The sequence below is a fragment of the Condylostylus longicornis genome, unplaced genomic scaffold (genome assembly GCF_029603195.1).
Source record: "Condylostylus longicornis isolate FDR11 unplaced genomic scaffold, ASM2960319v2 ptg000044l, whole genome shotgun sequence".
In the NCBI taxonomy this organism is placed as follows: Eukaryota; Metazoa; Arthropoda; class Insecta; order Diptera; family Dolichopodidae; genus Condylostylus; species Condylostylus longicornis.
Genome location: NW_026578013.1, coordinates 5,570,596 through 5,714,774, shown reverse-complemented (window position 1 = coordinate 5,714,774; position 144,179 = coordinate 5,570,596). Strand labels below are relative to the sequence as shown.

General features: G+C 24.8%; 7 protein-coding genes across 9 annotated transcripts; 4 read left to right on the top strand and 3 right to left on the bottom strand.

Moving 5' to 3' along the window:
* Positions 1-53,764: 53,764 nt before the first annotated feature.
* Positions 53,765-83,366, bottom strand: LOC129610101 (protein cycle). Of its 3 annotated transcripts, none has more exons than XM_055522462.1 (13): positions 83,075-83,366; positions 81,070-81,282; positions 70,073-70,215; positions 62,334-62,670; positions 61,875-62,246; positions 58,447-58,521; positions 56,675-57,123; positions 56,180-56,609; positions 55,845-56,102; positions 55,670-55,758; positions 54,717-54,833; positions 54,143-54,340; positions 53,765-54,055 (listed from the first exon to the last, which is right to left on the bottom strand). In XM_055522462.1, exons 5-13 carry the CDS (start codon positions 62,225-62,227, stop codon positions 53,877-53,879), a joined length of 2,148 nt encoding a protein of 715 aa, XP_055378437.1. In that variant the 5' UTR covers positions 62,228-62,246; positions 62,334-62,670; positions 70,073-70,215; positions 81,070-81,282; positions 83,075-83,366; the 3' UTR covers positions 53,765-53,876. The 3 variants fall into 3 exon arrangements, with proteins under 3 accessions (XP_055378437.1, XP_055378438.1, XP_055378439.1); XM_055522463.1 differs by having other exon boundaries at positions 83,297-83,366; XM_055522464.1 differs by having other exon boundaries at positions 81,070-81,325; positions 83,297-83,362.
* Positions 83,367-87,743: 4,377 nt separating this feature from the next.
* On the bottom strand, positions 87,744-89,032 carry LOC129610335 (nitric oxide synthase-interacting protein homolog). Its single transcript, XM_055522878.1, has 4 exons — positions 88,816-89,032; positions 88,132-88,740; positions 87,953-88,061; positions 87,744-87,895 (listed from the first exon to the last, which is right to left on the bottom strand). Exons 1-4 carry the CDS (start codon positions 88,908-88,910, stop codon positions 87,824-87,826), a joined length of 885 nt encoding a protein of 294 aa, XP_055378853.1. The 5' UTR covers positions 88,911-89,032; the 3' UTR covers positions 87,744-87,823.
* Positions 89,033-90,609: 1,577 nt separating this feature from the next.
* On the top strand, positions 90,610-93,081 carry LOC129610398 (brachyurin-like). Its single transcript, XM_055522964.1, has 5 exons — positions 90,610-90,616; positions 90,916-91,141; positions 91,219-91,388; positions 92,572-92,670; positions 92,735-93,081. The coding sequence occupies exons 1-5, from the start codon at positions 90,610-90,612 to the stop codon at positions 93,079-93,081; spliced, it is 849 nt and encodes a 282-aa protein (XP_055378939.1).
* Positions 93,082-98,927: 5,846 nt separating this feature from the next.
* LOC129610363 (chymotrypsin-2-like) lies at positions 98,928-103,784 on the top strand. Its single transcript, XM_055522929.1, has 6 exons — positions 98,928-99,339; positions 99,664-99,701; positions 101,258-101,442; positions 101,616-101,717; positions 103,280-103,398; positions 103,468-103,784. Exons 1-6 carry the CDS (start codon positions 99,001-99,003, stop codon positions 103,678-103,680), a joined length of 996 nt encoding a protein of 331 aa, XP_055378904.1. The 5' UTR covers positions 98,928-99,000; the 3' UTR covers positions 103,681-103,784.
* A 3,462-nt stretch (positions 103,785-107,246) lies between these two features.
* Positions 107,247-108,489, top strand: LOC129610468 (brachyurin). Its single transcript, XM_055523070.1, has 3 exons — positions 107,247-107,578; positions 107,652-107,824; positions 107,911-108,489. Exons 1-3 carry the CDS (start codon positions 107,301-107,303, stop codon positions 108,324-108,326), a joined length of 867 nt encoding a protein of 288 aa, XP_055379045.1. The 5' UTR covers positions 107,247-107,300; the 3' UTR covers positions 108,327-108,489.
* Positions 108,490-110,672: 2,183 nt separating this feature from the next.
* On the bottom strand, positions 110,673-131,881 carry LOC129610397 (uncharacterized). Its single transcript, XM_055522963.1, has 9 exons — positions 131,573-131,881; positions 131,336-131,499; positions 130,868-131,273; positions 115,988-116,145; positions 114,562-114,940; positions 112,741-112,916; positions 112,571-112,666; positions 111,704-112,089; positions 110,673-110,684 (listed from the first exon to the last, which is right to left on the bottom strand). The coding sequence occupies exons 1-9, from the start codon at positions 131,827-131,829 to the stop codon at positions 110,673-110,675; spliced, it is 2,034 nt and encodes a 677-aa protein (XP_055378938.1). The 5' UTR covers positions 131,830-131,881.
* Positions 131,882-134,156: 2,275 nt separating this feature from the next.
* On the top strand, positions 134,157-136,524 carry LOC129610470 (brachyurin-like). The gene is made up of 4 exons (XM_055523071.1): positions 134,157-134,393; positions 135,316-135,353; positions 135,843-136,006; positions 136,112-136,524. The coding sequence occupies exons 1-4, from the start codon at positions 134,175-134,177 to the stop codon at positions 136,516-136,518; spliced, it is 828 nt and encodes a 275-aa protein (XP_055379046.1). The 5' UTR covers positions 134,157-134,174; the 3' UTR covers positions 136,519-136,524.
* Positions 136,525-144,179: the final 7,655 nt, after the last annotated feature.

The following is a 144,179-nucleotide window of genomic DNA, read 5'->3' as shown; positions in this document are numbered from 1 at the left end:
TATGTGTATGATATAGAAAAATTTCATCTTTAAAATATTGCAACTTTAAGTGTGGTCCATAATTTTTTAAATGAAAATTTACAAAAATTTTTATTTTATACAGTCTATTAAATTAATCACGTGCTTTAAAATTGAATAATGGTTGAATATTAATAAAATGGAAAAAAGTAGAAAAGAAAAGTAATAATTTTTTTCTTAAAGCTTTTTCTATTTATCTCTTTCAAATTTTATAATTAAAAAATTAAAAATAGAAAATAAAATATAAAAGCAAAAATACCAAAATACCGAAAAGAAGAAAACATATAACTAAATAAATAAAAATCCAAAGATGATTCTTTTAATGAGCTTAAATTTAATGACTATTATTAGACAAAAAGTAATCAGACAAGCGAACGATCATTATAATGTCGTGAATACATATACATTTTTACCAATATCTTAAATACATTTTGATATAACAATATTGTAATACCTATGAGTTTCTATACGTACATTTATACACTTTATTCTGCTTTTGCAAAGTCTTTTGGTTTGTTTATGTTGGTTAATTTATTTAAATTGAATATTAAATCCTTTTATAAATTATCAATATAAAATAGATCTTAAATCTATAAAAAATCGATATTTTCTGGTATATTAGGAAGTTAATCTGTTCAAGAGATTTAAAATATTTAATTAAAATATAATTGATGAAAAATAATTATAAGTTATCGTTTCAGTATGCTTTTCGTAATTTCGAATGTAGAGCCATAATATTATTGCTATATATGAGACTGCGGATCTATTACGAAAATTTACCATTTTCCAAATTTTTGAACTCGACACATGCAGTTAAAAAAGTCTTTGAAATTCGGACTGTTTTAGTCCAACTCTGTAGTCCTAATTTCATTATTAATCGGGTACTTTAAAAGCTATAAAGTCAGTTTTTGTAATTAGACTATTTACTATTTAATTATCCTTAGACTATTTACTATTTAATTTATTGATTAAATCTATTTACTGATTGAAAAATAATTTTTAAAATTATTTTTCAATCAGTCTTTCCTTTTTCATGTTCTAGCTTGCTGTAGCATTTTAGTTGTATGACAGGGAGACAGGGAATGTCACGAATTAGATTTAAAATTTTTATTAAGCGTTGAATTTATTTTTCAAAATCTTTCTTTCAAATATTCTTCATTGAGTGAAAACTCTTACATAATATGTTCTTAGCTTTTCAGATTTAAATGCAAGTGAAGTAAGTTCTTTAGTTTTTAATATATAGGAGAAATAAATCAATTTGTATACCAAATAATATTAAGTAAAATTAGGACATGGTGTATTACTTATATGGTACGAACTAAGGTAGCTCATATTTTCATGCGCAATATTGTTAGCGCATAAAGTTTTATGACTTTTAATGAATAGAAAGAAGAAAAAACAAAAAAAAATAATAGAAAGAAAAAAAAATCTCGTTATCATAACTGGTATCTTTTAATAAATTGAAAATGGAGAATGGAGATTGGAGAAATATTTCCTAAAATCGTTTTTATATAATAATGTGCTCAAAATTAGTTTTTGTTTTTTTTTTGCTCAAAATCATCTTCTAGTTTTCATATTTAATTGAAATATTTTAAATGTTTATGCGTTTTTATTATTATTATTAAGTATTAAAACAAAAAACATAAATTTAAATATTTTATTAATTAATTTGTATATAAAAAAACAAAATTCGTTTGATTTTCTATGAGTTTATTTTGATTATGTATATTATATATATAGTAGTTTGATGATGGGAAGATTTTATTGGTTGATAAAAATTACGATCTAAACTTGGTGTATAAATCAACATGCTTTTGTTTTTTTTGGTGGACTCACAATTAAAAATTTAATCTAAAAATATAAAATAAAAAGAAATAAATTTTTGATTTGCATTCCAAATTCACAGCTTGATTGTATAAAGCATTATAATCCCATTCATAATGACCTAATTTTATAGCTTGCATATTACAAGTATATTGTGTGCTCTAAGAAATTTTATGTTAGCAAAGAAAGAAAAAAAGAAAATTTCGCAGTTTAAAAAATAAAAAAATGGTTTTTATATTATTGAAAAATTAAATAATTATTTTAAGTACAAAATTGTGCATGATTGCTTTAAGGCGTTTCAGGTTACTTTAAGCAATTAATTTTAATTCCTGGTGTTCTCAAGTAAGTTAAACTTCATAAATAATAAACGAATAATTGTTTTCGTTTTGAAATTTTGAAGTATCCAAACTGCGAATTGAATTCACTTTTATATTTCAAGAATTATTTACATTTGAAAAAATAAACGGAATTCTGAGTGACGATGCTGCAATTGGAGCGATGAGTTACGTCACTTGGCACGGTTCAAACACGTTTTATAATGGCAGTTCTTTAAGAATGTTTTTTTTTTTGCATTGCAAGAGCGAAAATATTGCTATACGAAGAAAATTTTTTAATATTTTTTTTATCATATTTATGTCAGAAGGTATTTCAATGCGTTTCTTTATCTGGAACTGTTGACCTACAACTAATCAGTAAGTATTAGTGTTAATGAAGTATTATTAAATTAATTGGTCAAATAATTGGAATTTTTGTGACTAATTTTTACAAGTCACAGCGCATTTTAAATTATTGCAATTTAAATTTTATAAATATTTATTTCTGAACTCGAATAACAGATGTCGCAATTAACGGAATTATAGTTCGTATTTTTATAGGAAATTTTTTGTTTTTCATGACCTTATCACCATTTCTTAAGACTTTATATGAGTCAAGTCTTAAAATTTTATTTCTTAATATTGTTTTTATAAAATTTTATACTTTATTTTAATTCCTTTTTTGATCTAGAGTACACAAATAATTAAAATTTTTTATTACAACTTTTAATTTTCAACAAATTGTAAATGAAAGGATTTTAATTTTCGATCATACGATTAAAAAAAAAAAAAAATAAAATTTTTATTTTTGTTTTTTTTTTTTTAAACAAAAATGTCCTTTGGTGTCAAAATATAAGACAACAAGTCAAGAACATTTTGTCAACATTAATAACAATTTCACATTTCATATTTTGCTTTTTTAAATAAAAACCATTTCTTTATTTTATCGGGCGGCCAATGGTAATTTTGGCTTTTTTTTTCGTTTTTTTACTTCTGAATATTTTTTTTTTTAATAAAAAATTGAATTAGTAAAAAAAAAAAGCTGATGACTTAAAAAAATTAATTTAATTTTTATTTTTCTTCCACTTTTATTTTAAAGTTTTTTGGACAAGGTAAGACAGGTTTTTCTTGTTTACACAAAATTAACAAAAATGTTAATCAGATTTCTCTGTTGATTTTTAAAGTTTTTTTTAATTTGTTGTCGTATATAGTTTTTTTTTTTAATAAAAAATTTCGATTTGTAAAAATTCAAATTAGGAAGAAATTCTAACAAAGTACAAGAATAATAAAAAGTCCAAAAGAATCGAAAAGGAAAATAATACATTCGAAAATTCCGAACGATTATGAACGAGAGTTTCAAGTTTTGTTCTTTTTGTAAATTTGATTTTTAGAGTGTTGTTGCGTTGCGACTTGCGATTCTTTCTTATTTGATAGCATTTTTGATCTGTTATCGAATTTATTTTTACCGTAAAAAATTATATACCTATACCAAAAATACTGAAAAAAGAAAAACAAAAAAAAAAATATTTTTTTTTTGAATTTGAATTTTTTTTTTACATTTAAATTTACACTCCCAGTTTTTGTTATAGCGCCAAATAATCGATTTTACTTCTGAAAATTAAATATTTTTTCTTTCACTTTTGAAATCATGAAATAATACGATGATCAATATTAAACATAACCAACCAGAAAAGATTATTTTAAGCCAAAAATACAAGAAAAACAAAAAAAAAAAAAACGATAATTCTTTAACAAACAAGTTTACATACCAATAACAAATTCAAAATTATTGTAAACACACATGTAATCAAAATAACCAATATAAATTATCTAAATCAATAAATTTCTTAAATTCAATCATAAAATTTACAAAATCTTACAAAGGAACGCTTCAATGAATTTGAATAATGTACTTTTGTATTCACACACCAATCAAAATGTGCGTTTTAGCTAGAATGTATATATCAGAAAATTGTAGTCACCTTGTAGATACATCGAACTTTTAGATATTTTGAGATTTTAACAGCGTATAGAATATAGAAGAATTTTTTTTTATTTAGTCGTCCAATGGTCCTTTATTTTTTTATATTTTGATTATATTTTCTATTTTTCATATCGATTTGGTCATTGACATAAGTTATCTTAGCTTATCTGTTCATAGACCTTTTTGAATTGTTTTCGGCATTATATACCATAAGTTATGTTGAAATTTATGAATCCTATAATCATAATATTGATTACTAATATGAATTTTGGTGCTTTATGGAATTTTAAACAATAATAAATTCTTTATGTATTAAAATATCCGCAAACATAAAACTAGTAAGTGTGTGTTTCTGAAATAATTAATTTTTTTGTGCGCAAGTGTTTTGGTTTGATTTGATCCAAGTTCTGTTTGTGATTCAGAATCGATGGTAGATTTGATAACACTGGACCATTTAGAAAATTGGAAAATTATATATTTAGAATATTATGGATTCAACTCTTTTAATTAAGTAATATTTAAAATTGCTTATTTATGTATATATCATATAGCAAGTGTCGATTTAAAGTTGAAGAGAAAATGTCCCTGGGTTCGAGTGTGACTCTCTAGCGTTGTACATGAATGGATGTAGGACGAATTGTAGGGGAAAATCGGTGACCTATGTCAAAGAATAGTGGCATCAGTTTTAATAGTTTGAAAATAAGACCAATTTGCAATTAGTTGAATACCAGATTCCAAAAGATTATTTGGAATTGACCAAACCATATATGCTATAGCTACCAGGTTTCTGAGACTAAATTCTTGCGATATCTTTACCAAAATTTTATTAACTATATCTACTACATATTTTAATATATGCAAATCTTACTCACTTTTGGCGCAATAGCTAGCAAAATCTTAATTTACTTTGTTTCTCCCACAAAATTGTGTTAATTGTCTTCCTGTACTGCGGGTTATTGCAATAGATCTGATTATCTGCCATGTTAGTTCAATTTAATAATTTGCTTGTTGGAATCAACAAAATTTTTAGGAAATGTTCTTTTTGAAAATACTTTCACAAAATATTGATTTCTCTTAATTACGCGATTATGAGGTTTTTAATATAGCATCATTGATTAAGATTCCGATTTCTGGGAAAAAGATGAAATTTTTTATTTTTTTGTTTTTTTTTTAAATTAAAAAACTTTGGAAAGTTATTCAGAAGATGATCGTAATATCAAAGCGGAAATACTCCAAAAGAATAAAATAATTTAGTTCGTATTTAAAAACAGAAAAAAACAGGATTTAAACAAAATTTGAATATTTATTGCACAAATGTGGTTTAAAATTTGGAAAAAATAAAACAAGATTTTTTAATTACTCAAAATTCCGATGAAAATTTATGAGCTCTAAAATTACAATTCTCGCAGACTTACTGTATGATTTGATCTTAAATTATTGTTCTATCTTAAATTTTTGTTAAACTAGTATGTTCGTTATTCTTTAAGGCAATAAAAGGTTACCATTTGATCTATGTTGAATATAAAGTAGATAAAAGAATACTGAAGGCTAAAGTTTTCATTGCGGCCAACCAGGTATTATAAACCTAACAGTCCGTTTGTAATGCTAAGAAATATTTAATTCAAATTCGATTACAGTTCCAATAGCATACAGTTGCAAAAATAATATAGCTAGCAGCTATTAATTTTTCTCCTATGTATAGGCTAAATAGCGTTAGGCTAATAAAAATTTTGAGCTAAGTTTTATAGTAATTTTTGTAAAATTTAGTTCTAGGTATATAAGTTTTTATGACAAATTGTTGCCAAAGAATATTGAACACATAAAATTTTGAAAACCTTTTAGAACCGTAGTATTAAATTTTCGGAAAATGAAAATGCCTTCCTGAAAGTTTTTGTAGTAGTTACTTTGCGAAGTAATTTTGTAAATGTACCGGCTTAGTAACACCATTCTTACGAAAGCTCTTATTACGGGCTTTGACAATCCTTTCGACTGCTGAATAAGATTTCGTACTGGTACCTCATAGACTTGATATTTTTTCTTGCTTTTGTAAATTTTATATGCATTTATTTTATGAATTCTACTGGTATATACACTGCATATTTGAGGAACGAAATAAATGAAATTTGTAAAGTGGTAACGATAAGTCTTTTTGTTTCATTCTTACAACAATCTGTGCGGATAACTAACGGATTTAAAATTTTAAAGAACAAGTTTTGTTGATTTTGTGTACTAAGTTTTATCTTTTATTCAAATTTTATTAAAGCTTGTTAGCTAAATATTTTTAGTTACAAATAATAATTTCCTTATTTCTCATAAATTAAGTTAATTATTTTTACAGTAAACAATGTATTTACTTAAATAAATATTTTACATTTACATTTTTCACCCTCAATAAACTCGTATAACTAAAAATGGTAAACTAATAATTAAAAAATAATTAAAATTTATTATGAATCACGATGGAAAAACAAAAGCAAGGAATTAATTTTTATAGTTATTCGAGGTTGTTCAAGGTGTTGTGATTATATTGAGCATATACAAATAACTGCTTGCATATACTTTTGCAATATCTGACTTGGTATCAAAATATCAAACATAGTTTTCATTTATTTTTATATTTTTTAAGACATTATACTGTATGTAAATATGCCACCCGGTTCCAATTCTATTTATGTAATGGAATTATAATTTTTGCATAAAATATGAACACACCCCATTCTTTATACATCTAGTTTTTTGTTTTTTTTGTTTTCTCACTGCATATTTGCTGTTAGTACATAATATATGAGTGGTATACGTATATACCTATATTTTTGTGTTGTATAAGTTTTCTTAAATAAATTGACTCTTATTAAATCCACATAACAATTAACACGGATTTTAAACTGTTATAATATTTTTGTATTTTTATAATCGAATTCCATTGTTGTATTTATTGCTCCATATATAATATGGTATCAGTGATGTTACACTATTTTAAATGGATTAGAATGGGATTTTTGAAATACCTGTTTGTGATGTTAGAGGACAAAGGGGTAGCAAATAAGCGAGGTAGCATTTTGGTCTTAGGTATCACCTTCCCATGTCTAAAAAGTACAAGCGTTATATTGTCAATCCATTTTTTTTTAATTTTAAGGTTTCAGCGACTATTAGACTTTGTGTAATTAAAAAATTTTTGGAGAGTTTTGAAATTTATAAGTGTTGAAAATTTCACTTGAAAACCGAAATCATTTAACATTAATAAATTGGTGAGAAGGTTTGATAACCAAGAATTTAATTGATACAACAAATTTTAATAATGTACGTGTTATATAAAGATCATGTTTTCTATTGAATTTTGAGCCTTGTACGATAAATGGAGGTTATAATGACTTGACTTACAAATCATTTCGTTCATGACAAAGTTGTTAAGTCCTTCATGAAATTTATTATGCTTGTAAATTAGGTTAATGTACCAAGTGCCAAAAATACTAAGAGTTAAAAACATTTAATACAAATGACATATTTGTTCTACAGAAAGTGTAGTCATACAGGCAATTAAAATTTTGTCTGTAAATACGAGTATTGTGTAATCATACATAGTTTGAATAATTAAACACTTCCTTTCCTATATAATCAACATAATTACTTTCAAATGACATATTATGTGATATAAGTATAAAATTTTCATTAAATTCACTATTTTAGTATTAGTGTAAAAATGAACTTTCTACAATCAAGAATAGTAAGGCTGTTGTCAATTTGATATGCAAGAATGAAATATTCAATTGTGATGTAAAATTTTTATCTCCGTACATAAGTACGCATAAGTGCGCCGTACATAGGTGTACGAACATTGTGTTGTAACTTCAATTTAAGGTTAAGTAAAAGTACATCACTGTAGATAATGTTACTCGTATATACATATATAGGTTTATGCTTGGATGTATATGTTTATACGAAAATATGTGAAATTAAAAATTTATTGTAAAATACAAAAGAGAATAAAACTTGACCGTAATCGAATTATTTTTTTTTATTTTTCTTTTTTTTTTTTTTTTTTTTTGAATATTATATTTTACGTTTATAAACCAGTTATAAATATTATATTTTATGTTGATTTTCATAATATGTATGTGTATGTGTATGTAGTTATTCTTGTATAAAACACTGTGCGATACCCTCAGGTCTAGTCGGTTAACATTAAAATTACTTTCGAAAACCAGTTAAATTTTCTTTTTTCTTGTTATGTTTTTTTTTTTCAATATTTTATTTCAATGTTTGTTCTCTGGTTTTTCATTTCTTTATCGCTTGCAGAACTTTCAATTCTGATAATTATCGTATACCAATTATTGTTGTTGTCGCTGTTGTTGTCTTTTTTGCTTTCCGTTTTTCGTTTGCATGGTTGTATATTGTGTTTCTATAAATTATTTTAAATAAAAAATTTAAAAATCATTTTTATTTTTTATTTTAATAGATTTTAACGCTTTTAATGCGATTTTTTAGATGAATATTTTTCTTTTCCTTTCAATGACGTCAAGCGGATTAATAATTATGGTTTTTTTGATTAATTTCGATGAATTGCTTTCGAATTAATTTTCGAAAAAAAATGATGTATTTTTCTTGTTGTTCTTCTTTTTTATGATTGTACGTACATTATTTTGTTAATTTAAGTTTTTAAGTAAAAAACACTGTAGTACTCTGTAGATATCATAGCGTCAGTTAAGAAGGAAAAGATTTATATGAAATTTTCGATTAATATAATAAAAGTGTAAAGAAGTGAAATTGATGTATGGACATTGTTTTTTCTTAAAAGACAAGAGCTCTTCATAAACACAATATATTAAGATTTATGATCAAAATTGCGCTGTGTTAATGTTTTAATAAAGAAGTGTTGCAAGTAAATTTTGTTTATAAATTTTTCTAATTTATTAACAATGTAGTGAAATTATTTTAAGTGTACACTGCGCAGCTAAAGCATTTGCAATGTTTTGCTTTTTCACTATTGTCAAAAATATGTTGTATAATTATATTTGTCACGTTATTATTTAGTCAATTCGAGCATATGGATTGCAAATATATATTTTTAACAGTTCTATAAAAGCAAAAGAGCTCACGTTATTTGACTGGTCTACTTATAAAAATTTCACCATGTTGCAATTTTCACATTGTGCATTGTGCAATTTTCACTATATATCGTTGTATATTGGTTAAAATATGCATCTGATTTCAGACTGATTTTTTAATAATCTCAAAAAGAATATTAATTCACTTTTATTCCTTTTTGTACTATTGATTTTTATGAGCAGTAGGTTCGGGAAAATTCCGCAATGTAGTTTAAATGTTATCATAAATTTAAAGGTCTCTCTAAGAAAGTCTTTAACGATTTTAATCTTTTTCGATCTTTTCTTTTTTAAGATCTTTTAATTTTTACAAGTTGTTTTACTTTTTGCTTAATAAAAACTTAATAATATTAGCAAAATGAAACCAGTTCTATTATATGATACTAATTTAGTTATGTAAAATAAGTACATAAATCGAGTTTGTTTGTATTGTACGCAAAAAAAAAAAATGTGACCGTCATTTTTACTGTGGCCCAGCATGATTTCATTTTATAAAATATATGACATTAATTATTTTTGAAAGTGTGAAGCTTAAAAGCTTAAAAGGATTTTTTAATTAAATATAGGATTGTCAAAATCAGAAAAGGAAAACTTATAAAAATTTTCCATGAAATTTTGAAGTTTTGTACGTTCATTGAATTATGTTGCAAAATATAAGAATATTTGTATGGATGTGTATGACAATGTTAAAAGTCAGTTCATGTCTCATGACAAAGCGTTATTATGTATAAAAAGGAATAAAAAGGCCTTCATAAAAATTGGAACTGCAATTAAGTAATGCATATTTATGGCGTACATAATCAGTGCAAAAATTAAAGAAAAAAGGTGTGCATAATAAAATCAATTGAAAATTAAATAATTGATTTCAAGTTGAAACTAATTTAAGTTTATTAAAGTTGTTAAAACAGTGATGAACTTTATATGTTACTGGCTAAAGGTACAACAAGAGTAACTAACTCTCAAAAGTAATAGAACGTTGAAAAAGAGTAATGGAACGTTGGAAATCATAATTATTTTCAATAATGATGAACGTAATACTTTTACTTTAAGAAATTCAAATGTCTAAAAGTATGCAATTTTTTAATAGCTTTTAATTTAAATTAAATTATCTGTCCTTCATTTGTCACAAATTTTAACAGCATCATTACGACATTTAGTAAGTAGTATGTATATAATATTATATATCGATTAGCTTTTGCAATATGTGAGGCTAACCCTTATAAACCTTTTATTAATAGAAAGAAGTATAGGAATATGCAAAAAACTTTCCTTAGAAATTGTGTCGGAAAAATCGTAACTCCACTATAACTTTGTTCCACATTCTTGAAATCTTCATTTGAAATAATTACATTACATTACGTAAGATTTTTTTTACAAATTTTTTTCTTTCGCCAGACTAAATTTATTTGAAAATATTATTTAGAAAATATCAAAATATGGTGTGTTTGCTCAGGTGTTGGTCACGTCCAGTTTTTAAATAACTTACATATTTTATAAAATTTTGTTTTGACTCTTCATTATTAATAGGATATGCATATGGAGTGTTATACAACAATATCAACTCTAATTGACTAAAGATAGATGGAGATTTGATGAATTTGACACATAGTATAAAAGCTTTTAATTAGTGTGCGTTATATATTAAGTGTTTGATTACATTGAATGTAGAAATTCGAAAATATATTTTGTGTGTGTTGCGTGAGAATAGTTGCAAAAATCCAAACTTTGACAGCGCTTCCAAATTCAATCATTAATGAAAATTTTAGAGTTAATTTTGTGAATTAAAACAGATTTCTTTTATCCTTTTACAAATTATGGATTATAGATGACCGATTGAAAGAGGTCAAAGATATTTTATAATTTGCATGAAAATAATTTTTTTTTCATGAAAGGTAAAATTTATCTCAAAACTAAATTTTAAAAAATTAATTGCAAAACTACGGCATAGTCGACGAAACTACAGTGAAAAACTACTTTAAAATTCAAAAGTTTTTTCCGATTGTTATCTGAGTTGTTTGTGTACAGTTGTAAATGCCTACGATTCGAGTAGTCAAATAAAAAAAATCTGATGTGGTCAGCACATAACCGACCGCATTGTGTATTGTCTAGTTAAATGAAAGTGTTACAGAATATTATAAAAATGTCTGTTAAATACTTCTTTCCAATTTTTAGGACATTAGTAAGCTTATAGTTAACATACTTAGAAAAATGTAAATTTGGCTCTTAGTAGAGTTTCGCTTTGTGCTACCCGAATTCCCTGAAATGCTCGCCAGTTAGTTTCGGTAACAACCAGAACTCAAATATCAAATTTCAAGAAATTCCATCAATTTGTTCTGTGGATATGGTGAAAAATGTAAAATCGGCCCGCAAATCAGTTTTCGAGCCCTGATCTTTCCAAAAAAGTTACATGTTCATTGCTTTAATATGAGGAATTCATATATTAAATTTCAATGAAATCGGTTGAATATTTCTCTTTATATACACAAAAGTGTATGTTTGGCCCGTAGTAAACATCCAGTGGCCGATGCCTGATTTGTTCCAAAAGCTAGGAATTTTCACGGACGGTCAAACAAAGCTCATATATAAAATTTCAAGTAAATCGGTTGAATATTTTCTTCAAAATGGTGAAAAATGTAAAATCGGCCCGCAAATCAGTTTTCGAGCCCTGATCTCTCCAAAAAATTTATATGTTCATAGTTTTCATACGAGGAACTCAAATATTAAATTTCAATGAAATCGGTTGATTATTTCTCTTTATATACACAAAAATGTATATTTGGCCCCTAGTAAACGTCCAGTTGCTGACGCCTGATTTCTTCCAAAAGTTAGGAGGTTGCATCGCCGGTAGAGCAAAACCTATATATGAAATTTTAAGTAAATCGGTTGAATATGTTCTTCAATATGCTCAAAAATGTAAAACAGGCCCGCTAAAAAGTGCAGTTCCCGAGGCCTGATATATACCAAAAGTTGATCGATCCGTGCCATGGTGGAAATAAACTTACATATAAAATTTCATCAAAATCGGTTCAGCCGAACTTGAGATACACGCGTGCACACACAGACCGACAGACCGACAGACGGACAGACCGACAGACCGACAGACCGACAGACCGACAGGTTGCTAAAAATAGTTTATTTACACTTCCCTACTATGGAGAAGTACGTTCCCACCGAAAACTCGATATGCAAAATTTGTTGCCATCACATAACCTACCTATTGTTTACACAATACGGTCGGTAAAAAGGATTCCAAAAAGCAAATTTATTGTAATAATCTAATTTACATTTGCATCTCTAATAGAATATATTCCATTCGATCGGTTATATGAGGATAACCTCAATTTTTTCTCTGTTTTTACATCGATTGAGCCCTATTTTATTATTATTGATTTTTAAGGGCTTAGTGGTTTTATGTGTTTTTTTTTAAATTTAATTTTCAAAACTCAATTATATATAAAGCGTATAGATATCACAATATTTTTGCCCTTGAATTTTTATTCTCTTAAGATATCCCCATATTTAAATAAAGTGTTTTTGTTAATATTTGCAAATGGCGTGTGTTTTTCTATATAAATATCAAACAAATGTTTTTAACCGATTTATTTTTATCATAAAATATTTAATAACTTAACATTTACTGAACGAAATAAGCCTATTCCAGATATTCACTATAGTTTCTGAATTTCTTCTATAAAACAACAAAATTGGATTAAATAAATTTGACTTTGCTAGTATTCTGATGATTTCGTAGAGCTTTCAAAGCATCTAATGATAGTACAATTAAGGTTATTTCAAGGTTATTAACAAATTTTTACAATTTCAGTTTTAAATATGTCAGATAGTTTTCAGTTGCCTATGATGAATATAAAAATTATGTATATATGAAATGTATTAAAGTTTAATAAAAAAAAATATGATCCTGTAACTATAAGTTTTAATTTTTTTTAATGGTGCCTAAAATGGGTTTATGGGAGGTTTAGGTAATTATACACTTTGAAAAATCATTTTTAACAGTCCGGAAACTTTTCAGTTGCATACAGTATACGGCACTGATTCAAAAAAGCTTCAGTCTGAATGAAAAAGTATTTCGTACCAGCCATTCCTCAAGTCTAAGCATTGCAAACGGAGCTAAAAATTTGTACAGCAGGATAAAGGTATACTCTTGCTGATGGAATATGATTATGAAAAACATCCGTATTTAATTAATTTTTTATAAATTGAATTGTTTACGTAATTGAGTAACATTTGAGTCAATATTTGGGTATTTGTTCAATAAGGTATTTAATGTTGATCTTTTAGGTCTAATCTAATTTTTTTTTAATTTTTATAATATTTTTAAGTGTATTGATTTTTTTTCTTAATTTGTGTTTGTTTATGAATTTTCACATATGGTTCTAAAAAATAAATAATTTATTTTTTTAAAAATTTTAGATTAATATTTTTTTATTTTAACAAATTTATTTAATTAAATTTTTTAATTGCAATTAGATTTTAGTCAGTTTTCGTTTCATAAAAATTTGACAATTCGAATTTTTTTAATAATTTTTTAGGGGTGTGTGAAATTTTTTTTATACAACAAATATTATTTGTCTTATTGCCCCCTTTGCATTTAGCTACGAAGATACATATGGAAAGCAAGAGCTTTTATACCAGAGGTAAGTAGATAAACCTGGAAAGCAAGAGATGTCTGCATAGTGCTAGTTCGATGTTACCTTTTATATCACATATCAGCAAAGGAAAGCATAGTGTTTGCGTTTTTATTCATTACTAAAATTAACGCAGAATATATGAACTAATTAATGCAGTTCATATATTCGTAAAAATTCAAGTAAATATTTGTAATTATGAAGAAACATGTTTATGGATCCATTAAACCATTTAAATTTTTAGTAGTACCCTTGTATGCTACTAACCCACCGAAATTTTATTTCATTTTATCATGTCCAGCCATATCCGTAACTCCTTCCCTGGACCTTTTGAAGATAGACGTTTTTAAAGTGAAAAGTGTAGCATTAAGAAAAAAAAAATCTTTCCAGGGTCGTCGGAGAGCTGAATTATTAGTGAGTGAAGTTATAATTAGGGTATTTAAAAAATATTATTCTTATTTACTTAATTTGGATGCGTCGTCAAACAGGAAATTGGAACTGTTTTTAAAGATGTGCGGATTCCTGAAAATTAATTTTGATAAATACACCAAATGACTTTACCTAAAAACAAAAAAAAATTGACCGTGTGAACTTTGTGATATCCGTACGAATTTATTATCCTATGTGCTAGTGAGTAAATATGCCATAGCTGAGTATAGGAAGGCTATGACTTTAATTTGACGTGTTACCACATTAATTTATGCAGAATTTCAGTACTGCGTTTTCAATATTTTCTAAGAAGCCAAACTACTACTGAAGTTGTATGGAAGTTACTACAAGAGTCAAGAAATTTCAACCATTTTTATTATACATAACAGCCCTTATAGTACACTTATTTCCACAAAATTTCTATATTATAGCTCCAAAAATTTCTGAGATAATGCCAAATATTTTTTGGAGATACTCGTATATTGCAGCTTTCACAAGTGCATCAATAACTTTTAATGAATATAGTATTATAACAGTTTTTAAGATACAAGCAAATAACTTCTTAAGTTGTATAGCATCAAACACATCGGCCCTACTTATATATTCGCTTGTGAGAAATTTCAATGACACATCTTTTATAGTTTCTGAGAAATTGTATGGCAGGTACCGGAATCGATTCCTCGATCATAACTAATTTAAATAGGGTTCTGGCATTTACTATAATAAATCATTTATGAAAATTTGGTGAACTTAGCTCAATTAGTTTTTGAGTTATATTTTGAACGGACCGACGAACGGACACACAAGGATAAATCGACTCAGGATTCGACTTATTATTTCCTAGCGTTTATCCTTCGAACATACGTTCGTCGGGTATAATAAATTGCGTTACTCAAAAACAATCTTTTGTCTATTATAAATACATCACCCGAACCACATTTAACTTGGTCTGGGGAAAAAAATTAAGTAAAAGCTGCTTCTTTTCGAAGCTAAATTTTCCCCTTGGATTTGATATTTCATAAATACTAAATACATAACTATGTATGAATTTCATGAAACATACAAGCTATCTACTCATAGATGAATACGGGAGTATACTATAATGTAAACAAGCATGTATGTTATGTACAATTCCAGATTAAATATTTTTCCTTTATATTAATTTTTTTAAAAGTTTTCAAATAAATATTAGTAAAACTGTCATTAGAACATTGTTTTTTCTTTTCCTAATTATTTTTGTTTAAACATTAACATTTTTCATATTTATGTTTAATAAAAATGTCACCTTCTTTAGATAAATTTTATAGCATATATTTTTTAATTTATATCTGCTGTTAGTTCATGTAGAAAGTACTTATATAAAAATACTAAAGAACATTTTTTTTTTTAATTTTTATGGTCTATTGTCATGTCCAATGGGTTCTATAATTCAATCGTTTCATTCTTCTATTTATTGCTAATCTTATGAAAACATATTTTTATTTGATAAAAGTTACTTTTTAAGTAAAATTTTATAATTTGTTTTTTTAATGTTAGAATTTGAAATAAATGATGGCCAAAATTTTAAAGTCCCACTTATTGGCTAACTAAATAACAGGTCGCGCGGAATGACTAACTTCTTATGACTTAAACAAATGTAGCTCAAATGGTAGAGTGTTCCAGAAAACGGAAGGTCACTGGCTCAAGTCCAGTTCGAGGAGAAAATTTTTCCAAGATTTCCAAGGAAATTCGGGTCACACCCGTGATCAAGAATCGGGTTCTGTTACATTTCTTTTTAAACCTATCAATATCAGATACACAATTTATTCCTGTACTGTACATAGAAATTTACTTAGTACAGATTTTTTCTTAAGCTCTTTAAGTTAAGTGATAAAGTACATGCAAGTTAGTCACGCATGTTGGTCATTAAAGTTGGTCATGCAAGTTTGTCATGCAACTTGATTATGCATCTTAGGCAACCATATTGGTCAACATGTACGCATCTTAGTTAACATGTTGGTCATGCAAGTTGGTCACGCATGTTGCTCATTGAAATTGGTCATGCAAGTTTGTCATGCAACTTGATTATGCATCTTAGGCAACCATCTTGGTCAACATGTACCCATCTTACTTAACAAAGTTGGTCATGCAAGTTGGTCACGCATGTTGGTTATTGAACATGTTCGTCATGCATGATGTTCATGCATGTTAGTCATCCAAGTTAGTGATAAAAGTACATGCAAGATGGTCACACATGTTGGTTATGCAAGCTTGTGATGGAACTTGATCATTCATCTTAGCGACCATGTTGGTCAACATTTACGCATCTTAGTTAACAATGTTGGTCATGCATGTTAGCCATGCAAGTAGTTCATGCATGTTGGTCATTCAAGTTGGTCAGGCGAGTTGGTCATGCGTGTTGGTTATGCAAGTTAATCATGCATATTGATTAATCTTGTTAGACAAGCGCGTTGGCCTCCTCTGTTGGTCAGAAAAAAGGAACTGAAACAAAAATTATTGCTGTCATTTAAAAGCTGATTCATGGATATCTTCCTATATACTTATGTATATGTTTGACACTCAAAAATTTGGGATTACATGACTAAATGATATCAAATTTTTCATTTGTTGCAAGTATGTAACATGCAGGATCGGGAAATATATTTTCTTTGCGAAAAATCAAAAAAAAGCTTAAAATGTTCGATGATGTAATTGTCGTGTTGATCGATTTGTAAAAATTATTTCTGGTATTATTGAAATTGTTTAAATAGAATATTGTAAAACTATTTTTAAACTATTAACTACTCGTATTATAAAATTTTCTAAAAAAACAGAAAACACTTTCTATTCAATTGTTTATGGTCGACAGTATAAAAAAACAAATATCGAGAAATTATTATGAAACTTTATTTTTTTAAGAGCAGGATAAAAAAAATATTGTAATATGAAAAATTAATAAAAAATAAACAAATAACTTAAACTTTCCAGATATTTAAAAATAAAAACACAAAAACAAAAAAATGGAAAAAGCAGCAGTAAAACCAAAGTTATTGAAATAGAACGCTTCAATCAAGTATTGCGCAATCATTAGAATGAAGCTGAGACGTAAAAATATTTTTTTTACTTTTATCAAAATGTTTCTACAACACTTATCACAACAAAATATTATTTTAAAACACAAGTTGAGTTTAGACAATAAATATTTACTTTTAAAATTCGAATTTTTAATTTGTTTATGCAAGTGAAATTTTTTTTTTTTTATTGTTTTTCTAATTTTAATAATTTCACTGAAGTAGGTAAGTAAGTAAGTATTAATATTTTTTCTGATATTTGAATTTATTTTGATTAAAATTAATTTTATAATAATTAAAAATAATTATTTTAAAAATATTTAAAACATTTTGAATGAAATTTAGTAGGAAAACCAATTAAAGGGGAAACAGAAATTTTATCAAAACTGTTTGTAGTGTTCCATAATTATTAGTTCAGAAAATCGAACAGGTAATTTAGTATAGTAGTCTCAATAAAAACTAAACTGCTGAAAACTCCTCAAACATTTAATATATTTGGGATTGTTATACATAGAAATAATACAAGGATACAGAAGTGAATTTTTGGTATTATATGACGCAAAGGTGAATTTAGGGTGTATACAACGCTAAAGCGGAATTAGGTATTAGGAATTGAGAGCAGCCAAGTTTTTTTTCCAGCAACCATAAGGCATGTTTCTAATAAATATATTTAATTAGAATTTAACGTAATTTTAAATATAATATATAATTGGATTAGTATGGTACATAAGTTTTCTGTTATATGAATTGTAAAATAGAAAGAAAAACAAATTCATTGTAATTAATTATTAATACAAATTCCAAATGTTTTAGAAAAAATTATCAATAAATATACATATTTACATAAATGTGTGTGTTCTTCGTATATTATAATTAATTCCGATTAAATTCGACGATTCGAACTTGTGAAATCTTAACTAACTTTAATTATTTGCTAACATTTGTTAACTTTTTCTATTTTAGAGTTTAAATTTTTAATTTATTATATGAATTTTAATTTGAATTTGTATTTATTAAATAGAAAAATGTAAAATAATAACAAATTACAATTTTATTTAAATAAGATATTACTTAGAATCTTAAATGAAAAAATATAATGGAAATTTTTTTTATTTTTAATATTAATTAATTATGTATGATATAAAACGTATATTATAGAAAGGTTTATAGTTCAATATTCTGTTGTCAGTGCTCAGATTATAAACAAATTGTTTTTTTATATAATTTGGTTTTATTTCTAGCATCTGAGGTTCGGGTAAAGAGTTTCAAAAAAAAATAAATGACTATTGTTTTAAGATTAACATTTAAGAGTGAAAACAATATTTTTTAATCAATCTAAAATGGCATTGGATCAGCTTAGGTGAAGGTACTTTGGACGGTACTTTAAGCCTTGGCTTCATGCGAATTCGTATATGTTTATCAGGGGTATGGAAATCAGACTTATTTAATTTCTAACGAATTAGATTGTGATAAGTTTTATTACGATCGTAAAGGTTTTTTAAATTCAAATTTCATATTTTCCGAAAAGAAATTAAAAGATAAACAATGATTTATGCGTTTGTTAAAGTAACGAAATCGTTCATTAGATAAACTTGATTTGTATACGAACTCTTCTATTTTAATATAACCATAATACAAATTTACGCATTTTTATTTGTGAATTTGGATAAATGGGAATTCTAAGATAGAAATATGTGGCCTACGCTTTAACGAATAAGAAAATAATAAAAAAAAACCGAGTTAAAAGAAGTATGCCATTATAAGTATTGAACTGGAACATGCCTATTAGATTGATAGAATAATGAAAACGAAATAAAAAAATTAGAAAAAAAAAGAATTTGAGAAGGTCTTTGCACTTTTTTGAAAAAAAAAAATACCATATAAAAAAAAATTGCTTTTGCGTTGTTATTTTTAAAATATATTGAAAACTCAAGTCCATACATACAACCTTTCGTTGCTTGCCCGCAAGTCGCTTACCTTTATTAAATTTTGCTTACATACTCGCATATTCGAATAAAATATTTTAACAAATACAAAATAAAAAATAAATCAATGCGTATGATGTCAGTTACTGAAAAAACATAATAAAATCCGAATAAATTGTATATATGAAAAAACTTTATTTACATAAGTTCATTGTGCTTTTTAGAAGCTTCCATAATATTTTTAAATAACGCGCTTAAAAAATTCTTTAATACTTTTGAAATATTATGGTGATAGAGAAGAAAAGGTGATATTCATGATTTATTTACTAATTCAATTTTATTTTGAATGTTCTATATAAAAAAAAAGAAAATAACAAAAATTAAAAATGAAATTTTCAAAAAAAATTAACAATTAACTGCATGACCTGGTTCTCTAGATTTCATATAAATTGACTGTTACTCGTATAGTTAACTCTTTAAATATATAAACTGTTAATTTTATAAAAAATAATTAGTGTGAAATTTTGAAGAATGAAATTAGTGGAAAAATCACAAATTCTTTTTTATTTCGAGGAAAATTGGAATTTATCATACAAAACAACGAATTATAAAATATTTTATTTTAGAATAAGAACTACTATAATCGTATTATAAATTTTTAATATTTATGAATAAATGTTGTGAAAAATAAAAAATTTAAAGAGATAAATGCATCTGTGTGCAAAATACTTAATTCTGGATTACCAACCATGAGTAAAATTTACTCATACTTCGAACAGTTAATATCTTTGATATGTGAGGTTTAATTTTGTTGTCCCTCCTATATTATTTAAATAAAATCTTCCTTATATTACTATGGCTTTGTACATTACTATTTTTGCACAGTAATTAAATTTTTACAAGTCTGTAAGTACATTTTATTCATGATTGGCATAATAAAAATATTTTTTTGTGTGGAAATCTTACTCGCAGTTGATAATAATGCATCAAATTCGTTTGTATCAAAAACCTCAACAAAGTGCCATTGTGGGAGTAAAATTAACTGGTAGTTAGTATTTACGTTAAAAAAAAACAAAAGTGAAATACGGGAAAGGCAATATGAGGGCACAATTTTGCCAGAATGATTTGACATTATTATGCTTTAATAATTTTCACTTTTTTTGTGTGACTCGCATTTTGATGTTCCAGTAACATTTACTGACGGTTGGCAAAATAAGAGTACTGAAATGGTTTGGCAATCCAGGGTTAAGAAAAAAAAAAGAATCTCAAAGTCTAATTTGCATAAAGTAAATACAATTCTGTTATTCCTCGGATTTTAATAACAAATATCTCTCAAATTTGCAAATTAATTTATTTCAAAGCACGCATTACATTTTTCGATAACAGCGAGATTTATAAAAGTTCCACACATTTCAAATTAACTATTGTTCTTATATATTTTAAGTTCCTTCAAATATGAGCCTTTTTTGATCTTAAAATTGTTTTGATAGATTACTTTTGTTGATCTATAGAGCAACTTTAGAGATCTGTAGAGCAAATTTTAAAAAATTTGATAACAAGAACCATCTTTCGAATAGGTCAAATTGCCTAATTCCATTAATAGCTTACAATAAAAATTTTATTTTTAATCCTTTATTTTAAAATATTTTAATTATACATATTACGAAAAGTATTTTTCTTAGGTTATAAAAAAAATAATATACGCCTAAAGCAAATAATCTTGCATTAGATTTAAATTAAAATACAAGTACATGGCCGACTTATTTACTGCGTGCGTATATATTACGCATATTTATTTAATTCGAATTTCCAATTTATTATTGTTTGGTTTTTTTTCTCTCTCTTTTATAAATAACCGAATTCACTTTTAATAACTCTTTCAATACAATTATATATTTAGCGAATTTATTAAAAATATTTATGTATATATGCTACCGTTTTATAACTGAGTCACTCAGGTGTATATTATTATTATCACCTACACTTTACCACACCTGGTTAATTTTTTGAAAATACAAAAAAAAAATTATATTTTGAGTGGCCCATTAACGCAAATAATGGATTCTCAACAAGATGTCGATGACATTCTTATAAGATGTATTTGAATATTATGTATATAATTTGTGTATAGAAATATATTATGTGTGTATGTTTATATGTGCAATCTTATTTTAAATTGATGAATAACTTCTTAAGAATATTTTACAGGCAAATATTGTTTTGAAAATAAAAATTATTTCTAAAGTCGTCTTAAGATGTCAAGAAATATAAATTTGATTTTACAAAAAAAAAAAATCGCTGTTATACTAAAGGAGTAGAGAATTGGGAATTCTTAAAACAAAAATGAAATCAAAATAAATATTTGATTCTGTAATGATTGGTAATGATAATATGAATTAAGTAAGTTTCAGATTAAATTTAGTCATTTTCATTTTAAAGTAAATAAAGTAATTAGTTATAATATTAGTTCTATACTCTTAAGTGATTATTCATTATATCATATTGCCTTTTCAGAAGTTTTAATCATACTTTGATACCTTGTTTTAGAAGCATCACAACGTCGTGCTCATGAGCATTGTGTTTTTAAAATTTTGGTGTTACAAGTGATCTTATCTTTTACATTTAAAATAGTGCCGAAATGAGTGAAAATAAATATAAAAAAATTTTTTTGACCTGAAACAATATGTTGGTGTGTTCTCTTGATTATTATTGAAATATTTAACTTGGCGTAGTTGAATTAAAATTAAAAATTAACTCTTTTACAAAATATAAATAACAAGTTTGTTATTTAAGAAGTGTTTTTAAACAATAAATGTTTTACTATGCCAATAAACTGATGTTTGATAGAATATACTTTTCCAATTTCAACCTCTCAGCTTCCAAGTTACAACAATTTATTTGAACAGTATCGCATCTGCTCTTTTTACAAAATAATAATAAAATAAAAATAATATGTTTTAAATATTACAAAATGCCGCCATTTCTTTATATTCATAAATATATTTTAAGGGATAATTAGAATAAATTAGAAACCACATGTGATATAGAAGAACAAATTTGAAAGAAAAAAAAATAATTTCATTGATACAAGAATTGAGAACACAAAAATAAAAAAATGAGACGCAAAAATGAACAAAAAAAAATGAAAAACTAGAATACGAAAAGAACAACACAATTTCGAATAAAAAAATAAAAGAGTTCAATGCCCAACAAACGAACTCGAAACTTATATTTTTTTTTAGTTTGGTTCTTTTAATTCAGAAATTCTCAAACACATAAAAAGAACAAAAAACAAAATTCTTTGAAAAGAAAAAAAAGTTTGTTGTACAATAGTAAAAAATTTGAGTTAAACAAAAAAAAAACGATAAAAATAGAAAACGAAAATAAAAGAGAATTCTAATAAGAATTTATTCACATCACAAAAGCAAACAGAATGAACTCAATTTTCTTTAATAATGTTTATATTACTCATTACTCAAATTGTATTTGTTTGAATTTCACTCAAATTCTCTTCACAATCTGACATTAAAGTATTTTGAACATGAACCTATACACATAATTATATTTTCTGAGTATTTCTCATCAACTTGTTGCTTTCTTCTTATTGTAGTATTACACTTATATGAAAAATAAAGTTCACTCATATTCTTAAATAAATTTCACCATAAATTTCTTATTCGGAATCGGAAATAATGAAAAATAGGAAATATTCAAATGTTTGATTGTTTGCTATTAATGAAAGAATAGAACGCAATTCTTTTTGAGAAAAATTTTTTACTCACATTTATTTCTCTTAACTCAACTCAACATATTCTCTATACTTGTAATGAAACATATTTTGAGAACATACACTTAATAATTTACAGATTATGTTAAACAAAAATTGTAAAATGTTGAATTTCTTTAGAGATTCAGAAAAAAATATGTATAGAGATTATAAAAGAATGTAGACTTCAAAGAGAGACCTTCAACAGGTGTGTTTTATTAAATTATTTTAAGAACAAGAGTCAGAAAAAGAAAAAAAGAAACTAAAAGTCGTGAAATATTGTTGTGTCGTTCACCAAGAAAGTTATTTCAACTTTTAGATTAGCATGGGTATTTTTCATTTATGCAAATAGAGTCAGTGAAAACTATAATAGAAATTTTTTTTTATATTCTCTTTAAATTATTTGAAATTCAAATGTTCGATTTTTTTTTATACAATTTTTTTAACTTCAAATCATCATGATTATGTTCAAAATATATTTGAATATATTAATGTTATATCTATTCAAGATATGTATCTATCTTTATCTACATGTATACGATCATACTCAATAAATGATTCATATACTCAATGGAATTTCGTTTTAGCTTGAACATGAACTTATTCAAATTTGGATACCAAAAATTGATTAAAAAATGTAATTTGGAACAATTTTGGTGTATGACTTAAAAAACCATAAATTCTGGAGATTTTATATAGTATGAATGAAAACTTAAGAGAAAATAATTAAAAAGCAAGTATGTGTTCAAGTGTGTATCGGTTTTTTATCGTATAATTTTTATTAGGGAAATCATAAAGTATTAATTGAAACAAAGCTGTAAAATCTGAGTAAAATTTAGTTAGATTCTACACTATCAAGTATTGGGTGTATTCAAATAACCTAACCGCTTTAAAATTATTAAAGCGCTTGAAGCAATTTTCTGCTGAATGCTTACTTTTTTAAAAGATTTAAAAATTTTGAAGGAAAAAAAATATGCTTCATTATATAGCAGTTCAACTTTGAAATTTGTATGTCATATACATATGTTTATGTAAGATTCTAAAAATATAGGTAACATTTTACAAATACAGTTTATTTAAATTATAATTTGTATTTTTATAAAATATAAGTACTTTTAATTACTTAACATGATCATTCTCCATTCTGTTTGTCTTTTCAAAAATATAAAAATACAGAAATATAAAACTGACAGCCGTCATTCATACAAAATGTCATATTTTTTTAAACTAAAAATAAAGTGTTGCAAACTGTTTAGTTGAGCTCTGCATTGATAATCAACAAAGTGCTGCAATTCATCAAAGCGCTTAAGTTGTCTAAACCTGCCCTTTTATTTATTTTGATTAGTGTTTAATAAAAGTTTGATTTGTAGATGTCCGTAAATTTTGCTTGATTGAAAATATACAATTATATGTATATGAGACGGTATTTAATAATTATCAAATAAAAGAAATGTCATCAATAAGATTTGATTTCCAAATTTTAAAAATATATTCAGTTCAAGAACGAAATTCAGGAGTTAAATTAAAATTTCGAATATTTAAAACTCAAACAAAATAAGCATAATTTATTTATGTCATGATTAAAATAATTAGTATATAAAGCTTTTGGTATTGGTTTTCCTGATATTGATTATTATTATATCATTTTTAATAGACTGTAAATTGTATAGCGTTCATGATGGTCCAATATAAAAACTGTAGCAAACTAATTAAATTTAATACAGTTGCCAAACATTATGTTTATAAACTTCTTATTGTAGCTCAACCTTAGCAATTTTTAATAATATACCATAAATGAAATTAAAAAATTTATTTAATATTAAAATATTAGGTAATAGTAAAATTTTACCAAAATATAAATTAACAGTAAAATCAGAATAAATTTTTATTTACATTGTACCAGTACAAATAAACTTGAGATTAGCCATCATAGCGTCACCTCAATTTTAAATATAAGATTTTAGTATTCAGTTTAAGTCATTGATATTTTTATACAATGATTTTTCAACTTATTTTTATTTTCTTATATAGCTTAACTATTTAATTTGGTGATTTTATACCATCAATATTCAAAAATTCAAAAAAAAAAAACAAAAATAATAAAAAATAATTTTTTGCTTTTTTGTACTTATTTACATAAATTAAAATTTTTTTTTAAATTATCTTCACTAAGCTGAAATTTCTAAAATAATTACGATAGACAAAAATATTTCTGAAATTCCTGATTTTAAAAAATTTTTTTAAATTATAACAATTGATATTAAAGGTGCTTCTTTTTCTGTCTCTTTCTGTATATTGGTTTAAAAAAAAAAAGTATTTAAAAATATTTCCAAAAAAATGGTAAAATAGTTAAAGCGAATAATAAAAGAGTGATATTTTTTTTTGAAAATTATTTTACGTTTTTTTAATTGTTTAATGAATAATTCAGTTACCGTACGAACTCACTAAGTAAATCAAAGTAGCAAACTGATCATAAAACTAGTGTAATAAAAAATAGAGTAAATAAAGTAGAAAAACGAGAAAATAGTGGCAATAATAACTGCTATAGAAAATTCATTATGCAAGTCGCAATCACAATAATTATTCATTTTTATTTAAATATATTAGAAGAGTGAATAATATACGTTATTTTATATGTGGCGTATATTAACAAGTATACACTATTTCAGTTCCTAGCCATTAACATTTACTGATACAATATACATGTTATATAGAAAAGCGTGACGCTCGGGCCTCTTTAAAAATAAATAACATTCTGCAATCAAATACAAAATAAAATTTCAGAATTTCAGGAGTGTGTTTTTGTTCTATTTAGCATTATTTTATAGTTATAAAAAATATTTGAATTCTAAATTTAACGGTGTGTGTATGTATTTGGGAATTTAGAGCAGTAGTATAATAAAATTTATATTTAGATGATAAAACGAGTTAAATGTGTATTGATATTATTTATTCTTTTTATTTTATTATATATGTATAAGGAATTTTCTTTGTATTTCATTAACAAATAGAATTAGTGGCGAATTGGCTATGAGCTAAAGATAGCAAACATTTTTTTTTTAATAGGAATCGGTCATCAGCTATCTGTTTTTTTTTCATTCTACTTAAACCGCGCAATAAAATTATTAATGAGCTCAATTCTAATTTCTTAATTCTATATATATAAGGAATAAATAAATTAAATATTTAAAAAATTTTGAAAATGATGAATTTTGCCAATGGGGCTTAATTTTTGCAATAAAAAAAAAACAATGATATTTTCTTTGGGTAAATAGCCTCAGTATTGAAAATGAAAAGAAAAGGTTAAATTATTTAATTTAAATCGAAAATATGATATCGGCGCCCACTTTCAAATGAAAACTTACAATTTGCAATTGAAATATTCTAAATTTTACTTAATTTAGAAGAACTCAAACTTCATATTGCAATTAAAACCTTTAAATATTTTTTCCCCCTTTTTTAATTATATTAATTTTAATTCTTCCTTATGTATTTCAAAATTAAGAAACAATAATTTATTAGTAAGGAGACGCAAATTTTCGAATTTTTTTAATTTTTGACAAAGACTGAGTCATTTAACAAAATTAAATATTTACTACTCTTTTCCTTCTTTATTAATTAAGTGCAGACATAGGCAAAACGCATTAATGTCAAAATAAAAATTCATCACCTACAACTATTCTAATTATAATTATGATTATTTGAACTCAATGTATGCACATTCACTTAATTTCATATACATAATATATAGGCAAAAACAATCATCATCATTGTCATTATTATAGAAAATGCATAAAATATAATGAAAATTGTTAAAATTTGTTTTCCATAACACTAAAATTACCATTTATACCATCAACTATATATTAACATCATCATTATTATCAAAGTATATAATCATTAATCAGCGAAAAATTTAATTAAGGTTTTACACGCATGCATCCATTCATGTACAGATATTTTACCGCCCTTTTTGTTTTTCATCAATGATTCACAAGCGATTTACGTACTCGTATATACTGAGCACACAATGAGAATCAACGCAATTGTGGATTATGTTGATGCACACACAAAATGTATTATTTATAGTAGATTTGTGCGTATACATGATGGTAAGTACGGATAATGGGAACTATTGTTATGGTGTAAATCTAATAGAAATTATTCTAAAACAATTGTAAGTAGGCATTTTAAATTCAGCGCCATGGCGTTTATTGTTAAAATATATAATTAATAATCATATTATGCACAATCGTATTAGGCACAATATAGGCACAGATATTACTCGTATGTGTGCATATACAAATAGATATTTCTTGTGTCGTCATTTTCTCTTTCTATTTTTTGCTGTTCATGTGAATTAATTATAAATAAGCAAATTTTATGAAGGTGTTTTTAAAAAAAAAACGGATTAAAATGCAACACAATAAAAAATAATTATAAAATTTCATTACAAAATTATTAAGCTATCAAAATATTTGTAATTAAAATAAAAATATTATTTATATTTAGAGATGTAATTATTGTTTGCAGAACCATGAAATTGTTCTTATAAATGCGTAAAAGTCTGCAGAAATATTTTGAATTTCCAACGAAGTCAACGGAGTATTATGCGAAAAGTATTATGCGAAATTAAGCTGCATTCTTAAAACAATAGAGAGAATGCTTTTAATATTATGTAATTTACCGAAATTGGCAAAGTTGTAATAAAACCAGGTCGTGAGATTGTGATAGAAATACACAGGCATTGAATAGTTTTTTTGGGCTTGTCATTATTGTGACGTCAGATATTACGAAATTTATGTGTTCACAATTTTAATACGACAGGTTGCTAAAAATAGTTTATTTGCACTTCCCTACCGTGGAGAAGTGCGCTCGCACCGAAAATTCGATATGCAAAATTTGTTGCCATCACATAACTTACCTATTTTGTGCACAATGTGGTAGGTAAAAAGAATAACCGACATAATTAGAAACAAAGATCACAGTTAAAACGAGAATTTGAGAACAGTTCGGAGTAATCCAAAATAGGTAAGTTATACTAGAATCTACCCAAAATAGAGAAAGGCGTCCCTTATTTTTGTACGTTGTTTCAACAATGTAAATTACATAAGTTTAAAATTCAATTCAGTTTTTTTATAAAATTTATAACATAACGCATTTGATTTTATATAATAAAATCGTTTAAAAGTACAATAATAAAAAAAAAAATGCTTTAAATTACTCTTTGAATATCGCGGTATTTTTGTAAATTTGTGTCGAATTTCTCTTAAAATGGTTTGCCATGCGCTTTAATTTGAACTTAAAATTTTTATATTTTTTTTCATATACATATATAAATTTCTTCTTCCGGTGAAAAGTATTATCCATGTTTGGAAACAGTAAAGAATTGCTGAATCATTGTAAATCAAAACGGTGTTTTTTTTTTGTTTTTTTGAAATATTCATATTATATGTAATTAGTGTAAGTAGTCCAGATATACATATATGGTGCACGGATAATAAGCTTAATATGAGTAAAATATATTAAATAATAAATTTTGCAAAATGTTTTTACCAATAAGCCAAAAATACATGATCAAATTTCAGTAATTTTTATAATTATTTCATAATAAAGCAATAACCTTGCCCGCCGATTTTTTTTAATAGGTATAAATATAATTTTTTCATAAAATATGCATTTCAAGTGCGGATAAATAATTTTTTCTTTAAGTTGCTTAAAATTTTGTGTTATGCGAAATTAAGCCGCATTCTGTAAACAATAGAGAGAATGCTTTTAGTAATATGTAATTTATCGAATTTGGCAAGTCGTAATAAAAGTGGGAGTTAATGGTCATGAGATTGTGGTAGAAACATTCAAGCATTGAACAGTTTTTTTTGATTTTGTCAGATATTTCGAAATTTCATTTCAAATCAAGTTAAGACCAAAACTTTATTTTTAGGAGTAAACAATGATTTGTGTCTAAATAATTTCTAACAATATAAGAAAATGTTGCATACTTTTCGGAGAAATTTTAAAGTATTAATTAAAAAAAAAATCTATGACTAATCTATTGAATTTTACCTTTATATTTATGCGTGAATATTTACATGAAACATAAACGTAATTTAAAAAATTTCAGGCTAAATTTTTCTTTAGTTTTATAATACGAGTTTTTTTATAACGCGTGTTGCTTATATGCGTGTTTGATTGTATGTTTTTGTATATACAATCGGCAAATTCTACAATATGCTTGGTCTAATATACATTTTCGATGAATGCGAATGGGATAGAGTGAATCTCTACTAAGAGCAAAATTTGTATTTTTCTAACTGTGTTAACTAAAAGTTTACTAGCATCCTTCAAATTTGAAAGAAGTATTTAAAATTCACTTTCAAAATTCTTGGGCAAGACCTACGTTAAACTAGAAAATACACCTTGCGGTCGATTACATGCTGTCTACCTAATTTTAGATAAATTTGACCGCAAAATTTTTGCTTTCATTATATAAGAATTCCTAGACGGACAACCATACAAAATAATATTAATAAGAATTGGGAAACATCTAAAAAATAGCTTAAAGCATTATACGAGGGAGTTTTAATTTTTATGTTAAAAGTATTCCGCCATCATTATCATAAAAACCCGTAATATTAACATTTTTGTTTTGTTAATGATGTCCTTTCAACTAATTTTATTATTAACCTACTATACGCCTATTATATATTTGTGATTGAACGATAAATGAATCACTTTTCCATAAAATTCTACACATGATGTACTTTATTTTACTCTTCAATAAAAAATGTATATAAAATAAATAAAGGACTTAAAGGAATAAGATTAAATGTTTTGAAAACAATTGAAATTCTCTATAATTTCGTTATATTAGATTAGGATATTATGCGTTGGTTTAAATGTTAACAAAATGGCAATAATAGACATACTATATAGTGTCAACTGTACGCACTTATATGTAGAATTATGTGAAACACTCGATAATATAATTTATTGCTATTAAATTAATGTACATTTGGGGCGATAACACAATTTTTATTATCAACTTATTATAAATTTATATAATAGAAAATATTTTTTGTGAAAAAACTAAGTGGGTGTTCGTTGTTGTGAAGAGAAAATATTAAAGATCATGTTAGAGGAAGTATATGTACAAAATTTTAAATAGGATCTTGTTAAAATATTAAGTTGGGTTTGATAATTTAGAGATTATATTGGTTTATATGATCACAAATTGCAGGGTAAATAAAATTATAATGAATTAAAAAACACTAATTTCATTTTTAAAATTCAAAAATATCTTTTACAAATTTTTAGTACTATGCCACTGATACTAATATTCTAAAACAAGAAAAAATAATCTTGTTGAAAACTATTGTGTATTCCACTTTGTTTTAATATACCAACTGTTTTCTTTTAAGTCTAAAATATTGAACTTAAACAGTACAATAAATGTCATACTAAATTTAGAAATGACGTCGTTTCCTCAAGTGCTTTATTATATTTAAATTAAGTTTATTAAATTAGGTACGAAATGAAAAGATGGAACTTTTTTCATTTAAAAACTTTTCTCATAAACGTCATTATTATATTATATGGAAAAGAAGCAAGAATAATAAGTAACTTATTAAAAAAAAAAATAACAAAAATTGCCTTATTTGAATTTAAAAAGGATTAAGAAACAGAAGGATTATAATGCGTTCTATATAATTTTATACATCGCATTTTTTCTTTCTATTCTTTATCCTTTTACAAAAAAAAATGATTTAATGAAGAACTTCAAATCATCGATAATCTTCATCTCTTCTATTATGCTACATTTTAAAAAAAATGTTCAGAAGAATAAATTATTAAATTGTAGGCGCTAAGAATTTTTAACTTTTTACATACACATAAAAATAGAGTATGTAGTTATATAGAGCGAATTCAAAGGAAAAACTTCTACTGTTTCATTTAACAATTGTGTTGCCATATTAATAAAGTAAGGTAAAGAGTAAATACGTGCATGGGTACGTAGATTTATAGTGTATTGATTGAGGATAAATAAGGGGTTATAATGAATTACGACTAAAATCACTGAAATATTTTCTAATAATTCCAGGTTCGGAGAGAACATTTCCGTTTCGTTTTTATTAGATTTTAATTAAATTTATTCTTAACCATTAATATCAAATAGTTTTGCAACAATTTTTCATATTTTATTTAAATTTATTTCAAATTAAATTTATTCGACTGCGTTTACATGAAATATGTAATTCAGTAGGAAGTAAACGATTTTGGAGCAGTTCAGACAATGGGACCCAATTTAGTAAAGTTTTCTAACCATTCTTTAAAATGAAATTGCCATAAAATATGTCAAAACTGTTACAATATTGTTTTAATTAACGAGGGTTTCTCATTTTCCTCAAATCTCTAAATTAAATATCTAACATGTTTATGATTTATGATTAGATATAAAATTGAAAAAAATAATCTTGTTTTTGGAAAAAAAAAACAGAGTACTTGAGAATATATTTAAGGTTTGCAATAATACCTTTGAATGCCTTATATACAAATATATCTCTCTTAAGATTTATTTTTGCCATATACTTTTAAATTTGCTTTATCACATTAAAATATGGCGGTGGCACCCTATAACCATTTATTTGTAGTTTATTAATTCAAATATAGCACAATCATACAAAATTTCTCATTTTCCGGTTACTACCTTTGCCATGCCATGGCTAACATTCAACATAAATGTTTGTATGTATATATACATATGTTCAATCGTTCATAAATTTTGTGTAATCATTGAAAATTATTATTTTAAGTGTATATGGTGGGGCTGGGGGAATTATAAAATTTCGCAAAAATATAATATAAAAGTATAGAAATGAAAAGAAAAACATAAAACTCAAATTTCGTTTTAATACGCAAATTCTTTGCCTTCGCAAAAGCTCACCTTTCAATTTAATATTGATTCGAACTAATTTATAAGGTAAAAAACTTCGTAACAAATTTTTTGTTTTTTGTTATTTAACGAATTCGCGATAAAATTAATACGCTCACAAGTTTAAAAGAAAAAATAAAAGAAAAACAACAACAACAACATAAAATGACGAAAAATTAAAGAAAGAAGTTAAAAAATGGGCAAAATTTTTTCACCAAAAAAAAAAAAAAAGCTGAATTAAAAAGTTAAACTTTGTAAACAGGTGAATAACCTTTTTTTTTCGTAAATACATTTTTGCACGGGTAGATTTTTTTTTTCAGTTTTTTTTTTTGTTTGTGGTTTGTTACGTATTGAAGACATTTTAAGGTTGTAATAGAGGTGAAAAAAATTGGAAGTTCATTTTTGTATTGGTTTTTCTTAAAAATTCTTAAACATTGATCAGGTAATTTGGAATCCTTTCCTTGTATAGATAGCAAAGAACTTTTAGAATTAAAAAACTTTGTTTAAAAATATTTTTACAATAACCGATTCAGAATTTATTTCTAAATTCAAAATAACAAAAATTAATCCAGAAAATTGCTTAGAGAACTTGGCAGTATTTTACACTTTTCGGGATTCGGGTGAGATGGAGCCGGCTTACTATAATTAAGTTTACCGGTTAAATGCGTTAAACTTTGCACTTTTCACTTTGTTATTATTTGGGGATTACAAAAGGAATTTTTATTTATGAATAAAGTAAATGAATTTTCATTTTAAAATGTTTTCTTTAGTGTTAAAAACTATTTCTATTTATAAACACTCTTAAAAATTTTGTATGATTCATGCTTTTACTTCAGCTACTTAAAGAATGTTAGGATATTTTCCCCGGTTTCAACTCGATTCAGTGATTTTTTGATTTCTGGAATTTTCTTCAAAATTTTTCTCCCTCATATCCTACTCTCTTACTGAACACTGCACTCGATTTATTTTACATAAAACGAAAATTCGTGTAGGTAAAAGTATTCTACACATTTATTTCCTTCAGTTTCAGTGGTTCTCGATACTAAATAATGAATTGTAAAGATTATTTGGAGAGGCTTACACATCGTTAGTTAACATTGTAAATATCAATAAATTTTCTTGCTTATTTGCGAATTGTAAAATTAAAGTTAAGTAATTATTTCCATTTTTTGTGTATACATAACTATGTGCAAATAAATTCCCTTATTTATTATAATTACATAACTATGGAGACTCCTTCCACAATATTTCGACGTCCGAGTCTATTTGTCGTTTTTCTTAAATGAAAACTCTTTATCTTACCTAACGAATCCTATTGGAATATGTTAAAAGATTTTATTGGAATTGTACAAAATTTTTTCAACGACCTTACCACATAATTGTGCGGAACAATTATTTTATTAATTATCATTATATGCTATGCTTTCTTAAAATTTGTTTTTTATTTTGTCGATTATTTAGTTACATTTTTCTCGCTTTTTTATTTTTGTTGTAATTTTCATAATTTCGCTCAAATATTTTAAGTTTTGTTTTTTTCTTTACTTTTTTCGTTTCTTCTTAATTGAGTACTTAAATTTGAAAACCAGTGATTACTTTTACTACTGGTATAAATCGGTAATAACACAAATGAAAAAAAAAGCTTGAAAAGTACAGAAAGAGAGGGAGAGGGGGGGGGGGATAAATCGCGTAATTCTGGATTATCTTTTGATCAAATATACAAAAGAGTAAATGTAAAGAAACAATAGTGATAGCGATAAAAAAAAAATACAGTACCCTACGTAACGAATTATTGAAGCGTTATTAAAAATATTCAATTCATAATTACATATTGAATAAGTATAACACATTTTTATAATAGTTGTAGGTTGGTACTCGATATTATTATGGAGAATATTTTGTAACTCATCTTCAATTCTATGTATTGAAAATCATTAAAAGTACCTCAGTTTAAAAGCATTGTTTAATTAAAGTAGAAATATTTTTGTTTCATAAACTCAAATACACATATTATAGATTTTTCCTTGTGATTACTTATGATTGATGCATACCTAAAACTAAAAATATGAGATAAGAAAAGCATTTGAAAATAAGTGTGTTTAATGAAAAAAAAAAGGATCAGTCTGTCTGTCTGACTTAATTATTCCGTATGCTAAACAATGTTTCATAATTTTCTTATATATAAAATAAAATTACTTGTCATTTCATTGTAGGAATGAAATGTGTTTGGCCCAAGACACATAGTGAATTTTTTCATAGTCCAACAGTTTTAATAATTATGACAATTAATAAGGGGGCTTATATTTGTAACATAGTTCGTTGTTGTAGACTTTATAAAATTTAATGGTTTAAATTACTTGAAATTTGTTGTCATCTTCTGGTGGTTTACTTTTTATTATGTAGGTTTTTTTTAAACATGAAAGAGATCAAGTACTTTGTCTATACTTAATAGCATTTTAAATGTATTTTCTTCTAATTTTTAAAAGATAAAGAGAAATAGAGATAAAGGAAAAATTTCTAACAAGTGTCATTAAAGTTCAAATTAATAAATTGTATCAGCTTAACATTCATGTTAATCAATATCCGTTATAGAATCTTAAAATCTTATTTGGTTCAATATTGTGACTGACATCACATATAGATTAGATTAAAATAGATGAGAAGATTGAATAAAATGTTTATGGTTTGCAAATTTTTTTTCCATATTTGTACGCTTGCCAAATTTTTAAATTAAAGTTTGGAATTTCACATACTAAAGACAATTTGCACTTAGTTTTGACAATAGGTACAATTTGCATTTTTTTGTGCCAAATTAAAATGTTATGCTTTGACAGCCAAAAAATTTATTAAAAAATTATAATATGTGATCCTTTTGTATTATTAATAAAATAATTAAATTTATAATGTCAATTAATTTATTGTAAAAATTTTTAATATTGGCAAATAATACTTCGAAACTTAATTGAGAAGTGCATTTATAATTTTTCTGTTCAATTTCAGATTGAATTGTTTTTTCTTAGAACATGAACAACCGTGATTGACCGAAGGAAATTTTAAATGAGTATTGGAAGTTAATGAAAAGAAATCACCATACACACGGAGTTTATAAAACTGAAGAGTTTATAAAACTGAAGAGATGTCATATGAAAACAAAAAATATCCATTACAAAAATGTCGATTAAATGTTAGATAAAAACTTTTTGTTTGCGATTTTCAGAAAATATATACATCTTGGACAATGTTGCAACAAGGTTTTAATTCTATGTTTTCTTTGCCATACATAAATGTACCTAAATTTTCAATTTTAAAATTAGAAACGCGAAGATTCTTCTTCTAGCTCAAGTGAAATCAATGTTTGCTTGTTTCTCGATTTGACATTCACCTCGAGTCGGTTCCAGATCTGTTAACTTCCAGTTATTTTTTTAGTCTTTTTTTCCTCTTTCGTGTCGTTCCAAACAATTGGGTACTCGAAATTTGATTGTTATAATAGCATTTGTATATTTTATATTATTCTATATTGTATAAATTCTCTCCTATAATTAAAATACGAATTAAGAAATCATTAAATGACATGTTGGATGACGTTGAAGGATAACATAGTAATATTGGAATAACAAATTTTTTAGTTTTTAGTTTTAGCAAAATCTAACAAAATACTCTCCTAGTCTCCTCAGTATAGTACGAAATACTTAGCTTTATAGTGTTGTGCTAAGAATTCCAAAGAATCTCTTAGATTCATTGAATATATTTAAATAAAATTCTAATTAAATAATTAAATTTTATTGTTTGATAGCATTGTGAGATCAAATTAACAAAATAATTTTTTTTTTGTATAAATCATCTAAAACACAAGAAATTTAGTATTCTCTTTCATTTTTATTATTTAATTATATTTTTTGATTATATTTTCTACATTTTTTTCAATATTAAGGCATACGCTATTTATTTTGTTATTTAAGTATTTTTGAAACAGGAAGTTTATTTGCTACACAATTTTAAATTGGAATATAAAAAAAAGTAAAAACTAAAACAAATAATTCATTTTTACTTTACTTGCCTATGTGCAAATACCCAAATATACAAAACTAGAGAGTGTACGACTGAAATTAAATAAAGTAATAGAAATTAGAGTTAATTTATTAAAGTGGAGTGAAACAATTTAACTGTATTGGGTGCTTTCAGTCACGAATCACAACTTTGAATTCATTATTATTTTTTTTATTTTTGGTTTTTTAAATGAAGAGCAATATTTTTGCAAACTAGTAATTTTTTCGTGATCTGTAAAAGTAACAAATCAAAAAGTTGTAATAAAAATCAAATAGATTCACATTGCTTTCATGATAAGGTTCGATTTTTTTTTTATAGTATATGCAGTATAAACATATTATGTTGCAAGCGAGAAATATTTGCTTAGGTGTTATAAATTTTATGGTTAAAAATTTGGGAAACAACAATAGCATACGATATAGAAACTGCGAACAAAGCTAAACTTGCATTGCACAAAAGATCCTGTATCTTACTGACGCTGCGATAAGAGTAGTAACAGGAAATTGTTTTATTGGTGAACATGGTTGTCATCCAACCAAAGATTTGTAAAAGCTGCTTCAGAAATTTCTTTGGGTTTTACTTCTTCTAGCAGGCTACTATTTTAACCATTTTTTGAGGAATTGAGCATTGATTTGAATGAGGGAGGAAAGAGGCGAGATTCAGTTTTATACTTTTGTAGCCATGTTCTTAAACTATTAATTTCTATTGTACGTTTCTAGATATCCTATGATTACCGTCGAAATGATTGTAGTAGCATTTGTATACCTAGTTGTCTGAAATTTTATGAAAATAATCTAACTACCGTTCATATTAAAACTACAAATTTTTATTATATTTTTTAAAAACTTTTTATGTTGATAGCAAAGTATTAGAAATACAAAAAAAAGTGTTTGTTTCTTTATGTATTTTTTATGAAAATTGATTTTCTTCTCTCATAGCTTCACTATTAATAGAAATTTTTAGTAACAGATAATTATTATATAGGTATAGATTCGTTAAGTTCAACTAAACAATATTTTCTTAACTTTATTGATTTATTTGGAAATTTTAAAATATACGAGTAATAAAAACACAAAATTGTTGGGTTTTTTTTTAATATTATTTTTTTTTTAAAAATTGTTGCAATAAATAATTTTGAATTTTTCATTATTTATTTATAGTAGTTTAGTAAATTAAGAAAATGTTAAGATATTAAAAATTATAGAAATATTGTAAATAACAGTAGCACATAAATTTTCTCTATATAAAAAATGCATATAAAAATTTTCAAATAATTTAAGTACTTTAAAATAAATTAGTTTTCTTTTTAATTTTTTCAAAAAGTTGTAGGAATGCTCATGATCTGCCAAAAAAAACAGAGGCAGTATTGTGTTTTTTCTATCTGAAGATTCATTAATTGTGTCTCCGCCAGGTGGCTATGATTTGACAAAATATATTGTCCCGTTATATAGCTAATGTTTGAACTATGTCGGAATAAGGGTATAGAAATTTTGTTTAACAAAGTATTGGAATGGTAATCGTATTAAATTGAAATTTCTGAAAAATATGGTTGAAATTGAAATTTCTGAAAAATATGGTTTAATTCGCGTTTGTGGTTGTGACCGCGTGAGATTTTATTAGTTAAAATTGCGCTGCAATAGAACTACTAAAGAAATGCTGTCATCCAAAACTTTGGTGTATTCGCTGTCATGTCTTTTTACTCGCTCAAAAATGAGTTCTCTACTATAATAATTGAGGTTATGAATGAAAAAGCAGAAAAAATTTTTATGCTGTCGGTGTAACAGAAGACCATTTGCAGTTCTATCAACAAAAAAAAAATGTTTTTTGAAGTATACTACAAAAAGGTGCTGCCATTGCAAATTTTTGTTAGAACTGCAAACGCGAATTTAGCCGATAATTAAAACTATTTATGTGAAAAACAGAACTTTACATTTTTAACAAGAAGTGGAAGATTCGATTTTTCACCAATTACTCATCATTATAATTACATCATTTTTTTAAATAAAACTTTAACTTTAAATATCTTTCTATATTGGAATTTCCGATATAAAATTAGTTCATTAGAATTTAACAAAACTTATTTATATATGCATGTATGAATGTAGAAATTATTATTGGTAACACATGACTTTATTTCTTATTCTAAAGATTATTTAGAATATACGTAAAATAAGCCCTTATTTACGAGTATGTAACGTATGTACGTCTTTAAAATTTACTGTGTAAAATGCAATGCAAATTTATTTATGTACGTAATATGTATGTTATATGTTGCAATATGTTGGTACTCAAGTTTTGTTAAAATTTTGTAAAGGTAAAATAATTTTGGGAAAAACCGCAATTAGTATTGTATGTAAATTATTTATTTGACAATATTTTATCAGGGACGTACTCAGTACAACTCGAAATTATATTTTATAGAGAAATGAGCTGTTTTCCCAAGGTTGTTGCGAAAACTGAGAATGTGATAAAATCGGATAAATTATTGATCACCCATTCCGTCAATCAATTGTTACTCATACTATAGATTAAGTGGTATAATTTCGAAATTATCTAATCTTAATTGCATTTTATCAAAATTTTGGTTTCCATTTGTCTAATCAGTTCATATATAAAATCATATGTAAAATTGCATTAAAACTTTTACCAAATCAAATATAAAAGTTTATGGCAACAGTTTATTTTGTGGACATTGAAATTTTTATTAAAATCTTGTTACGCCACTTTGTATATTATGTTGGCCGGCATATATGCAATTTTTTTTTCCGTTTAAAATTTTTCTTATAAACATTGAAGCTTTCCGTTCTATAGCATTTAGGTTCGTATGTAGCCAACATAAATTTCTCATATGATATAATTATGTAAATTACCTTCATTTAAATAAATTTTTAATTAAGTTAAACTGAGTTAATTTGAAAATAAATGAAAAAAATAAATTATGTAGTGAAAAAGAAGTTCAAAGGAAAGAAAAACAAGAAAAATAACAATATTTAAGTGAGTGATAAAAAAAAATTAATTTAAGTACAAAAGTACCTACTTTTTTTTATTTTAATCTATTTTTTAAAATAAATTACAAAATTATGTACGCATGTTGTTTGTTGTCTTTTTTTTTGTAATTTGATTATTTTGTTGCACCTTCATTTTAGAGCCCATTTAATTTTAACGATTCCATTTATTTATAAATAAATTTTTATCTATTTGTTTTTGAAATTTATCAAAAGTTTTAGAACAACATAAGAACGACATTTTACAAATTATTAGTTATTGTTTTTTTAATTTAATGTTAAAAATTAAATATTTAATGTGACTGTTGCAGAGTCAGGGTAGGTTCTCTAATCAATATCGATACTAAAGAATGCTGTATGTTGAATTCTTATGTATGTGCTATTCTATATGTGCTTTTGAAGTGCAGGCTGATGTGTATACCTATATCTTATAGTTCCCTTACAATTGTGACAATTTACCAATATTATGGTAATTCATATATCATTTGATTTAATTCAATAATTTCATTGTCTTATACTAATTCATAAATTATGTTCTAGACCATGGATGGCAATTAAAGGGCACGCGTGCCAAACTTGGCACGGAAAAAAAATTTGATGGCACGTTATAGTTGTGCCTCGACAAATTTTTATATAGATTTTTTTTCTAATAAAAAATCTAAAAACTCGTTGAAAAATTGATTGAATGAAAAATTTCCTAAAAATGATAATTTCCTAATAGCGAAATGACAAATATTCAAAACCAAACATAAATAAATTTGTGAATATGCGGAAGCTTGTTGAAGATTTAGAAAGCCATCGATCCCAAAATGTGGAATCAGAATGTTTCATGGAAAGTAAAATTTTAGAAGCTTGGAATAGTATGCCAGATACCTTTTATTCTGTCAAAAAATTAGCAATCTCGTTGTTAACGATTTTCTCTTCCACTTACTCTTGCGAAAGTCTTTTTTCCGTTTTGAATCATGTACATTCAAAGACTAGAAACAGATTAACAGAGGAAGATTCGGCAGCATGTATTACTCTGCAGTCAACAATGTACCAGCCCGACATAAAAACTCTTGCAAGTAATATGAAACAAAAAGTTTCTGATAAAAAATTAAATTAATATTTTTTCTATCTGTATTTATTAATTTTTATACCTTGAACTATAATATGTATAAATAAATATTATTACAACTTGTCATAATATTGTATTTACCTAACCATACCTGTACTTGGTACTGTGCTGGCACGGGAAAAAGTGTGACAATAAATTTCCCCAAATTTTGGCACTTTGATCAAACCCTATTTGCCATCCCTGTTCTAGACCATATGGATGTTCAGTTCTCAACACAGTAGATATTAAATTTGCTTAACTTTCTAATATGTATATGAAAATTGAGAAAGTAAGGAAGTTATTCAAGATTATAAGGCAACTAATACAAAAGGTACTTTCCATGCAGTATTCCTTACAGAAAAAATCTGCCCAAATATCCAGGCAACAAATTAAATAACTGAATGTATTACAAACATTTAATAATATCACTTAAAAACCACTCAGTTCATAGAAATTTATCACATTAGTCTATATATTTAGTTGATTCGCGACTATTTTAGAGAACAATATTGTTGCTGAAACTTCCTTTATTAATTTTGTGTAATTCCTATTGCTAAAATAATAAACAAAATTTGGATATTGCACAATTTTAAAAATAATTACTCAATCAAAATTAAAAACTTCCTGCCAATTAATTTTTTATTGGAATATTTTTTAAACAACATTATCACACTCTATCTTCATTGCACAACTTCAATATCTGAACCTACCTGAATTTTCTCAAAAATTATTTAATTATATATAAGATTAAATTTGTTGCAATCAATTTTCATACATCCTTATTGTTATGTAGAAATAAGTGATCCAAAAAAAATGAAAACCAATTAAGTACAAGATTTTTTTTCTAGAAAAATTAAAATGGGGGAAAAAATGAACTATAAAATTTAAAGTGTTTATTTTTCATCTTAACCGATCTTCTGATTTAAACAAGTCGTATAACAGTATGATGTTTATATGATAATATGTGAGCAATAAGTTTGATTTTAGAAGACTTATTATTAAAAATAAATTATAGAGAAAAAAAATAAAAAAAAAAAATCCATCGACACCTGGATGGCTTTAATATTTGCAATTTTTTTTTTGCTGAAAGTGTTATACGCTAGACAAAAATTTTAAATAATCAAAATCATGTCGTCTAAAATCGTGAATTGCATAATGAAGGTTGCATATATTGGTTATGTATTGAATCCGAAAGTGTATATAGATTTTGCCAAATCTTAGGTTTTATACAATATAATAATACTATGTTAATTTTTCACCTACAATTATGATAATATAAGCTTTAAATTAGAAGTTACGTATAGGATGCGCTTTCTGTGAATGTAAGTATATACATGGAATTTTCTGTATTATGCAATTAAATATTAAATTAAAATTAAATTTGGGGAAAAAAATGATGAAATTTTTCAACTTTATTATCATTTTTTTAATACAGATTATAAATTTTAATCGCTTTTAAATGTGGAATGTAGGAACAATTTTAATTTTAAATTATGAGTATACGAAAATTAACATATTAGGTTGGTTCGTGCCATAAATTATGAATTTTCCCATCTTTGTATAAGATTCATTTTGGAATCAAAATGAATTTTGAATGTTCCTGGTATATTTTATGTAAACAAATTTCAATTGTTTTAATTTCGGGTATAATTATAACGGTATAACAATTTATCCATTACACTTTATCCTTTAAAGGAATATTGCGCGATTTATCGAAGATGTTTCTTAAATTTTGACAATGATTCTCCATATTTGATTCTTTTGGGTATACCACCTCCTTTACTAACTATATGAAGCTTCTATATACTTCATTGTGTTTCCTCTTGTTTTTATATTCTGTCTCCAAATTGCTTAAATTGTATAACTCACTGAACATATTTCTAGCAAAGAATAAAAGATTTGATAGGCATAGGAAATATAAAAATTTCGCACTAAACACAAAATATTTGTGACTTTATTTTCATTGTTGTATAGATAATGTGAACAGAGTAATTTTGATTTTTTTTTTTTGAAAATTTTATAATAGTGTTGACGATATTAAAAAGATTTTAAATTTTTTTTTGTTTAACAAAATTTGTTTTATTTTTTTTTTTAATTCAAGGAATTTATAAATATCAAATTTGTAGTAAATCATGTTGGTGCAATAATCGTGATCTTACCTGATTGTGGGAATTCATCATTAATGCTATTGTGTATAGTTGAGTAATAAAAAACAAAAAAAAAAAACAAAATAAAGACAAAAAAATTAATAAAATGCAAAATATTTAATAAGAGCTTCCTGGAGTTTTGCTTGAAGAGTTGGAGTTGCTAAATTTTCATACAATATTTTCATTATTTAATAGATGTTCAATATTTTGGGAAATTATCTAATAAAATTTTGATTCACGATCAAGTGACAAGGACATTATGTAGCATTTTTATTTAGCTATAATTTTTTTATGTGATTTAAGAATTGAAATGAATTTGAAATAACCTGATTTTTCTCTATACGTCAAATTCAATTTTACATATATGACTTATTCAAATGTGCAGAAATCAGACAAATTTCAGAGTAGCTCTTAAAAGCATTGTAGTGGAACGGAATGTTGAAATTTCTATATTAATAAAGAATTTTCGATTTGCAATTTATATTTTGATTTTGAATGTATTTTTTTCGATGATCCAATCGGAGTTCCAATTTTAAAATTGTTTTAATTTAATTTATTGAATTAAAATATTAACGCCAGACATTCGCGTCGCACCCTTTATTAAGGTTTGTTATAAAATTAAATGCCTGCAGGAAACAAAATAATTCAAAAATAAAATTTAAAACAATTGAAATGTTAATAAATTTAATAGTCAATAAATTGTATTGATTTAGATAGCTATAATATTTACTTAAATAAGACATTCATAGATAATTCATAGTAATTGACATAAATCTGTCTATAATATTAAAATGTTTGTAAATATATTTATAAAATTGTTATACTCGTACGTATATAGAATTAGTTTTCAAAATAATTACAATGGGTTTATAAATCATTGAAATATTTGAAAAAAAAAAATTAAGTGAATTTGGATGATTTTAGTGATATTTCTTTTTAATAAACTATCAAATTCTAACAGTAAGATTTCAGTATACTAAAAGGATGCGATGGAGCTTTATTTATAATAAAGTTGGGCCAAATTAATGACTTGTAAAGTAGCAATATTCTCTTTAGCAGCTGAAAGTACTGCTGTTAAAAACGATCTAGCTATTTATTACATTATTAAAATTGTTTTCATTCACATATTAAAAAAATGCACAGATTGCATACATCTAGGATGAACAACAAAAAATTGAAAGAGGTGTTAAAATAATGCTCGAAGTTAATAGTTAATTGCTTGAGTTAAGAACTTGCTTGAGCTTGAGTTAGTTTTCTTCATTTATAGAAATGTGGAAAAGCTTCAAGTTTTGGAAATATAAGGTGCCAAAAATTCAAATTTTATAAATTTTGAGGTTCGACAACTTGAGAGGGGCTGAAGGTGGAAAAAATTTTCTTAATGGGCCCGTTTTTTCAAAATTTTTTTGAAAAAGTGATTTAACTAAAATTTCAAATATTTTGTGCTCAAGTACTCAAATTGCATTTAGATTTAAATTAAAATTAGATTTATTTTAAGAAAATGATCAAGCTGATATTTAGAAAACTGCTCTGATGACTCTTACTCTTATAAGAGGGCTTATATTAATGAATGCATTTTAATATTTTGATACCAAATACTCATTTTATACATTTTAGAAATGGTATATACATTCATCAGAAAGACACGCACAAAAAGTTTTAAAAATTTGACAATTTAATTTCCTAAATATTTGAGATTTTATAAAATTCGTGACATTATTAAAATTATTAAATGGATGCGTGTATTTTATTTGCATTATTAAACTTCTTGAAATTTATTTCAAAATTAAATAATTCAAAAATTCTTGGATTTCTATAAATAATTCAACAATACTTAAGTATTTACTTGCAATCTTTAAAATATCTATATGTAAATAATTTTATTTAATAATTTGGAAAATATTTTTGTGGTTGCGTACATACTATGTGCTTGTTTCTAGTACAATTACTTATGAAGAACGGCTCTTATATAATTTAAAAATACTTGTTTACCATTAAGTAAATTGCATATAAGCCTATGATTTTGAGTTTTTAAGAATTTTTCCTGAAAAACTGAACAAAATTTTCAATTATTTAATTTCGTCATTTCAAGTAAAATTACATAAAATATTTTAGTCAATATTTAAATAGCTAATAATAATTTTTCAGTGTTCAAGGACTTTTTTTCCTTAATATTTTCTTCATTACATGCATTTCATATTTTTGTCAATTGCCAATTAGTAAAGATAAAAATTTTTTCTATTTATTACTTTTTTTTTTCGTATTTAATTTTGTTACTGTTTAATGAAAAAAACATGAATTTTTTTTTTTAAATTTTTCCATTTGATTGCGTTCTTTTAAGGATTTTAACTCTTTTACTCAACTCCCTTCTTAATACGAAATTTTTTTTTTCATTCAATAAATTTTTATATTTATTTTTCCACATTTTCTCAATTTTTTTTATGGGAATAATGAAAAATTCACAAAAATGATAACAAATACGTAATAAAATTCTTATATTTTTATAAAAAGTTATAATATGCGACCATTATCGTATTAAAAGTCGTATAGGGTGTTAGAAGTGAAATATCAAATAAATTGTATTTTTGAAGTTAGAGGTGCTTACTCAGATTATTGAAAACTACGTAAATTTTAATTTCGGTAGAGCATAAATATTTACATAGGAATATTACCGTTAGAGTATAGATTATAGAATTAGAAATGCAAACGCAAGCTGCATCATCAAAAACTTTAAAACATAATTTCGTAATTCACCGTTTAAGCATAAAAGCAGAGGTTTTGTTTGCAGCCCAAGTGGATTAAAACTATTTAAATTTTTTTTTTATTTCAAGCTAAAGGAAATTCCTTTCAAAATTTGTGCAACAACAAAAGTATGGCACTGGTCTAGGTACCCGTTGATACATAGTAATATTAGTAGAAGTGGAAACGTAGATGTTCTGCGTTGTTTAAATGAAACGTTGGGCGGAGCGCTGATTGTTTCATCATTGTTCAACATTTAGAAGAAAAAGTAAGTAAAATGCTCATATCGAATGATTATCGAAATGCACGAATCGTTGCTTGTTAAAACTATCTGAAATTTCCAGTTGAGAATTTTTTTTATTTTATGAAATAAATATAAAATGTGAAGGTGTTTTATGTAAAACCATAAATTTATAAAGCTGTAATTTTGTCATACCCTTAAAAAGCAATTTTTCTAATTTTTCTGACACACCATGTCAGTAAGACATACGTGTATTTACATAAATACGTATATGTACATAAAGTACATGCGTGTGTATGTATACCAACTCACCCCCTCCATATAGTATATTATGTCTACTGTGTACATTCCCTGTTCCTTTTTCTTTTTTAGTGTATCTAAAATTCTATTGTGTAAATGGTTGGGAAAAGAAAAACGCGTGATTAAAATTTAATTCGTGATTAAGTGATTCGCAATAAAAATATGGACTAAAATAACGGGAGTTAAGAAGGATAACAAAAAATTATATATATATGTATGTATGTATATAAAATTTAAAGTGAAAAGATAATGACGATGTAATAAAAACAAAAAGAAAAAAATGAAAATTTGTTAAAATTTATAGAAGGGTAGGAATTAACAATATTAAAGGATATAAAACAAAAACATATACATACGTTCTGTTAACGGTAAACAACTTGTTGGCTGTAAGATTTTCCTATATTTTTTTTCCATATTAAAAGAATATTTCAGTTGTTTTAATTTTAACGAGACAGGATATTAATGTTAAGTTAATTTACAAACCTCCTGTTGATTTTAACATTGTTACTTTTTTTTGTTATACTTACTTGCTTATATACATATTATGTTGTTTTGTATTACTTGCTTATATACATATGTTGTTTTGTATATATCAGAACGCAAACAGAATGAGAAGGATTCAATTTGTATATTTGTTTTTGTAATTTGCTAATAAATATTGTGTTTATTTACCCACCACTTTTATAATTACACAAGCGACTTTAAAAATAAATAATTGTCATTTTTGGAACAGAAAAATAACAAAATCAAAATTCAACACATATACATATATAAGTACTTAGAAGTTAATAAGTGGAAGTGAATAATATTATTTATGTACGTAAAAACAAGAAAATGAATTTAATAACATTGTTAAAATTTTTAATTAATTTTATACTACTCGGTGATATTGCTGATTGTGTGTTGCATAGGAATTTAATAATCTTTAGGATATTCACTTTATATGAAAAAATATGCTTGAGGGATAAGGTTTGTGTAAAACATAATATTCCTAACTTGTTACCGAGGTCATTGCATACAATAATGGAGGATGGCACCAAATTTCGGACATACAATTTTCGGTGGGAGCGCACTTCTCCTAAAACGTTAATAAACTAATTTTAGAGAAATGTCGGTCTGTGTCTACTGGCGTGTATTTCAAGTTTAGTTGAACCGATTTTGATATGTGATTTTATTTCAGCTATGTCACAGATTGATCAACTTTTGGGATATATAAGGATTCCGGAACTGATTGGAACAGTGATCGGAAACTGAACTACAGGATAGATTCCAAACTTTTTTGCTTATGGTTTTCCTTTCAAAAAAGACAGAAGCTTCAAACAAACACTTTATGAAAGCAATTAAAAGGGTTTGAAATCAACCTATTTGTTGATTTTGCGTTTTATGCACTTCCGGAAAACCCAACATTTGAACTTTGAAAAACAAAAATGAAAAAAATATAAATTTTTTTCTTTTTGTATTTTTTTAATTTTCTGCACTCCCACAATTTCGTGTGAAATTTTCAAAGACTTTAAAATTTGTTTTTACAGAATTTTGGGCATTTTCTTAAGTTTTCAAAAACCATTTCTATGTCAAGATTTTAGAGGCCCTAGTAAAATGTAGAAACTCTAAAAATTGTCACTATTTTTGTTTTTTATTGATTTTAAGTACTCTAATTATCAGTTATTATTGATTTGTGATCACAAAAGCCAAGCCCTTTATTTAGAAAAGGGGTTTCCAAAACGAATATGATATATTTGAGCAACAATTGACTATTACCAAGTTTCATGTTCTTATAGCTTTATTACTTTCCAAATATTTAAAATCTATTTTTGAAATTACCACAACATAATAGCAGTTATGCTTATCAGAAAAAAAAACAAATTCCCTAAGTTTAGTAGTGTTTCTTTTTTTGAATATTTGAGTCAACGTGCGAACGAACGATCTAAATTTATGCTGAATTACACAAGCTAATTTGAATTAACTATAGTAATAATAATTGTATTTTTCCTTCAATCCTGCAATTATACGTAATGCTTATCAAATTTGTATATGTATAAGGTTTTATTTTTTAACTAAATTAATTTAAAAATTCGGATTACTTATACTTACTAAATTAAATAAATTACTAATATAATATCTAAAAAAAAAACTAAAATGCCATTTTCTATATTGTGCAAATAACTATTAAAAGAATTGAAATTTAAGTAATTTAAGAACAAAATCTTTTCTCAAAATCAATTTGTTTGCTACTTAGAAAGGGGAAAAACGCAAATGTTTAAAAAAATTAACTATAGATTTACATCACTTAATAAAGTTTAAATGTTCATCATTCCTTTGAAAAATCCTACACACAAAAAAAAAAGTCCAAAATAGGTAATGGGAAATGTTTATTACAACATTACCAAGAATTTTATATACAAAAAAATTACGTAGGATTAATACATTATATGTATATGAATATTCTCGTATACATATATATATATTTAATGTAAAATACAAGGATATACAAAAATCATGTATAATTATAAAAATAATATTTTCAGTTTACTTTAATGAAAAGAAAAATTCGGTCATGATGTCGCCTTTAATGGAATTCTCATTTCTGTTGTTCGTATATATGTATGTAACTTCGTTCGTATATATGTAATGTAATTGTTCATTATAATATGAACAATTTTTTTCTATAATATCACCCTCATGTACCAATTCTCTTGTCATCAACACTATTATAACATTAACATTTTTCCGATAACTTTATCACCAACATTATCATTAAAGTGTTATATAATATGAAAATCATTAAAATCAGAGTATTATCAATATCATCATCATTGTACTATTTTCTCAATACTATGGGTTAAATCGTTAGATGTACTGGTTTTGGCTATTTTTCATTTGTATAACACATTGTTCTTATGGTAATATTGTGAGGATTGAGAAAAATTCTTATTGCATACTAGTATTACAGCGTTATTGGTATGATTTTGAATAATAAAATTCAATACAATATGTGGACAAAAATAGAGAATAGCTATAAACAAAAAGGACTTAAAAGAGAAAATGTCGAATTGAAAAAAGAAAACGAAATGGAAAAACGAAACAAATCTAAACGATTAATTTTCATAACTGTTATTTTATGTGTTTTTTCTTTGTTTGTTTTTATTTTATCATTCCTTACGTTCCATTCTGGAACAGATTTTCTCCCTTTTCATTTCGTTATACTTTGAATTTTCATTTTTTGTTTTTATTTATGTTAATCGTTTTGCATATGCTATATAGTATTAGAGTCCTTGTGTATAGTTTGTATGGAATTTAAAATTTTGGAGAATAAAAAAAAATATTGAAGATAGAGAGATTTAAGCTCTTGAACTAAGAGAAGAAGAATATTTCGTTTTTTCTTTTTTTTGTATGGATTTACATTATTTGAATTAAAGTTCACTTGTTGATTTTCGTCCTTGAATTAATTTCGACATTTTTTTATAAAATTACTATGCATGTACTGTGTATATACGCATATATATATTCTTCACTTATATTCTAATTTAAAAGAATATTTAGATGTATGTATATAATCAAAGAGCTAGAAATGATAGATTCTCAGTATTATTGAATGATGGAAATTTGATGCCATATAGAATATTATATATGAAATAATAATAAAAATAATGGAAAGTAATCAAAAAAATTACAAAATAAAAGGAATAAATGATTCAATAAAAAGGATAACGTATATATTATTATTGTATATTGTATATACGGAAAAAAGTTCCGTATACATAATTATTGATTAACTAGCATTTATTCTAAATTTTCATCTATTTACTTACAATTTATATGTGGTTGTAAGGTTATAAATGCAAGATTGAATATGTCAGATTTGTAAATGGAATAAATCTTGTATTGCGTTGGACCATTTTATTGATATTACAATGTAATAAATGATTTAAGTTTATCAAATGGATTTTTAAAAATTTACGGCAAAATTAAATCATTGAGTAGAAATTTTTTAATTTACTTTATAATTTCGTTAAAAATTGAGTTAAATTTACATTACAGTTTTTTTACATTACAGAAATTACAGTTTTTGATTCTGTATTTTAAACTATTTTTAGTTTAAATTTTCTATTAAATAGGAAAATCAATGCAACGTACTATATCATTCAATTAAAATTTATCGAAAAACTTAGATTTTTGTGCAGGATGCATTTGTATTTCTTATTTCTTATATAATAAATATTAAGTTTCTATTATTAGATTTACCATTTCACTCCTAATAAATTTTATTGCATGATACTGGAAATATACTGTGAAAAATGAATAATATTTCTATTTATAAACTGCTGGTATATCTTTTATTTTAAAAAAATATGTAATGAGATTTCAATTTAAGAATTGGACTCTACGTATTATTGTAGCTATTAAATTTTTAAATTTTAATGAATTGGTGAAAAATTTCACAAAATTAAATTTTTAAACTTTCCTTTAAATTTTCTAAGAACTTTAATTGATATTGAAAATAAAATCTAAGCTAAAGCAGATATGAAAGCAAAAAATATGGAGCAAAAAGAAATTTTGTTATTTTTAAGCACAACAATTAACAGAAGAATTCTTTAAAAAACTGCAAAAACTAGTGAAAAAAAGTACAGCTGATTTAAATGCGCTATACTGCGTTTATGAAAAGGCCTATTACAATAAACACTAATAATAAATTCTACGAGAGAACTGGATGGCTTAGATTGGCCACTTTTAATAGTAAACTCATTGACGCTACATTTGTGCTAATTGTGGTGCAGTGGACCTTTTTCACCGCCTCGTTGAAGTGGCCAATCAATAATAAACACACTTAACTAAGTATAATAAAAAATTGTTCTACGGATTCAAGAAATTATCCAATTTCTTTTATAGTATTTAGATAACCGAAAATTTATCCTTGTGACTACATGTACTTTATTTTTTTTGAAATATTTAATATTTCTTCTTTTACAAAAAATATGAAAGAATATTTCCGTTCCATTTTATTTTTTTCTCTTTGATTTAACAATTGAATGTCCTAGCACGTTTATTGGCATTATTGTACGAGGAAAGCAATTTCTCATATTTTTCACTTTACTGTCGATTAACATCGCTTTGAATTATCAGTTTAAGATTATTTTAGATATTTTATAGATGAAATTAAATATGTATACATACATACATATCTATACGATGAAAAGACAAGGTGTTAACAAAGGAGCTATAAGAGGAGAAAGTGCTAAGAAAAAATTATTCACAATTTTTTTTGTTATTGAAATATTATAAAATTTTAAATTTAGCATTTGTATCTTGAACAGTTTAAGACCATAGTTGCAAAAATTTTAGCAGAAAAACGTATTAAGATTTCATAACAATTCTGTTGGTGCAAATTGGCCGTCATTTTATTATAGACTAAGTTTAATTTTCCGATTTTGAATTTTTATACTTTAATAAAATTGCTATTAAATTAAATTATATTGTAAAATTAAGCTCTGTTAGAAGAAGACTAATATTCTAACATTTTTATGCAATTAATTATTCAATTAGTTTTTTATTTGAATATGTTGTATAGGATTTTCAGCAATATTTTGCAAGTTTTAAAATAACTTTCAATTCATTCAAATGTGTCCTGCTCCAATGAAGTTCTCGCAAAAGTTTTCATGACTGTTTTTGCAAATAATAAAATTTTACAATTTTAATTGCAAATAAATAACTTTTTTTCAAAATCATGTTTAGGAAAATTGTAGTACTTTTCAAATATTTTATCAAGATTTTCCGACAAAATAAATCTTAATTTTATAAAAATTAGTTTCTTATTATTATTTTGTAATACTTATTAAGATTTTATTGATGTCACTACTCACTAAATATTTTTAAATGACGATGTAATGACACAATATTACAAAATTATAATAGCATATTTTTAGGGATTCTAATGAAAATCTCAGTTGTTTATTTTTTACATAGTTGATGCGTTATAAAAATTACATTAAAATTCTGGCATTTAAAGGAGGAAAACTTAATTTCAATTTATTTTTTTTTCGATTATTTTAACACCCACTACTAAATATTTGTATTTATTTTTATCATACGTAGTAGTGATTTATATTTAATTTTAAATGTCAATCTGACAAAATTCATTAACGTTTTTTTTTTTTTTGCTCTTAAAATACACATCAAAAGTAGGTTGTTTTATTTTAGAATTTTTTTGTATGCAAAATAAAAAATATTAAAAAACAAAAAGAGCAAATATAAGAATATTAAAAACAGGACTACAACAGAAAAGAGAATTTCAATATTTGGATACTAAAAATAGATTGTGATTTTGCGTCGTTTCTAAAAACAAAAAACGAAAATATTCAGAATAAATTTCAAAATAAATTAAATGAGGAAAAAATGGAAAATGCGTGCAAAAGAACGTATGTATGTGTTAATGTATGTATTTTGATTTTAGCTTTTAAGTTAAAGATAAAGAGAGACAGATATATGTATGCCAGAAGAATGAGAAATATTTTTTTTTATTTACAATTAATTTATGCAACGTCAGGTAGGGAAATGTCCTTCAAATATTAAAATTAAATATTAACAAGTAAATAAAATGAGCGTTATTTTCTTTTACGTTTTTATCGTACTTTAAAAAAAAAATAAACTTAATCGAAGTTAAGTAGGAAGTTGATGTTAGTTTAAAAATTTTAATAAACATCAAATTTTTACACCTACGTTTTTTGTTCCTTTTTTTTTTGTATTTTAAGGATAAAAATTTGTTTTGTGCGCAAATAATTTAATTTTTGTAACTTTGGATATAAAAAAGGTATTCAAGGAATTTTTTATTAATACGACATTAAAAATTTCATGAAATTGAAATAAATTTTTTGATATATTGTGAATATTTTGAAGAAATTATGAGATTCACAAAAGCGTGGGGTTAGGCATTTATTCTACAAAATAAGCGAAAAGTTAAGTTACATATGCTTAATTTCTATTGTTATAAAGTTAAGGTTCAGTTGAGGTTTGATGCAGGGGCCGCTTAAATTTTAATGCCTTAAGTTTTCAAAATGTATGCTATGCTACTGATATATAGAGTTTTTTTCGAAATTATCAAATAAAAGTTGTACGATTTTGTAAAAATTGCAAAAAAAATAAATGTCTATTTGATTTTTGATACATTGCATTTATTTTTTCCCTAAACATATTGTATTATTTGCTCTAAAGCAACGTAAAAATTTTGATGCATTTTATTATTTATTTCCATTACTTTAATAAGAATAATTTTACTTTCTACTTTAATAATTTATTAAAGTAGAAAGTAAAATTAGAAAATATTTTAGATTCACAAAAGTAAAATAACGTGGCAGACACAAAATGAAAGAAGAAATATTGAACATAACATACCGTAAAATTTTTTTTGTTGACATTTTAGTGTCTGATACGACCTAGATACAATTCCGAAGATACCCATGCATATTTGTCTTGATAGTGGTCGGAATACTCCGGAATATGAAATTAATTTTGATTATGGCCATTACTTAGAATCTTTCTTTAAGCTGAGTACAAAACATATTTTTAACAAGTGTTGTTTGTTATGTATACGAAGATAGAACAGAAATGGCGAATGTTATTATACAATATGCAATATGTAATGGGCATTTGTAATTATTCTTCTTCATGTAAAGTTTTTTAATTATGTAGATATTCACTTATATTACATTATTGTTATATTTCCAATATTTATTAATGATCGCAAATTAACTCATCTAGTTTTAAAAACTTTTTCTTTTGTTTTTTCAAATAATTATATTTAAGCACTTTTTTCTCTCCTTATAATTTTTTTTTCAAGATATTTTAATTTTATATTTTATTTAAAATTTTTTTCTTACACAATTTTTTTTTATACATCCATTTACAAGTTTCTGTTACTGTACAATTAATTAATATTATTCTTTTTATAATTTCTTTTGTTTTGTTTCAATAATATGTTTTAATTAGTTAAGACTCCATCATATTATCACACCTAATCACAATAGTTTTGACTTATTTAAAGATTCTTAAAAATAAATTTGAACTAAAATGAAAGCAAAATTTAAAATAATATTTTATTAATTATTATAATTAACTATTTAACTATAATTAAAATGTATTATATAATTATATATATATATACATATGTATATATATTGATACTTAAAATATTCTAATTTAATTAAAATTTTTCTATTTAATCCTAAATTTTACAAAAAAAAGTATTTGATTCGTTATATATGTATGTATTCATTAATTTTATTTTTATTTTTAAATATATATAGGTTTATAGGAAATAATTTTCTTTTTATGGTAATGGCCATGGTAAACCAGTAAAATCAACAGGTCCACCTAAACCAGCATCAGCTTCTAATAAACTCATAATAACAGCCATTGCAGCTTCATCATTACCATCACTTGTTACACTCTGATTTGGAGATTCGTGAATTGATGTTGAAACTACAGATGTCATTTCACCGTCATTAGCTAAAAAAAATATTTAAATTAAAAATTAATAAAAAATTTTTAATAAAATTTTATAAAAATGCAATAAAAAAAAAAGAATATTCAAACCATTATCAGAATTCGTTGTAAAATTATTTCGAACATTATTAAAATGTGGTAATGTTCCATTTAAACGTGGATATTGTCCAGTTGATTGATTATTTCTTCTATCCGATGATTGTAATTCACCACCAGAAATACTATTTTCACCAGAAGACATTGTTTGACTAGGATTACCACTACGACTATCAGGATCTGGACTACTTTCTAGAAAAAGAAATGATAAAAGAAATAACATGAGAGTAAGTAATGATAAAATTTAACAGGTTAATGTAAATATGTATTATGCTTGTACATTGTATTTATATGTGTTTTATTTATAAATATAAAGTATAAGCAATGAAATTTCCGATTTCTAAGCATACATTAATTAAATATTTTGAATGAAGTTGAATGAAATTCATCAATTATCAAATAGTTGATAAAATCGCGTTCTAAATTCGTTTGACTATCGCGTTATACTATTCTTTTGAAAATATCACACTAAATATCTATATTATTTCATTATTTTTTAATAAATGTTAAGAAATCGAAAATAACAATTAGCGTTGAATAATTGCAATATTTACAAAATTTGATTTACCAGTAGAAGAGTCACTAATTCTTCTATGATAATCTAATACTTGTTCAGCTATTTGCCTACCAATTTTACTTGCTTCAATATGAGAATTGATGATTCTATGTATTTCACGTCCATTTGCTATAAAAAATTAATAAAAAGAAATTGTCTTTAATTAAAATATTTTTGTATTCGCATTACCAAATCCACACATTCCAATATAAGATTTTGTTGGAAATAAAATATTAAGAGATGATAAAAGCGTTTCAACATTAATTATTTGTGTCATTCTACCTTGAAGAATCCTAAATGCACTTTAGCAGTGTGAAATGCTTTCATATACTTTTAAATTTCTTGAATATTTAAAATATTTTGAAAAAACTTTATATTTTATATTACTCAATATTCTCAAATATTTTTTTCAAAGAATAATTTTTTGTTTTAGGATATTTTTTTATATGACTGTAATTCACAATAATATTTGTTTACAAACTGAAATATCATTGTGAATGAAAAAGTATATTTTCTTAAAGTTTCAAATATAAAATCTGATTAATGTATGAAAATTCAAAATTTTTTTGAGTATGATAGGAATAGTTTACAGAATTATGGCCTACTTTTGGTATTAAGAAATTTATAATTTTAAAAATACATACACGAAAGTTTTTATATTATTAAATATTGTTAAATAAAATTAGAATAAAAATATTTTTTGAATTGTTGAATTGCTGTTTTAATAATATGAAATCAAATATTGTGAATGATAGGGAATTTTATCAATAACACAAACCGGTATTTGAAATTTTACTAGTGACACAAACCATTTAATTTATGTATTAAAATTCGCTGTTAAAATGTTTTCGTTTTTTATAATGTTGCAAGAATATGGAAATTATTTTGACAACAGCAGAATTGTTAAATTTATTTAAATAATGTTATAAATTTTACATAATACACGAAATTAAAAATTCACTTACATGGATTAAAAAAATCAAAATTACTAGAAATATTATGTGTATTCATTCCATCACTTCTATAATTGTTACCATTTTCTCTAGCATCAGATCTACAAAGGAAAAATTTCATTATCAATTGAAACTATTTAAAAAAAAAACCTTATAAGAATTTAATTTCTATATTCAAATAACGTACAATATTACTGAATTTTTCGCTATCAAATATTCAACATCTTTTGTCCAAGGATTTTTAAATGATTTCCATTCACTTTGTAAGCGAACGAAACCATTATCTTTTGTACGAAATCTATAAGCTAATGTTGTTATCTTTTCAGAACTCTGTAAAGCGATTTTGTGCGATTCTGCTAGTGCTGGTATATCATCATGATGATAATACTCATACATACTTGTACCCAAAAGTTCTTGTGGTAAAAAACCCAATACTAAAGTTGCTCTACAATAAGAATAAATACACAGTTCAAAATGTTATTTAACAATAACTTAAATTATTTATATTTTTGATAGATATACCTTTGGTCTACAAATAAAAATTTTCCATCCATTGCATGTCTTGATATAAATTGAATTTGTCGGAGATTCGGATAATAATTGCATGGTGGGTTGACATTTGGTTGAAAAACATTTGGTGGAATACGGCCGACAGCTACTAAACATGATAAATTACATGAATCACCATCAGTGTCATTCTCTTGTTCTTCTAAACCAATTTTGGCTGGAGCCCATGATTTTAAATAACCCGTACATTGTATAACACAATATTTTTTATCTGAATTCATTTTACTTTTACGTCGATGTGAATGAGATGAATTACTTGTTTCTGTTTCTTCTTTAACCATTTGTGCTGAATTTTTACATTTCATGCGACAAAAAAATGATCTTCTGGCTCCTGGACATAACCTTGACAATCCCTGAGGTAAGTCTGTTTTAACCGGAAGCATTGCTTAAATATAAAATAAAACACATGTAAGTATTAATATAGTATAAAACAAAATTTTTCTCTCTTACTTTTGGCATCAATTAAACGTTCTCGTGGACTTAAATCCGGTGATGATAATTGTTCTTTAACTTTTGCAACATCTTTGGGATGCAATATATCAAACCAACTTTGCCCTAATAAATCACCTTGAGTGTAATTTAAAATTTCAGAAACAGATTCTGAAACATAAAGAATTCTGCCTCTATCACAGCCAACAACAAATAAAAAACCATCAGCCGCTTGGAGTATTAACATTTTCAATTCTTGATCAGATAAAAATGCAGGCTTATAATGTCCTTCTGTATATGAATGTACAGCACCACGTATTGTTTTTAAATGTTGTACAGCCATACGAAGTACGGTTAATTTATCTAATTTACGTGACATTGCATGACACATTGGTACCATAGCTGACAATTCTGAAATATATGTGTTCATTTTATCGCGACGTCTTTTCTCAATTTCACTATGGTTTTGTCTATAATAAAAAATATAAAAATATGTTTAAGTATAGGTGCGTTATTTACTAATTATAAGTAAAATTTAAATGTAGTTAGGCTTGGATCGGAGGAGATTTATAGGGAACTTAGAGCTTTTTAACCTATCTAGCTGGAGCGTCGAATATAAAATTCCTCTACACAGGTCATGGAAGTGTAAAAATATTTGTATAAGTAAAAAACATGAAAAACTTATTCTCTAACAGTAACATGAATTTTATCATAAATTCTTAAATATTTTTCAGGTCTTTGTAATTTTTTTTGTAATTAAAATTTAAAACCAAATAAAATTTTTAATAATCTTTTGAACTTGACTGAAGTTTTTTATAATAGTGTTTTAAATTTAAATTCCTTTTGACCTTTAACTGTAATATTATTTGGTATACCAGAAAAACCTAGTTAATCCAATTAAAAAGTATTTAAAAAATGAAATGAATTTATTATCCATGGTTACTTTTTACACTTTATAATGCCTATGTATGTTCACTCTGTTATATATGCGAGAATGAGATTTTTAAAGGATTTTCCATTTAAATGCCACAAATTGTGAGAACCATTTAATAATTTTCAAATACCTCATCACAAAATGTTAATGTATGTAATGTAATGATAAATTTTTATATGTGAAATTTAAATCATGCATATATCTACTTCACAATTTACACATGGTAGCATACAGATGTCATAAAGGTCCTTTTGATCCTATTTTAATTGAAATAATAACATTTTCATTGTATTTTTAGTTAGATAATGACTTTATTTTAAAGTTATCACCTGAGCACAAAAGAATTTTTCAAAAAATGTTTAAATTTCATTTAAAAATTCCATGACAATAGGATTAAATTTTTAAATCGTCTTTCCCACCGCCTTTTTGCATTGAAATAATGAGGACATATCGGAAAATTTTTTTGTTGAATTTATGTCAGAATCTAATGAAATTTGAATATTATTACTGTTTTGGAATGTTTTGAATTTTATAGGTATGTATATGTGCATTGTAAGTTGATAAAAATGAAAAATTAATTGTTAGACTTTCTTTTTTCTGTAGAAAAATTAAATATCATTCTGTGAAATGGAGTAAATACCAATCTATATTCAGATTTCAAATATGATTCTTGTTGTAGAATGTTTTTTTTAAAGTATAGCAAGGCAGGCAACTGAGTAAACAAAATATGTAAATGGTCACTGTGAAACTAAATTAAATATTCTAATATTCTAATTTTGACGTGATCAATATTTTCAATATTACATTGTGATTATATAACATGCAAATTGAAGTAAAATTTAAATTTCATTTCACTTACTTTTTATTTTCGTCAACGGTTTTTATTGATTTTGCGTCATCACCAGTATCATCCTCCAAATCGCTTGTTGTATCACTAAAATTAGAGATAAAAAAATGAAAACAAATTACCTAATAAGGGGTAAAAAATAAAAAGGTAAATAATTCAATTTGAATTATTCATTAAAAGTGTGATTTTGTTTTTTTGTTTTTTTTTTTTTTTAAAAACTCAATATAAAATATTCGTTTCGAAATTTTCATACTATATTAGAATATTGATTTATTAATAGGTTTTTAGAATAATAAAATAATTTACATAGATTTATAAGTATGGACGTGTGTCCATATGTAAAAATAAGAGTACATCATAGAGAAATGAAATATCAATCAAGTGATTTTGCACCTAAAAATCTGAACATTTTTGTAAAATTATAGAGGTTATTTTAGATGTTCTACACTCTTAATTTTTATCGACCGCATTGCATGCAATAAGGGAGGTTGTGTGATGGCAACAAATTTTGTATGTAAAGTTTTCAATGAGACTTCTCTCATAGTCTCGCACTTCTCTATAATACGGAAGCGTAAATAAACTATTTTTAGAGAGATTTCGGTCTGTCTGTCTGGCTATGTCACGAATTGATCAACTTTTAGGATATATCAGGCTCCGGGAACTACAACTTTTTGCGGGCCGATTTTATATTTTTGCGCGAAATTATCAACTAATTTCCTTAAAATTCAAGGTGCTAATACAATAAACTTATAAATTTTTTTGGGAAGATTGGGGCTCGGAAACCGAACTAGGGTACGATGTTTGCAGTTTTTACCATAATTACGGAAATTTAAATGAAGAAATTGCGATTGGTACCGAAACTAACTTGGCAAACTTTTCGGGGAATCGAAATAGCACAAAGTGAAACTCTACTAAGAGCCAAATTCACATTGTTCTAGGTATATTAACTAAAAGCTTACTAGTGTCCTTAAAATTGTAAAGAAATCTTTAAAACGCATTTTCATATTCTTCTGTAAAACTTTCACTTAACTAGACAACATTACGGTCGGTTATATGTTGACCAAATCAATTTTTTTTTAAGATTTGTTGTTAATCACGTCAGTAAGTCTTCTTTTTCTTCAGTTGATCTTCTAATTTTTAACACTTTACAAGATTATTGGCTTTTAAACATAATAATGTAAATAAAATTTAATTACTGAAATTCCTATTTAGGCTTTTTAAAGTTTTCATCAGTGTACCGAGAATCTAGTTTCAGTATTGATTAAATAGCAACAATATTTTCTTAAAGATTTAATTGATCTGTTAAAAACCATATTATGATTATTCCTTTGATTATTTAAGTAAATACTTTAAAATTTATCTATAATATTCTCTGAAATTTACCTATAAATATTATGAAACAAATTAAGGAATATGTTATACACATACATATATTTTTTATATAACACTTAGAATCTTAAGTTTCTGGATGTTATTCTAAATACATGTACGTTAAGTATGTATTATGCAGAAGCTTGTTTTAAAAGGTTGTGTGTTCAAATAAACGTGCGAATATAATAATAAACTCATTTGTACATACATATGTAAGGAACATTTGAAAATATTTTCAAAGTTTTCTAATTGTTTCACAAACAATAATATTGTTTTTACTCAATTTCTCAGTATAAAATTTCTTATTTGTTAAGAAATAATTTTATAGAGATTTTTACTTTTTAAAACAAAATATGATTACTTTTATGGATTCAACATTTTCAAGAAGTTGTTACGAGTAACCATATTATTATTATACAGCACTTATAGCTGCTGTAATTTAAAAGAATTTTAAAAGAAATGTTGCACAATTCATTTTACGCTAAAGCAAATGTTTCAATTGTTCTAAGTAAAAAGTGAGAAAATTTTTTCTTTTTGCTTTTCATTATTATTTATATTGTGGTTTAAGGAAAAATTTTCTTCTAAAGAAAAATTACTATTAAAATGTTAATTGAATAATTTGTTAAGAAACACATACAAATTTCTTACAAACAAATTTATTACATGAAAACAAAGATTGCAAAGTGAAACTTCAAAGTAAATTCCTTTGACATTTTGCTTATATCAAAACGAAAGTAAAGGGTTTCTCATTCATATTATGAAAAAAAAAAAAATTTAATTGTTTTACAAATTTCAAAGGAAATTACTTGATTTTAAATTCTGCATCTTAATGATTATATGATGAATTTCCATAGAAAATAAATGATTTTTTTGCACATGTCGAGATCTTCTTTTTCGATCGAGAACTGAGCGCGATTGTTTTAAAATAAAGTATTGAAAACCTAGAATACAACAAGGCGTTTTCTAATAAAAAATTAGTTGAATTGGTAAAAAATCAAGAAAAAGCTTAAATTTTAATAGGCTTGTTAGGTCATCTGATTATAGGGAAAACGATATACAAACTCTGTTTGGAACTAAAGAAGAATTATTTTGAATGCTATTGAGGAGTGTAAGAATAAGGGATTTAATAATAAAATAAAATTTAACTGTTTAAGTTTGCAATATAAGCTTGTATAATGTTGTCCTTAATTTTTCATAAAAATTTCAAAATACAAATCTAATCTTTAATAATTCAGAGATTACCCATGTTGCCAAGTGTTTCTTAATATTTTTCGAATGTTTTTTAAATTGATTGATAAGCCTCAAAAGTTATTATTTTGATTTTTATATAATAAACACTTTTATTATTTTTATATTAACTAGCTCCGTTTTACAATACGACAAGCCTAACTTTTGGGTGAAATCAGACTTTTCAACTCAAGCTTATTGAATAATTAAAAAATTTCCGTCAAATTTGTTATTTAAACCCTAGTTATATATGGTTATAACAATGAATTAATGTAAATCAAAATTTTATTTGAGTAATTTCCGTAAAATTGAGTTTAAGTGAACGAAATTCACTTAAAGAAAAATTGGATCATAGAAAATGAATCTCCACTAAGGACTTAATCTACATTTTTCTAAGCATATCAGCCTAATGTCTATAAAAATTGAGATAAAAATGAAATTTTCTTAATCTTATGGAACAATGCGACCATAGTTCTTAAAAAATATTAAATTTAAAAAACTTTGCAGGGAAATATTATTGAATAAAGTAGACAAAATTTTAAAAATCTACAATTTCCAAGCTATATGTAAATAGTATGAGAACATAAAATGATTTGTTATTTTAAATGAGAGAAACTAAAAATTCCAATTATACTTTTAATTTATAAAATTATTTTCAAAATAGTTTCAATTCCCAAAACAAATTAAAATTATTAACGCTCGGACAGTAGACATTTATTTAGTTATTTAAGGATATTTTAATTTATAATTTGTAATTCGGAAATTTATAAATGAGTACACATTATCGTCTATATGTATACATACTTATATACAAATGAGATTTTATTTTAATATAAACTTACTTAAATGAATATTTCCTTTTGCGATTTGAGTTTCCTGTATGATTTCTTTGTACTTGTTGTCGCATATGTGAATATTCATTTGATGTTTCATCTCTATTAAGTGATTGTTGTTGCTGTTGTTGCTGATGCGGTTGTTGTTGTTGTTTGTGTTGTTGTGATTGTTGTTGCTGCTGTTGCGTTGATTGCTGAGATGAAATTCTATCATTTGCAATTGCACCATCATCAACTTGAACGGTAGATGATGTATGATTAACAGAATTATTTGTAACAGATCCATCAACTTGTTGTGGTGTGATTTCACTTGGATTAACATGATGTCCAATTTGTGTCATGTCTCCACTGGCCATATACATTGAACTAGAGCAGGTACCACTATTATATTTTGAAAAATATGGAAGAGAAGAGAAATATTTTTATTTTATTGTTTTGTTTTTTTATTTTCATTTTATTAAAATTTACTTTGCAGTTTGTTGAGCATTTAAGTCGTAATAAATATGTGAATATTGATTAACTTCAATTGGATTTTGAATAATTATTGTCTCTGAATTAGATTCCGTATTTTTAATTTTTCTATATTCCTTTTCGCCTTCGTTTTTTAGTTCTTCTTCTTGTTGTTCTTGCTTAATTTTCTTATAAAATTTATAATGTTTATTGGTACATAATGCCGTTGTTTTTAAATTATTTTCAAAATTTTTATTTAAGTGATGAAAATCACGATTTCCTAAAGTTTCTATACTAATAAATTCGGTTTTAATATCCTGATCCTGCAGGATTTTTTTTTCTTTGAATGGTGAGTCTGAAAATGAAAAAAAAAAACAAATTACAACCATTAAAAAATAATATAAAATATTTATATTATAAATGACATTAGACTCAGAGATTAACGACTTGAAGAGGTTTCTGTTTATTTTGTTTATTATACTTCGAACATGAAAAATTAGTTTTCTGTCTTTTTATCTTTCAATATTACTTGAATTTTGGGAATTGTACTTTTGAATTCGCATTCTTGTATGTGTTACCTTATATTTTCCTTGAAAGAACTTAGAGGATTTTATACTAACATAATAAAAATTTTGTCGCTTTGTAACGATCTCGGATCTGTTCATATATTTGAACATTTTATTAAAAAAAGCTTTGAAAATAAAGAATAATAATGGACCGTATTAATCAAAGAAACGGAAGGATTTGAAAAACATTAAATCTTGATAAAGAACGGCGTACTTGGACGCACCTCACTTCTTAATAGATGTTTTTATTTTTGTAATGCATCGGTCTAGTAATAATGATTTTAGTGCATTTATTGTAAAAACTTAGCTTGGTCGGCATGTAATTCTGTGGTTATAAGCAATAATTGCCTAAATTTAATTTAATAGCTCTGTATTTTATTCGTACGAAAGTATTTTCGAAGGGTACTATAAATTTTCCTTACCGTTTGCAACGTTTAGAAATAATGGTCTGAGTTTCGATCAGCGTCGAATTCTGAGTTGATTTAGCTTTGTCTGTCTTTCGTTCGTTCATACGAGCGATAGCTCAAAAATCATTGAGGTTAGGTCACCCCATTTTCACAAATGATATTATAAATAGCAAATGCCAGAACCCTATTTAAGTTGGATATGATATACCTACTGGTTCGGGTAGTTGCCATACAATTTCAAAGTATATTGTGTGTGTATAAATTAGCCCTACTAATGTGTTTAATAAAAGTCGGTGAAATTGCTTGGTCCCTTCTAGTTGCTGTCATGCAAATTGAAAAGTTATTTGACTATATCTTTTAAAGCCTGTTCAACCTACAGTACTAAAATTTTACGTTAAAAGTTGTTGAAATCTCATTAGCGCTTGTAATACCTGTTACAAAATTTCAAAAGTTATTTGGCCATATCTCAGGAATTCAGCGCAAAATTTCGAAAATTTACACAAGCAAATATATTATTTGGGCCGTTATGTTTGATAAAAGCCGTTACAATATCTCGACTGTTTGTGGTAGCTGCCAAAGAAATTCATAAGCAGTTTGTCCATACCTGAGACACTTTTATAAAGTCTCTCAGTTATGGACAAACTGCTTATTACAATTTTATAAAGTTGAAATTTCGTACAAATTAATTTGGTAATGTAGCTATCACTTTCAGTAAAATTTTTTCAGATTATATCGGATTTTATGGTAACTACCATAAGTTATGTATAAAATAGAATTAGACACAAAAAACAAGAGATTGTATGAAAATGTATCGACGCTCATTGACTCATGTATATCAACTATCGACAGTGAGATTAACTTAGAGTTGGCACGGTCAACTGTATCTATTCTCGTTTTAGTAAAATTGAATTTTACTTTTAAATTAAATTTTTCTAAATTAAATATAGTCCACTTTAAGAATATTCGAATAATTTATAATTTTATTTATATTCTAGATTTAACTTAGGTTTTTTTTCTAAATAAATTTTAATTTTAAATTGAAATTTTATTATTGATTAATACTGTTTTTTTTTTCAATTAAAGCAGCTTTTTCTCTGAAGCCGGGGGAATTTACTGAGGTTTCATCTTTGACTTTTTAACAAAAATTTTCGAATGATTTATTTTCAAATATCACACATATTATCATTATTATTATTTTATAAAATATTATTTAAATTTTCTGATTATTCTTACTCTAATAAATCGTCTTTGAATATTGTAATTAAAATTTCTTAAAAGTTTAAACTGACCACAACTTTACAATTTGTAATAATTTCTTATTAAAATATTTTTTTTCAATTACCTATACTCGTAGTATAATTATAATTAAATAATTATTTATTGAACTGGTAATTTTTTCATTTATTTATTTCCTTTTGCAATTAAATTAAATATTAAAATAATTTAAATAAAATAAACTGAGATTCAAAGTAATTTCAAAGTTCACAAATACTAGAATTTTAAGTAGATTTTTTTTTATGATAATTTTAATCTTAAAATAAAAATACTGATGATTAATTTCAATTTAATTTTACATTAATCTTAAATTTTTATTTATTTTTTAATTTAGTTTATTATAAATTATATACAATACTTTTACTTTTTTAATTGTTCACCCGACAAAAAATTTTGAAGTGATTTTCTTCTTAATATTTTGTATCAAAATGTTTAAAAATTTTTAAAATTCAAGATTTTATTTATACTTGACCAGATGAAAAAAGAAAAATGTATCCTAAAACTTAATCATTACACACATATAACAACAAATTCACATATGTACATATACTACATGTGTGAGTATATACAAAGAATGTGTATACACAGTGGAATTTATCTAAAGGAATTTCATTATTGTGTATGTATTTGTGTACTCAGAAATGGTTCACCTATCAGATTAAAGAATTTCATTGTGCAAAATTTTTATTTGTAGTAAAATGAATTTTATTTGTATGTAAATACATATATATAAATATATGTATTGTAAAAGGATATCATGTATTTATATAGGTATGTTTGTAGATGTACTTGGAATAATTGAATATGTTTATGTTTGTGTATATATATGTTCGCATATGTATAATATTGTTATGTGGAATTGAATTTTATAATAAAAATTATTTTTATTTTACATAATAATTATTTTATGTACATATGTTTGAAGAAATGTTAATTTAATTTTTGAATTTTTAAGAATAAAAAGTGAAAGGGCGCATGTTCAGCACCTTTTTATTAAAAAAATTGTTTTTACACCTAACGTTGGGAGCGGTACTTGATAGTAAATGTGAAGAATTTGAAAATGTAAAGTTTTTTTTCTTTAATTTTATTCAACAGGTGCTTGTTAGTCGCAAAAATGTACAATGTTCGAAAAGGATAATGTACACTCGTACTTATATCTTAGGTATTCACATGATTTTGTTAGAATTTATGAGCAAAAAATAAATGGAAAGGATTTAGAAAGTGGTAATACTCAACAGCTTGTTATAAGCACTTATTATTGCGATTAATAATAAAATTGTATAAAAATTAAATTTTTTTTTCTTAACTAATGCTATAGTAATCATTTTCGTGTTTTTTTTATCAAAAGGGTAACATGAATTAAAATTCTCTGTATAGTAGTCCTAGTTGAATGTGTTTTCTTAATGGTCTGCATTGAGTATATGATTTTCACGTGATAAAATCTGGTAGAAAAGCAGAACAAGATTTAATTGCTTATATTAGCAGAGTTTGATTTGTAATTAAAATTAATAATTTATTAAATGAAATGTTAAATCCACTCTATGTTATCAATATAAAGATTAAATTCTGAAAGGACTTAATTAGCTATTATGGAGTTAATAGTAATCTACGATAAAATATTTAGTGAGTGCGTTTAGAAATGTGATAACATTTTTTGTTATTTTAAATAATTATAGAGTTCTTCTAGGATATTATTTTTTTGACAAAAATGAGAACAGCTCTTTAATATAAAAACATTGAGTGAAAATTCATACTGTCATAAATTTACAAATAAAAATTTGAGCAATTTTACTGAGGAAATGTCCCACAACGTCATGCTCACTAGCCAGGACCCGCCCAAACTGTCTCTTCTCTTATGGATCGGCGCTCCATACTCATTGAGAAGGGGCATCGGAGTCTTCTCTCCTTCCTTATAGTACCTGCAGGATCCGTCAGTCCCTACATAAACCACATTAATAGACTACATAAGAGCGAAAGAAAAATGGTCACCATATATAGATTTGGTTCATCAAGAAAAAAACCAATAACGAAAATAAATTTTTTTATGTAAAGAGTTTATTTTAATATGTAAATGACAGAAAATAGCAGTCAACATATAGAATATAGGGGTGGTGTCATTAAAAAGGCATGCATTTCTCGTGAAAAAATCTAAGTAAGTTCAAGGGTGGTAAAAATCTGTTTATGTTATGAAGGTGGTCCCAAAGTATTGCTGAAAATGTGTTGAGGCTTTGCTATATTTCAATAAACAAAAGAATCTACTCTAAAAATTGTGAGAGTACCTCAAAAAGAAGATTTATAAAATGTTGAAAGAATATTTGAAAGTAAATATGGAAAAAATGTGTTTAATTTCATAAAATGGTTTATAACAATATTTTAAAACCTATATATTTAAAATGCACTTTGTACAACTTAATAATTAAATATATTCTATTTTAATAAATATAGGTGTATGTAATAGCTTTATTGAGATTATAAATAAATTAAAAATGTTAATTTTTATAATATTATAATCTTAAAGTTCATCTACTTAATATAGCAAAAATTACGTGTATAAATTTTAATGCAAATTAGAATTTCTATTCCAAGTTTCTTTTTTGTTGGTTTTTTCACATTATTACAATATAATAATATGTAAGTTCTCAATTTGAGATTAGGAAGCCTTAATTTTATATGCATAAACATGTTTAAATATGTTCAAATAAAGAATATTATATTATTGTAATAATACCAAGTATAGGAGCTGATAAAACTCGCTCAAAATAAAATAAAAAAGGTAAAGTTTTATTAATCCATTTTAATTCTAATTATTTAATACTAAATTCCCTAAATGATGAGTCGAATTAGATTATAATTTTAATTCAATAATTATATTTGAATATGAGAAAAATATTACATAGGTTAAAAAGCCCTGCATAAGTGAATATTTATTTTGAGTCGAATTTTTTTAATTTTATTAAAAATTCTCTAGATTTTTAACAAAAAAAAAACCGAAGATATTTTGTAGTTTCGAAATAATTTTTCTTAATTTGAGTCTTAAACTTAATTTGAATTTAAAATTTTTATTTTTTTTTTCAAAAAACAAATGCATGCAAGCATATGTATGTATATTGTATGTGGTGTAATGTTATACTGTTGCATTCGCATTTTATAAACTACTACACAAGCAATATTTGTGTATATGTAAATCAAAAAATTAATAATTTTGCTCTCACTTTTATAATATTTTTTTTTCAATAATAAAAAAACCAAAAAACATTTATTTTTCCTTTCAATATACATTAAAATTTCCCAATACGATGATGAACATAAGATAAATGATAATTTTTGTTTAATCTCGCATCCCCAGACACATAGAATTTTAAATATATGAATTTCATTAATTTTAATTAAAAGCCCAATCTTATATATTGTTGATACGATGCCAAAATTAATTTGAAATTTAAAATAATAATTCATTTAATATTCTTTTTTAAGTTTTTCGAAATATTTATTTGTTTTTTCAGCAGTATTTAAAAAAATTGCATATTTACATAATATGTGTATAACAGTTTTCGTAATAATTTCACCAATTTATTTAAACTAATATTTTGTATTTACGTCTTATATTTAAAAGTATGTCATCATAAAATTAATATAACTATACTAATATAAGTCGATGATGAAGACTGACATGTGTTGCATTGAACACATGTCAGCTTTACTATATAATAGCATATGATAAAAATCTCTAAGGTTACGTATAGGGAAAAAATTACATTAGAAATAATGTTTGTTATATGCACTTATTTTGAAGGAAAACTCCGATATACTGAAAACGGTAAGTCTGTTGATTTACACATTATTATTAAATCAAATTTGGAATTACTGATTTGTTTTTCTTTTTCAGAATAATTTTTATCTTAAAAAAGAGGCCGGATATCTGAGTAAAATACTTGACATCTTTTTATAAAGGAATATTATATTAAAAATGTTTTTAAAATTCTAATTTTTTTCTAAAACACGAGAATATTTTTAATTTTATTTAAAGATATGCATATATATACATATCTATATGCGTACTTAATAATAAAATTTATAAAATAAAAAATTATAATATTGAAATTTTTATGAAATAAATTCTAATTTATTTATCGATTAGATTTTTCATTTGAAATAAATTATTTAAAAATAATTATTATTAAGCGAATTGTATTAATAAAGAAATCTATACACAAGGTGTTTCGCATAAGTTGGTAAATAATTCCAGGGGTGATTCTTTGATTAATTTCCAGCAAAAAATTGTATGAGGGGGTGTAGATATACTCGTTTTCCAGCAACAGTTAGTTGGAAAAAAGATACCGGACTTTATATCCTGCATATAAATAAAGCCCTCCCACCCCCCGGCCCTACAATTTTTTGCTGGAAATTGGTCAAAGAATCATTTCTGCAATTATTTAGACACACCTTGTATAATTATTATTTAGTTATTAATTTATTTAATATTACTGAGATAAAATAAAAATTAACAGCAATAAAAAAAAGAAAGGAAATTACATAATGAATTTTGTTAAATTAATTGAGTTTCAATTCAATTCATTAGGGCATAAGAATAATATAAAGTTATATAGGAAGATGTTTGTGTACAGGATTATGAGATTTGTTCAAAATTTCTTCAATATTCCATATTTGAAATGTGTAATTGATTATCATATATTTTTAAAAACAAATGTAAATACAGTTTTTTAATAAGTGTAATACAGTTAATTGAACTTAATTTTAGATTGGTATTAATTATTAAATTGAATTATATTTAAAAAGTACGAGCACATTACTATATTGCTTAAGAGTCCAAACGCGAATAATAGAATATGACCATCTGGTAGCCAAAATTTCTGCACCTTGCCAGATTTTATTCGAGCGTAAAAATTGAGATCTTTGCACAAAGTTATGACCGTCGATTTTGTATAATACTAATTTTTAATTAATAAAACTCATAACAAATCGAAAAGTAGAATAAGAATTTTCTTAAAGGGATTTAATAATGCATAATTTGGATAATACTTTATAAAGAGCCCAAAATTAGAGTTTTCACTGTGTATAGGATTACAAAATAAAAATTATTCTTCTTCTGTTTAAGGCGCACGAATATATATGTTTTCTGCATCAACTTAAAGTTCGTCTGCCGATATTAATTTTTGTATAGTTTATTGTTCCAAATAAAAAAAATTAATTAAGAAAATTCACATTCCATGTTTCTTAAATATCAAATATTATTAATCAAAATAAAAGCTCTCAAATTTCTTAAATTATCTACTTTTATAAATCTGTAAAAACCAATATGTAATTTTCACATTTATCCTTAAATATTCAATTATTTTTCGATTTGAAGAAAAAAAAAAGAAACAAAGAATATTATTTTGAATCAATACGAGTAATATAAAATAACAGTAATTATAAGTGTTATATTTCATTTATAAGAAAATTGGCAACGAAATGTTAAGACAGATAAAAGGAAAGAAAAAATGCTCACCTTTCTCACCATTTATTTTTTCACTCGTCACCTTTGTCGATTCAATTTTGACGTTGAATAATTGAAAAAAATGATAATTTTGAATAATATGATCCGTGTTTTTGCAGCAATTGTAAAAAATTCCTTTTATTTACGGTAATTACCTGTTAATAAAGAAGATAACAATAATTTTCATCAATAATAATGTAAAATATAAAAAAGAAAATTATAATTTTTATGAAAAATTATTATGAAAAAGGTTAGACTTAACAAAAGTAAAAAAAAATACAAAGTTTTTCAATTTTATGTCATGGCAACATAAAATGGTACCATTTGGTATTTGCGAAAATTTATGATAAATTCATAAATTAATAAAAAAATGGTAGAATTAAGAAAAAATTTGGATGAAAAAAAAACTGGGTTATATACCTATCTATTGTCATATTACCACTTTTATAACAGTAATCTAAATTTGTATAAAATTTTTAAATGATTCATCTTTAATCTTTTAAGAAAGAAAATTTAGAAAATTTATTTGTAAATCGTCAAACTTCATATAACGATTTATTAAGGCTCCAATAGAAAAGAATAATTTAATTTTTTAAGGATTTCTAAAATATTACAAGGCCCTTAATAATTCAACAATTAAATTTGAAGATATTAACGATGTGTTCAAAATGTGACGATGGGAATACTATTGATTTAACACAATTTGATCTCCGTTTCTATAGAAATAAAATTCGCTGGAAATTAAATTTTATCAATTGCCACAGTTCTCTGGGTATATATAATGAAATTTGAAAGATCATGTTAAGGCTTTACATTCTATTTCTTCAAAATTAATTAATTGCTGCCGAACCCGTTGGGATAATATTACATTCTTTGCAATATTATTGTAAAACAGTGATCTAGTTTGAAAAAGGGAATAATAGAATTATTATTACTTTCCTTTAATTAAGATAATACATATTTTTATTTCACCTGAAAATCTCTATGGTATTAAAATACGTACATGTGTATTTGTTAACAAGGTTGAACAATTGAAATTATACTTATTTCGAATTTATTCAAGTTTAATGTAACTGTAAAATTTTTATATTTGAAAGGAAAAACCTTCTTTTAAAAAATATAGTAATCCTCTATTTTTCTTCCTCTTCCATTGTTTCATATATGAAAAATCGATTTTTAATTAAGATTTTGTATCGATTTCCTATATATATATACATTTATGTAATCGACTTGATATAGAACAAAAAATAATGTATGTAAGTATGTATGTATATATTTATTTGCTATTAGATTATGTTATAGTGTTGCTTACATAATTTGTGTATAGTTCTAAAGTGACACAATTGAATTTCGTAGAAAAGAGAATAAAGAGAATTGTTTTTTAAAAATACAATTGAAATTTCTTTACATAATTATTATGGTAAGGCAAATTTGGCCTTGATGTCTCTTGTAATTTATTTTTATATTAGAAAGGTAAAATATTGTTGCTATTTTATTTATTAGGAAATTAAAAACAAAGTTCAAAAGAAATGGATTTGTGCTTGAATAAAATTCAAAAATATCTAAATCCATAAAAATCGAAAATTAAAATTTTGCACATCTCTGCCCGCTTATTTATTTAATACCAGCACAAAATCCTATACTGTAAGAATGTACGTACGAATTGTAGCACGGGCTCTATGAATAATACTGAGAAATTGCTGCATCTTACAAAATATAATATATTAACATGTACATCATAATATGTATGTATATATATATTCTTGCTTACCATCATACTCTAAATATACTTCATTCCTCAAAATATAATTTAATAGTCAACATAATAATTTATCAAATTTTCATAGATGATTGTTAGTACTTTATGTCAGAACTTAAAAAAATTTACATAAATATGCTATCAAACCTTCGCTTGTCCATATTTATGTAAATTTGGGTATTTGCCTGGCAATTTTCAAAGGAACTTGGAAATATCTTAGAAAATATTAAAGCTATTTACACAATCGAAATTTTTTGGCAATGATGAAATATACGTATTATTAAACCTCTAATTTTATAAAAAGCATACTTTATATTGTTGAAGTTCTTATGCTAGGTACCGTAAAACTTCAATACTAGTTTAATTATATGGCAGAAAATGTTCAAGTTAAAACTATATAAAAATATTATACGAGACAACATGAAATATTATATGGATGAGGCCTTTGTTAGAACTAGTTTTATTTGAGATTGTGTTGAAATTAAAATGGCCGCTCTCATAACACTACTGAAAACAATAATATTGTTTCAGGTTATCACAAATTTTATATGATCAATTCTACATATTTTTGGCAATATTAAAATAAAACTGATATACACGCAAATTAAACTTCGTAAAATTTAAAAGTTTTTAATAAAAAAATAATTTTTTGAGATTTTCTAGATTTTTTACAATATTCTTTGCTACATAATGTAAACAATATGTATGTCCTTAAATTATATACATATGTACATCCCCTTCAAATAAAACAATGTATATCTTGTATATCAATTTCAATACAGATTTCTGGAGGAACGCATAACATGTTTACATAATACTTATAAAATATATTTATGTTCAAATATTAAATTTTAAATTATCTTCAAAAAAAGAATAATAATAAATCCTTTTATAACATTTACAATTGAAATAATATTGATTGTAATGTAAAATAAAGTAAATTTGTTTATAAAAGCAAAACAATATGAAAAAAATAATAATAATTGTCAAAAACAAGTACTTTATTCTATGATTACTCAAACAATATATTGAACTTCAAATGCACACTAAGAAAGAAGAAAATGATTAGAATGATGGGTGAGTTAGCCAAATTGGAGGAGAAGTAAGAGATGTGGTAAAAGAATTTTAAAACATCCTTTTCTTCTTTTTACAATTTGTTTATTGCTGTGTGTGTATTGTGCATATTATTTTTTTTACCTGTACTCGTATTGCTTACTTTTTCACAAATTTCAGAATGATTTTTTTGGTTTTTTCTAAATTTAAATGACTATTTTTTTGACACATGCCTTCTATTAAAAGATTTTATTTAAAAATGTTGGATAATATTTTTTATATAATAAAATTAGTTTAATGGAAATTAATTTCATTGTTTTGGAAATTTTATTATAGATGCGATTTTGTTTACTTTTTAATTATTTATTATGGCGTTATGTAATTTTAAAGACAAGGTAAATGAACAAAAATTCGAAATGCCGTGATTTAATAATAATTCTTATTAAACTTCATTTTCATTTGAAATAATTTGTTAGTCAAAATATTTTATGGTAAAGAAATGTTATTTTTAATTTCACCCAAAATTATTACACATATAAAAATATCTTCCTGTTTTAAATTTAATTAATTGAATTTCAACAGAAAGCTATTGTCAAATTTATGAAAATTAATATTTTCAAAATTGCCTATTAGGAAAATTTAGAAAGTCTATTATTTCACTTAAGTTTTGAAATTTCTTCGGGATTCTAAGTGGGGTTTTACAATAATTTGATTGCAATCGTAGAATTGAACTAAAATATTTCCTGTTTTATACATGGGAATAACGTGAGAATTTAAATGTTTTAATATTACAATTTTGTGTCAAGCCGACTCATGAGAAATTTTACCTTATTGTGACAAAAATTTCACTTCTATCTTTAAGTATAAGATTATAGTTCAGCTTATTTGGTGCTTTTTCATAATATTCATTCAAGATACCTGAACATTTCCTTTTATTATAATCTTCAATTCAATTATAATTACTGTATAAAATTCATCGTTAACTTTTAAAATAAATTTTTATAATAATAATTAATTTAACTAATAAAAAAACAAGTAATTTTAATATAAAGTTTTTACTTGCAATAATTGCATATTTAAATTAAAATTAATAAATCTTTATCTGATATTTGATAACAATAATTATAATGCTATATATAAAAAGCTTTAGATTTAAAATGAAACGTGATCTTGAAAATTATTATTGCACAAATGTAATAATTTTACCGAACAGGTTGCAATGCATATATTCATATATATATGTAATTTGCTTATTATTGTACATATGTTGGTTGGTTGACGTGGCAGGTGAAACAGGTCTGTCGCACGCCAATTAGAACTAATGTACTGTGGTCTATTTAAGCCACCAAGCTCCCATCAGAAATCTATTTAAATCCCCGATACTAATCTACGACATCTAGTCCAACCCCGTCACATACGTTGTGCCCCATGTGACCTGCTGCGATACGCTGATCTCTCGGCGGTTGCAATACCTTGTATTGAAAGGCTATCCACCCGCGGTTAGCGCACGATAAGTAATGCCTGTATATATCATTTTCACCTCATCCGCCCGATCATTTCCCGCTTTATTATGGTGACCCCAGACACAAAGGAGTGTACACTACAGCAAGTGCACACTTCCCTCCCCCCTAAACTCCGGCTCACAACAATATTTGCCCACAAGTTTCGAGAGGATACACTAGGTGACAAAAGCGTCCTTGTATATTATAATTATTATTTGCATTTTTTATTATCACTGTTTTTTTGTGTAGTCGCTATGTGCTAGCGTTCTAGTGTTAAATAATTAGAATCTTTTGTCTAAAGTTTGTCTTATAAAAGAGTGAGAAATGTAACATTCACGTGACGGTGTGATTACTTAAAATCTAACTTTATATTAACTATATAAAGATATATAAAGAGTTAGAAGCATTAAATTCTCTCTGACATGCTATAAAAATGTCATACTAACACAATTTTTCGTGGTTTCTCAAATAATTTGAGATTTTTAATTGTTACTATACATACAATTGTATATTGATATGTATTGCATATGCATAAGTACATTCGTGAAAAGTTATTTATTTTTTTATTTGCTCCATTAAGCTTTAAAGCTTAAAGCACAAACTATAACTATTTTCTAATGAGCTTAAAACTATATTATATACTTAGCTTGTATATAGTACATATACGAGTAGTAACTTACGCACATATTTATAACAACGTATTATACATTTGAATTGTTTAAACCTTTCACCCTTTCATTGTTATACTCGTTAAATTTATTATTACAACTTTACATTAAGATTCTTCACTAATTATTGTACATATAATACACAAATTGCACATTTATGCTGTTATAAATAATGAATAAAAGACGTCACAAGAAAAATCAAATAATTGTAGCTGAATAAGGAAAATTATTAACTTGTTCTATAATATTGTATTTAATTTAAGAAATTTCAAACATCTTGTCAATACCGAACAATTTATCACTAATCTAGAGTGACCTAAAAAAATTTTCTCTGAAATTTTCTGATTAACTTCTTGGAAAATGTGCTACAAAAATACCCAAGCAATTTTTATTTTAATTTTCCTCATTGGAGGAAAATGAGAACCTTGATACGAAATAAAACCGTCCTGATTTTCTAACAATGTTTTCGTTAACTACTTCAATGGTAAGTGAACACAATTTAATTTTAAAATTCTATATAAATTTGATCAATTACGATATAATTATATAAGTAACCAAAAAAAAGATTGATTTCCCTTTTGAATGAGTTCTTTTTACAACTCCTCGTTTTCCTATGGGTTCTTACTCTTTAAAGTTTGAAAAATGTCAATCTTTAAAACTTTATTTTAAGTAATTGTCATTTTAACCAAAAGTATTTCCTAATACCTTTACTAAATTAATTAGCAAATATGATTCAAGCTTTCAAAAAATATTACTCATATATAACTCCTAAATTTATGCAAAATTACGTGATATGAAAATAATTCTTTCATGATTGTTTCCAATACTTAGATACCAAAACTGATATAAAATTATAAAAAACTTTAGACTTCAATTATTATAATTATGGAAATGTGCTATTTTACAAAACTTCCTATTGGCTTAAAATAAATAGTTGATAGAATATTGAAAATGTAATGAACTATTACCTGAATTTTTGAATTATTTCTTAATATAGAGGCATGGATAATAATTATTTATAAATATAAGCTAATAATAAAATTTTCTAAATGAAAGTTAGAATTGGTCATTAGTAAAAAATTTAATATTATATTCTTGATCGAATTTCAGTGGGCACCTATATGAAGTTCAATATCCTATAGTTGTTAGTTCAAATATACATTCACAAAAAAAAAAATGCCTATATAAAGGTACTTCAAAAACGTAAGATTATCAAGCTTTTTATATTTTTGTTGCTTTTTGTAACTGTGTTTGATTTTTTTTTGTTTTTGTTAATTTTGCCTACAAGTATACCGAACTCTTGATACATTTTTAATACGAGTACTTGTTATTTAATAGCAGAAAATATAAACTTTATTTATATACTTACTAAGTATATAATGTACAAACTACCACACAACTATACTATATTAATTATATGCTTTCCTAAATATTGTTTATGTATAACAATTTTGTGTATACAAGGCGTTACAATACATTAGTATTTGTTTTATTTATATACAAAAAAGAAATTCTTTCCAAACTTACAAAAACATATTAATAATGCACATACATATATGTATGTATGTAAGACTACTTACTGCATATTGTACACAAATGCACTTTTTAAACTAATTTTGTATATTGGTATGTCTAATATGTCTAATAGCTATAGTGGTGTTAGTAAAATGCCGTTTGTTAATTTGCTTTAAAAAATATAAAAATAAAAAAAAAAATTTTTTTTTTGCAAACAGCCTGATTTTTATTTAAATTTTTTGTTTTCATTGTAATTGTATTAGTGTACACGAGTTGAATATATGTTTGGTAAGGTAACAACAAGGGAAAAAAGTGCATTTATTCATTTCAAATTTATTCTACGTCGCAATTTTATATCTTTTCCTTTTTTATTATTTTGTATTATTGTTTTCATTGTTATTATTGTATTATTGTCAAATACCTCAAACATAATGTTATATATATATACATAATATAAATGTTTTACAAAAACGTACATCTGAGCTTGTATTTAATATTTAATTGTATTATGTAGACTCTATATAAGTATATACAGTATATCAGTTTTATATATCACATATTTACACCCATGCATACTTATACATTATGTATTCACAACATTATACAAAATTAGCTAATATTTATTATTATTATCAGACGATGAAATAATTTTTGCAAAACTATATTGACATTGACTTTTGCAGTCTAATGAACTTCAAACAAATCTAAATAGTGGAAAACAAAAAAAAAACGATATCTAGAATATCGTAATTGATTTGTAAATAAGTGTTTATTACATGTATGTACAAATATTATACGCTTCGTATTATGTATATATCTACATACATATATGCTTATAGTTTGGCTTAATTTCAAATTCTCTTATCACATTATCAATTAATTTACATGGCTATTACATATATTAATTCATACTTGTATTATGTTGTACATGTCATATTGTATGACATATTATGTCATACAACATAATATTTAGTGTTCTCTCATACTCGTAGAAGGAGAAAAAATTTATAGCAGCACATCATAATAATAGAATTTAAGGGGTATAAAAGTTCGATATGAACTGACAAGCGCGGTAGAATTAAAGAAATAAACACATTATATTTCTAATTTTGGTGGTAATATCCTTAAAAATAAAGAGAAGACGGTATTAAGTATATTTTAAAATTCTTCAACTCTTATGCTTAACTAAAAATTATTGCCATATTATTGCACTTTTGAATTATTAATGCAATTATTTTAGCATATGATTCAATAAAAATTTTGTTACCTACACACTCTGGTTTTTAAGAATTTTTATAAAATTAACATAAGCTTATTTTGTTTTCATTCAATTCATTCTTAACATTATTTTCATATTCTTACGTCCAATTTATGTTTTTTATAGCAAATATTTACGGACAAGTGTTAAATTTAAAAATAACTGTATGTAATGTGGATGAAAGTTTTATTTAAAATATTTTTATAAAATTCATTTGCATTCGTCTTGAAACTCTTTAAAGGTTACATTGTATACATTTTCTGAGTTAAAAGAAATTCTGTTAAAATTCAATATGAAATTTTTTACATTATTTTGCATAATATTGTATTTTGGTAAGTAATGACTAATTGAGAAATAACGATTAATTTTTAAAACAAAATTTTTTTCTATATTTGTAATTTTAGGATCAATTGCTGGAAAACCATGTTTTAATTTTGGTAAATTTATTAAACCTTTTATTCCTCGACCACATGAACCACCAACTGGAGTCGTTTCTGATTATCCAACATATGATTATCCAACTTATGCTTATCCAACTGGTGACAGTAGCAGTAATTCAAGCTATTAAATTCCTTCTCCACATTGCCATTTTGGATTTGGTTTTAAAGAATAAAATAATTAAGTTTGACAATAAAATAATTAAGTTGGTTTGGAAATAATGAAAACACAAAAGTATCACTTAAGTAGGAATGCGTTGTAGAAATTTTTTTTTGATTTTTATATGAAAAAATTTAAATTTATACTTTGTGTTATTCTAGATTATTCTCTAAATTTGAGTGTTTTTACATTGTGAAAATCAAAACTGCAATTACGAGTTTTTGAAAAATGAAAAACAGTTTTTGTTTTTTTTTTAGTTTTAGTTTTGATGTTTTTTTTCTTATAAAATTTTTGCGTACACTTTGTCAGTCTGCATTTTTTTAATTCTAATTACTGAGTTGTTTGTTTTTTAGCAAATTATTAGATTTAAAAAATTTTACGCGCAAAAATATTTCAGGCAAGCTAGGAAAACCTTTAAATTTCTTAATGAACTTAATCTATTAAAGTTAAAGAACTCATAAAAAAGCTACTTGCCAATTAAAAAATATGATTTCAAGTTAATGAACAGTGAAAGATTTATTGAAAATTCTTTAAGGTCATTGAAATTAATATGAAACTTTCATGTCATATGATTCACAATATTAATCATTAATGTTATTAGAGAGTAGGAAACAGGCACTGTAAATTCATTATAAAATGCAAATTTTCCTTCATTTTACTTAATTATGCAGTTGAAAACCATACAATTTAAATGCCTATATCAATATTTTTTAAGCTTAATAAATATGTAAAAATTTTCATGAATTTAATTTCACATTTTATTCTTGTGGCAGAGCGAGAGTTAAAAATTATAGTGTTCATACCCTTTTGCTTTCCATTATTTTCATACCCTTTTGGAGTATATGAGTAAATTTATTATAACAAAACAACATTTTGATCACATATACAATAAATTTTTATGACCTTAAAATGTTTTGTCTGTAAACAATATTATGTTTGTATATTATACAACTGTTGTTTTTTTGAAAAAACAAAAAATATTTTTGCAATTCCTTTATTTTCAAAATTTTTGCATTTATGTACTTATGAAGCCGAAATTTTTTCAATTAAAAAAAAATATATTTTTTAATTATTTAAGTAAATATTTTTTTTAAATTTATTTTTTTCTTGAGTTAGCATGCTTAAAGAACTGGTGTCTTACTATGTAATTGGATTTTCATATTTGCAGAAATGCAAAGGTAGTACTATGCAAATTGATTAGTACTACCTTACCATTTTTCCGAATACAAAAATCGAATTACATAGTAAGGCCTCTGAACATATTGTAATATATACGCGATTACTTCACAGGATAGTGGTATTAATATAAAAAATTTATAAAATTGAAGGATGGTCTTAAGAAATAATTTTGAAAATTTATGAAAGAAAAAAAACAAAGTGAAAATTTCAAAAAATTGCCTAATTTCAGGCAGTAGAATAATACATATTTACATAATAATGTACATGGGAAAAATTATTTTATGAGAAGGTATAAGATTGATCATATTGTTTGGGAGTCATGTTATATTTCAAATTAAATACTGGACTGGATTAAATAAGAAAAATTCTATTTACAAGTTTAAGTGCAATTGTATTATACGTATTTAAATATATAATTATAAGTATATCTTATTTGAAATAATACTAGCTAGTATGGCTAAAATTTGTAACTTCAAAGAATTTCGAATTGTTTTGAAGGCACTTTTTTCAAAATTTTATTTCAGACGCTGCAATTTTTGAATTAATTTATTAGAAGATTTTTAATTTCCAGAAGCTTAATATTAAAACAAATAATTAGACAAATAATTAGTGGGGTCAAATATTAACATAAAAAGTAATTATTTCAATAATTTTATCTCTATAAATAATAATAATTAATGATAGACTATGAAAATTGCTTAAAGTTCAAGAATATCATGTGAGAGTAATTAATAAATTTACAACTTTTTAAATATAAATTAATTATGAGGACATTAGCATTTTCATTTGAAAACAGCTGTATATTTGGTATAGCAAAAATTACTAGCAAAATATGAAAAATGTGATTATAGAGAAAATACAAGTTTGTTGATAAAACGTTTGATGTTTTAAGTACGAAATTCAATACACAACAATATAATTTAATCAGCATTATACGTGATTGAAATAAAGTATGTAAGTTAAATATTTCTCACCAACCTATAAAGTCTTAAGGTATTATCTGTTTATTAATTCGTCTCTGACGCTAATTCTATTTTATATTAGCATTGAATTTCTAGCTTAATAGGTAGTAGCTTTCGCGAATATTATTCATATAATATTCTGATTTAAACCTTTGACCATATGTAAGCTCTTATAGTTGATAGTAAATTTCCTAATTTTTCAATACCACGTTCGATTTTACAATTTTAGTGACAATACTCGTAAACATTGGATCAATTAATATTAAAAATGACAACTCATCAATCTTCTCGAAATTGAAAATTTATTAAACCTATATGCAAGCACATTATTGGCATTTATTAATAACCTTTGGTGGGTCATTTGCTTCGCTTGCATATACGTAAAACTATTTTTATTTAAATTGTTTTCCTTACTATATGAAATGAAACTCATATTGTTAGTAATATAGTTATTAAAGTTCGATAAAATTTTTTAAAATTATTTTAATAATAAATATTGTAGTAATATAAACTTACCATTGTAAATTCCAAAAGAGAGAAAATATTAATTTTAAAATGTTATTAGAAAAAATTCATAAAAATATTTATTATACTATTAAGTATTTATTTTTGGCATTTTATTAACAAAATTTCTCAACAATTTTTAAAAATCTAGTAGTTTTAAACCTTGATTTTTGTAATTACTTTTATTTTATCACAAGTTTCTATCTTGCACTTCGTTTATAATCACTATATACAGTGTAAAAATAATCTTAATATTCAATTTTATATACTATATGATTATATAATATAGAAAACAAGTTCAATATAAATTATATATAATTATAAATTTTAATCAAACAACGGCATAAAATATTGCGAAAATATATATATAAAAAAATAAATAAATAAATAAAAGGAACAAAATATTAAAAAGAAAAAAAAACAAGACAAGAGTTTAAATTATTATAGAAGCTTTTTATGTAAGCATGTATCCATGTATGTAAAATTTCTACTAGGTTATGAATTTTTATTATCTATATTTTGTTTTCTTATTATTTATACATTTATTTTTTGTATAGTTTATACATACAATTGTGTTACAATCAAGATCTGAAATTTCTAAACTAAGCGATTTTTATTTGAATTAAATTAAGCATAATGGCATCTATTAAGAAAAGTTGGAAGGCCTTTTTCTAAATTTTTTTACTATCACTTTTTATAATTTTTGTAATACCAAAAGAAAGTAACAAAATTTGTAAGCCTTAAATAAATCAACCGCTTATAGCTCCCACCTATACCCATACCAAAAAAATGCATGCCATTTCTTAGGTTTCAAATGCCATTAAAAGCATTAAATATTTAATTATTAGCCAAAACCGTAGAATGTGGGAAACTATATTAAAATTACTTTAAAATTAATAAATTTTATTATGCAAAATTTATATTAATTTAATTAATGTATAGGAACGTTTTTTTGAAATAGATTTATGTATGTTTTAGTTAACGCACATTGTGTCGCTGTGTATCGGTTCGATTATATTGCAAAAAATTACAAATTTCTTCAAATTAAGTAAAATTTTTATTCAATAATTGATAAATAATTAAAATATAATATTGTTCAATAATTTCAGATATTTATTGTAACATTTTCATATTAATATACAATAGCTATAATGTATAACAAACGATATTTTACATTCATATATTATAGAAATTATATATATATATATATATAAACAATTTTATGACTTGTTACTTTAAATTATTATATGTATAAGTATTTATATTTATATATAAATTTGTAGATATTCACACATGAAAATAGTTATCTATATATGTATGTATGTATATTGTCGTCGATATTATAAATGATGTAATTTCACATTTTCTTTTTTTTGTTTCACTTTGTCAAATATTAAATAATTTCTTTAATTAAATTATGCTTATTACAACATTATTATACATTTTGTTTTCTTATACAATGTATGTATTTAAAATGTATAGATATATATGTATGTATGTATTAAAAAATACCTTAGCAATTAAATAAAGGAAAAAAAAATTATTTATTAATTAATTATTTTTTATTTTATTTTGTTTTTTTTTTTTTATTAAATTAATATATTTGCACTTTTTGTTGCGGTCAAATTTTTAATAAAATTAATTTTTTATACATTTATAAAATAATTATTTGTTATTTTGTTATTTAATATTATAAAATTCTTGCTTTAACAATTTCACTTCAATTTCTTCTTTCGAATATTTTGTAATTAATTTTAAATTTACATCCGTGTACATATATTCTTAATATATATAATATAATATTGTATAAAAATAAATTATTAAATTATTTTGAATAATAATTTTTTTTTAAATTTTATTTTTAACTTGAATATTAATGTTTAATTAATTAGAATCAATTATTTAATCTTATATAATATTAATTTTGTGGTTAAAAATAATCGAATTTCCCGATAATTTTTATATATATATATATATTTTTTTTAAATAACTTAACACAGAAAAATTTTAATATTACCGTAATTTAATAAAAAGAACAATTAAAAGAATTTCCACTTTTTTTTTATATATAAATTTTTTTTTTAGCTTTTCTTCCGGTAAAATTTAATATAGTAAAACTGCTGTATTACACTTTATAGGTTAGGTATACAGCAATGTTCAGAAAATTAAATAGCAAAATTTAAAACTATATAGAATAGATAAAACAAAAATCAAAAAAGAAATAAAACGGAAAACTAACAGTAATTTTTTTTATTCCTCTTTTATTTTATTTTTCTTTTTATGGTTATTTGTTCCTCCTCTTATTGGGATGCCCTGCGCACTAAACTTGAACTTTAAAAAATTATAAAAGTTTAGTTTAAAAAAAAACAAACGAGTTAACTTTTTACATACATATACGAAAATTGTCATACATACTCGTATATTGTAAGTATATATACATTCTTATAGAATAAGTGTGTATAAAAATTTGAAAACAATGCACTATTTTTATATACAATTGCAATAATATACAATATATAATTGATAAAACATATATGCATATATATGTGTATATAAATACAAAGGTAAATTTTTGTATATAGCGATATCAATAATTGTCCATTGTTTATGTATACTGTTATATACTTTCTATCGTATTAAATTAATATTAGTTAAAATTAATATAGGCAATATATATATGTATGTATAACAAAATAATATATTTATTCATATGTATACGGGTATACCTATATAATTATATCAATGCAAAAATATATAAAAAATAAAAAATTATTATTTACTTTGAAAAGTTGATAATATTTATAACTTACAATTCTAAATCATTCAATTGTAAATTAAGTAATAAAAAAAATATATTTGTAAAGTTATTTTTAATATATACATATATATATATAATTATTTATATATTATTATTATTAATATTTTATAATAAAAGCGCAAAATTGCATAGAATTAAAGTAAATAAAATAAAAAAAACTAAAAAAAAAAAAGCTTTCATATTGTGCAATAGTAAGATTTGAATCTATTTAAAACAAACCCGGTTTCTAAATAATTATTAATGTTTAGAATATTTTATTCAATTTCTTATTCTAATACTTACATATAGAACAAAGCTTTTTCAATATATAGAAGATTCCATGAAATGTAAATATATTTCAGGGGTGGTTAAAAGTTTAAGGTCGGGAGCCTTTAACAAAGAATTTGTTTTTAGCTTTCAATAAATAATGTACCCGCAAGTTATAATTGTTTCGTATGTATTTCGAAATGTTTTTTAAATTACTGAAAAAAAATATAATAGTGTGTAAGTGCAACGTTACATAAAATTTCATTTCTGTCCAAGTAAAGAATTATGCGACTCATCGAAGAGCTATGCAAATGCAGAAAAACAGTAATGTAATCGTTCGTAATCTATGACTCCCATTCTTCCTCTATATGCAATTTGTATAACCTGGAATTTTGGGTTAGTTAATTAGCTTTTTAATACAGTTTTATACTGTGGCTCTCAAAAAATTTCAAATTTTAAAAAATGACTATGATTATCAAGGAGCTTGACCACCCCTGTTATATATACATATATAATATTGAACTTGCACGACTTCTAGAATATAAAGAAAAATTTTCAATTAATATGTGCAATTGCACTTTTGCATATGAGAAATAAATAAATAAATAAAAGTTGGTTTTACTCATGAAAACTGAAATAGGTTTTTTTATAGATTTAATATATTTAAGTTAAGCGACATTACAATTATATATGGTGTGTTTTATATATGGTATTTAGGAATTGATAATCTTATTTAAATTTTCGGAAATAATTGCTTTTTAATTTTTTAAGGGCAGGTATTAAAGAAAATATTGAAAAATCTTCTAGTCTTCTTTTACTAATGTTTAAAACTAGGGGAATTTTTCAATTATTGGAAAAATCATATTCCAAATTTTAAATTTGTTAATATTTACATACATTCCAAAATAAAATTGTTAATAATTTTATATTGGATTATTTTATTTTCTATTATGTTATAATTACTTTCGCTTTAGCTATTCTAAACGTAAAAACAAATTAAAATTTGTTCTAATTCAACTGCCAGAATAGCCATTTAAATTTCTTATTTAATGTTATTTTAAGTTTAAAATAAAAACTTTTATAAAATTAAAGCATAAGATTAAATTTCTATTCCATTCACAATTTTGTAAGGCTTATTTAACTCTTGCAAACCAAAATTAGAAAATATTATTATTTCAAATCATTAAATTTCATACACACAATTAAATTGTTTAAAACTTCTTCTTCTCATCTCATTTTGTTTTGAAATTTTATCAGACAGCATTACTTCTTAATATTTCATAATAAGTATCCAGTTTCTAATAACGTGCTCCTCTAATATAACAATATGTCCTTCATGCATTACACTAACCTCATATTATTCTAGACTGAAATTTAATACATGCGAGTACACAATTTAAGATAATAGTTACAATGAATAAATATATATATATATATATATATATATATATATATATAGATACCTGTTAAAATATAATAATTATTTCATTTTTCATAAATTATTTTTGTCACAAAATTATTTTAAATTGCTATTTAGAATTTCTTAGAAATGAGAATTTAAAATTTTGCAATGTTTATGCTAGTTAACAATAAGTTATTGGTTAAAGATTTATTTATAATATAAAATATAATTAATTATGAAATTATTTATTAATTAAAGAAATTAAATACTAGTGTACTACACAATGCAAAAATACAATACTTGTGTCTAAGGAGCAAGAAAATAATTAGTTTTCAAATGAAAACCTTTTTAATTTTTGTTTGATTTGTTGCATTCTTATAAAAAATAGTTGACTATTTAGTGTTGTGAATAAATTAGAAAATAATGAAGTTATTAATGTAATGGCATCAAATCGCGCATTGTAAATGATTTTTAATAATATTTATAATATTGAAGGTAAATAAATTTGTACCATTTGTTGAAAATCTAAAATCTAAATTGTACCATAAATATGGGTAGTATGCTTGGTTTATGGTTTGAGTACTCAAGGAATATTTAATATTTCTTAAAAATCAATTTCTTGCATTCTTTTTTTTTCCGCCTCTACCACTTCTAAAGTTATCACCTTTAAAATTTGTAAAACTTGAATTTTATATTTCCGAAACTGCAAACCATTCCAAATTTCTATAAATGCCGAAATCTACAATTTACATTTTTTTCTCAGAAAATTATTAATAAAAGCATCGTATTTGTTTCCATTCTTTATTATTTATGCGTTATTAACGAAAAATAAAAATAGTTTTATACCACCAATAATTACTAAAGCAAATAATAAAATACAAAATGCAATGAACGCATAAATTTCCTTAATTTTTTATACATAAATATAAAAAATTGAACAACAGACACAACTAATATAAGAATGTGTATAATTTATTATTACCCATATAAACAAACCCCGTATTACTAACACTCTTACTAAAGTCAAAAGTTGCAATTTTACAAAAAACAAAAAAAAGTTAAACATAAAAATCAGAACAGAATGAAAATTGCATATTATCAGCTTACAAGTTTTTTATAGAATGAAAAAAAAATTAAAAAAATTGTAGTGCGATTTTACATTAGATAAAAAACGAAATCTAAAGCTTTTCTCTGATTGTTATTTCTAATACAAAAACACAATTTAAAATTTTATGGACGTAGACAAATGTATGGGCGCACTATTATTGTTATAAGGAAAAGAAAAGCTACAAAGATGAATAATATACATAGGTATACCTTTTCAACCACCTACTTATTTAGACATTGTTCAATTAAATCTACCCATTTCAAGGTCAATTGAAATATTGCAATCGACCACATTTTTTATGTGGTCATAATACTCTAATGAAAATATAATAAAATACCTGTACAGTAAAAATTCTCATTCGCAAGTGAATCAAATAAAAAAATTAATTATTTGAATTATTCAATTTGAAAAAGTACAATTTTTAATTTAATAAACTTAAGTTGTTTGAACCTTTAAAGTGCACAAATGACATAATATTCTTGGAATAGTTATTTTTGTTATGCAACATTAACTTTATTTTAGAAATTTGAGTATACCTAGAATTAATTATTATTCATTTCTTTCTTTTACCTTATTATTGAAAAGGATTTAAAAAAATTTCCAGATTTCAACTGTTTGATTCTTGAATGAGTTAAAAAATTCCCTTTATTGATTAATATGTTTATTTAAATTAAAATTTTAGTGATTACTAATTTGGTTTGTACGAAATGTTACTAAACAAAATAATTTATTTTAATGATATTCTGGTTCTATTATATAAAACTTTTAATTTCAAATAACTAGCTACGTTTTTCTGAATTTCAAAATATGCAATTATTAAATTGAGAACAGAACATACTGTATTTTCTGAAATATTCATCATTAATTACAGAAGCCCCTGATACTTAATAAAAGAACTAATGTTTTCGTTTCTTAAAATAGAATGCTAGCCGAATTAAATTAATTTTATCTTAATTAGTAACAAAGATTGACAAATTTAATTTTCAGACTTGATTTCAACTTATCAACAGACTTGATTTCAACAACTCGTAGTTGTTAGAAAGTATATGAAAAAATTTATATAAGTTATGCAGGCATAATATAAATTGAAAAGTTTGCATTACTGAACTATTTAGAAATTTTATTGAATAATTGAAAATGTCTTGATAACTTTTTCATACAAAATATTAATTTTGAGAGAAGTAAAACGCTCTTAAGCTTGTAAAGCTGGTCTTTCATCTTTTCCTTCCAAGTTATCATTAGTAGTTGCATATCCAGTGCCACCCTACAATAAAATTATTTAATTCTCTTTAAAATATTGTTAAATTTCTTATTCTATTACTCTTTGAAGAGGTATAATATCTTTTTCTGTTATTTTTTGTCCTGTTATTGGATGCATCATATCTTTTTTAATGATTTTTTCAACACATTCCATTGTAACAACATCACCGCTATTAAAATAATAAAAAAACAAATTAACAATGCTTTTCAAGCATGTAATAAAGGGGAAGAAAACTTTACGTTGGTCTCAATACAGCGCATGGTACTGAATTACTAAGAATATCATGTGTAATTGGACACATATATCTATTATCTTTTACAATTAAAGATCTTTTATCTGAATCATCTTTAACTAAAGTAAATTTAATATCTATTAAATCTTTTGCTTTTAATGGTTTCTGTGATACGGGACAATAAATTGTTGGATCAGGTTTTTGAATTTTAGATGCTTTTGCAGTTGGAGTTTGTGATGGTATCCAAAAACTTGGTAATTCTTTATCTCTTCCATTATCCATATTTGAAATTGAATCTGATTTACTTGAATTACCAATTTTATGTCCAATTTTTGATGCATTTGATGTAATATTATTTTCAGTATTTATGAATTTCTCTAATCGTTTTTGTTCTTCTAAAACAGATTTCTGGAAATTTTCAGCTTCTTCTTGCTTCTTTAACTTTTCATATTCTTTTAATTTACGGCTGTGTTCATTTTTTTTAGTAATAATATATTGAAGAATTGCTTCTTTATCAAATAAGTAGCCATCTTTTGTAACAACCGGATTTCTACATGGTTGTAATGTTAATGAGCAGCAATCAAAACTTTTAATTGAATCTTTACCAATTCGGCGACTAATATATAAAAATTAAATGAAAAATCGCGAAATTTTTTTAAAATTTATAAAAAAAAATTTTTTTGATGCTTACCTGTTTGTCCCATATCCAGATTCCTGAGCATCCCTTTTCTTTTCGTGGTAAGTATAAACTGCTCCAGCTGTGCAATTCTTTGCGTGTCGAGTCATTACAATTTTTCTTTTTATGGGATTTTAAATTATTTATTAGTTATTTATTTTGATTTTACAATTAATTGTTGTCAATTGCCTTCAAAGTTTTTTTCAATTATTTATAACAATTTTGACGTTGATGATTGCCTTATATTATTTTGACATATGAATATTTGCCAACATTATTGAGCAACATTTATTTTATTCAAAGTTTGTCCAAATTAAGCGACACCTGTTGTAAATTATGTTTAACAAAATTCCAGAGCGAATTCAAACGATTCGAGTGAAAATTTAAAATTATTTTGCAAAACAAATAAAATGAGGTAATAAATAAAATAACTAATGCAATAAAATAACTAAAACACTGATTTCCAAAAATTTTCTAAAGGTTTTTAGCGATATTTCTTTAAAATTTTCGTTTTCACTGTTCTAAATTCTAAAATTAAATTTTTTGGTTTAAAATTATTTTTGTTAAAAAGAAAACACAAGATGTCGCTGTTTTTAGTTTAAAATTTAATTTATGCTTTTGAAAATCTGGTTTCACTTTTGTCCGGTAGGGCAGCTCCATTATACGATATTTCTATTAGAAATTGAAAAAATAAAATTTTTCTTTGCAGACGCTTTCTTTTGCCAGAAAGGTTTCAAATTGTTTTAAAACGATTTATTTAACGGTAAAACGATTTATTTAATGGTGTTTCTGCTATAGTTAAGTATTTTTTTAATTTCAAAATTTCATTTTCCATTTATGTGGATAAAATTGCCTGGACCCATTATATTGCCGCATAAAATGTTTACCACATGAAACCACTAATGTTTGACATGTTTTGCGAAGCAGGAAAATCCCAATTTTTCTAATTTTGTTTAAATTGTTTGTCATCTTTTAAAATTGTTTGAATAATCTCAAATTTCCCAAAAAAAAAAAAATTAAGAAATAAACTAACACAAAAGTAGCCAAAAGTAGGGTAAACAGTCAAAGCTTTAATCTAACAATGTTTATACACGTACAAATTAATATATTTCAGTATTAATAAAATTAATCACATTTAAAATAAGTCAAATATTTAAACAGATTTTCTGAAAATAATTTTCTCCTAATCAAATAAATTTTTAGCTAAATCGGTTTTACAAATTTTGAACTAAAGAACAAATAATAAAAATCTCTACCGCTTTAGCAATAACAGTATTTCATTTTATATAGTTAGACGTCACACTTTAATAATAAGGGGCAACAAAATATTAGTGTTGATAGCTTCCAGGATTGGTTTATTCTAATTGGGTTTACAAATTTTCAGAGTTTTAGCTCTACTGTGGAACATACAAATATTCGGACAGTAAAAATATTCATGGGAAATTTTTACAATAATTGTTTATAAAATTGTAGTGGAAGTTGTCAAGGAAAATTACTCCACTAATACCGATTTGAATCAACTTTGTGAGTGAATGAATTTATACTTGCTGAAATTCAATCGGATTTGAGTAAGTTCAGTGATTGTAAAGAGTTTTTTTTTAAATATTTTTGTGTTTTCACAGACCTTTACCTTTTAACTCGAGTCTATCCATAACTGTAACCAAATTGAGCAATATTTGGTTACAGTTATGGATGTTCAATAAATTTAATATGAACTTTTAAAATTAAGTTCATAATTAAATATTTAAGAATCTAATATGTAATTGCAATTGTCCACAAAGCCAACCATATAATAAATGCCGAATTATAATGGACAGTACGATATTATGCAAAATGAATGGTAGAAAACATAAATTTCAACAGACAGTCGAATTTTTTTCAATTTTGAAAGCCTTATTTTCAAATAAGTAAAATTTTAAAACTATTTTAAGAAAAGTAAATAAATTCGGAGTTAAGTTTTAATACTCTATTTAAGTTCCATTTAAACTACAACAGTTATTTAAAATCCATCGATCCCATAGGATCAAATTGAAATAGAAAAAATGATAATTTTTATATTAATAACAATTATTGGATTATTTTTTATTCCCGTAAATGTTGAATCTCTTCAACAAGGGGATAAATTTGTTCCATTTAAATTTGCTTTTAATCATGCATCATCACAAGTATATGGGGCACAAAGTCGTATTGCTGGCGGTTTTGAAATATCAGATAATGATTTCCGAACATTTAATTATCAAATTGGAATGTATATTAAAAAATCTGATCGAAGTGTATCAATTTGTGGTGGTGCTCTAGTTCATCCATTAATAATTTTAACTGCTGGTCATTGTGTTTATAAGTATGTATGCGTTTAAAAAGCTTTAAGTATGAGAAAAAAATATTAGATGATGATTTTTGAATTATTTTTTTTTTTAGAGCTACCCAGGTTTCAATATTTATGGGAACACGTATAAAACCGTATTCAGAATATGATCCAAATAATATTATTGTTGGTGCAGAAAATATTACTATTCATGAAGATTATAATGATTACACTTTGGGTGACGACATCGCATTAATACGTTTACCAAGTCCAGTTGAATTGTGTAAGTATTTAAGAAGATTTATTGAAATTATTTAAGATAACTTAAAATTTATCGAATATAGAGCTAGGTTTGCTTTAATGTTGTTTCGAATTTGAAAATTGAGGTAGAAAGGCTGAAATTTTCCTGTTTGCTCTTTATTTATTGGTATTTGAAGTATTCGAGAGAAATTTTAAGAATAGAAGTGCAAATAATTTTATCTAGTTCATTTTTAAAAAAATTCCATCACAAACAAATGAATTTTGCTTATATAAGTGTGGTGATCATTATGATTCCGGTTCTACCAATCGCGTAACAACAGTCTTAACCTGGTAAAATTATACAGGGTGATGAAAATTTTATTAGAAAAAAATTACGCTTATAACAGGTTTTTCATTTAGAGTATAAGTGCGGTGATTGTGGTCCAGTCGGTTAATGTGAACCACCATGATATCTGAGAAACTATACATGTAATGCCTTATCTATGCATGTCGAAAAATGCAGAATTATAATTATTATTAAGAAAAAAATAATCAATTTTGTGTGTTTTGCAGTTTTGTGTACCGTTACTATAAAATCGGTTTCTGCAGGAGATGTGTTTTCTTCCATACAAAAATTCTGTTGAGAACAATTTAATGTAAGCATTTATCTTAATTATAAAATTTATAATATTTTCAAAGGTAGAAATTCCGTGTATTGTGGAACACTATGCCTCGAATATTTCGCCGCACATTTTTACATACATTTTAGTTTTGTTTAATAAAATTTAGTTTTTGATAAATTTTATTTTCTAAATTCTTTTTATGTAGTTTTTTTTTTTATCCTGGTATATTTACCTCACATGTGGTCCAAATTTCCCACCAATTTTCAAAACATTGCAAATCAGACTTTTTGGGCTCAAAATGAATTTGCAACAAAATTGTTGAATTTTGCATTTCAATTGGCAATAAATTAATTTTTGATTTTGGCTCTTGTCCGGGTTAAAAATATTTAAGATGACGGAGAAAACTGCAAAAACAAAATAGATAGTCCACGATCACTGCACTTACTTCACAATAATCATTCAAATTTTTTCATAAGCGTTCAAATTCTATATACGTACTTTCGAATTTTCAGAGTATTAAACTCTGTATAATGTAGACTAGCATTGAGTATTTTACTGATAAGATTGCTTAGTCTGTCTTTAATATTAAATTTTATTTTACAGCTGCAACTGTTGGAATTATTGAATTAGCATCATATGACTGGATTGATTGTGAAACTGGAATTGCTTGGGTTTCAGGTTGGGGTAAAATGGGAGATTCAGGTAATATTTATGGAATATATATGTATGGAATGACTAATATTTTATTTTTTTTCTCCTTTTTTAGATTATTCCATACCAGATGTATTAAATTATCTACAAGTAGAACCGATTAGTTATAAACAATGTCATGATGTTTATGATTTCTTAGAAACTGGTAAACAATTATGTAGTTCAGGTGATTTATATCAAGGAATATGTCAAGGTGATTCTGGTGGCCCGTATGCATTTGAAACGGTATTCGGAAAACGTGTTCTATGTGGTTTAAATTCATTTGTTGCTCTTAGTGGTTGCATTAATAATTGGCCAAGAGGATATATTTCAGTTGCATATTATAATGATAACGGTTGGATTTGTAGAACATCTAATGGATTAGTTGGTTGTTCAAGATATCATAACAGACCAATGTTTTAAAAGTGTATTTGTTCAAAGAATTTCTAATATTTTTCAAAAAATACTTTTATATTTTGATGTAAAACATGTTCTATATATATAGATATTAGAAATACTGAGGGCAATAGAAAATGTTATTTTGATTTACAAAAAAACTGTAACAATTTTTTCTTCCAGTTGCATAAAACTAGTTCACTAATAAGTTTCTCAGCAATTAAAATTATTAATGATTTCTTAAAACATTTTTTTATTTATTGTAGAGAATAAAGAGCGTTTACTTCATTTGTGCAATTCTAGATTTCAAGTTAAGTGATTCTTTTAATTCAAAAGACGATCTATTTAATAGTTGAGCCCCGACATCACTTGCTTCTGGGCTTACTTTACAAGAGTCTGCATAGGTACATACCAATTATTCACAGTAGTCATTTATTAATTAATTGATTTTTGGAAAAAACTATTTGCTAGCGCTCTGTTTTTGTAAATATGAGTGTATTTTCTCAAATTTTACAAGAAAATTCAAATAAATGTGCATATATGTACATATACAGGGTGTTCATATTTACAAATAATTTCAGGGATGATTCTTTCGTCAATTTCTAACAAAAAATTGTATTGGTGGAGATTACTTTATGTCGCATGTTTCCGCAGCTATTAATTTATATGGTACCTTTTTTCTTCAAAAAGCTTGAAATTATTCGACATCATATGCGAAGCACCCTTTTATATAAATATTTACTTATATTAATAATTCAAAAGTAAGTAATTTTTCTATTGCAAACTATCTACATTTTGCAGATTGCAGTTGAAAGATAAGATTTTATATTAATTTACTGTGAACTTTTAATTACGAATGTAACAATGAACAGCAACTGTATTTGAAACAACAGAGCAAAGTTTAGTCACGTGTCACATATACAGGGGATTCCCTCAAAGCACAATACAACAATTATGTTCTTTTTAAAAATGTGATACATATAACATTTTTGGGAACAAATTAATGTCCTTCCTATATGTATATAAAGCGTAAATACTTTAGAAGGAACATCAATTTTTAAAATGTTGTGTAAACTCGTCATAATTGAAGATCGCTTGGGATATTGTGGTTCAGCTGCAGAACCTAAATACTGTGCCACAATATTAATGTAATCTTACGACAAGCAAATCTGTATTTTAAATTTTTGTAAATTTGTTTATTTTTTACAGTCATAAATATTGTCATCTCACGGGTTTAGTCTTTTAATGACTCACAAAACGTTTATATCAGACAAAGGCTGATATTTCGCCAGTTTCTTAAATTGTCTCTAAGCATTACAAAACTAAAAGCTTGTTTTGTTGTACCTTGGAAATTTTAATAATAATGATGAATTTGTGTTAATTGTTATTGCACATGTATAAAATGTGTTGCACTATTTTAATAATTTTATCTAACACAGCTGTTTCCAGTTTATTATTACTGTAAAATTCTTGAAACTTTGCATATATTTTTAAATGTTAATTTATCTAACAGGGACACATTAAGGAACAATATAGCTAAATTTAAAATAAATTTGATTTTGTACAGAATTCAATTGAAATTCAATAGATTAAAATAATCTTGTTATTTTTCTAACATGCCGGTAAAGCTTTATTTTTTTTTTAGAACTACATACTCGTATGTACTTATATATTTTTATTATTTTGCATATAAAGTTCAATATTATTTAAGATTACTTGTCATGACTAGATTTAGAATAATTTGAATTTTTGGGTTTTTCCATTTCAAACTTTTAATATGTACTCTTATATTTACGTATTTTACAAGATATTGCCAGAGACGTATGTGTGCGACACTTGTAAGTTTTAATTTAAATTTGAGAGGCTAGTCTAAATTTATATGGGTATATAGAGTTTTAAATGAAGTATAAGGAAAAATTAAGAAAACAAAATTTGAATTGTGAATTTTAAAAATAAAAATCTGGTGTGATCAGAACGTAACCGATCGCATTATGTATGACAAGAATGAGATTTATAAATGCCGGTAATGCTGCAATGTGGCAAATAATTTCAGAGTAATGATTCTTTGATCGATTTCCAGTAAAAAATTGTATGGGTGAGTGGGGATGAGGTAGATATACTTGTTTTCGAGTTAAAAAAAAAGTACTAGATGTTTCCTGCATATAAATAAACGGTTATAGCTTCGGAACCACGCGGCATAGAGTTACTATCGGGGAAATTGATCAGGCAATTTATTGAGTCATAGTTTTCAAGATAGAGCTCATCATTCTCGAAAATTTGTGTTATTATTATTTTTTTTTGTTTCTGATCCAAATGAGATATGCAATTTTACAAAAAGTACTAATATAATACAGAAATAGTTAGGAAAATAAAATTTTAGCGTACGGAAGGTACAATTCCAGCAAATTAATCACACATCCAATTCCTGCAAATTGATCGCATATCCAGTACCAGCTAATTGATTGCATATCGATTTCCAGCACGTCTACAAAGTAAACTGGAATACCATAAATTTTATTAAAACAAGTTCAGGTAAAATTGGGATACGAAATGAAATGGCACAGCAGAGGCAGATTAAATAATCGTAATTTGATACGGAGAATTTATTTTCTTTTGTAAATTCGGCATATCAAATTTGATGCGATCGTAATTGGTGTATTTTTATGGCATGCAATTTGATGGGTAAAAAAAAAAAGAAAATTATTTTTAAAGAATGCGGTACTTGCAGAGCATTGGGTTAATATAATAATGTGGGACTAAATGAATGGTTTGTAATAAAGCATCTTTCCTCTAAACTAGCGAAAATATTGCTTTTAATATTAGTGCTATACATTATTTATTTATACGTTTATTCATATTCCAAAATATATCAATTTATTGCATACCATTAGGATGAGCAAAAGAAAAAAATTTAAGGAAGCGGTAACATAATGGTTGAATTTGACGGCCAAGTAATTGAGTTGAGGTAAATAATTATATTTGTTGAAAGCAAACCATTTACCGTTATCTTTTCCCTTGTATAGAAATTCCGAAAACCTTAAAATTTTAGAAATTTAAGGTGCTGAAAATTGAAGTTTTACGAATTTCAACAGGCAATAACTTGGAAACGAATTTAGTTGGGAACAATTTTTCTGGAAACCAAAATAAATTCTTTTATAGTGTTTAAAAGCTGTTAAAATTTCAGACTTCAGCACGTTATGATCTGGAAGAAAAATTGAAAAATTATTTTTGTTGAAAATGTTATTTTCTACTAAAATAATTTTTACCAAGAGGGTCTATTTGTGAGGGTCTATATATGAAATTTCAGTTTTACCCTGTGGGATAGGGTGTAGAAGTTTTGCAAAAGGACACACGGGTAGACGGACGTACAAAGTGAAATTAATAAGCATTTTTTTCTAAATTTTTTTTTCGAAAATGTTTTTTCTATTGAATCGTTTACGATTCAGATTAAATTTCCAATGACGTATTTTATTGATTCCCTTATGATATAAGAAACAGTTTTTAGTAGTGACGTAGCAATTATTCCTCGTTTATGACGTTCAAAATATTTTATGAAAAACATTTGTGGTTTTCTTTATAAATTTCAAAAATTTTGTAGATTAAGAAAACGTTCAAAATATTTTGAGTGACTCATTTTTTCCTTAAATCGCTTATCATTATTCATTGTCAATTTAAATACGTTGCTTTTAATTTAATAAATAGAATTGAATGGATTTGATAATATCAAACACAACATTTTTGACATTTGAATATTCACAATGAATGTGTAATTAGATTTTGAACAAACAAATTCAATACCATGTACGCAGTCAATCGAATGTGAAGCAGGAACAGGACGATTGTATTTTTAATTGTATTTTCTTATATGCTACCTTATTAATTATTGCAGAATGTTACATGAAAATTATGCTTTGTGTGACCTTCAGGAATTTGATTTGAACGAGTTATTGAAAATCAAAACAGAAAGTGTGTAAAGCTATTGATAATATCAACACATTAATTAAATTGTGTCTGTTAAAATTATGTAAATAAAAAAGTTACACCCATAAATTTCTTATCACTAAAATTAAAATCAAATTATTTAAATATATTTGGTAGGCTCCAAATTTTTTTTATATGTTAAATTGTATCACTCGATATATTCGTCATCCATACAATAATCTATAAAAATGTTTATAAATATTAATATTGTGAATTTTAGTTGTCAAATAAAAATGAGAGATTGCTTGTAACAATTGTAAGGTACATACATATATAGTTTGAGGACGAAATTATTTTGCATATAAAAATTCTCTGGAAATTGTGAAGATGAGGAGTCGAGCTGAAATAAGTGTACAATATTTTGTTCAATATAACCTAATAATGGAAATTGGATATTTTGACATTTCTCACGCTTTGAAAATTAAAAGCATTGAAAAACCTTTTGACAGGTGTATTTTACGTACAAATATAAATTTGACAATTTCAAATATGATACACGTTAAATATAAAGAAATTATTATTTAATTTTTTTTATTATAGTATACAGAGTTCATTAGTATTTTGATTCTTTTCAGATTTTTCGATTGTTTTATTAATGAAAGAGAAAAATGCGATTCGTGCAATAGGCCACGATCAAATCCACCTTTTTACGAAAAATACAAGACGAAATACAAGACGATCCACCTTTTTACGAAAATGCGAATTCGTGAAGCAGTTTTAATGCAAATCTCAAAATTAGTTGGTTGTATGAGTGAAATACAGTTTCCATAGTCTACCCATGACGTTTGCTTTGCCATGTCCATCCATCTGTCCGTTCGTCCATGCAATCGACAGATTCTTTTTTTTGCTTCACAAGTTCTTTTTTTTTGGTGCCAAGGACGGTTGTTATTGTAATTGAACCAAATCAGACAACGGGTTCTGATAGCTGCAAGATACCATTAAGATGTTATTTTAAATATTTGGGAAAATAATACAGTTAGATTAATGAATCTTGGCATTCGTGTGTCCAATTATAGGTCAGACATATTCGTGAAGTTTCTATAGAATAGTTTCACAGGTTCGAGTAAATGCTATAAAAATATAAAATGTGTGCAGGATATAATCCGATCGATTGATTCTTACCGAATCGTTTTTATTTGTTTTTAAATTTAATCAATTCTAAATCTTAAAATTTAGTTTATTATACCAATACCATATTAGTCACCATAATCATATTATTTATGCAAATTTCAAACATTTTTAAATGATAGCGTATTAATATTTACGAAAAGAGAAAAATAAATAAAAAAAAAAGCAGCCAAACACTACCGCAAAAAAAAAAAACCCAAAACAAAGCATAAAAAAAATAGCAACTTAGCAAGTATAAAATATTAAAAAAAAAAAAAATAACAATAACAAAAAACAAAACGCTAAAATTAAGAATCAAATCAGCAACAGCAAAAATTAACAAAATAATCAACACGACACGGCGCTCTCACTCGCATCTGCTCAAATAAACAAACTTTTAGATCAATTATTGATTCAAGGTGCGACGTACACAACAAAACAGTCGTTTGTTAACTCTTCAGGTGGTAGAATCATTATACGCCATTCTATTTATAATATTATTTATTTTAAGTATAAATTTAGCTACATATACAGTTATACATACATACATTAGTTAGTAAATATTTTAATTTTTCAAAATTTTTCATTTAAATTTTCAATTTAATAACTAATTGCAATAATAATAAAAATAATAATGAAAAATTAAAAAAAAATAAAAAAACATGAATTTAAAATAATATTTTTGTGTTTATTTAGCTTTAAATTTTTTTTTAAAAAAAAATTTTAATTAAAAATATTTTCGAATCCTAAAAAAATCATATAAAGAAAGGAACACTTTCCTTTAAAGCATTAGTTGATTAAAAGATTTTGTGAATAGTGTCTTTAATTTAGATAGAAAAGAAAATTAATTAATTAATAATGAAATTCAGAACTTTAACATTATTGGTACTCGTAACATTAGCAATGTTATCATTAAAATCAGTTAGTGGTCAACAAAGGAATAACAGAATTATTCATGATATTGATTTTTTTGATCCATATGATCCATCATTAAATAATCCAGTTATTAATATTAGTAATAATACAAATAATGGTAGTGGCAGTGATAATAATAGTGGTATTGATATACCACATTCTGTTGATGATCGTATTATGGGTGGTGATACGGTCACTGATATTACAGAATTTTGTTATCAAGTTGGTATGAAAGTGAAAATTGGTCAACAAAGTGGTTGGTGTGGTGGCTCTATATTATCGGTAAGTATATTTTTTTTTTTTTTTAATATTCATGCACTTTAAACTCTCATATTTATTATACTAGTACTAAAATATGAGAGTAGAAGTTTCATATTGTGTATACAATGTAACACTAATTTATTTTGCTATTTAAAAAAAGTTCACATACAATATCTGTTGTGTAGATGAATATGCAATAGGTCTGTATGTGTGCCTGTATATGTACGTATAACAATAAATTTTTATTTATTTACTTATGATTTCATGTTTTACCAGTTTTTCTGTATAATAATTAAAATTTTTACTTTTGTTATTTTGGTTTTTTTTTTTTTTTTATATTTTTAGCGTGATATAATTTTAACTGCTGCACATTGTCTGAAAGGGTATGAATATTTTTTTATTTATTTACATTAATAATAAATTTAGTTATATAATAAGAATGCATGTATGTATATATGTATGTACAACGTATTTCAAGTTTTGAGATTAAAAATTATTATTCAAATGTTAGCATAGGTTATGATAAAAACAATGAAATGTTTGTTAAGTGAAATTTTTGAATGACTTCCATCGATTATGATAAAAATATTGTCGCTTTTAAATCAAATTTTTTGCATTTTAAAAATTTTCAAAATTTATAGTGATTTTTAATTTTTGTTATTAAAGTTTTCATAATTTGTTTAAGATTTATCAAAATAAATAAAACTAATTTTTTATATTTGGAAATTGAACTAAGTATGTCGATTTCATATTATCATGTCGGAATTAGAACCATAAATTGGATTATGATCAGAAATTTTTGTTTATTTTTGGTATAATAGAAATAATACAAAACAAAAGTGGCATATATTTTTAGAATAAGTAATAAAAAATGTCTAAATTTATTTAATTATTTCTCTCCGATTCTAATAATTACTAGTCGAATTTTAAATTTGATTCCAATTATTATTTTCATTCATACACTAAAAAGATAATGATTTTGATTTTAAGACAGGTGTTATTTGAGTTACAGTAATTCCAGAGATGTTTCTTTGATCAATTTTCAGCAAAAAATTATATGTATGGGAGGGATGCAAATATACCCGTTTTCCAGCAACAGTCTATTGTAAAATAAGGTTGCAGATTTTTCCTGCATATAAATAAATGCTTATGACTTCGGAACCATTGGGCATAGAGAAGCCATAGGGAGCTTATTTAAAAGACGATTGATTGCTCTTTATATCAAATTTACAATCAGTTTGATATGAGCCATCGTTTTTAAGATAAAGCTCGTCTAAATCAGATTTTTTTTTAATAATTGTTTTTTTTTTTTTTAAATTCGAAATTTCTTGCAAATTTTTTTTTTCGGTGCAATGAATTTCAAATTTCTCTTTGAACTCTTGAAAATGATTTAGATCAAAATCTAAGCAATATTTTGAAAACATTTTCATTGTTTTAATTATGAGATTTGTCAAATAAAAAAATTTCTTATATTATAGTACCTACTATGTATAAATACAAACTAAGCTGTAAAATAAGTTTAAATATGTATGTATATATATGCCTCGGTATATTAGTATACATATAATATGTTTAGTTATTTTTATATAGTGAGGTTAATGCTACAACTAGTTGACTTGCAATTATTAGTTTAGAGACTTTTAAAGATACAAAATTTAACAAAAACAAATAATTTATCATTAAGATTTCTTGATTTTGGGATTATCATTTTGAAATATTTAAGAACACTTTTAAGCTTAGATATTGGTCGAAGACGAAAGAGCATTCGATTTTATGACGCCTAGGTTAATTATCTAAAAATATAACATTTTCAAGTTATCTAGTTATAGCATTAAGTTTACGAATCATACACCATCAAATTTTCAACTTCACTTTTTTAAATTAAATTTCATAAATTTCTAATTTTAATAATATATTTGATTAATTTGTTAATTTTTAGTGAAGCATATTTGGCAAGTGAAGGAACATTATATGTTGGTGTGATTAATCGTGATCAACCGGAACCCGGTTCATTATTAATTAATTTTAATTTATCTGATTGTGTTATACATGAACAATGGAATGATAAAACAAAACAAAATGATATTGCAATTATTAAATTAAAGACACCATTAGTTTTTTCAGGTAAGAATCAATGTCTAGTCTTTTTTTTTCATGAGTAGTTAGCCTTATTGTTAGCCTTAAGTTATTACTTATTATAACATTCACATACATAAATTTTTTAAATGTATGCAAGTATAAAAATTAAACAGATTTTTCATTATGTTTATAATTTTGTTTTTTTTTAATAATTTCAGAAAGAATTTGTAGTATAGATCTAGTTAGTCACAGATTATCTAAAAATACATTTGAAAATATACCAGTAATAATTTCTGGCTGGGGTAGATCATCAGATGCAGGTAAGAATTCACTATTTTTTTTTCGAATATCCTTTTTATTTTTTTTTTTAATAATAATAAATGATTTTCATAATCGAAGGCTTTTGACTTCGGAGCAAATTAGTAGTGGCTATTGTAATTGGCTTAAATGTTATTTTTAATCAATCATACTGTTTAGTTTAATTTTCCAAATTTCGTTAAATTTTGTGATCCCATAGGCTATTATATCAGCATATTAAAAAATCATATTTCAAATAAAATCTTACGTTTGTGGGAAGAAGAATAATTTGGAGATTTTAATTTTGCTACAGATCAGAAATTATAAGATATACAAGTACAGAAATCTATTAGCAGCATATATAATTTCATTTGTCTGATGAAATTATAACATCTTTATTACCTTAGATACTAAAAATTTATATTTGAATATAGATCACGAAGTTTTTTTTGATAAATATTTGTTCAGCTTTCGCTAAATGTTATGGCATATGCATTTAATTAAATCAATCAATCACATAATATACATACTGTTATACGGTATAATAATATAATTAATGGTTAATATTTATTTAAACTGGATGAGATTAGAAAAATCTTAACTTTGAATATATCGTGTTGGCAATGAAACTTAAATATACTTTTTAGATGACGTGAACAAAAATTGCTTCAGGAAAAATTAAAATTTTAACTGTAATAAGAGCAAACATATCTTATAGTTTGTATGAATTAAGCTTTCTAATACACTAATCTAACATTATGATTATATGAATTTAGTTAAAATTAAAACTTTAAAACTGGTTTGTTAATCTTCACAAAAAAGAATCACAAGAACACTAATTAAAAATGCCGATTTTTTTTTTGTTATTCCACTATAGCCAATACATGCAAAGTAGCTTGTAATTATAATAGTTCTCTTTTTCTTGTATGTTTCCATAATATGCTATTTTGCCGAAATTCAACATTACTTTAAACTTTGGAAGGAATAAAATGTGTAAATACACACTGTCTATGAGTTCATTACAAGTTGTAAGCAAATCTGGTTACAATATGTTCTTAAATTCAAGTTCAATAAAAATTTGAGCACTTATATATCTAGGTCTAAACCTTGAACTTTTTAGTATTATATAAACCATTGCAATAATAGTTCTTCTAGAGGATGAAATTGAAGATATAAAATAAAAAAAAGTAAGTTAAAGAGCTTTATTGTAAGGAAATTTTGGTTTTATTATCACACATGTATTACACATCTTCAAGTTTCTTTAGAGAATAAGTCGATTTTTTTGAAAAAGCTTGGAATACAAATTGAGGAGACTAGTTTTATTGAATATTGAGTAGAAATTAATTACTAGTAAAAAATCTCATCATATTGTGAACTACTTTTAAATATTTTGACTTGTTAATTGCTTTATTGTGCTAACCCATACAAAATTTAGTACAGTATAACAGTTCAGTATAACACAATTGTAACAGTAAAGCTAAGAAGTTGAAAAAAAATGCCTAAAATACTTTCGTTTCTAAAATAACAAAATGTTCTTTTGTAATTAATTATAATTTAAATTTACTAATTTTATTTTTATTTTCAGTTGATAATTATGAAGCAATTATGAAATCGGCAACTGTAAGAGTTATGAATCAAGATGCTTGTAAAGCAAAACTTTGGCAAGTTTCACAAACTAACATTTGTGTTTATACTGAAAATATGGTAATTAAGATTAATTTGAAATTACAAATATTTTTTCATCAATAAAAAAAAAAAAACATTGCTTTTTAGGTTGGAGCATGTAAAGGTGATTCTGGTGGACCATTAGTTTTTAATGTTAATAATACACAAGATAGAGCTAGTAAACGTCAAATTGGTATTACATCATTTACAAGTAGAGGATGTGTACAAAATTTCCCAAGAGTATATACAAAAGTTGCTGATTATAAAGGATGGATATGTAAACATGCTGGAATTTGTGAAATAATGTTCCCAGAAGACTAATTTAAATATATTTGTATATATATATATTTATGTGAATATTTGTATAGTTATTGTGTATATACGTATGTTTGTCCCAGTGTTCAATACAGTTTCTACCTATTTTATTTTTTTCTTTCACTTATATAGCTTTATAGAATATTTTAATTAATATTTTAAGATTGTCATTATAACAAATTAATAAAAAAATTTATTTAAACATACGTTTTACATTTATGAATACATATTTACATATAATATAGGAACTACGAATAATTGTTAAGTAATTTTTTAATTTCACCTAATTAAATTTTCTAATTTTTGTAAATATTTTTAGTAATTTAAAGAAAATTATTGGAAATTTATTCGAACCCAAAATTTATAAAAAAAACTTTATCCTTAAAAGTATAGGCAAAATTTGATACAAAATTTTCACATGGCCACATTATAATGAAAATATATTCTCTTTTTAGGTTAATTATAAGCCTATAAAATATTATTCATTTATGCTTAGCAAATTGCTCCTCAGATTATCACTGACACTTATATAGACATAATGAATATTTTAAGCTAGTTAATGAGTTAATGGTCTCCTAGCTCTTTACTATATTTTTTTGTGCACTAATTACTTTTAATGTTGCTCTTAATGAAATTTGGAAAATATTTTCCCTTAATCTCATTACTTAAACAATTAAATGTATTACTTCAGGGTTAAATGTATAACATTATTATATCGTAATTTTTTTAGTTGGATTTCAGTGTGGTCATATTAAAAATATATTACCGGTTTTCGGCGAGATTTGGTTTTTTAATTACAAATATTTTTTTTTAATAATCGGTAGATTTTTACCGGAAATTTAAAAACAAAAAGTGTTTTAACATTTCTTACAGTTTGTCAATTAAATGTTCATGTCTACATTTGAAAACTTAAGAAATTTTGAGTCGCAAGCAATAGCTAATAATATTATCAATTTAAATTTTTACCCTACATTATTTCATACATTAAATAATAGTATTGAAATTCGAACAATATACAGTATAACATTAAGATAATATAAACAAATAATAATTCTCTACTCGTCACTGGCCCCATCCTACTTATTTATTTACATGTTATATCTAGAAATATCTTTTACATATTTATTTGCATTTGAGACGAAATTTATTTATCAAGTGAAGTGTTGCTTCAAATTGTCTTATAAGAATGAAAATTTTGCATAAAATTAGGCGAAGAATACAATGTTTTCTTTATTTACATTCTATAATTATCCGTATTATGTAGGTAAATAATGTACGGGTGTAAAATTTTCATTATCAATTAAAACTATTAATTGATAGCGAAAACTATGAATCTTTTCTGTTGATAACCAATAAAATTATCTGAGAATTACAAGAGATTATCAATTTGAAAGTGGTAATTTTATAGAAAAACCATTTGAAACTTGTTTTTTTGATTTTATTATCACTTATGAGGATTAATTAAGTTTTTTAATTAAATACGAATTACATAAAATGTTTTTAAACCTACTAATTTAATAATTTTTAGCTCCACTTTTTTTAAATTAAAATTTTTTTACTCATATTTTTATTTCGATTACCAAAATTAAAATAAAAAATTTCGGAAAATGTCATACCATTTTATTGATAATTTATTTTAGGGCAAAAAAAAAACACTTGAAAAAATTTACTCTTTAAACAATATTTTTATTTTAGTTCCGATTCTTGAACATCACAGTAATTTTAAGTGATCTTGTCATGATATTAGAGCCAATAACTTCTAGATCAAATTAAATACAGACTAGACTGTTTTCACTTAATTTGCTTTTTTTTATAAGAATATTTTCGAGAACTTTGTTGTGTAAAAAAAAAATAATCTAAATATGGGCTATTTTTTCTTAAAAACTAAATATGGGCTATTTTTTTGCAAAATTATAGTTTCCAGAAATTCTCTAAATTATGCGGTCTGTGGAAATTTGAAAAATTATGGTCTCTTATGTGTTTTTAAATAATTAAATCATAATAATGAATGCAAATGGTTCTTATTTCTGGAATTTGGAATCATTTATTTTTATGATTTAATTTTTATATAAATTTTATGTAAGGGCCGTTAAATGACCTCTTACTTCGTACTAATCTGCTTTACTTTATGCAATATATATTTACCAGAATCTTTTAAGTAATGACTAGCAGTGTATTAAAGTAAAGAAAGTAATGACTAGCAGTGTATTAGAGTAAATTGTGTATTAAATCTTTTTTAACATAATCTTTAAAATTCAGGGGAGTTCCTTATAGAAGATAATGCAATCTAAGATATTATTAATCATTTCTATTATTAAATAAAGTGGATTAATTCTGAATCATAAATTCCTATTTTAATCAGTTTGAAATTTTATGACGAACTCAGTGATTTTCTAATAAATTAATAACAATATTTTTTAATTTTCGGTACAAAATTCTTATTATTATTATTATTATTGTTATTACTATGTTAATCCTTCTTTTTGTTATTTGGCGGTTTACTCTATAATCTAATCGTCCTATTGATAACAGGATATTTTAGTATATTATTTATGTTAGTGCCATTATGTTTAAAAATTTGTAGTTTGTGTTTTTTTTTTGGGGTATTGCCATTTTTATCTGAAATAATTGCTTATGATTAAATATATTAGATTTTGTATTTGGAAACATCAGGAATGGTACAAGTATATTATGGGATATGTGCTCTTTTATGATAATTACAGAAGAATTGATTTGAAAAATGTGCTGTTGAAAAAAAAATTATTTGTTGCAGCTTGTTTAGAGTTATCAATACTTATAAATAAAAGTAGTTATGCTTAGAGTCATGTAAATAAGTAATAGGCGATTGAATTGTGTTTAGTCTTTATTATTTTGCTGAAATAATTTAAGCTGGACATACTAAATTTATTATTGATTGCCAATAGAGTCAAAACTAAAAGTTCAATTATCGAACAATTTGCTTCTATATATATTCAGTTGAACTTCAATAATTTTCATTCCAGAGCCTTTTTAAAAGTTCGGTTCCAAATTTGACAAATTAATTTGAGACTTTATAATTGAAATAGAATTTAATTTTATAAAATCGTGAAAAAAATATGAAACAAAGTATTGAAAAATAATTTTATTATTTAAAAATATTGAATTTTGTAGAATTTTAAAACTTACAACTTATAACTATAACAACAATGTGTCAATATTGTACGACGGAATTTTTTAAAGCTTAGGGTTCTTCAAAACCGAAATCTATTAATATCTTAGAGTGGATTAGTCAATTCTATAATAAACAGAAGGACTTAGATATTGATTAAAAAATGTGATAACAAAATATTGCATGGCTACGAATGTGTGTATACTTACAAAATTAAAAAAAAATCACTTCAAAAAATTACCTTAGCGATTTTAAAGATAGTTGAAAATAAAAAGCTTGTAATCATAAAATAAATCTTTTCGGTTGGGAAATTTTTATCAATTAGAATATCAAAAAGATTTAAGCGATAAGTTAATCACTTAAGAATTACAAAAATAAATAACGGTATAAGTTATACTTTCAAAGTGTCCTATATATAGAACGTAAAAAAATTTTCGATTGTATTCGCTAATTTGAATTGAATTCGAACTGAATCAAAATGAAATTCGCTTTAGTACTTTTGGCTACCGTTGCTATTGCAACAGCTCAAATCGATATTGATAATATTGAACCAGTTGATTTGATTGCACCAATTCCTTCATATCCAGAAGCAGAAGGTTTCCATTCTGGACGTATTGTTGGTGGAAATGAAGCACATCCAGGACAATTCCCATATCAAGTTGGATTAGCTTTACATATTGGTGATAAACAAGGATGGTGTGGTGGTTCAATCATTTCTGATGAATGGGTTCTTACTGCTGCTCATTGTACAGAAAAGTAAATTTTAATAATAATTTAAATTATATGAGGAAAATTAATTTTAATTGCGTTCATTTTTTTAAAAAAATAGTGCTGATTCAGTTACCGTATACATTGGTGCCCATAATATCAAAGAAGTTGAAGAAAGTACATTGAAAATCAATGTTGGCAAAGAAAATATCATTGTACATGAAAAATGGAGCATGTTAACTCTCCAAAACGACATTTCATTGATCCGTTTACCACAAAAACTTGAATTTAACGGTAAGAAATTTTATAAAGAAAAATATTTTTATTAAAATTTTATTAATAATTGCCTTTGTTTTTGGTCTTTCCTTTTCAATTATTAGATCGTGTTCAACCAATCAATCTACCATCTAAATCACAAGCTAAAGAAAGTTTTGTTGATAAAGCTGTTATCGCATCTGGATGGGGAAAAGATTCTGATAAATCACAAACTGTTTCACCAGTTCTCCGTTTTGTTGAAGTACCAGTTTTAGCTCATTGGCGTTGTAATGTCCGATACATTGGCAGAATTAAGGACAGCCATATTTGTATTAAAGGTAGCGGTGGTAAATCAACATGTCAAGGTGATTCAGGTGGTCCACTTGCATACACTGAAGCTGATGGTTCAAAAACTTTACTCGGTGCTACATCATTCGGTATTGCATTCGGTTGTGAAATCGGTTGGCCAGGTGTATTCACCAGAATTTCATCATTCTTGGATTGGATCAATGCCAATACTGGTATTGCTATCCGTTCTTAAAAAATTTTATATTAAACGATCAAGATATAGATAAAAGAAAAAAAAATTAGGGAACTTATAGGAAATGCAACGAAAATAATGAAAACTACTGAAAAATTGGCTAATTAAATTGTAATTAATTCGATTTTATTTTTTAAAAAATAAAAACGCAATATTTGTAATACGTAAAGTCTTTTAATTCCAGTATTGAAGTCAAATTTTTCTTTTTAGATTATTATCGTGATTTTAGTTTTTCTAACCGATTTTTGTGGGAACTACAAGAAAAATTACTTAATAGAAGAAAAATTACTAAAATTAAAATTCAATTATTAAAGAAATTTCATAGTTTTCGGTAAAAATTTATTTTCTTCTTGATAATAACGCGATTTAATTTCTTTTTTATGCAATACGTTCGATTAACCTAATTTTTAATTGAAAATGAAAAATTTTTTTGGTAATTTTTTCACAATAAAAACTCACATACGGAGCAAAATACCACGTTATGCTTAGAATTGAAGCGAATGTAGTTGGCAGATAGTAAAAAATTAAATTCAATTTTTTCTTTATAAACAAGCATTAATCATAAAATTACTTGGTAATCGAGTTGGTAATAATTATTGTTTATTACATTATCTAACTATTATTATTCATACATAAAATATTCATAAAAGTGTTTGTTATCGAATTATAACATTAGCAGACCATATATTGATAATAATTGGAATAATAACTTGACATCAATTATTTTCAAAAATGAATTTTAAGTTTAAGAGCATAGAGTTATTTAAAAAAAAATTTCAAGTAAATCAGCACCATTACGCATATCATAATTTAGATTCTTATCGTATATTAATAAAATGGAAATTGGAACATTTGGACAATCTGGTATTGAAAAGTGAAAAGTATGAAAATTAAATATTACACTGGAAGAATTTGGAAATTTACCGGTAAATTATTGCATAATGGAAAATGAATTTGTATCAACAATTAGATAAGCTTTGCAACGAACAGCTTGCACAAATGTGGTGAGTATCATTTCTCAATTCACCACATATATGGTGAGTTTTTGTTACTTTGCTTCTAGCGCACTATATCTTATTAAATTGATCATTTTAACGTTTTTGATCATAAAATGCTGTTTGTCAGTTAATTGATGTTGTTAATATTTTTTATATAGCAATTTAATCGTGGGATGAGTCAGACAGTTTTATAGTTTTTAATTTAATTATGTAACTAGAGTAATTCTATTATGATTTAATGATTTTAAATACAAATAATTAAATATTTTAAATTTTGGATTGATTTATTAAAGAGAGAATTTTTAATTATAAAACTTGAAATTTATTGTAAATTTTATTGTTATAATCATTATATAATATGTTTCGTACAAGGTGGAAATTTCACGGATGACCCTTTGATTAATTTCCATTAAAAAAATGTACGGGTTTGGGGCGGGGAGAAGTGCAGATATGTTTATTTTCAAGCTACAGCTTCTTGAAAAAAGGAGTACTAGATTTTCCCTCCATATAAATAAAAGCTTATAACTTCGGAACCATGCGACGTGTAATAACCATAGAGGGCTTATTTTAAAGATTATTCATTGTTATTTGTTTTTAGTGCTACAGTCAATAAGATTTGAACAGTAGTTTTTACGATGAAGCTCGTTAAAGTCATAATTTTGTTTTTTTTTTTTTTGAAATTTTTTTTTAAAAACCTCGAAATTTCCCGAAAATTTATGTTTTCTTTCCCTTACAATGAAATCTAAAATCTAAAATACATTTCATATTCAAACATAACATACAATAAGGGTCTGATCATTTATCTCGCTATTTTTCTCGGAAAGTGAGTAATATACAAAATTTATTCACTTTGTTTTTGAAAGTGAGACCTTCAGTCGTTAATTTAAGAAAAAATGCAAAACTCCAATGGAAAAAATGGATAATCTTATTGGAAAATTCAAACATTCATTTGAAAATACTGAGAATTCTGATTTGAAAGTGAATAAAAAGTGAATAAAAAAGTGAAATATACGATCAGGTTCTGTAAATATTTTTTGTAAGTTGAATGTGAAATCTATTGTACAGATAAGAGACAAATAGCTTTAGAATAGGTTTACAGTTTCCGATATGTTTTTAGAGAAATCACAGGCACCTAAAATTTTAAACTCTTTAATTTCACCTTTAATATGAAAATTTTTTTACTTTAATTAAATGAATTTTCATATATGAGATAATCAATCGTTTATAATACGAATACACGGTAAATGATCGATTTTATAATTATGAAGTAATTAAAAAAATTAAAATAGCTATATAATTTTATTTTATTGAAATATATATATACAATTGTTCACACATATATACAAAATTATGCTGATAACTATGGGAAAATGAAAAATAAATGCAATACACAAAAAAAGTTTTTTTTTCGTTTTTAAATCAAGTGAAAATTAATGAAAATGTATTCGATATGCCAATTGAATAATATAGGAAATTGCATTGTGTACGAATTTTAATAATATGCATTATGATTAACTTTTTTCCTTTTTGTGCATTGTGCATTTTAATATGCAATGTGTTTTTTTTTTTGTTTTTTTGTAATTTTCCCTGTAGCGATGACGTAAAATTAATTTTATTATAATTTTTAACTTTCATTCTTTCATAATTTATTTTAATAATAAATAATGAAAAGAAAAATATAGGAAAGGAAAAAAATTATGTTACGTAACAATTACAAAAATAAAACAGAAAAATCCTCAGAATTAAAATCCATCAATAAAAATTTAATAAAATCTGAAAAAGAAAATAATTGAATTATTTTTTATAGTTGAAGAATTAAGGAAAAATTTTAGATTTTTTAAAAAAACTTTATTTTGAAGTGGAAGTCAAGTTATTGAAAATTTCAATTAATTATCGGGTTCATTAACTTTAGAATAAAAACTTGACAATATTTTATAGCTAAAATCTAACTAAAGGGCAGGTGGGAAATAAAATAAATTTCCTTTAAAAATTGTCATTAAAAATAGTCCTGTAATGAAAATATTAAGATTCACAATGAAATGTGGTTATAACCCGAAAGTAGCCCATATACACATAATTAAAACAAGATTAATTAAGACCTTATAATAATTAAAATTTTATTTCTCTATTTTCTTTAAAACATTTCATTTAACAAGCAATTTATTTTTCTCCTAAGTTAAAATGCAAATTTTTATTTTTACTTTTTTAAAGGACATTTGAGATTAGTTTAAAAAAAAAAGAATTCAGTAATCAGAGTAATTTAATAAAATTAATAAATAATTTTTCTTTTAAAATAATTTCGTATTGTTTTTTTTTTCAGTTTTACTTTCAACTATTTAAAATTTTAAGTTTTCTTCGTCTTCTTCGATAATCATCTACACCAAAATCAATATCTCCACCACCAGATTCATTTTCAATTGAAATTTCTTCTTCACTTTCTTCAGATTTTGTTTTTGTATCATATCCAATTCCAGTAATATCTGAAATCCAATCTAAATATGATGTTATACGTGTATAAACTCCTGGAAAACCTTTTTCACAACCAAATACACTTCCAAATGATGTAATTCCAATAAGAATTTTTTTACCATCTTCTTCAACTGTTAATGGACCACCAGAATCACCAGTACATGTTGATTTACCATTTGCTCCACTTGTACAAATATTTGATGGTTGTAATAAAAATGGATAATTTGATAAACATGAAGCTTGACTAATTATCGGTAATTCAACATATCGTAAAAAATATGAAATTGTGGGTGAGGCTGAAAATTAAATTGATGATTAAATTATGGTATTGTAATTTTATGTAGGTAAAGATAAAATGTTGAATTATTTTGTTTTCGCCTTAATGCTTTACGCACATAAAATTTCAAAGTTAAATTAAATGAGTAAATTGCTCGACTTCAGGAATATTATACAAATGCTTTTAGCTTTAATTTGAGAATGTGATGAGGATTAACGACTATTTCACTATTAAATATTTCCAATATTTCTTTATAACTTAGAACACTATTATTTTAAATAATATAATTATAGTAAAATTTTTGCGAATAAAAAATGTAATTAGTAAAACAATATTCCGATATTAATCTGAAAAGACCTTGATAACAACATATGAATTGAACAAATTTTTTTGTACTCAATTAATAAAATATGGAATGTATGATGGGCTCCTGTTAGTATTGCATTATTAAAATACAAATGCATAAAATTAAAAATTTTACACGTTTTTTTTTCACTTACATGTTTGAAATCGTCCCCATCCTGATGCAACACCAATTTGACCTTCATAAGATGTTATCTTATTTCGATTTGGTAATTTAATTGGTTGTATTGAATCTAAAGCAGAATTCTTAAAGAATTTAAATGATTTTTACTTTAAAAAAAAATTATAATTTTTAAAATAAATTTACCTGTAAAAACAATTGGCTGTGGAAATCTTATTAAACCAATATCATGTATTAAACGTCTTGGATTCCATCCAGGATGTACAATAAAATGTGAACTTAAAACTTCAATACGTTTAGCACCAGCTTCATTTGGATTTTTAATTTCATAGCTACCAAGAAATACAAGTGTTTTTTGTGCCCTTTCATAATATAGGAAAAGAAAAATTTGGAAAAATTAAAAGAAAATGTATGAAAAGTGGGTGAATAGTGAAAAATAAAAAGCAATGGGTAAATGGTGAATAACAATAATAAGGAAGACTATTTCTCTTTTTTTTATCCATTTGCAATTATAATATTAGCTATACTTTTTTCGTTACTAAACTCGCTTATAATTAGCTATTTTAATGAATAAATCAGCAGTTTACCTATATAATAAATTAGACTTTAATATTATTTATTAAAATTATTACTTAAGTATTGTTATTAATGAAAAAATTATTTTGAAATATTTTTTTTTATTTAGTTGCTTGTCTATTCATTTGGAATGCTTAAATTTTTCTATTTAAATAATAATTTTATTTTGTTTTTTATTATTTCTCTTTTTGACACCATCAAGTATCACGAAATTTCTTTCAATGGTCGATGAACAATTGGGTCAATAAATCTTTTACCCAAAAAAACAAAAACTAATACAAGCACAGTGTTTGCTAAATGAAATATGTACGAGTGTATAGAAAGAAATGGGAAGAAAATAATAGAAAAATATATTTCAAATTTAAATTGCAATAAATTTAAAATTTCTTAGTACGAGTATATACGTTCAACCCCAAAACCTCACTTAAGACCATAATGTATAAGTGTATGTAGCATGACATAGGATTGATCAAGATATCATAAAGTAAATGAAATGAATAAGAAATAGTTAAAATAAATTTCTTAAAATAATTCAAGTGTTAAAACACTTGGTAATTGAAGTGTCTACTTGAATTTAAATAGAAAAGAAGAAAAAAAAAAGTTTTTAACCAACTTAGAAATTGGTCATTTGGAAACAAAAAAATTATTGTACATTTCCTCATATAATACTTAAAAAGATTAAGATAAAGAAGAAGAAGAAGAAAAACTTGAATGAATTTTGTAAAAAAAAAAAATTTTTGACTTCATTTTTTTTGCAATCCATAGAAAGAAAAACTTATTGCCGAATTAGTAGCTCAAATTGTATATTAAGCTGCAAATAATGATATTGGTGTTAGTTATGCAGAAAAAGTGCGAATTTATAGCCAATTAAAATAATATTATAGTACAGGAATTAGTATGAATGCATAGTAAATTAATTAATTAATAAATTGTATTAATTAGCAAGTGAATTTCAGTAGGTGATAATAAAATAATAAAATATTGGTGAATTAAGATGGCATGGTGTTCAGCTTAATGTTATGTTTCTGGATTATAAAGCACTGAAATTCCATAACTTTTTTCAATACAATGAAGATGATAAATGAAAAATTTTGAAGCAAATAGTTTGAGAATGCAAATGGTTTCAGAATTTATAGAAAATTTATTAAAATTCCTTAAAAAATTTTCCGAATTCAAAATTATTTCTGCTTGAAAATATAAATTTCTTTCAATATTTTTGAGAGCGACTTTGCTCTAAACTGACATTTTAATAATAATTCTAAATATAATCATTTTAGTGTCGCTTGGCTAAACTAGAGTATCGTATTTGAAATACGAAATTAAATTTTCCAAAATTAAACTGTTCTTTATTATAAAATTTCATCTGAATCTGATAGTTCTTATATTTTTTGTTATATATAGGCGGAAATTTGTATTTAAACCCATACTTACATATCAATACAATGAGCTGCTGTAACAACATAATCCTCAGATATTAATGAACCACCACACCAATTTAATCCTCTTGGACCTCTTAATAATAATCCAACTTGATATGGAAATGAATTATGTAATGCAATATTACCACCAAAAATCCTTTTAACAGCACCATGTTTACGATGTACATGTTCGAAACCAAGACTACGACCACCATTATAATGATTTTCATTAATATTTTTTGTTATATCCATTGTTAATGGTTGAAAATAACTTTTATCACTATTACTATAATATGAATATGGACGCGACATAATACGCATTGGTTTTACATAATGCCAATCGATAATCGCTCTACCCATTAATTTATTATGCGGCGTTTTACGTTTCCTTGCTATTGTAAATGTTATAATCACACATATAAAAATTAAAATTTTTAAATATCTCATTTTATTTTTTTGTGTTTTTATATTAAAATTAGTATATTTATATTTTAATAACAATTTATTTATTTATTTTTTTTTTTTTCAGTTTTTTCCTCTATTGTTACAGTTCTTTTTAAATTGTTTGCGATCGCGTTTAGATTGAAAATTTTCCGCGGAACATGTTAATCCAAGTTTGAAATAAAATCAACTAAGTTGTATTTTGTGGTTGATTGAAAATTTATACAAATTTATGTTTATTTTTTTACTTTTGATTGCAATTTTAGGAGAGAAGGCGATAATTTTTCTATACATTTCTGGAGGGAACTTATAATTACTGAGTTTTTTTTTTGTGTTCCAACAATATTACTTTGTCTTTTGTTGCAATACAAAGTAATTTTCTTGTTGAGAAAAGTTAATAATAAATTTTGAAAAGGAAAATGAAAGAATTTGGAAAGAAAATTACACTCTAATTCTATGGTCTCTTTTAACTATTTTTATAAATTTAAAGGTTAATAACAAAAAAATTAATAATATGATTTTTATAGTTGCGCTTAAATAGATTAAAAATAAAAAATTTGGTAATTTCTTTGAGATGATCTTGAGCGAAAGACGGCGAGTATTATATAATTTTTGGACTAGTTTTTGGATTTAACTTACCTAATGTCGAAATTAAGTTATATGGAATTCGCAGATAATCTTATAAAAATAGAGCTGGAAAATTAAAAGTTATTAATGTTTAATAATATTCGACTCTAAGTTGTCTGAATTAATTTTTAACCTTGAATGATTGCGTTTTTGGTTTTGTCTTTATTTTATAGAAAGATTTTTGTTAAAATATTGCAAGTTTTGCTGTGTCATAATTGTCATAGTCATGAATTATTTATTTTAAGATCACTCCTGCAAAATTCATATCCATCAAATATTCTTATATTTTTATAAGAATATTTGATACGCGAATGACGATGTTGTCATCGGCAACCTTCAACAATACGTTATGCTTCTTATAACTATCCAACGTCTTTTATGATTGCAAATAGGTTTCTCTTCAGTATCTCTTTTAAAACCCCGAACTGGTACTTTTCTGGATATTTCCTTCTCTTTTACCCACCACTTAAACGTCATAGGAAATCCAGAAAATATTTGATGAAGCCGCATTCGGTTTCCTCGCATCTTACTGGAACGAAAGTTTTCCGTAATTGGAAATACTCATACTCATTTGTGCTCAGAAACAATAAAGGTGCTTATGTCGCTTTATTCTGCTTCGGCCAAAAAATCGCCTTGGTCGTCTCGCATACTTATCCCAAAGAAAATGTTATTCTTGCAAGCAAGAAGCACCCAACAATCAATTTCTCTTGTGTCAGTCGCCACACTTAACCTAGCCAACAAGTCAGTTTTCTCATTGCCCACCATAGTACAATTATTCGTAACTAAACAAAAAGTCATCCTCCAAAAGAGACTCGTAGCGCTTGTAAACTAATTCAGCAAATATCACTTCCCGATACAAGAACCAAGTGACTCGTCAATATACAAAGACGGTGACCTCATCATCTCAGCACTCACTGACCGAAAACTTGACCACACAAAAATTTGCATTGCACACGTACTCGTAGTAAAATAACATCCACTGATCTCCAAAAATTGATCGCCTTCAAAAATTTATTTAAAACCAATGGAAACTATATATTAACTCTTCCCCCCACCATAATATATTAAATTCTACTTTAGAAGCCCAACCGGGAGTGATTGTTCTGCTGACAAATATCTGGCCAAACCAATGAACAATGGTCTTATTAAAGCAGGAAACCGAAAGTTACAAGATTAAAATGTTCTACTTGTATATTCCATACAAAAATGGACTTGTTGATGTAGTGCGTAGAACCTTAGATTTTCGTTCTTAAGATTTAAGGTTCAATCACAGTTTTTGCAAAAAAAATTTAAAATATTGAAAAAACAAATAAATTATTTAAATCATTAATATCGACTGCTTAGTCCTGATATGTACAATGTCCTTATTAATATTATCTCTGAAAATGAAGTAGAGTTTGCAATAGCACATAGAATTCCAAAATTTTTGGTTATATAAAATATATAAAATTTTTTACTTTGCTGATTTTCTGCTTTACTTTATTCTAATAATTGAGCGATCCTAATGAAACTCATAACCTAGTTTTTGATTTTGAATCTATAAAACAAAGACGAGTAGATTAAAATTTTTTTATGTTACATTGGAAACACACTTTAACAAGCTTTCATTTTTATAAGTTTTGTTGCAAATATCTCTGAAGGACGTTTACACATATTATTGCTTATTATGAATAAAAATTTTTTTTATTTTAGTTGATTACACTTGAGTAGAGTGTCAGTGGAAAAAGAGTGCAGAGTTTTTATTTAAAATTTAACCCCCGTGAATAATATAAGTACCATTGAGAAAAAATTATAGTTCCTTTGCGTTATCCTTATGTTCAAAATGTTTAAAAATTACAACATGTAAACATTATGTTCAAATTATTGGTATGAATGTTGAGTTTGAAAAGAGAAACAGAGGGAAATTTATTAGAAATTCCTTTTTTCCTTGGTTTTTATATTTCGGGTGTTACAATAAGTAAGTACATAAGTTGTAAGCATACAGGATCCAAATTTCTTTTCTTTTCTTTTCTTGTGTTACATAATTTATCCTATACAAAGATTTGACTTACTATAAGATTGCTTCCCTATATGTGTTACATTCTTATTTCCTATACAATAATTAAAGTGAAAGCCTCAAGATAATAATAATATTTAATTTATAAAAAAAATCTTTAAAATGAATTTAAAAAAATGACCACTTCTCTTCTTGGCTTCTTTGTTATTTTACTTTTCAATTCAGAATTCAGACAATCATTAATGTACCGGCTTACGAGTAAATTTACAACATCGCATTTATTTTTGTTGTTCTTACAAGATAATAAATTTTCTGATAAGATTTTAAAATTTTTCAACATCTTATCTTTATAGTAGTTTACCTATACATTACCTTTGATATATGTATGTAGGCATCTGTATTTTCATATATTAAGTCGTATATATGCATGTACTTACTGATTATATGTGTCAGTTTGTGAGGATAAGATAAAATTTATATATCCGGGTTTTTCTTTTGTTTGAATGAACAGTAAGATCACAAATGATATTTGAGCAAATGTTTTTCTACAACAATATTATATCAGAAATACTTGTATAATTATGGCAACCTACTTCACAACTATTTGAAATCATTCACATTTACTTAGGAAATCACTAGGTAATTGCAATGAATTGTGAGAAATTTTTATAAGTGTGTGTAGGAAATGCAAGTATTTTTTCTTATAATAAAAAATCTTTTAATTTTTGAATGAATTTTTATTGCAAAATATTTTTTTTTAATGATATAAGTTGTTTGAAATTGAAATTAAGTTCACTTGCTTTTAGGTCACAATTTTGAGATCGGGAGTTTTATGTCCGAAAAAGCCTTCGCAATCCGGAAAGGTCAGGAGCTTCGTGTCCGAAGAAACCTCCGAAATCCGGAAAGATCGGAAATTTCATGTTTGAAGTGACCTCCGGAATTCTTTTTTTTTCCTAATGTAGGCAAATATATTAATGTTCGGTCGAAAAGATTCTGCTTCGAAGCTGTTAAAGCTAGAAAAACGTTGTGTTTGTAAATTCTTTTGTTATTAACATAAATTATCACATTAGTAGCAAAAGAGCACGCGTGCCATTAAATTTATGTACAGCAAAGTTGTAAAAGTAGAAGTAGTGCATCGAGAAAAAAAAATAGCGGACTTTTCTAATGAAAGAAATATAGCGTGTTTTTTCAAGATTTTATGTTTGAGCAACTACTGCTTGAAAACGGTAAGTCTGACACTTATTATCGATATATTGTTGTGTAAGTCTATCAGTTGATACCCACCCAAACGATTTTTTTATGACATGGATAGTAGATTAATTTCAATATCAATGTATTCTTGCGGAGCTTCATACAAAAGATGCCATTCGTGAAAATTAAATAGGTGCTAAAGCAAAACAATATGGCGTATGAAGGTACATAATTTTTATATTTTATGATACGAATTTCAGAGAATTTCAAAAGAACTACAATGATTATTGATATTTGGATATAAATTTTTATATTTTGCCAATTAATGGCAACCAGATTTAATTTTGTATTGCCTTTCTTTATTATAATAGAGGGTTATTTGGAAATTAATGCTTGTTTCTATTTTGGAGCAAATTTGAAGTTATGCGATTTATTCCAGGCGCTCCTAGTAAAAGTATAAAATAAGAACAGAATGAAAAAAACAAATATGTGTCTAGAATATAAAATATATGAAACACTTTTAGAGGCAACAGAAGTATCAAGTCCATGTGACCGATTGATATTTTTGATTTTTAATTTTTTTCTTTATTTTATTTAAAACAAAAGGATTTTTTTTCTGAACTTTTACTTACATTTTTGCATATTTTATATACTTAGTCAAAGTTAAGTAAAGTTATTCACCTACATATACATTTATATACATTTACAGATAAGATGTAAGTGAATACATCCATTTTTTTTTTTCTTGATTACAAATATATAATTTTGTTTAATATCATATATACAGCACTTGTACATATATTATAACATTAGATAGGTTATCGTGCAATTTCTGCATTTGTGTTTTTTAGTTTCCATATTATAATATTTGCATTTTCTCTCATGACACCATATAATATATGTGGCTCGAGGTTACCGGTGCTTATTTTTTAATGAATATACGTACATGTAAGTATACTCTTTTACTTTTTAATTTTTCTTGTAACTTATATATTGAAATAAAAAGTCTATATTTCAGTATAGTGCTCTGTAATATGCAATTGCATAAATGTACACTGGTGAATATTTTAAAATTAAATCTACTAACATTTTATGTTCTTTTAAATCATTCAGCCGCTGGAAAAAAAATTATTTTTTATGAAATTCTTATCTGTGAATATGGTGAATATGTGAGTATATGCAATAAAATATGGAGGTGAAGGTAAAATATAATCATAAAAATAAAAATAAAAAAAAATAATTTTTTTTGCAAGATTTTCCATAGTCCTTTTATTTTTGTAATTGTTTTTTTCCTTTATTTTTTCTGTAAATGAATGAAATTTATGTTATTATTTACTTTACCGTTATGCATACTTATACATACATTACGATGTGGTGGATTTTAAAGGATACAAAAGAGATAATGTGTGTATAAAGTTATCAAGAGTATTATGCATGGTAAATTACACATGAATCTATATCATGGTATATAAGAAATGCACTGGTGCAATAATGATAAATCACATTTTAGTTGTTCATAGAAAAACAATTTAATTTTTTTTTTATTTAAAAAATTTATTGGAGATTTTCGCTTATATTTTATTTTTGTTAAATTAAACAAGATTTGTTTTTAATATATATTTTAATTCAATTAAATAATAATAAATAATAAAATAAAAGACAAATCTAAAAACAAAGTAGAAAATTAACAATCTTTGCTGGGTCGCTTTGGTGAATGATGGGAAAAATATTTTAATTAAATATATTCGTAATTTGATACGCGAATAGGGGGGAAAATTGTGAAAATTCTGTGCAATACAATTAAACAAGAACAAGAACTTGTCTATACAACATATAAGTTTATTAATTTGAATAATTGCATTTTATTTAATGTTATTTTAATCTGCGCATATTTATTTTTTCAAGGATTGTTTTAACAAGGTTCTTACAAGGCTAATACCAAGGTTAGACTTGATATTTTTTGAAATTTTTCTTTTTTAATTTTCTGTAGGGAATAATTAAATTATTTTCAAGAAAATAAAAAGAAATGATGAACAGTATGTGTTTTAGCAGATGGAAGAATTTAAATTGGTTCAAGGAGTAAAATGTAACAAGTTATTGCGAAGATTCCAATATAATCTTAGAAAAATTCAGTTAAATAACATAAGTAGATATCAAATTCAATATTTGAGTTTGCATAATAGTGCAGTTTCTATGAATTTTAATTCTTGATTTTCAAAATTTTTCAAATAAATAATCTTATTTATTGAGAGATATTTTTTTAATTCTGTTTTGCCTACTCCATTTGGGAGTATTAGAACCATCCGCTTGATTTTATATAGTCAAGCATTAGTTTGACAGGTCATTGAGTTAAACATGGTGGTGATCAGCCCTAGTATTTTCTTTTAATTTTATTTTTAATATTGTATATTAAATTGTATAATATTAAGTATAATTATTATATAGTGACCTCACCAGGATTCAAACCCGAGGCCCATCGGTTAAAAGACTTATGCTGTAACCACTGTACCATTGGTTATATTGAAAGTAATTATAAAAAAATTTTAAATGAAAAAAAAAACCTTATTTATATAAAGTAAAAGAAAAACCCGGTTTCTTTTCTATACGTTTTTCTTAGAAAACCAAAATGGGAAATTATTCTCCTATCTTTTATTTTATTAATTTTATAAAATCTGAAATAAAAACTTTATTTGTCCTTTATAAAATTACTTTTACAAACCATAAATTATAACTAATTATCCAAATTTCCACCCCATTATTTAATTTTATTTCCGTTTCGTCTTCCTATTTTCTATTTATTTAGCAGTATCAAAAGTTTCATTTCACGTTTCTCTGTTTTGTTTTTTTTTTGTTTGTTTTATTAAAAAATGTCCTTTTTTTCTTAATTCACGTTTACGAACAATCCTTTTTATTTTAAGTAATTCTATTAGTCATCTTGACCTCAAACTTTTTATTTTTATACTAAAAAAAAAGTTTTTTTGTTCTCTTTTTTGAAAAATAAAAGGATAAGAAGGTTAATGTTTTAAATATGGTAGGTATACATATAAGGTTTACAAAATACTGTGTGTGTTGATAATAAAATGAAGTAAAAAGTAAAAAATGCCTAGACCGAACTTTTGTTGTAATTTTCCTGTTATTTTTTGTTTTTGCTTTTTTGTCATTAGAAAAGTACTTAAAGAATTAGAGAGATGGCAGTTATGTATAGGTTTCTTAATTGTCTTTCCATATCATTTAAAGTAATTTTTCTTATTTTATTTTTCGCAAAATAAAAATAAAATATAAAATAAGTCTATTTGTTTTTTTTTTCTGTTATAATTTTGTTTTTGTGCCTCCTTTTTAAATTGTTGCTATCTATAAATTTCATTTGTCTGGAGCACACAATTAAATTTGACTTCCGGTTTTTTTTCATATTCCTGATAATTTTTTTCTAAATTTTTTTTTTTGTATAAAAAATCAGAAAAATGAAATTTAAACATATTTTTTTTAATTTGAGAACCTGCAAAGAATTTTTAGTCAGTCCGTTCTGTTTTGATATTCAAAAGTTACCAATAACTTATTGCGTATAGTTTAGGTTTTTTGTTTAAAAAATAAAATCTTTTGGTCAAATATTGGGGCCTACTGTTACTAAAGTTGTCCTAAACTGAGATCGATAAATAATTCAGTATTCATTGAATCTTTTTTGCATTTAATTCTGAAAACAAAATCAAAATTTAATATCATGTTCGCCTTAGTGTATGCAATTTAATTGATATGTTTTAAAATAGTTTGTGTGCAGCAGTGGCTTATATTTCAGAAATATTACATTCAAACTGAGATCATTTTTAAATTTGAAAAATTCTTGTAGCAAATGTAAAAAAATAGGGAAAAGACCGTTTCTGTGAAAGAAGTGATTGTTTAAAGTAAAAGTTAATTTGATGTTTCCACTAGAGGACCGTCTATTATAATTAGTTTAAAATTCGCAAATAATATATTTTTTCACAATTTCAATTAAGATCAAGTTCAAGCTTATATTTGCTTGATTTAGTTTATTAACTATTTCAAATGTTTTGGTGGATTATAATGTTTCCGCACTTATATTTGTTTAGTTGATAACGTGCTATTCTATTTCAGAAAATATTGAGTTCTATTTGTTTTTCCACCTTTGAGAAATTTTGTTAATTTACGTTAAGAAAATCTCAAGCTTTCTACAATGTATAATCTAAATTTTACTCTAAATCTTTTTGTATTTGATACATAAATAAGATTAAGCTTTTTGTTCATGTATCAAACACAAAGAATTTTAAAGAATGTCCTTTTTTGAAAATCTAATTATATTTACACACTTTTTTTCTCTCTACGTTATTCTTTTTGAATTGAAATTATTTTTTTTATTTTTGAATTGTTTTTTTATACCCTATACCAGTTATACCTTTCTAAAGGCAACGGAGTTTGTAACAGCTTCAAGGAGTCATTTGCGGTATGGACATGCAGATATATTTTTACTAAGCACAAAACTCTGCCCTTCCGTCCGCTCGCATGATAACTCACAAACGATTATAGCAAATACTACCAAACTAGCTGCCAATATAAATGCCATTATAGAACTCAAAGAAATTATTCTAAATATTTGAAAAACTACTAAAGCCATAAATATGACATGTTGTATACGTGGGCTCAATTACATTTTAAATATGATCAAAAAATTTTAATGGAATGCCTGAATAGGTTCGGGTAGCAACCATACAAGCTTTTAAAGCTAATTTTAAATATTCAAGAAAATTATAAAGTTAGATTCATGAGGTTTGTTAGCCATTGGTTCAATTACAGTTCGTACATATTCGTGAAGTTTTTTGTGGAATGATTTTGTGGCTAATTCTATTAATAATTCAAAAACAAGTTTCTTTGCTCACATTGTCAAGAGGCAGGGTATAATTTAGTCGGTTCAAATCGACAGAAAAATTTTTACTTGTTTAACCTTTATTTATTATATTTTATGTTTTTCCCACTAAATAATACATCATCTTTTTAATATCTTATTCCTTTATAACACCATAGAGAACCAAAGATAAATGATAAATAGTATAAGAATCACAAAGGAAGAAAAAAAGTTGCAACTTACAAAAAAAAAAAATAAATTTTCTCGACTTTTAATTCAGCAGTTTTGTTTCGTTCGTATCCAAACAAAAAAATAAAGGGATAAATCAGCAAAATTTAATTTTTTCTTTTCAATGTACAAATTTAGCCCTCCAAATAGAGTTTGGACAAACATACAAAAAAAATAATTTGTATGTGTATTTATAAATGAATAAAGTACAGGAAAAAGAGTGGAAAACAAAAATATTACGGTTCCTTATTTTTTCAACCATTTTTTTTTTCGTTCTCTTAAATCTAATTATTAGAGCTTTATTATATAATTGGGAAAGTTAATTAAGATATGATTAAGCATTTAAAGGATTACAAAATTTTGATTTCATACAGTTAAGAACGAAAAGGAAAATAGAGAAACAATAAAATATAAAAAAATAGAAGGCAAAAATATTTCCTGTTTATGAAATCGGAAAAAGAAAGGAAATTTTTCACTCTCAACGAAAAGTACCCTTTTTGACTAGAAAAGAAGGGCTCGCTAAAAATAACTTTTTTTTTGTTTCTAATATTTTTTTTACATTCATTCAACTTTGCTTTTAAGACTATTCCAAAAGAAAAATAAGAAAATAGCCATAAATCTTAGATGAATTAAGAGAAAGTTTTTTCGGTATTTTCAGAAAGTTATCGATTACTAGACATTGATTTAATAAAAACATTTAGTTTTTTTTGTCAGTGAGAAACTTAAAGTATTTCAAAAGATCATATAGAGGGTGGCTGAATTTAAGAAACTTCTATTGAAAAAAATATTTAATTGAATATCCTGGTCCCTGATAAATTTTACCAATATTAAATATTTTTTAGTATTTCCATTCATTTGCGATGATTAATGTGTTTTGGTGAATGTCGGAGATTTATTCACACATATAGAATGGTTTTTATAACATTACAATATATATATAATAGCCTTAAGTCCAAAAACTTGTACCACAATTTGTTTCAATTAAATTTTATGTTAAAGTCATTATGAATTTTTCTTAATATAATTTAAAATAATAGAAAAGTGATAGAAAATTCAATTGAATATTTAGAGAAAATTTTAATATTTATGAATTATCTAGCGATATGTATTCCAAATGAGCTACTATTTTAAATCAAAAACCGCTCTAAATAAAATTCATATGAAATATAATGCAGATCTTAGCACTGAAACAAAGAAAATAATATTAGAATAAATTCTATTTAAGAAGTTTATTTTAATCTCTCCTGATTATTTAAATCTCTCAATATTGGAAATAAGTTTCTTTTTGTTTTCAATATCCTTTGTTCTTTAATTGTTTGTATATACACTTGCGATTTCAAATTTATTAATTTTTCATTCCTAATTTCCTTTTATTATTAATTCCTTATTAAATGTAATAAGCAGAAAATTAAAGAAATATCTTATTATTGTGCAACGTTAGCATAAATAAAAATAACAGGAAAAAAACAAAAGTAAAACCCCTAAGATTTATTTACGAACGGAAAACTTAAAACACAAAGAAAAAAATATTCTCTTGGGACACTGCAAAAGTTGTCCTGAAGTGAAATTTGATTTTTGTTTTTAAATTTGTACAGAAGAGAATTTTCTTTTAATAGATCCTTGAAATGTTAAATATAAAATAGAGTTTCGGTTGGAGGGGGATGGGAGGAATAAAAACAAATGTTGTTTTTTTTTTCTCAATTTTATTTTCACCTATAAATTTTTCATCATTATTTTTTTTTTCCTATAAATTTTTTATTCTACCGTGAAAATAAAAAAAAAAAAACTTTCGTTTTTGCTTTTGTTTTCTTGTTGTTGTTATTTCCTTTTTTTTAAATTAAGAAAAATAGAATATCAACGGAAATATGGAAGAAAAGATTTTTATTATCCTTGTATTATTGAATTTTTGGTTAAGGAATACTGTGATGTTTCTATTGAAACAATTTTAAAAATATTTTTCGTGTTTACTTTATTTTTTTAGTTTTCAAATTGAAGTTTGAAGTAAAATTTCTTGTTCATTTGTCTTTTAATATCAAAATTATTTAAGGAAACCAAATTAGATTGAATCCCGTAATTTTTGAAGGAAACTAGGTTGACTCCCATGGCTATCAGTGGGCATGAAGAAAAAAAGCTTACCTTAAATATTGCCAAGAGATTTTCTGTTTTCTTTGGCAGAAGTGTAATATTTACTTTTTACAAATATTCACAGCTGATATAAAGAGACTCAACACAAACTTGTTTCATATACGCCTGTGGGTACCGGTTTTAGCTAATATTTAAGATTTTCTCACTGCCCATACGATGTGATACAACATGTTTCTCATAAAAATCAGGCTTTTGAAACAAAACTGTTGGATTTCAACTGAGCATAACATTTTGTTATTCTCTTCTACAAATTTAATTTAAATACTCGGTGTGATATAAAATTAAGTTAAGTTTTGGCACTGGTTAAAAATTTTATTTTTGTGTTTATTTATTAATTAAATAAGTTTTTTTACAATATTTAATAATTACCAAATTTTCTTCACCAGGACTTTTTATAATTGAAACTTGTATTTAATTAAAATTTATTTGCACTCTATTTTAATATTTCAAAATATTTGATTGTTCCTCCTTATATTCGAACTCCTGTAGTGTACTTTGAATTCAATTCATACGAGTATAATAACAATTACGCTAATTTAACTCAAAGAAAATCTGTAATCGTGTCAAGCCAAATCTAAAAGATACTAGAATCTCTAAAGTAAAACATCATGCAATTTTAAATTTATGAGAAAGAATCTTATGCATTCACTTTTTTAAAATATTTTTAAAAAATCTTTTATAAATAATTATTGTTTATCTTTTATTACCTGAAATTGGCATTTTTACTATAATCACACACACATACGTATACATATATATTTCTTATACATCAATTTTCGAGTATTTTCTTTTTCTATTATTAAAAATTATAGAAAATGAAAATAATGGTAAGTAAGCAATAGAATAAAGTATAAAAAGAAGAAAAAAATTAAAATTGGAAAAAAAGTATAAATAATAAATAAACATCAGCATTAAATGTAAATAGTAATAATAATGATGACGATGATAACGATGACGACGGCTACAATACGACGGTACACGAAAAAAAAAAATCTCTTGGGAAATTCGAGGAAAATGTCTCAATTTGCAAAAATAAACGAAGTAATCATTATTTTTTTTTTTTTTGCTCTTCCCTGACTTCCAATTTTGAAATATTTTTCGCATGTTCAAGTTAAGTCATTTACCGTTACTCTTCTTATTATTATTGTTATTATGTTTTACCTTCTTCAATTTAAAATTATTTCATCAGGATATCGTTCAACAAATAACATTAGAATGACATTTGTTCAATACTTATTTTTTATGTTCTTCTTATTTTTCCTGCTTCTTTTTTTATCATTATTATTTCTATATTTTGTTAGTGATTTTATTCTCGTTCTACGAAATAAAAATAACAGAAGAACGTTCCTTTTTCTTCAACATCTCTATATAAATTTTCTTAAGTAGAATCCTAGAGACATCCTTCAATAATAACAATGTTATTGTAAGTAGAAAATAAAAATGAAAACAAAAAATAAAATAACGAAAAAGCACAAATAAATGTTAAGTAGTTCTAGTAGTAATCAATAAAATATAAAGCACTTGGAAGTAAAATACCAAAAAAAAACACAAGACAAGAAAAAAATTTTACTCAAATAATTGGGCTCAAGAAACTAAATGGAGTAGAATCAAAGATGTCGCCGTCATTTTAGTACCAGTTGTCATCATTATCAATGTCGTCGTCATTATTAAAATTTAGTATTTTCAATTTTATATTATTTGAGATTACAAAAAAAAAAATGAGTAAGAGCATTGGTTACCGTAAGATTACTGTACAAACTTTACTCAACAGTGAATAGTGTATACTCGTATATGTATTTAAGGTGTATGCTTGTTGTTATAGTGATAAGAAAGAATTAACAATATTAGTGTGACCATATCTCGAAGAGACATCTAATTGAAAATGAAAAATGACCCTTCTCCCTTCTAGTGATCTTCTAAATCACTAATTTATTTAGTGAGGTGTATTAATTCTTCTAGAACTTACGAAATAATTTATTTTAAAAATAATTTTTCATTAATCTAGCCACAAAAAATCAAGAGTTTTTTTAGGTTATATCAATTGTTTATTTGTTAGTTGAATATGTCAAATGAGCTACACAATAATGCTGACTGCAATTCACAATTTTCCTGTATTTTATGAGTATTCGTCATACATACGGAATTTTTGCATAAAATAATTCTAAACTAATGTTGCAGCAATGTTTTAATGGTTTCCTGCCTTATAAATTTTTCCACATATTTCATTACCACTTTTTTTAACAAATGACAGACATCGATCCATGCGAGTTATATTTATGTAAAGCTTTGCTTTTGGATTTTAAATTAGTTGTTGTTGTTTTTGTTTACAAATACAAAAATTACAATCAAGTTAATGAAATGGGACAAGGTAATGGGTACATTTAGAATTGTGCTGAAAGTATTTATGCCAATGAAGTCAATTTAATCACTATTTTGTAATAACATAATTTTTGGTTATAATTTTGAAAATAAATATTGTCAATATCTGGTAACTCCTTTTTAGATTAACGCTTAAAGCTTTAATTTTCCTTTGCTTATATTTGAAAATTGCCTTTAAGTGATTGATTTACAATAAAATTTTATTCAATTTACGTCCTTTACATATTGTGTATACAAATATATATATATACATAAGTATACCACTACAATTATATAGCGAATCTAACTATATAAGGATGAAAAGGGGAAAATCTTGTTTCTTTTCAATTATAATTATTTTTATTTTCTTTTTAAGCATTTCTTTATCATATTTCTTTTTTTTTTTTGCTATATTTGAAGTTCGAAGCTTTAAATGTCGTATTATCTAAATATAAAATAAAACGAAAAGAGAATATTTATATGTATACATGTAGATGAGTTTTAAGTACATTGAGTACATATTGTGATGAAGAGTTAATTAAGATTGAAAGAAAAGACGTTTTTGTCAATGTCAAAAAGGATGATTGAAAAGAAAGTTTCATTTTTAATGTTCAGTATTCTTTTTCAATATTCTATATATACGAATGCACGTATGTGTATATGTATACTACAACACTACACACATTATAAGAGTATACTCGTGTTTAATAAAATGCAGGATTGAAATAAATTTTTTTATTGGTGTTGCATGTGTACATTTTAAATTAGGTTTTATTGAAATTAAAAGTATGTCTGTATGCAAGTAGGGTTTGATGGTATACTTTTTGTTGAAATGAAATAGGTATACTACAATATATAAAAACATATTGTGATATTTATGTATATAATACGTAATGTTAAAAGTGTGATATTTTTAGAATAATGTTTTAATTTTATTTTTCTGATGAATTTTCAATTTTCTTAAGAAAATTCTGCATAATTAAAACGGAGGATTTTGTTTATTTAATCATTGAGAAAAATAATTTAGCTTTAATATAGTTGAATTGCAATTGTTGTCAAGAAAATGTTTTTTGGGAGTGTCTTGAAGGATTCGAAAGGTAAATCTTTAAGCTCATAGACCATTAATTGATATAATTATGAGTCAGGAAGTTCATTGGGAAGTGGTTCAGTAGAATTTGAATCGAAAACCAATTATATTGAGCTAGTATTGAAATGCAAGCTATTAATTAATTGGCGTCCTTCAAATATCTTTTTTCATAGTGTGATGAATTTTTTTGTTAGAATAAAAAATTGATCAAAAAAAGATATAGAATCTCGAGGCAGATAGACAATGGGAAATTAACCTCTAGGGGATACTTGAATTCATTAGCAAGATTAGTAGCTGGCAATTGCTTTAGCCACTATGCCTTTGGCTATAGATATGTAGTGCATTCTATTGAGTTGTGTTGCACAATATCGCATTCTACAAACAATAATCTATCAATTCTCACGGTTTTTTGTACGTGCTCATATTTTATCTATAGAAATAATTTATACCTTAAAAACAAAATAAAGCCTGCAGTATAATATTACTTTTGATAAGCTTATATAAGATTACCATCTTGTCTAATTAAATTGATTTATTGACTTTTGAATTTCAAGAGAATTATCTTTATTGTTTGTATGTACTTATGTTGGACTTTTTATCAACACAAATTTGTTTTTATTTTGTTTTGTAGCACACCGTAATAAAATTATAAAACAAATGTTTTTAAATAAAATGCGTTGTTGAACAAAAAGAACAAAATAGAAAAAATATTCAATTAAGCTATTTTATTTGTTTGTGGAGCTTATTTGTCATTCATAACTCTAACTCGGCTATATTTATAAATAGTCTGTTCGAATTTGAAATTTATATTTCAATTTTAAATGATGTAATGGAACTAACGAATATGTTTAAAGTGGCGCAAAAAACACATGAAAATTTTCTATTTTGCCGTGAATATATTAATACCTTCATAATCTATCTAAATCATGAATTTCCAACAAATACGTAAATTATGTTAAGAAACAGTTCTTCTGTGGCTTCTAAATGCTGAACCTGCTTAACATTAATTATTGCAAACCCTTAGGAATCACTGAAACTTGGAAACATATCTATGGAATTCCAGTTAGTATAAGGTGATATCTATTTGCAATATCCTTAAGATTATATCTTGAATTAGATGGTTTATGATATCATTGCATATCATGCGACAAAAAAGATAATTAAACGATTTTCGAACTTAAACGGAAAATTAGAGTTAGCAGACTATTGAATTTTAAGAGTTTTAATATGTTCAATGCAATGATTATTACTCAAAATTATTTTTCTATTTATAAAATGTTGAAGTTAAAATTTAAAGGATTTAGTCTCAATAACGTATATATTAAGTTAAACCAGTTCCAAGTTACTTTTTCAATAAAAATACAGTTAACTGCAACTTTCAGCATTTTTGCTAATCCTGAATATTTTCATTAATCCAATTTAAATATGATGTTATTTTTGTAAAAACCGCTGGAAAACCTTTTTCACATCCTTCCTGACTACCAAAAGATGATATACCAATTTGAATTTTTTCATTTTTAGAATTAAATGCGATCAACGGACCACCTGAGTCTCCAACACATGTTGATTTTCCATTACTTCCATTTGTACATAAATTTTCAGCTTTAAGTACAGTTGTATTATAAAATTCTAAACAACTTTGTCGATTTAGAACTTCAAGTTCTACATATCTTAAAACGTATGAAGTAAATTTACAGTCATCACTATATTTACCCCAGCCAGAAGCAACTGCTGATATACCAGTTCTTTCAAAATTTTCTTTATCATTTTGTGGTAATTTAATTGGTTGAATTTTTTCTATAAAAATCATAATTTTTATATACATTTAAAAATTATTAAAAAAGTGAAAGTGAAATTACCATTAAAATCAACAGGTTCAGGAAGTTTAACTAAAGCAACATCATTTTTAAATAAAATTGGATCAAAATTTGGATGAATTTTAAAATATTTATTTTCAATTTGAATCCTTAGACTTTCCAATCGTAAATCATGTGCCCCTAACGATGCATATAATAGTCTTGTACTAAAAAATATTGAGAATATTTGTAAATTATTATAATTGGCCTTGCTCTTTAATAAATTGTTAATGAACTGACTTATTCAAACAATGAGCCGCTGTTAAAATAAATTGATTTGATATTAAAGATCCTCCACATAATGTTGAAATTCCATTATATTTCCTTAAACTTAAAGCAACCTGATATGGTAAAGAATTTGGTACAGCTTCATGTCCACCAGTTATAAATTCATCTAACTCTGGAATATTACTTTTGCAATCGTTCGTTTCTTCAATTGGTAAACAAAATAGTAATGTGAAATTTATTATGATTAGAATTAACAACGAATTTCTCATAGTTCATTAATAATATTGCAAAACAAAAACAATTTTTTAAGTTGTTGTAAAGAGAATTGTCCAGGTTATACTAATTAAAAATTACACTTTTTATATGAAATTTAGTTCTATGGATTTTCTATATTATGTGATTGATTAGTTTAATATCTTATCAGTTAATTCTGTTTTTTTTTTTATACTTGCATACGGTAATAAAATTCGCTGATATGTATATATATTTGAATTTCTGAAAAATTGGCTTATTTTTGATTTTCAGATTTTATATACGATAGCTGTAAATATTTATTATTGGGCAATAAATTCAATACCTATGTTCATACAGCTCATAAGGATAACTTTGAAAATTTATTAAATAATATTCTGAGGTGAAATTATGTCGTTAATGTTAACCGAATGCCAAATTACTGACAATACTTCACTCAGGCTTACGTCCATGTTATAATGTTCTTTATCTAAATTTTGTTATTCATTTAGATTTTAAAGTTGATTTCTGAATAAAGTCCATAAATACCCCACTTTATTGGCCCAACTTGTTGAACATACTTTTTCTTTTCTTTTTTCTTTAATATTCCCAACTTAATTATAAGTGCCTTATAAATTTATGATTTAAAAATTATATTATTGCATCCAAACAATTCAATAAATAACTTTTAATAATTAAAATTAAAAGTATTTTCATTTTATTGAATTATTCCCGGATGTCTGATAATGCTTTTTAAATGTATAAATATTTTATATTGTATATGAATATGACATAGAGTGTGAACATTTTTGTAAAAATTTTTCGAGAACAAAAAATTATAAAAATTTTATACAATCAGCTAGTTAATTAAAAAGTGTATTGGTACAATAAAAAATATTGGTATAGAAGAAATTAAATAATTCTGAAAAATTAAAATTCATTCGGTCAATAAATTTAAATTTGTATTGCATATATGCGTATACAAGTTATCAATAAATCGATAAATTAGTTGAAAAATTAAATTAACACTTTAAATTGGAGGTGTTAATGTTTACATTTTATAGTTTTGTGTGCACTTTACGAAATATATTGATGGTAAAACTTAATAGTATGGAAATTTTTGCAGCTGAATGAAGCTTTCTTTAGATTTCCCACACGATTATATTATTAGAATTTTGGATAATTAGCTCGACTAAGCAATTATTGGGCCCAAAACTATATTACTTCTAAATATTCTTCGCTAAAAAAGTAGTATCTCATTACTGATGGTCAATACAGGTTTATAATGCTTCTTGAGGCCCATTAATAGCTTCTTTATTTATAAATTCACAAGTTTTTAACTCTTAATAATTAAAAATATTATATTTAATTAATATATAGCATGTACTAGTGAAAATTAGTTTAAATATGTCTGATTCTTGTTACAACTATCATTATTACATAATAAAATTACAAAAATAGAAAAACAGAAGAAAAAAATTATACCTAATTATAATGTAAGAAAATTACAATGTAATGTAAATGTAGGTACAAGTTTACGATGTATGTAAGTGCACATGCATTTTAATTAAACATGTAACACTCACTCTAGTTAAATCTATTTATTTCTTCTCTCTCAATATAAGCAATTACCGTTATAACATTTAATTTATTTGATATGTTATGATAGTAGATCAATAATGTGTGTAATAGAGTATAGGCCATAAGTAAAGAAATTAAACTTGATCTGATTTGGAGCAAAAAAAAAAAAAGAAACAAGAATAATAAATGTGTGTTTGTGGTTTTAAAATATAAAAGAAAAAGAGAGCTTTTAGTATATAAACGTAATGAAAATGTACTAAAACCATTTCCTTAATAATAAAACTAAAAAATAATTTTCTTTTTCATTTAAAATCTTTAAAAACTCATGCAATTTTTGTTTTCATGCAAAAAAAAAAAACCAAAGTATATAAATAGAAGTGTTTAATTTAAATCAGGCCGTAATTCAATCGTTACATTTGAAAACGAAAGTTAAAATTAGTTTTATTAAAAATAATCAGAAAAAGTAAAATATTTTAATAGAAGAAATTAAAATCATTTCAATAATGAAGTCTATTAAAAATGCAATTCATTCATTGGAAATTATCATTTTATAAAATGCATTAGTTTGAAAATTCGAACAAGAAAAAAATAGAAATTATATAAGAAAATTTATAAAAAAAAAATAAGAATAAAAATAATATAAACAAGTATAACAAATTTAAAATAAAAAATTCATGTTATATAACATTATTATTAAAAATATTATATACTCGTACAGTGTTTCAGAAGAGTGAAAATTAAATATAATTTAATTTTAATTAAATTTTTTGAAAATATAATGAAAATTATATTGAAAATTTTAATGAATTTAATAATAATTATTTGTGGGTCATCCCTTGAAATTTATGAATATGAATATGTACCGTTTCTTGAGGAAATATCAATTCAAGCAACAAAAATGATTGAAAGTAGAATAACAGGTGGTGAAGAAGCAATACCTCATTCACATCCATTCACAGTTGGATTACATATATTAACTGATTCTGGAAAAACTGTATGGTGTGGTGGAGCTTTAATTTCGGTAAGAGTTTTTTTTTAAATGAAAAAGAAAGTAATAAAAATTTCATTATAAAAATTCTTCAGATAGTGAAAATTCTATAGTTGATAATAATAATTTTTTTTATTTGTAAAAATCTTAAAAATTTGGACTTTTACAAAAAACACGCTAGGTTAAAATAAACAGATTAAAAAATATTTGCATAATTTTGAATTTTGTTCTGTGGGGCATCTAAATAAATATTTGAAACCGATATAGGTTGTCACATTGCATTTATTTATTACAATAATTTTGCTCGCGCTAATCGTTAATGTCGCGTATATAAAGTTTTTCAATATACTTCTTCTACGCGACATTGTGTGATTTCCGCGTGCTCTTCTTATCCAAATCTTGCGAAGGATATTTAATTATTAAAGTAAGTATTTTTGCTATAACTTTTTATTGTAAGAAAAAAGATAATTGCATTTTTAATCAAAAGTTTAATATTGCAGTACTTGTTTGCAAAATAGACTTTTCTTGTTATAAAAAATTATTTAATAAGATATTTGACAGATTAACCATACAATTATAATTATTGTTGCTTTACTGGAAATTTTTTTAATATTATCTGTCGAATTCAAGCTAATTTCACTTTTATTTGAATTCTAGTTGTTCCAATGAAAAAATTTCTATATTAAAAATTTTTGCTCGTACTTACGAATTTCACACTTAATATCCAATTTACAAATATTGTTAAATAAAATGAATAAAAATGTTTTGTTAAAATTCTGGTGTCGTCACTATTCTTAGTTTGTAGGAGCTTTAATTGACAAACATGAAATTTTCTTTTATATGTGTACAGAAAATTTTCAAGAGATTTGGCTAAAATAATGTTTATAGAATTATTCACTGTTCGAAGAAGTAAAGTTTTGATTTCCTATTGAATTTTCATATATTTTTATATTAGATAGAATGGGTTCTAACAGCTGCACACTGTGTTAAAAAGTTAGTAAGTATAACTATACATTTTTACTTTATTTTGCACAATTTTCTCTTATTATGGAGGCTAGGATTACAATTTTTTTATTAACCCTTAATTGCACTTTTAGTTAAAATAAAAATTTATAGATATGAAATCATCGAAGCGAAACTATGATGAATCGCCTGGAACTTCGTAAAATATTGGTTTGGAAATTTTAAAAACTACCTGCAAAAACTAGTTTAAATTTACGATATTAAAAATGGTTTTCGATGTTATAGGCTTGTTTTGTTTTTGCAAATTTAGAAATTCTGTTCTAAATGAAAAATTTAAATTACGTTATATAAAATAAAAAAAATTATTTGACATTAACAAAAATTTAAAAAAAAATATTTTTCAAAGTAAATATTTCACGGCTGAAAAAAATCTCCGGATAATTTATAGCACAAACCGCAATTAAGGGTTAATTTTTTTTCAATAAAATTTCTTAGATAGTTCTTAACATCTTATTTTAGAGGAAGAGAAGTTATGATTTACGTTGGATGTCATGATCGTACAAAAGACTGTTCTCGTATGAAAACTAGTCGTAGTAATATAATTAAACATGAAAGTTATAGTGGCCGAACTTTATCTAATGATATAGCTTTAATAAAATTACCTGAACCAGTACTTTTAGATGGTAATGTATTAAATAAAATTATATAAAAAAAATAAAATAATAATGATTCTTTTTTAAATATATGTATACCAAATTCATAATATTTAACATTTTAATATTTTAAAGAAAAAGTACAAACAATAGATTTACCAAAACACAATCGTAGAGTATCATATGTTGGTAAATGGGCAACAGTTTCAGGTTGGGGTATTTTTTCAGATTCGGTATCAGCACTTTCAAGAGTATTAAGAGTTGTACAATTACCAATTATTGATCGTGGTACATGTCAAAATCGTTATACATCAGTACCGATACGTGAAACAAATATTTGTGCAGCAAGTCCATCAAGAAGATCAACTTGTGCTGGTGATTCTGGTGGTCCATTAGTATTAAATAAAGATGGATTTGATAAAGTTTTAATTGGTATAACATCATTTGGTTATAAACGTGGTTGTGAAAAAGGATGGCCTGCAGTATTTACAAAAGTTGCACCATATGTTAATTGGATTAAAGATAAAACGGGAATATATTGATAGCGATGTCTGCATATAAATATCGTAGTTAATAAGTAATTTTCATTAATATTTGTATTTTTTCTTGCAAATTAAAATAAGTTTAATAATTTGTATTTTGCAGTATTTTTTATTAATATTTATGCTTATGAAAGTAATTTCAGAAATTTAATAACCCAATCTTTGTTTAAGGCAAGAGAACCTTAGTATGGAATATTATTAAAAAATTTTAAATTAATGACCAAAATTGGCAATTCATATTTACTTCTTATTAACATTTTAGACTATAGTAAATTCCCTTACATCTAAATCTTAATTTTTATATATATAGTTGCTTGTAAAACTTTCTTAAAACACGTGATTTTTTGCTGTAATTATTTTTCCCATACTCGGACATAAGTGTAAAGTTACATTTAAAAATGTGATTTTAATTTCTTATGAAACTTGAATTTCTTGTTTGCAATGTGTTATATTTGAAATTTAGCCACTGATTGCTTATTACTTTTGGTACTTTTACTTATATAAAAAATTTATGAATCATTTTCCATATTATGTGTTTAAGGCTGACATAATGTGTAGTTGATTTAGGTACATTTTTGTTTTTAAATCGGTACTGTGATTACCTTTTTAGTATATACCGGTTAACTCTAAAATTATTACTAAATATGGTAGCATACTATTACATGAGCTCATTGTGAAACTGTGAAATACTTTTTTTAAGAAAATCATTTACATTAGATTAAAATCATAAACTAAATCTAAACTGTTCCATTTTACAAACTCTTCTTTCATAACTGAGATCTGCATTTTTTCTGTCCAAAAGAAATTTAATCTGTAAATAAATAATTATATAATGACATAATGAAATGCTTTAAAACTTTTTACGCTAAATTTCTTCTATTATTTATTTAAGAAAAAAAAAAAGTATTATATTATTTTATTTGAATTTTATTTATAGCCATCATTAAAATTGAAAACTCTTAACAAAACTCTTGCACTACTGAGAATAAATTTTATAAAGTTATATTCCAAAAAGAATAGAGAGGAAAAGAAGTGAATGAAAGGAAATGAATTTAAATTTAAATATAAAATATTAAGTATGTATTTATGTATTTATATAACATGTTACATAGGAAAATAGAAAAACTTTCTCATTTTTAAATAAAATCTGAGAAAAACATTTAAAATGTGCTAAAAAAAATAAAGTTTTTAAAAAGTTTCTTTTTTCTATTAGCTAAAAAACATAAAGAAAAAGAGAAGATCAGAATTAAACATGGAAAATTTTTTCCGTTCGGCAGTTGTTGCTACTGTTGTCCTTAACAATAAAGTAACGAACTTGTAAACACTTTTCCCTAATGTTTTTTCATCAGATTTCCTTTTTATATTTTTTATTTTATATATTTTTGCTTTCCCTTAAAATATTAACATTCAATTATATTACAATTTAAGAACACATAATTGTTACAGTGGCAGCATTACGTTTATAATACAACTGGAATTTAAAATTTTTGCAGTATGATATTATGAGCGCGAAATTTCAGGCGGTTGATAAGAGTGTGAATTTGTTTTTGTGCATACCCTTAATATTTCTTTATATAAGAAATTTGTAATTTGCAGAAGTTTGTTATTTAAGTGTACAACAAATGAAATATGAATTCCAGAGAATGTAAGGAACATGCGTAAATATTTTAAAATTTTATTCCAACTAATTGAAAAAATTGTTAAAATTATTTTAGGCATGAGTAAGACGAATTTAATATAATATCATATTAATAAATTATAATTAAGTAATTATAATTTATTATAAATATATTATAATTTATTATAAATTTATTATAAATTATAAATTAAAAAAATTAACGAATTGGAACCATACTATTTCATATACGTTTAATTTATGCGGAAATTATTATTAAATTAATCATTGTGTAAACTACTCTATTTAACGCATTTTTGCAATTTTCCAAATGCTCTATTTAACGCATTTTCGCGATTTTTCTAACGCATTGTTCCTATAATTTTTAATATTTTATAATATATTTATAATATTATGTATTTCGGTGTCAGTACGAAATCAAGTAAAGTATAAGTATAATAGAATGAGAACAGCAGTATAGTACATAAAACAAGTATTAAAAAATTCATATAAGTTCATATGTTGTGTCGTATGAGCTCATATGTCTAATTTAAAATATCAAAACTCTATTGTATTTTCGTTTTTTGGAAAAGTCGAAGAAACTTGAGAATAAATTTTTGGTCTGATTGAAAAATTTCGCTCACATACTTTGAGTTTAAGTTTGTTTAGTATGCCTGCAGACTTATACCCAAAATATGAAAAATTTATAAGTACTGCCGTAAAAAAGTGCGACTATACTTTAGAATTAGCAAGAATTTTATAAAATTCTTTTTTTTTTTTTTTGTATATTTTCATCTTAAATTAAATTTTTCTATTCGATATTTTTTTCATGCTTTTATTACTCTTATTTTCTTTTTCTTTCCTTTAAGGAAAATTTAAATGTCCATGTTTTAAATAAGTAAGAAAAAAATAAAAAATAAAAAAAAAACGAAAAGAAATCTGAATCAGAATAAAAAAGTATTTTTCCTTAAGTACTCAGCATTTTCTGAATTAGAATTTTTATAGTCATTGCATTTGATTAGGCATGAATGGCCCATAGGGTATTTTATAATACAAGAAACAACATTGCTAGTAAAATTGAAAGAAAATTTTTTCTTTTAAAATTTCAAAGAAAAATATACCACAAAAAGTGAATTAGAAGAAAATGAAACAAAAATTAAATTATTAATAATTGGAATAACTATTTACAAATTTCTTAATGTTCCTGATTGTTTTAAATACAAATATAAACTTACTTTTGTATATAATGACATGTAATTCATGATCTAAATTCCTAAAACTAATTTAATTAACATTTTGATATTTACTTTTAGTGTTTATTAAACAGTAATCAGAAACCTAATTGATCAAACTCATAAAATTTCCAACTAGATTCTATAAAAATGTTTCCATGTTCCATGGATTATTTTCGAATTCTTGTATGAAAAATATGTATGGGTATACCGCAAGGTTTTCTTTGAAAGTAGCGACTTTGTTCGAAATGTGCAAGTCTTGAACTTTTTTTTTGGATAATACTGTTGAAAAAAAATCCTAGAATGAATATGTAAAGCCAATTGAAACTCTTCTCTAATTTGAAAATAGAACATTTTTGATTAGACAAAAATCCCCAATGATATATGTATATATGGGAAATTTTAGGAGAATATTGTTTGCAATTTTCTCCTAAAATTTCCTAAACAAAAAATAAATCGAATTTTTTACAATTATAATATTTTCGAATATTGATCGTGACAACAACTTAAAATTCCAATTTTGGGCACTTTTCCGAGAAAATATTGGAAAAAGTTCATCCATCCGCCTGGTCGCGTGTCCGTTTGCAAAACTTCTACATCCTTTAAGATAGAATGTTGAAAATATAAATAGATATGTATATATAAATAGAAATTTACTAAAAATTTAATTCCTTACAACAAATCTTTTACTTATCTCTCCCTCTCTAAAAGCTATAGGCCCTTAAACCATAAACATTTTTTAAATTCTGCAAAGGCAGATATGTAGTGGTGCTTTTTTCCTTTCTCGGCACAGCTTTGCTAATCGTTATTTAAAACCGTTTTTTTGGAATTTTTGGTGCAGCATTTCTTCTAGACGAGGTTTTAGATACTAGTAAACAGTTATTTATACTAACAGGAAATTGTTTTCTAACTCGATCCCCTATAAAATTATCGCCTTTCGAAATTTGTAAAATTTCAGTTTCAGTCTTATTATGGTAAATCTCATTCAATCGAAAAATATATAATTATTTTTCATAACTCACGTGCTTAACTGTCACATTTCAAACATTATGTTAATGCATCTTTAAATTTTTTTTTTATCATCCTAAATTTATGCAATATTTTTATATATAATTTGATGTAACAATGAAACTAATTTAAATAATGAGGTAAATTGTTTTTAGAAACAGTAGTCTTGTTCCTAAAAGTTTCTTGTTTCTAAAAGGAAAGAGAAATGCGCTACTTTACGAACCATCAGTCTGATCCAATCTTATTTGATTTTTAAATAAAGACGTTGAAAAATTTTGTAAGCGAGTGAGAGACTTAAATCGACAATTTTATTTATTTTTATAATTAAAATAATTTTAAATTTCCTTGAAAATCTTATTTACACAACTCTCAAGGCACGCTTTTTAAATAGATGTAGTAAAGAATTCCACAAATCAGATTCCTACTATCTTATATTAATCTTACTATATAAATAACTAAAATATCGAATTCAATTTAATTGAAATTAAAGAAAACAAGAAATTATAAATACATATAATTTTCTAATACTGTAAAGCACCATAAATCCGAAAATACCATAAAAATTAAATCTGTTATACATTAAATTTTTAAATTTTACTAACATTTTCCACATTTTACTCACTATCATACTATCACGTTATAATTTTTTTAAGTTTCTTTATTAATTCAATGAAGAAAATGAAATAATGAAAAATAATAACCAAAAACTCAAAAAAATCACTTCCTAACATCTCCATTAACAATTCTAAACGGTCTATTAGAAACAGGCATAATTTTTCTTATTTTATAAATCTCATGCATGCAAGAAACAACAAAAAAAAAATCGTAAAACGAACAGAGTAAAAAAAAGGAAAAATTCAATCTTAAGGATGACTTCACAAGCTGTACAACATTAGAATAGCTATTAAGGATATTTTCATTCTTATACGTTGTAGCTCTACTCCTTATGCATGGATGCTATATATTTCTTGTATTACGAACATGTATGTCTCATTGTGTGTGATTTTACCCCATTAGAGTAGAATTTTTTTAAGCCTGTAAATGATACTGCATAAATTTGTCATAAATTTCATAGTTAAAAAAAAATTATACACAAAGTAGGCGAAAAGAAAAGACAAAGTGATAATATTGGGCATGATAACGGAAATTGTATACTTTTGATGCATTAAAAAAATCTTTAATATTTATATATTTATATCGTGCCTGTCATACTGTGAAATTACAAAACTAAGTATGAGATAAATCTTACGAAATAATATTTTGAATTTTAAACTCGTACCTAGCAGGCAGAACCCTAAATGAAGACGAGCATGCATTTAGAATTTTCTTTCGATACTGCTATAGGCTAAGTTAATGAAAACGAGTTCTAGTATAGTAAAGTTAAGAGCTTATTTTAAATAAGATTTAAAAATTTTTACAAATTATTTGGCCTCAATAATTGAATTGTTCGCATTTGTGAACCTAATGTTTATTACAGTTGAATTTTATTAAGCTAATTTTTTTATGTAATGAACAAGAATTTTTATGATAGCGCGAATACAGAAATTGCGTACGGATGGACAAAATAAAATTTTTCTGCTATAAAATAAAAAAATTATAAAAAAATCAAAAATGTTTGTGTTACGTACGTATAAAATGTGAATGATTTAATTTTATGAAAATTGTAAGACTCATCCGTGTTGTGTTATACGCATATATTGAATTGCCTTTTTTTTTCTGATTATTAATGATTTCGTTATTTGGATGCTGTGTATAATTTTTCTTTTCTTCTTTTTTAGAATATTCTTCTTGAGAATTTATTAACATATTTTGTTAGTAAATCCCCAACAGACTTAAATAAAATTTTTGAGTACCTACTCTGCTTAATGGGCGTTTTATAGTAAACAAATTCATCAATCATAATTTTGACGGTGCGTGTATGTTTCATATATGTATGTATGCATGTATGTAAAAGAATAAAAATTTGTTCTATAAAAAATATATTAAATATAAATAAAATTTGTACAAATATGTATGTATATATACTTATTTATGTAGGTATAATGTGCTTTATTCTGTTGATTTTTTGTAAATCGTAATAAAGGTAATTTTATTTTTGTGCTCTTATTATGGGAATATAAAATTAAAGTAAATTAGAGTCATTGGGAAAATTCAATAATAAATGATTTTGAATTTAGATATAAATGTCAGGTGATAGATACTCTTTAATCGATGATTTTTAAAGTGTTAAGTGTAAAATTTGGAGAATGTAGAGTGATAATTTTGAGAATTTTAAAATTTATTTAAAAGCATTCATATCTGAAATTCCCTCAAATGGGCTTTATACAGCAATTCGATTTGTTTTTGAATTAACAAATCGAAAAATTAGTTTTACCAACCGCATTGCATACAACAAGGCGTTTTTTTTATAATGGCACAAAATTTCGGATGCCGAGTTCTCCATTGTAGGGAAGTGTAAATAAACTATTTCTATAGAGATGTACATGCATGTATCTCAGGTTCGGCTTTAAAGAACCGATTTTAATGAAATTTAATTATATAGGCGAGCCGATTTTACATTTTTTATCATATCTATGGAACGGTTTAATGGAATTTCTTGAAATTTATTATTTGAGTTTTGGTTGTTACCGAAACTAACTGGCGCACTTTTTGGGGAATTCAAGTGGCAAGAACCGAACCTTCACTAATACCCAAATTTACATTTTTCGAGAAATGTTATTTGAAAGTTTACTAGTGTGCTTAAAATCATAAACAAGTGTATAAAACGCATTTCACTAAACTAGACAATAAAACTGTTTAGTTATGCAGTGTACTTATGTAATAATTAATGAGAAGAAGTGAATTTTTTTAAAATTATACTTTCGAATATTACAAAACGCTTTCTTATTCTTTATTACAAGTTGTGTATGATACAACTACAGTTGTTTTAAATGACGTATTTTAACTACGTTATAGATGGCATATGTTACATATACTTGTATTAAATTATTGTAGAAACTGCTATTAAATATAAAAATGTGCCAAACTGCTTGTTTAATTAACAAATCATTGAGAACAAGCTTCATATCACATACATAAATTTTGGTGCACACGTATTTTTTCACATTTCTAATATGTTCAACTAAAACTGAACTGCTACTAATAATTATTTTGTTTACTAAATTACTTTATATATTTCAAATATTCTTTTTATAGAAACCTAAGTTTTATATTAAATTTCAATTTTCTATTGAACTAGGTTGCAGTGTGTTCCAATTTATCATCCGGATTTATTTCTAACGTTCTGGTAACTTCTGTTTTTTTTTTTTGAAAAAGACCATAAAAAAATGCTTTTCTAAGCCCAAACAACACCGTGCAGACAATAAAATTTTAAATTAAAAAATATAAACAAGAATTTAGAATAAAATAAATCTTTAGAACAAGAGTGAAATTGATTTTGAATTCACCGGAATTTGCAGGTTTAACATTATTCACAACTTTTATTTTTCCTCGCGTTTTTATTTCTCATTTATTAAAGCAAAACTAATTCCAACAAGCAAATAAAAATAAAAAAGAAATCTTTTTTCTGGATTTTAAAAAACAATGCCCATAACCTTTTCGTTGAATGTTCTGTGATTTAATATTAGCCCATTTTTTTAAAATCAAATGGTTGGGAAAAACTTAGTATACTTATATCTAAAAACTATTGTTTGTGGAAATAAATGGTTAATCATAAAACTCTAGGTCAAGTATATCTGTAAAAGCAAATATATTGCAAATTACGATTCCAATAAGGAATCAAACTTAATTAATGTACGATTTTAGTT

Bases quoted from the DNA above. Each gene is read 5' to 3' on its own strand.
- LOC129610101 (XM_055522462.1), bottom strand. From the start codon at position 62,227: ATGTATATGGCCAGTGGAGACATGACACAAATTGGACATCATGTTAAT. The intron at 57,124-58,446 runs GTAAGTGAAATG...TTTTTATTATAG, and splicing joins ACCGTTGACGAAAATAAAAA to ACAAAACCATAGTGAAATTG. The intron at 54,834-55,669 runs GTAAGTGAATTT...AATTTTTTATAG, and splicing joins TTTTGATTTTTTTAATCCAT to CAAATGGACGTGAAATACAT.
- LOC129610398 (XM_055522964.1), top strand. The intron at 91,142-91,218 runs GTATGTATGCGT...TTTTTTTTTTAG, and splicing joins GCTGGTCATTGTGTTTATAA to AGCTACCCAGGTTTCAATAT. The intron at 92,671-92,734 runs GTAATATTTATG...CTCCTTTTTTAG, and splicing joins GGGTAAAATGGGAGATTCAG to ATTATTCCATACCAGATGTA.
- LOC129610397 (XM_055522963.1), bottom strand. From the start codon at position 131,829: ATGAGAAATTCGTTGTTAATTCTAATCATAATAAATTTCACATTACTA. The intron at 114,941-115,987 runs GTTGGATAGTTA...CATTTACAATAG, and splicing joins TATTTGCAATCATAAAAGAC to CAAGGAAACGTAAAACGCCG. The intron at 112,090-112,570 runs GTAAGTGAAAAA...TTTAATTTTCAG, and splicing joins ATGGGGACGATTTCAAACAT to CCTCACCCACAATTTCATAT.
- LOC129610335 (XM_055522878.1), bottom strand. From the start codon at position 88,910: ATGACTCGACACGCAAAGAATTGCACAGCTGGAGCAGTTTATACTTAC. The intron at 88,741-88,815 runs GTAAGCATCAAA...TTTATATATTAG, and splicing joins TCTGGATATGGGACAAACAG to TCGCCGAATTGGTAAAGATT. The intron at 87,896-87,952 runs GTAATAGAATAA...ATTTTATTGTAG, and splicing joins ATATTATACCTCTTCAAAGA to GGTGGCACTGGATATGCAAC.
- LOC129610468 (XM_055523070.1), top strand. From the start codon at position 107,301: ATGAAATTCGCTTTAGTACTTTTGGCTACCGTTGCTATTGCAACAGCT. The intron at 107,579-107,651 runs GTAAATTTTAAT...TTAAAAAAATAG, and splicing joins GCTGCTCATTGTACAGAAAA to TGCTGATTCAGTTACCGTAT. The intron at 107,825-107,910 runs GTAAGAAATTTT...TTCAATTATTAG, and splicing joins ACAAAAACTTGAATTTAACG to ATCGTGTTCAACCAATCAAT.
- LOC129610470 (XM_055523071.1), top strand. From the start codon at position 134,175: ATGAATTTAATAATAATTATTTGTGGGTCATCCCTTGAAATTTATGAA. The intron at 134,394-135,315 runs GTAAGAGTTTTT...TTTTTATATTAG, and splicing joins GTGGTGGAGCTTTAATTTCG to ATAGAATGGGTTCTAACAGC. The intron at 136,007-136,111 runs GTAATGTATTAA...AATATTTTAAAG, and splicing joins TGAACCAGTACTTTTAGATG to AAAAAGTACAAACAATAGAT.
- LOC129610363 (XM_055522929.1), top strand. From the start codon at position 99,001: ATGAAATTCAGAACTTTAACATTATTGGTACTCGTAACATTAGCAATG. The intron at 99,340-99,663 runs GTAAGTATATTT...TTATATTTTTAG, and splicing joins GTGGTGGCTCTATATTATCG to CGTGATATAATTTTAACTGC. The intron at 103,399-103,467 runs GTAATTAAGATT...ATTGCTTTTTAG, and splicing joins GTGTTTATACTGAAAATATG to GTTGGAGCATGTAAAGGTGA.